Genomic DNA, 119,353 nt, shown 5'->3' with positions numbered 1-119,353 from the left:
TCAATTCTTCCAATCAATACCTTCAGTCAAGTATAGTCAAGTTCAGTAGACAGTCTTGAAGGTCATACTGTTTTAACTTGTATGTGGTAATCGTGATAAGATTGAGAAACTATTGTAGATTATAATTTAGCAAGCTAAGAAACACCTGCAATGTGATTTTTCATTCAAATTAACCTTTCTTTTTCATGTTAAACACATACTATTCCAGAGGGACAGGGCCCAGCTATTATAGCTAGAGCACAACCTCAGTGTAGGCTGGTACTCAGCAGGAGCACTGATGGGGCTGTAATGGTTACTGAAATACTCCTAAAATGGTAGATAAAAGCTATGCCCTGAGCTCCCCAAATTCAGTCGGCCCCACCCTGGCCACTTTGCTGTGACCTGCCAACTTTCCCACAATTCAGCAACTAATAGGTTTGAGCCCTTAAGCCCTGCCTGGCACTGCAAGGGCATCTTCTAATTGGGTGTGCCCATGTCATAACAGCTGTTAACTATACCAAATATCACACCCTGCTTCCAAGAGTAATCTTGCTTCCTCCCCAAGATACATTTAGTGGATGATGTTTGAATAGCCAGAGTTAGCTAGTTGATTGCAAATATCAACTGAGCACCAACTGAAATTTTATATAATGTTAAATTTAAATATAGTGCTGTGTGCTCGGTTGCTCAGTCATGTCTGATTCTGTGATCCATGGATTGCAGCCCTCCAGGCTCCTCTGTCCATGGAGTGTTCCAGGCAAGAATACTGGAGTGGGTTGCCCTTCCCTTCTCCAGAGGATCTTCCTGACCTAGAGATCAAACCCACATCTCCTGCATCTCCTGCACTGCAGGCGATTCTTTACCACTGAGCCACCTGGGAAGCCAAAAATATAGTGCTACTAATGAATACCACTTGTGTAGGAGAAGTGAGGGATAAAGGAAAACACGGATGAGAGTCTTGTTCTGGAGTGTGCCACATGCCCGTCACATGTGACTTTTGCTCCTGCCTTCCACCTACCTCGGGCTGTGATGCCAAACATACTTGAAGTTGAGTCAAACTTGGGCTCTAAATAATAATCCCTTTGAAGATTGTCCCCTCTTCTTGATTAACAATCGTGTTTTGTGAATTAGTTGTCAATTCTGTGGTAAACAGAGGTAAGAGTGAAATAAGTGTCTTAGAAAAGGGAGACTTAGAAGTCCTTCAGGATCTGCTGAGGACACTGTCAGCCTATAGGGCCAAAGAAATGAAAGAATCAAGAAATCTAGAAACTATGAAGGGAAGATCTGAGGAGGGAGGTACATAGTTATAAGGAAAAAGAATCTGGAAAAAGAGGAAACTTGTCTGGGACCAAAGGGAGAAAGATAGCTTGATAATAAAGGTATGCTGACCATCAGATGGCATGTGTATATGTGTGTGTGTACGTGTGCACACACACACACACACACTTATGGATAAGAAATCTAAAGGGCACAAATCCAGTTATGACAAAATTGTGTCATAGGCCTTTTGTGATGATACCATGGAAGAAATTTTACAAACTGAAAACTTTAAATAAAAAAACAGTGAAAGCAATGAACAGAGGCATTTGCTCAGCTGACAGCTTTTGAATTCTTGTATTTTACCAATACACTTTACAAAATAAATTTTGTTGTTCTATATCCCACTTTTGGTAGAGGAGCTTGCAATAATTTTAAACTATGGGTTACCTTGTAGATTCTGAGGAACTCACATCATGCCTGATATATTTTCCATTTCCTGGGACCTACTTTAATCAGTTTTGCTCTCAGGTTCCCTGGTCTATTGACTTCATCATCACCAACAGCAAGGATATCATATTTGCTGCATTTAGGCAACATGGAAACTATTAAAATATCTCTTTTTTCTTCTGTGGTTATGTTCTATATCAACAGCTTCACATATTCCCTGCAGCCCTTTATTGAAGGCCATTTGTCAGAGTGATTAGCACGTGGCCTGTAGAACCCAAGCCCTTCAAATCCCATCTCTGCTCCACACCAGTCAGGTGACCTTAAACAAATCACTGAATCTCTCTCCACTTCAGCTTCCCCAGCTACAAAGTAGAGATGATAGCATCCCTCCCCCGACACAGTCACCTCGCCTTCAGTTCAGATTAGTTGCTCAGTTGTGTCCGACTCTTTGTGACCCCATGAATCGCAGCACGCCTGGCCTCCCTGTCCATCACCAACTCCCAGAGTTCACTCAAACTCATGTCCATCACGTTGGTGATGCCATCCAACCATCTCATCCTCTGCCGTCCCCTTCTCCTCCTGCCCTCAATCTTTCCCAGCATCAGGATCTTTTCGAATGAGTCAGTTCTTCGCATCAGGTGGTCAAAGTATTGGAGTTTCAGCTTCAGCATCAGTCCTTCCAATGAATATTTATTCAGGGACTGATCTCCTTTAGGATGGACTGGTTGGATCTCCTTGCAGTCCAAGGAACTCTCAAGAGTCTCCTCCAACACCACAGTTCAAAAGCATCAATTCTTCAGCGTTCAGCTTTCTTTATAGTCCAACTCTCACATCTGTACCTGACTACTGGAAAAACCATAGCTTTGACTAGACAGACTTTTGTTGGTAAAGTACTGCCTTGCCTTGGGGATGAATAAAGTTAGCATGCCACAAGATCCAGTGCAGCCAAATAAATAAATAAAAATAAATATTAGAAAAAGAGTGTTGTGTCCAAACCAGAACTTGCACCTGTGTACGAGCTTTAAAAATTTGGCTTTTACAAGTTAGGCGCTGACCTGTGATATACCTTTACTTTTGAAAACTAGTTTATATTTAATATATAACTTATATTTATTTATATATAAATATAATAAATGTGCATTTATTATATATTTATAAACATAGTAATATATTTTGTATATTATATATGAAAATAAATGTGTTTATATATTATTCATTTTATATAAATATATACTTTATATTTATTTAAAATATAAATTATATTTATAAATATAAATATATATATATTGTGAACTGTTCCAAACTTGGATTTAAACTGTTCAGTGGTAGATTATTTTTTGTTTCAGAAAAAAAAAAAAAGTTTTTCCTCGGTTGCTTTGTCTCTATATTTGTGTTTAGGGGTTTTCCTTCTACACTGAACCTTAATGCTTTTCATTTTCGCTTCTTTTTTTTTTGTTGTTCTAAGTCACAGCACATTTTATAGGAACCAATCTGCCTTTGGTTGGGATAAAGAGAATCCAAATTGCCAGCTCTACTTTATTTTAACACCCAGATCCATTTTATTCATTTTTCCAGTTTTCTGTTCAGTTCAGTCGCTGAGTCGTGTCTGACTCTTTGCGACCCCATGAATCGCAGCACGCCAGGCCTCCCTGTCCATCACCAACTCCTGGAGTTCACTCAGACTCACGTCCATCAAGTCGGTGATGCCATCCAGCCATCTCATCCTCTGTCGTCCCCTTCTCCTCCTGCCCCCAATCCCTCTCAGCATCAGAGTCTTTTCCAATGAGTCAACTCTTCACATAAGGTGGCCAAAGTACTGGAGTTTCAGCTTTAACATCAGTCCTTCCAATGAACACCCAGCACTGATCTCCTTTAGAATGGACTGGTTGGATCTCCTTACAGCCCAAGGGACTCTCAAGAGTCTTCTCCAACACCACAGTTCAAAAGCATCCATTCTTCGGTGGTCAGCTTTCTTCACAGTCCAACTCGCACATCCATACATGACCACAGGAAAAACCATAGCCTTGACTAGACAAACCTTTGTTGGCAAAGTAATATCTCTGCTTTTCAATATGCTATCTAGTTTGGTCATAACTTTCCTTCCAAGGAGTAAGCATCTTTCAATTTCATGGCTGCAGTCACCATCTGCAGTGATTTTGGAGCCCAGAAAAATAAAGTCTGACACTGTTTCCACTGTTTCCCCATCTATTTCCCATGAAGTGATGGGACCAGATGCCATGATCTTAGTTTTCTGAATGTTGAGCTTTAAGCCAACTTTTTCACTTTCCTCTTTCACTTTCATCAAGAGGCTTTTTAGTTCCTCTTCACTTTCTGCCATAAGGGTGGTGTCATCTGCATATCTGAGGTTATTGATATTTCTCCCGGCAATCTTGATTCCAGATTGTGCTTCTTCCAGCCCAGCATTTCTCATGATGTACTCTGCATAGAAGTTAAATAAACAGGGTGACGGTATACAGCCTTGATGTACTCCTTTTCCTATTTGGGACCAGTCTGTTGTTCCATTTCCAGTTCTAATGGTTGCTTCCTGACCTGCATATAGGTTTCTCAAGAGGCAGGTCAGGTGGTCTGGTATTCCCATCTCTTTCAGAATTTTCTACAGTTTATTGTGATCCACACAGTCAAAGGCTTTGGCATAGTCAATAAAGCAGAAATAGATATTTTTCTGAACTCTTGCCTTTTTGATGATCCAGTGGATGTTGGCAATTTGATCTCTGGTTCTTCTGCCTTTTCTAAAACCAGCTTGAACATCTGGAAGTTCACGGTTCACATATTGCTGAGCCTGGCTTGGAGAATTTTGAGCATTACTTTGCTAGCATGTGAGATGAGTGCAATTGTGCAGTAGTTTGAGCATTCTTTAGCATTGCCTTTCTTTGGGATTGGAATGAAAAAACTGACCTTTTCCAGTCCTCCTGAGTTTTCCAAATTTTCTGGCATATTGAGTGCAGCACTTTCACAGCATCATCTTTCAGGATTTAAAATAGCTCAACTGGAATTCCATCACCCCACTAGCTTTGTTCGTAGTGATGCTTTCTAAAGCCCACTTGACTTCACACTCCAGGATGTCTGGCTCTAGGTGAGTGATCACATCATCGTGATTATCTGGGTCATGAAGATCTTTATTGTACAGTTCTTCTGTGTATTCTTGCCATCTCTTAATATCTTCTGCTTCTGTTAGGTCCATACTATTTCTGTCCTTTATTGTGCCCATCTTTGCATGAAATGTTCTCTTGTTATCTCTAATTTTCTTGAAGAGATCTCTAGTCTTTCCCATTCTGTTGTTTTCCTCTATTTCTTTGCATCAATTGGCATAGAACATTGTATACATTTAAGGTATACAATATAATGACTTAGTATATGTATATATTATGAAATGATCACAATAGGTTTAGTTAACATGCATCACCTTACAGAGTTACAGTTTTTTTCCTTGTGAGGAGAGCTTAAAGATTTATTATCTTAGCAACTTTCAGATATCCAGTACAGTATAGTTAACTATTGTCACCAGGCTGTGCATTACAACCTCACAACATATTTATCTTATGAACTGAAAGTTTGTTTCTTTTGACCGCTTTCACCTGTTTCCCTCATCACCCACCTCTGGTAATCTTCAATCTGTTCTTGGTTTCTCTGAGGTTTTTTGTGGTTTTTTTTTTTCAGGTTCCATGTATAAATGACATCCTACAATATTTGTCTTTGATTTATTTCACTTAGCACAATGCCCTCAAAGTCCATCCATGTTGTCTCAAACAGCAGCATTTCTTTCTTTTTTATAACTGGTTAATATTCCATTGTGGTATCTATATATATATAGATAGATAGATAGAATATATATCACATTTTCTTTACCCATTTGTCCATCAATAGACCCTTAAGTTCACCAGATCTATTTTAAAGTAAATTTAAGTTGAATGCTTCTCATTCCCTTATTATTAACTCATTAAATGTTATACAGTATTTCACATTGCCACTTTAGGTGGGATTCTTTTTTCAAATTTGTTTTGAGGGAATTTTTCTAAGCCAAGAAGCCACATTTTGCTAGCCAGCCAGAAATAAACTCAGACTTTAAATGAATCAAGTTAAATTTAAAATTGAGCTCCCAAAGCTGAGGTGAAACCCCCACTGGAAAATTTGGCTTTCCATCCCTACCATCTTCAGAAACAAGCATGAAGCTGTGTGTATCTCATGCCACACAAATGCAGTCTTGACAGGCTGAACTTAGAGGAGACATTTTTAAAATTTTTTTCTTGCTTTCTATAAAAATATCTTCACAGGGGCGGGGGGACGGAAAAAAAAAAGACAAGCTGATTCTGAATTAGAACTTAACCCAGTGTTCTCTGGAGTGTATTAATTCAGGTCAAAGCAAGCACTCAAGAGAAGCAGCTTAGCCTCACCCACTTCCCAGGAGAGGGCCTGGAGCAGGTCCCTCTACTTCACTAGGACTCAATTTTCTAATCTGTAAAATGGCCAGAAATATTATTTCACTAGATTGTGGTAAGAATTAAATGAGATTACTTGTGTGAGACATTGTGAGAACACAATGTCTGCTATTAAATATGGGCTGAACAGAATAGTAGCTGTGAAAATGAAGAAGAAAATATACTAGAATATAAAAAAAGAGAGGGCTCCAGGTCAGAGATAAATAGGAAGAGGAGGCATGTGAATGAGGTCACCTGCACCCCACATTCACTTGATGTAAATGGTCAGGATAAGCCATTCCTTCTTATAGTTTGGCAAATAATCTCTGTCATATCATAGTTTCTCAGTGCCTGAGGTTTGGATGGAAGCAAATTTGTGCTTAACCCTGACTCTGGACCACTTCCATTTCCTACCAGTCTTCGCAGGAGCAACAGTGGGTTCTAAACTTAATATCATAAGTTTGAAAGAGAAAAAGTTCAGAGGACTTTTTCTCTAGCCAGCCAGGAATCCCGGTAGTACAAAGAGATGAAAGCTGGACATTTCCAAACATATCCTTATCTTCTTATTTCTACAATCTGATTGACCAGGGGAAGTTAGTACTAAGGATTATCAAAAGTCATAGCCAACATAAAAATCATTGTTATTTTGTTTTAGCTTTATCTTATCAAACATATCTTGCTGCTTATATTAAAGCAGCTTCTACCACTTAAAATGAATCATCAGACACTTCATAGGGAAATCAGATCCTGAACTTCAAAATTTCTTCAAAATGTTTAAATCTGGAAAGCAAGCCATTTGCACACAAATAATTTAGTACTTACTACATTCAACAACACATATGAAGGCAAAGTAATACATTCTGCCCTAAGAATAAAGAACAAATACAAAAAAATAATTACTATAAAGAGCACATAACAAGGAAATGAGAAAAAAGCATGCAGAAATTCGGACCACCTAACAGCCAAGAATGTTTCTATAACAATAACTTTGCTGTCCCAGATCACATGATCCAAACTAAGAGGCTAACCAGTCCTGCATTATACGAGCTATTTCCAGATACTCCCTGGTGAAAGACAGAAAAGTGGACTCACTGATATTTACACCACATTTCACTTTCAAAACCTGTAGAAGATCAATGCATCTCCACAAAACAAAAGGCATTGTTCTATTTCACGTCTGGAGGCATCTAAGCAGGAACTTTTCGTAAGAGAGAATGTCAGGATCTCCACCAAATTCAGGATATCCCGACTTCTGACTTCATAACTGAGACCACACCTTCATACCTTTTTTCAGCCTTGGCTGACGAATAGTCCACCGAGACCAAATTTCCTGCCTCCCAAACAAGGAATTGTAGCAGCTCATGAAACATAATCTCAATCTAAGCTGTGCTCTGGCAGGAAAAGACTAGCAGTCACACTTTATCAGATAGGTTGGGGTGTCCATACATGAACACATGCTTCTTATTCCTGTTGCTCATAGGAGGACGGAAGTATAGAAAGGCTAACCAGGGGGATTCGTGCTCTACCAAGTGCAGTGAGCCACAGTGAATTTTTCAGCCTTGGATCCTAGTAGGAAATAGTCTCCACCCCATTGCTCCAGAAAGAGTTTACTTTCCCCAAGTAGCCAACCCAACCCTAGTTGCTGTTGGTTACAGAAACCTTCAGGTAAATGCCACATTGGTTGAGAAGGAGCTAAGAGAGTATGGGAGACAGTCAGCTCTTTGATTTTGAAGGCCTATTAGAATTTCCTAATTTACACTCTGTAAATAACCAAAATTCGTACATCTGTTTCTCTGAGACTTTCTTTATGTGTTGACCGTAGTCATCTAGCAATGTCTTTAGGGGTTATAAACAGTTTTCAATCTGTATTTTTTTAATGATTCAAATGCAAGAAAAATAGTTTCAGGGTTATGTGTATTTTTAAAATATATTCCAAAATTGAAATATTTTCAAATGTTAATTGAAAATTACATATATATATATATATATACACACACTCCAGTCATCAGCCACTTAGGATAAATATTCAAAGAGAATAGTTGCATTAAGTGGACAACCTATCCATCGGCCCAGGCACTCCCTTTTCAGACTCTGTCAACACTCAGCATATACCTCTCTTCTACTTCATATTGAGTAATATTATGATTTATCTGCTTATACAACTATCTGTTAAACTGTTAGTTCCTTCACAGTAGGTTCCATGCTTTATTCATCTTTGTATTCTCAGTACCAATAACTAAGCCTGGAACATGGAAGCTACTAAAAAATGACTGATTTATAACTCAGTGGTAAAGAATCTGCCTACAATGCAGGAGACCTGGGTTCAATTCAAGATCCCCTGGAGAAGAAAATGGCAACCCAGTCCAGTATTCTTGCCTGGAGAATCCCATGGACAATGGAGCCAGGCAGGCTACAGTCCATGGGGTCGCAAAAATCGGAAATGACTTAGCGACTAAACCACCACCAGGGTACCTAAGGGTTTTTACCAATCATAACCTTTATGCCAGAAGACTTTTTTAAAGTTGGAGAGGTTTTAAAGAAAGTGTGTCATACTTGTATTAGGAACTTAGAAAGGAGCATAGCCAATAATGCACATTATTCAAAGGGCATATCCTTTCCACCCAGATTCCTCTAAAGATCAGTAATTCTCATGGAAATAGAAAACCCCTGCATCAAGTCAGCCACTTAACAAGGTGCCATTTTAGACTCAAGCTCTTTAATACTATAATCCTGCCAACAATTCGAAGATAGCTAGAAAAAGTGAAAGTGGATTGCCTAATCTGGAGTGGACATTCTGAGCAAAAGATTTGGGGGAGGCTGGAGGGAGTGGGGAGAGGAGGAGTGGGGAGAGGAGGAGGGTGGATTAGAGAGGAGAGCATGATGGCTGCAAATCCAGAACTCCTTTGAACAAAGAAAGCAGCCAGGTTCTAAAAAGGCTAGGTTCCCCAAACTGGAAACTCCGTTTGTTTCACTCCTTGGTTTACTGTCCCCAAATGCTACCAATGTTATCGCCTTCAGTCTACCTTGTCCTTTAGTCACCAAACAAAGGAAGGACATGGCGGCACGAAGTAGGAAAGATTCGGGTGGCAGCTTTCTGTAACCTCCCTCTCCACCACCTGACCCCCCAATAGTATACAACAGTACATAACTGGGCCAGCTCTGCCCCCTGCCCTCTGCCCATGACACCTGGACATGCCTACATGGGAGGATGCTTAATCCCAGCTAGGCCTTCTCAGGGAAAGGTTTCTGAGACAAGCGTGCATGGAGTATCCTAGCAGACAGAGCTGAGGTTTCTGAACTTGAAGCAATGCTACAGATGTGATACTTTTTACTGTGATGAAAATTAAAACACTGAAGGAAATGGATTTCTGTTTGCATCTGTAGAGGTGATATGATATGGTTTCAAGGCACAATTATAGCTTACGTAGAATTCTGGAGACATGGGCAGTGCCTGAGGGAATACGGTTATAGCAATAAGATAAAAGACTACAAGGCAAACAAGAGGAAAAGGCATCCAGTGTGTAAGTCCCAGTTTAATACATACAGACTATACTGTTTTATCAGTTCTCTGTGATTTATTCAAGGTTGATAGTAAAATTGTCAGCCAAGTGCTATCTACTTGAAATCCGTGCAGTTGCTCTCAGTCATATATTTCACTGTACAGATCTCTCCATTGTTACTGAATATTATTAAGCACTCAGTGAATACGAGGGTTGACTAAATAGTAAGCACTCAGTGCACACTCAGTATGTGTGTAAGAGTTTCTTAAGAATTTTCCTTTACTTTTCCCCCTTATTGAGTAAAGGATTTGAGAAATGACTTATAATACTGAATTCTTTCTACACCATCACAAGAAAGTGTTTGAGGCAAATTTGAGATGACCATAGAAATTTTTGACATTCCTCTCATTGACAGGTGGGGTCTACTTCACTTACATTTGAATCTGAATTGGCCTCGGTTACTTTTTTGACCAATAAAAATTGGTCAAGAAAGAAGATATGACATTCTGGGACTTTCCAGGCTAAAGCATAATGAACCATATAGCTCATTCATTCCTGGGATTCTTGAAACACTCATTCTTGGACCCTGAACTACCATGTAAGAAGTCCACCTTCTATGATGGGACAGCCACAAGAGAACATGGAGCAGGGCAGAGGAGGGGTGGCTGATTGAGCTCAGCTTTTTACCCATCTGTGCCAAAGTGCCAGGTATGGGAGTGGGCCCTACAACTATCTTTGGCCCTACAAACCTATCCAGCCACCAGCTAGAAACCAAGTAATCCCTACTGTGACCATATGAAACAGAAGAATCACCCATCTAAGCCCTACCTGAGTTCCAGACCCATAGATATTAATAAAGTGATGATTGTTTCAGACCACTATGTTTCAGGGTGGTTTGTGACAAAGCAATAGATAATCTAAAGAGATGTAGTATAAAGTTCCTCTGTGGGATTCCTCTGAGGGTGGGAGTTAACTTCCACTCAGCTGACCCGTCCTCTGCCATCTTTCTCAGTGGAAGCAAGTCCACAGTGCCAGGATGTGGTTGACTAACCTATTGAGTCATGTGCTTAAAGAAATGAGATCAGTAATACTTGCTGAAAAGGTGATTAGAAAGAATTTGGGAGTGATGATTTCATGGCTCCATGACTAATTCCCAATCACTCAATAATAGGTCCAAAGCATTTGCAAATACAGTGGGCTTTCTATGGTTCTCACAGCCTCTAGTATGGGGAGAAGCGAAGAACAAAAAGCAGCTCTGTCTGCCATTGTGTGGTTGGAGATGGCTTCCACTGATCCACATGATGCTCCCTGACCCACTTCATCTTAAAGAGTCTTTTACAGTTCCCATAAGCATTATACATATCCATCATCGCAATGAAATTGCAAATGGCAGCAGAGACTATCTGTTAAGCAGGAGGGCAAATTGCAGAGTGTCATTCCAACACCAAGTAGAACAGTCTCAGCACAGAGGCCTCCTAGAAACTTAGAAGTTCTCCCACCAAAGTCTCTCAGCCTCCCTCTTCATTAAAGGCTTTGTTTTTTCTCTCTCTCCAGCTATAGTTTCATTTTGTGAAAAGGTTCACTGCCTTATGTGCCATGAGCAGACAAGCTTATCGAATGGACTGTAAATCTAATCAGTTTGGCATCGGGGGTTTCATGGGAGCATGTAAACAATAGCTGGAGTTGTGTTAAGCTTCAGTGACTCCAACTGATTCCCAGTTTGGTTCATTTGTGCAGAACAGTTGGAGATACAAAGCCAAGCCCATTAATTTCCAGAGAGCAGTTCTAACAGAGGAACGAGCTGTCAGTCCCCAGGAGGTTTTCAATCCAAGGTCTAACTACAGGATTTTATTTATGGCATAAGGTATGTCTTTGACTGACTGAATTTCTTTCCATTTCCTCAATATTCTATATTTCTAAGAAGATCCTGGCAATTCTTATAGAAACTGGAATCCTGTGGAGAAATGAGCAGAGAAAGTTTCCAAGTTCCTCTGGCCCCTCAGAATAGTGATCAAAGTGGAGTCCTGAATCCCCATCCATGAGTGTTCTTAATGTGGTGGTTACCTCTGAAAAATGGACTTAATTAGTGTCAGCAACCAATTCAGTTCTATTTCTCGTCTGTATACTTTTACAGCAACACATTCGTTTTGTAATGTGCATTACATTCTCACGATTGTAAAGTTTATGTAGTTACAGGGCCGAAGTCACACCAGTTTTCAATCTGCTAAATGGCATGTGCTTCGTTTCCAGATGGAAAAATGAATATTCACCACAGCTCCATCAGGAATGCCAATTTCCCATCACTCCCCAGCGCTGGGCAATGCAGTTGAAGCACTGTGTTAATTTAAGACATTTTCTGCTCCTCCAAGCCTTGTATTTACATACTAGCTGAAACTGCAATGGAAATGAATGGGGGAAATTGCCTTATCCCCATTTTTCTGTGAGAAGGAGAAAAACACTTATGCTTGAAACAAGCAGATGTGAAAACACTTCTCACTAATCAAAATGTTTACCATGAGGTTAGAAGAGGCTCCCTGTTTAGAGGCAGGGAACCTGGGATGTGTATTTAACAAGATGAGTGTATTCACTGTGACAGAACCTTGGAGCAGAACTTGTGCAGCTTAGCTCAAGATTAACACGCGCAATACGGCATTTCTTTGCTTATTAGGCTTCTCACAGTTCATGAACTTTGATTCAAGAGTGACTCTTGTGTCTGTTTCAGTGTAGACTTTCACACCAATATACTCTCAGCTTCAAGTTACTATACCCAGAGGTAATACGAGGCGGGGCGGGGCAGCAGGGGTCGGGGGGCTGGGGGGAGGTGATGCAAAAAGCAGTGTCTCTATAGGATTCAAAGAATTAGTTTTGTAAAACACACTTCATATTAAAATAAGGAAATTTAAATTGGAATAAATTACATACCCACTATTCTTGAAGGCAACAAAAAATCATGCAGTTGCTCTCAATTTGATCTCAGGCATTTGAAAAGATTCATAACAGAAAATTCATGAAATAATATGTATGAAGATGACAGATGATTCTGTAAAAAGCTTTGCATAACCGATCAGTCTAATTTCTTTCTATAATAAAATTGCAGGCTCATAAACTAGTAGAAAGTGACAAGAAGTCTATGTACATTTTCTTAAGACCATCAGAGTTGTAAAATTCACAAACTCCCACCTGAAACTAGCTTAAGCTACACAATTAGTATTCAACAAAGTTTATGGAACTAGTTGTGACAATAATAACTAACCTTCATGGGATGTTTGCCCTGTAGTAGGTACCATTTCCAGCAAACATTTTCATTGATTCATTCATTTAATCTTTGCAAAAACCTGTATCATTAATATCCTCAGTAATCCCGTTTAATACATGAGAAAAGTCATGAGCAGCAGGGTCACATAAGTCCCCCAGGTTACATAAATCAGAAGAGTTGGAGCCAGATTTAGATCCCAGGTGGGCTGGCTCCAAAGCCAGCATGCATGACCTACATGCTCGACCAGTAACATGACTATTTATCAATCAAGAAAAAGTGCTATCTTCTGATTTTATTTTGGTCTGAGTTAGAGTAGGGGCTTACAGATTGAACTCAGAAGGTAGTAGTGTTCAGCGGAACAGTGTCCATCTGTGGTGGTGTGGAGAAAGTCTCATGGGGTTCATTCTTAGAATCCATTTCATTGGATATCAGTATTTGGTAGAAAAAAGTTAGAATATATGCCCTCAATTTTTATATGATAATGACTTTCGTGAAATTAATATCAGGGAAAACAAAAGAAATTCAAACTAACTCTCAGAAAATGGGGGAAGTAGTTCTATGAGAATCATTCAGTTTAGATGTGCCAGATGTTTATCAATCACATTGCCAAATCATCTGCTCCCCACTGTGCTCCTTGAATTACCAGCTCCCACACCCAGCACAGATGACTAGACATGGGTGGGTACCTGATCCAGGGTGTCAGGTCACCCTTGGGTCACAGTGAGTCCACAGGCTGGAGTGAAAAGATGAGCTGGGCTTATCAGATTCCCACTCCTGGGAATTTGCTTTGGAATACAGAATGACCCAGTGGCAACAGTAAGTCAAGGTGAAAAGTTGTGATGTAGGGAAAGAAAGGACCACTGTGGCCATGTCATGGGCAAGTCACAGCTACTTGCACATGGAAGCAGACTCTGAGTGAGCACGGCAAGGCAGTCAGTTTAGAGGGGAGAATGAGGCAGAAATAAAAGGGAGAGCGGATGTGTACATGGGTGAACATGAGAAGCAAACAAGACAGTGGCTGTGCTGGCTGGTGGCTCTCAGGCTCCACTGTGGTCTGCAGGGACTTGGACACACACCACAGACTTACATAACTCAGATCAGATCAGATCAGTCCCTCAGTCATGTCCGACTCTTTGCAACCCCATGAATTGCAGCACGCCAGGCCTCCCTGTCCATCACCAACTCAGTTCACTGAGACACGTCCATCGAGTCAATGATGCCATCCAGCCATCTCCTCCTCTGTCGTCCCCTTCTCCTCCTGCCCCCAATCCTTCCCAGCATCAGAATCTTTTGCAATGAGTCAACTCTTCGCATGAGGTGGCCAAAGTACTGGAGTTTCAGCTTCAGCATCATTGCTTCCAAAGAAATCCCAGGGCTGATCTCCTTCAGAATGGACTGGTTGGATCTCCTTGCAGTCCAAGGGACTCTCAAGAGTCTTCTCCAACACCACAGTTCAAAAGCATCAATTCTTCAGCACTCAGCCTTCTTCACAGTCCAACTCTCACATCCATACATGACCACAGGAAAAACCATAGCCTTGACTAGACGAACCTTTGTTGGCAAAATAATGTCTCTGCTTTTGAATATGCTATCTAGGTTGGTCATAACTTTCCTTGTGAGGAGTAAGCATCTTTTAATTTCATGGCTGCAGTCACCATCTGTAGTGATTTTGGAGACCAGAAAAATAAAGTCTGACACTGTTTCCACTGTTTCCCCATCTATTTCCCATGAAGTGGTGGGACCAGATGCCATGATCTTAGTTTTCTGAATGTTGAGCTTTAAGCCAACTTTTTCACTCTCCACTTTCACTTTCATCAAGAGGCTTTTGAGTTCCTCTTCACTTTCTGCCATAAGGGTGGTGTCATCTGCATATCTGAGGTTATTGATATTTCTCCCAGAAATCTTGATTCCAGTTTGTGTTTCTTCCAGTCCAGCGTTTCTCATGATGTACTCTGCATAGAAGTTAAATAAACAGGATGACAATAATCAGCCTTGACGAACTCCTTTTCCTATTTGGGACCAGTCTGTTGTTCCATTTCCAGTTCTAACTGTTGCTTCCTGACCTGCATACAAATTTCTCAAGAGGCAGATCAGGTGGTCTGGTATTCCCATCTCTTTCAGAATTTTCCACAGTTTATTGTGATCCACACAGTCAAAGGCTTTGGCATAGTCAATAAAGCAGAAATAGATGTTTTTCTGGAACTCTCTTGGTTTTTCCATGATCCAGCGGATGTTGGCAATCTGATCTCTGGTTCTTCTGCCTTTTCTAAAACCAGCTTGAACATCAGGAAGTTCACGGTTCACATATTGCTGAAGCCTGGCTTGGAGAATTTTGAGCATTACTTTACTAGCGTGTGAGCTGAGTGCAATTGTGCAGTAGTTTGAGCATTCTTTGGCATTGCCTTTCTTTGGGATTGGAATGAAAGCTGACCTTTTCCAGTCCTGTGGCCACTGCTGAGTTTTCCAAATTTGCTGGCATATTGAGTGCAGCACTTTCACAGCATCATCTTTCAGGATTTGGAATAGCTCAACTGGAATTCTCATCACCTCCACTAGCTTTGTTCGTAGTGATGCTTTCTAAGGCCCACTTGACTTCACATTCCAGGATGTCTGGCTCTAGGTCAGTGATCACACCATCATGATTATCTGGGTCGTGAAGATCTTTTTTGTACAGTTCTTCAAGACAGTCTTTGTTCCTTGCAAACAGAAGGAACCTAATCTGAAAAGCATACAGGTGAAAAGTAGTTTGCTTTTAGACAAAATCCTTCTACTTTAAACTAGATTATGGAAATATTGATAAGAAAAATTATGCATAATTAAGTATAATTTACCTCTGTGGAACCATTGTTTAAAAATCCAATGATTAGGTGTAAATGAAAAGGAATGTATTATATAAATTGTGATTTTTAAAGAGGTAGGTTTAAAAAAAAACTTTTTGCTTTATTTTAATCAAATTTTTCTTCATATACATGGTCATTTTAGCACCCTTTAAGAAAAGAGATACAGAGATCCTAGCATGGGTTCCAAAAATAATTAAAATTATTAAAGTAAGACTTACAAGAGAAGTAGCAATAAATTGGGGATATTTGGCTTAGAGAAAAGAGAGCTAAGAGTGACTTTTTATTGTTGTAAGGAATATGGAAGGTTTTCAGTCAGTTATGTCTTGTACTCATAGAAACAGAAATGACCTTCAGTCAAAGCTTTTGTAATGAACACAAGAGAAGAGTCTGTTGGCCAGTTACAGAAGAAGGCCAAGGACTGTCTAGTCCTAGAGATGTTCAATAAGAAATTTAGAAAATACCTGGAAGTCATGGATGGTTGACAAATAGAGCTCAGTAGCATCTTTAAATCTGAGCTGCCAACAGAAACACACAATGCCTATCCATGAGTACCATGGGAAGCCGTGAGTCAGATAAGAAGGAAGAAATATAAAGACTATAGAAGAAAAACAGAGGAAGAAGAAGAAATAAATATGAATGTACATCTGAGGAAGTGGTCAAGTTAGCATTCACCTATCAGATACTTCTGAAGGTCACTGTGACCTCTGTTATTTTGTACAATATAGAGTGTAATAGAGTTGTCATCATCAAATGCCATGCTTGTTTAGAAGTGACCCAAGTTGAGCATGACAAACAGAATAGCCAGGAGTTTCAGGCACTCACTCTGAATGCAGTATCGCTCCCCTACTCTCCACAAGAGCTCCTTGGGGACAGCTCAAACACCACAAGGGACCGGCCAAGACTGATTCACCAACTCACTTCAGGAACCCATCTGAGAGTGGCCCCCACCAGGGTGGGAATGCCTTGGCCAGAAGAATATCAATTATGGCGCCACCTTGCCCTGACTGTGCTACATACATCCCTATTCTTGGAGCTTGAAGGAAAATGGGAGATGTGGTCCCTATTTCTAAGAAACTGTGCTGTTGAAGACAAACTTGAAGGCAGCCTTGTCTTCAGGCTGGAGTATGAAGGGCTACATCCTAATCTCAAATCCGTGTGTATTGCATGAGAAACCTTGAGCACACTACTGCTCTCGTTCTCCCACTGCCATTCTTACAAAGCAGATTAAACTGACTTTCCTCTGACTGACATGACATCCTACATAGGACACATAACAGACATATCTGACTGAGTTTCTGTGTTTTGTTAAAGTTGGGTTTAGGGACTTCCCTCGTGGTCCAGTGGTTAGGAATGCGCCTGCCGATGCAGGAGACACGGGTTCAACTCCTAATCCCAGACGATCACACATGCTGTGGAGCAACTAAGCCAATGCAGTACAACTGCTGAGCCCTCATGCCCTAGAGCCCACGAGCCACAACTACTGAGCCCATGTGCCTAAAACCTGTACTCTGCAACAACAGAAGCCACCATAATGAGAATCCACACAACAATGAAGAGAAGCCCCCGCTTGCCACAACTAGAGAAAAGCCTGCACGGCAACCAAGACCCAACACAGCAAAGGAAAAAAAAAAGATGGGCTTAAAATAAAAAAGGAAGAGAGAGGAACTATGTGGTACTCACTACTCAGAATTCTTGGTTTATGGGCCACTATGGAGGCCATAAAGTTTTTATGCAAAAATAGACCTTGGGCAGCATGTAAAATTCAATCTTCTCATGTGTGTGGAGCTGAGAAAACTGAGGCCTGTAAAGGATTAGGGGCAGCAGAGGATGGGATCAGGAGCCCCCCAAATCTCACCAAGTATTTTTCCCAGCAGACCAGATCAGTGACACGTTCGTTTTCTCAAAAACAACCCAACATACTAGAATTCAGAGGGCTGTGTAGTAGAACACAACCATGGAGGTTCTATTTGCCCAGAAATCCTAAAGTGGTAGAGGCTGAGGAGATTCTGTGACTATGTCCTGACATCATGTTCCACTGGGGCTGGGTCCTGTCTATTTTCAACCGAACATGGTGCCCACCAGTCACTGCCACCAGGATCCACACACGGGCTTGCAGTCTTCCTGGTTTCATATACTTCTAATCCAGAGGTTTAGATGAGAAAAACACTGAGTGACAGCAACCCTCCTGTTCACAGCAGAGACTCTACCCTGGGATACATCAGTTCCTCCTAAAGTCAGTCGATTCAGATCAACTTACTCCAATACACCTCGAATCATACTTGTTCCTGGCATGAGTGTGAAGCCAGTTTAATTTTTCACAACTGAATGAAGAAGTTATGCTAAATAAAAACAATGTTTTTAAAAAGTTAAAATATGAGTCATTATTAAACAAAGACATTTGGACAATAGAAATGTAAGAAACAGAAAGTGACATTTTCCACCCTGTCCAATACCACTCCCCTGAGACATTCATTGTTAGCAGTTTGGTTTACATCCTCCCTTTTAAACATGTAGGAACATGTTTATAAATATTTGTCTTTCAAGCTTTGACTAACTTAAGAAGCTCCCTATTAAAGACCATAGGTCAAATCCCTCTAATTAATGTATTAAGCCTACTGTGGGGATACTAAAGACAAACAAAATAACATAATATGGAAGAGGGTAACCTTCTTGCCTTGCTGTGACAAGCTTCAGAAGGATACCCCAAACATAAAAATAAGTCAAATCTGGTAATTGAAAAATAGGACTCCAGCTCTTACTAGAATTAAGAATAAGAACTGTGGAACTGAAATTATTTTCTAATACTATTCTGCTGAATTACAGATAGGTTTCTACAGAAGAAAGCTCTATTTTATACTAAATGGTATCTTCTTTAACACTCATTGGGAATCTACTTGGCACAGTCTCTCTGATGTTCTATGTTCTCTGCTGATTTCTTTTGGTTAAAAGAGTATCTATGGCTAGGGTGACTTCCCAAGTGGCGAGAATGGTCAAGAAGAACCCACCTGCCAATGCAGGAGATGTAAGAGACGTGGGCTCAATCCCTGGGTCGGGAAAATCCCCTGGAGGAGGGCAACCCCCTCCAGGATTCTTGCCTAGAGAATCCCGTGGACAGAGGAACCTGGCAGGCTACAGTTCATGGGGTTGCAAAGAGTCGGACATGACTGAGTGACCAAGGACACACAATAAACATTATGGGAATCATCACCAACTTACCTTCAAATGATTCAGAAAAAAAATAATATATATACAAAGATGGAGAGAGAGATTTCGAGAGAGAGAAGCAATGCTAAAGCAAATGGGCAAAATTTTAGCATGAATGGCTAGGGTGATGTTACCCTGATATCTGGAGAGGTGGTTATAACTTGGTCTGATTTGAAGAAACATTCTCTCCAGTCTGACTGTAAGGCAAGTCCAAGCCCAAATACCTGAGGGTTGTGCCCATACACGCTGTGACTGACGCAACATAACCTCAGGTGCTATTTATCTGAAGGGCTCCCAAGCCACTGAGCTCCTGGCAGCTGCTCAAGAAGGAACGTCTGTACTTGGGAAGGACTAGTAGCTCCTGTTAAACTCGGGACCTGTAACTAGGTCTCAGAAAGCAATTAGCTTTCATTCAGTCCCTTGTAACTGAATAGGACACAAGGGCACGAGACCCAGGGAGTGTGTATTTAGCACAAGCACTAGATGAGGCTCTGTGCACTGTGGTTTAAGATACCAATGAGTCCTTTCTAGGCAGAAGGAGATGGGTACAGCTTAAGTGACCGTCAGCGCCTACCAAGGTTGAGCAATTTGTGTGATTACCCTTCATTTTTCCTCTCAGTTGGACACAACTCTGACCTCTAATCTAAATTTCCCCATGATGGTCTCTGTGGCCTTGCAGTGCTGTTCACTGCCTGACTTTCTTCATCTGCAGAAGAGGGTTCTCAGTGCCCATCTCCAAAGGAGGAACAGCTGGTTCAAGCCCAAGATGGGTGTCGAAAATATGGATCAATGGTCACAGAATCTCATTTCGGCAATCACAAAAGATTGCCCAATGCCTTCTGTTATCCTGAATTTAAAAAAAAAAAAAAATCAGTTACAACTTGAAATACGTTTGGGCAATATTTCTCAAACTGAGATTCATAAGTTCTGAAAGAATTTTTTGATTTGGGGTTTTTCTTAAGATTATGATCTAAGAAAAATAATATAAGAATGTTCTGCACTATTGGGATGACCACCTTGTAACCAAATACTGTCTAGAGTTCAACACCTGCATTTGTGCCTCCAAGAGACCCAGCACTGAACAGAGCTATATACAACACTGTGCACACATTGTATACAAGGCAATGTGCCACACTGATTGGACAGCCAATATAAGGACCAATGGATGGGATCCCAATCGTAAAAACTAAAAAGAACATTTTTTGTCAAGTTCTCCCTAAAATTTCATTGGCATTTTTCTTTAGGAATGTGTTAGTAATCAAAGCTTACAGAGAAGGCAATGGCACCCCACTCCAGTACTCTTGCCTGGAAAATCCCATGGATGGAGGAGGCTGGTGGGCTGCAGTCCATGGGGTCGCTAAGAGTTGGGCACGACTGAGCGACTTCACTTTCACTTTTCACTTTCATGCATTGGAGAAGGAAATGGCAACCCACTCCAGTGTTCTTGCCTGGAGAATCCCAGGGACAGGGGAGCCTGGTGGGCTGCCGTCTATGGGGTCACAGAGTCGGACACAACTGAAGCGACTTAGCAGGAGCAGCAGCAGCAGTAATCAAAGCTTAACTGAGGAGACTGACTTATTAATAATATTGTGTCTTTAGTGGTAGAAATCTAGAACATGTTTCTCCATGTATTCAAATCCTCCTTCCTGTATATCAAAAGGAAATAGGTTTTTTTTCCTAAATATAGGGCTAGAATATTTCTATTCTCATGTATTATATATTTTGTGTATGTCTGTCTTATTGTGAATGGGATCTGTTTTTTTATTACATTTTCCATTAATTGCCTGCATACAGAACAGTATTGATCTGCATAATTATTTATAGCTGATCCCCCTAAATGCTTATTAGTTCTGATAATTGAGTAATCCTAAATCATTTCACCCAAATGCCCTGAATGGCAGATACCATTTTAACTGATGTTATTAACTGAAATTTTTTTTTAATTTCTTATTCTATCATCACTTTCATTTGATTCCTTGATATTGTATTTGTTGTAATATACAATTTGGAGACACAATTTTATTATAAGATTTATCTTCTAGGATGACATGTCCTTCATATTTCCCAGTATGTTCATTCCAATTTGACAAACATAGGTTTTCAGTTGCTTCCCTTGCTTTTTAGACAGTCTTCTGAATTATTTATTTTGGCCATGCCATGCAGCTTACAGGATCTTAGTTCCCTGACCAGGGACTGAACCTGAGCCATAGAAGTGAAGTGCTGAGTCCTAACCACTGGCCCACCAGGGAACTTCTAAGATAATCTTCTAATTTTTTAATTAGAATTATTTCATCTCCTTTTAAATATGTAAGTCTCGTAAGATATTTTATTGTAAACCAGCAATGTAACAGGTTCTAAATATTTATGCTACACTTTCTTTAGTCAGATGCCTTATATTAAATTTACCGATAACATTGAATAATAACACATTGTTTCAGATTTCCAAACAGTGACAGGTCAGAAGCAAAAATCTGGTTGCTATCGGCTGCCCCTGTGCGATGTCAAACTCTGGTTTCAAGCAGCAAAATTTGGCATTTTCGTTCTGTTCACTCACTGCCTTGGCCCAAGGAAATGACTTGGATGAGTGCCCTTCTTTTTTATTCAGAGATGCCATAGATTAATTGTAAAGACTTCCTTTCATCTACATAACAGAATGGGTTCAGATAGCCTTTTAAGCTATTATCTGCAGTTTGGAACTTTGTGCTGCAAAGTCAGCAGTTATACAAAAGGGGTCTGTTAGAAACACTGAACAATGAGAGTTTGACATTTTTCTCCTTCTGCCTCCAGAAAAGAACCAAAGCAACTATTTGATTACACTTATGTATTTCATAAAAGAATGTGGGGATATATTCATATGCCAGCAAACCTCATGGAAATGACAAAACTGTGCAGCTTGTTTAAGGGGACACTCATTAATACCTCACTGCCATTGAGCTGGTGGAAGGAGAGCGGCAGCAAATGACTCCATGTGCTAAGCACCCACACTGTGTGCTTTCTTAAATGTAAGAAAAACAAGAAGCCATGCAGAATCCAGGATGAACTCAGCCTTACATTGTAAGGAGAACAGTGAGGGAGGGGGAGAATAGTAAACAGTGTGCAACACACTTGGGATTTTGGCTGAAATAAAGCAATGTGTACAAATACTTTAAACAGAAATTAAACCAAAAAAAATTTCTTTTGCCCTTCTTTGTAAGTACTTCTTGGTTACATCAGTTGTTTTTCCTCTCTTGACTTCATTGATTTTGCGTGAGCTTGCATGCGTGCACATTCTTTGAATATAAATTGCTTTAATTAAAAACCACCTGAGCCAGAGAACTCAGCTTAACAGGGTGAAGATTTAGCAGCAGGGCTTTCACATCCCAGTTGCCCTTCCAAAAAAGCTGAGATTTTCCAGGACAATCTCTTCTTTGAACCTAACATGAAAACACGTTAGAGCTCTTTTTGGAACAAAGAAATATACATAGGAAATAAAGACATTGTTTTTATCAAATTCTCTTCTTTTACTCTGACGTAAGCTGGCTAAGAAATAAAGTGTCTCCTTCCCGAGAGGAAAGTGGATCGAGTCTGTTTTCTCCATATCTAATCCTGCTCCCCATGATGGGTATTATAAAAATGCGGAATCAAGGTTTCCCATCTTCACTTCCCTGGAGTTTCATCCCAGTCTCCCTTCATTTATCCAGCACAGGCTGTGAGCCCACAGCTACTGAGCCAGTGTGAATCACAGGCTGGGTAACCAGTGCTGGGTCTGAGCTCCTTTATCTGGACCCTTCTGACACATTATTTATCATATTTATGTAAGCTAGTTCAGCCTCATTCTGGGACAAGGAAGAGTTTTTGGCTGTCAGAGACTGGGCTGCTCAGAACACCGAAGAGAACAACAAACCCATCTTTCCTCTACTGCATCGCGCCCCAAAGGCCCCCAGGCTAAGACCAATTCAGGGAAACTCATCATTCCGTCTGTACCATGTCCTTTGACATACATGGTATGTTTGTGGTGGCCCTCAAGCGTGCTGCTGCATAAAGCCAAGAGGTCAACTTCTTCTGGCTCTTTCAGAGCTCACCCATGGCCCCCAAACAATCCCTCTCCACCCAGAGACCCAACTGTAGGTTTGCAGAGAGAAGGTCCTTGCTGCATTTCATTGCCTCTGAAGTCTTTCCAGTACTTCCTTTCGGGGTCTCTCTAGCTTCGGCTCCCTTTGGATCTTCTACTTGCAAACCAGTTCTTGTTCTCCTTCTACCCACGTGTACTTGATCCCACCCCACCTTCAGCTTTGGATACAAATTCCAGTCCGTTTACATCCAGTACCAGCCTGAGGTCTTGGAATCCAGTTCAAAGACTGAAGTCCCATCTGCAAGATGCCTGATAAAGACACATTTCAGGACATGGGATGCACAGAATGTCCAGTCTGTGCTCACTGTCTCTCAGAGTTTGTTGTCATCATAATATCAAGAGGAACCGAAGTCTAGTCATGCTACTCCACAGTCTGGCATCTGAGAGCATCTAAGGAACATCCAAACCAAGTGCTGACAAAAAGCACATGGTTCACCTCATGTGAAACTAGCCAAGCACTTCAGTAGATATAAAAAGGAAAGGATATGTAATAAACTGCCACTTTGAAACTTTTTAGAGTTTAAAATATTTTTGCTACACTTTTTCAGCACCTACTATATACATGGCAGGTGGCTGACTCAGTGGCAGATAACAAATTTGAATGAAGACATAGTTGGTTAGCCCAGGAACTTTACAATGTCTCAGCGGAAATGAGATGCGTAAACAAATAGCAGTAATGCTATAACAAGTGTGAGCCCTGAGGACAGTGGGGACCTAAGGCAGAGCTTAGGTGGAGGGGTTAGGTCATTCTCCAGAAATTTATCCAAGGGCCTAGTTTGTTCCCAACACTAGGAATAGAGTTAAAAGATAGTCCTGGTTTTCAAGTTGTACACTGTCTACCAGGAGAGCAAGATAAACAGATGAATACAGAACAGCATAATACACAACATAATAGGGGGATTCAAGATATATAACTGACCAATCCAAACTGACTCCAATCATAAACTATTGGCTCCGTCAATGACTATACCAGCTGATGAGGAGAGAACTTTGTCTCTAGCCCAGTCTGGATGGACAGGGGGCTCCCTGAAGGAAGTGATGCCTGCTTAGACACTTGAAGGACAAGTAGAAATTAGCCAGGCAAGGTCATTTCAGACAGAGATGACAGCACCAATGCTTGGTAGAGTGAGTGCACGCTGCACATCCAGGCGAAGGGGCGTAACTTCACCACACAGGCTCGGGGAGCATCCCGGGGGGCTTATCAGAAGCAGGCTCTGTGAAATGAGACAGAAGCCATCTAGAAGACATCAGAAGTGACATCTGAAGATAATCAGGACTGGAAACAAAATACACACACACGGTACTGCTGTTTACAACCAGAAGCCCAAGATACACCCTGGATAACGAAAACCAACCCTGAGCTGAGGACTAAAATGAGGGAGATATTGGTACATAAAGGGAAGCAGACCAAGGATGGAGAGTGGGAAATAAGAAAGCAGGCTACCTAAGGAAAGGCCTGAAAACGTTTACCAAAGGGGGGAAAAAAAGGTAAAAACCGAACCATAAAAAGGATCCAATTATAATTGAATTCACAACTTAAAGATAAGATAATAAGACTGAATGCAAACATGGAAAATGAGTATACCCAGTGTAACAAGTGTAGCAAGTATCTGTTGCTTCTGCCAGCTCAAACCCATCCCCATTGCCTCCCAGGCCATGCAGTTCAAGTGGATCCGATTGCCTGGCCCGCCCTTAGCCACAGGTGTGGAAATATGACCCTAGTCTGTCCAAGGTAGCCCATCCCTCGGGCTCCAGGGATCGGTTCTCTGGTGAGCACGTGATCGTGAGCATGTGATCTCAGCATGGCAGAGACTGCCTGGCTGAGTCTCTGCCAGCACTTTCCTGGTGGAGCTCAAGGGAAGGAGCTCTTCCTCATTGGAAGTTGAAAGCAGGTTGCATGTGAACCTTGAGATGCTGAAAACCATCTTCATCAATGAGAGATGGGGTTTTAATTACATCATTTCAGACTCTGCACTGCTGTTATTTGTACTAATTCCCATTTTAGCTAATTTCAACTGGAGTCTGTTGCTTGCAACTGAAAAGTTCCCGATTAACTCAAAAAAATTTTTAGCCGCTAAAATAATGATCCTCACCAACAGGCATTGTGGACAGTTCCTAATAACATCCCTAAATGGCTAGATCCTACATATACTGAACTCTCCCAAATGGCAATACTGAAAGTGAGAGCCAGAGAGAACATTCACAGAAAGCACTAAGTTCTGATTTATTATAGAATTTCTGGAACCAAAAATTTATACAAAATTTACTCAAAAACTTCTGAGTCAGAAACATGGCCTAAATTTTTTTTTTCCAGTTCAGGATGGCAGAGTAGAAGGATGTGCACTCATCTCCTCCTGCAAGAGCACCAAAATTGCAACTAGCTGTTGAACGACCATTAACAGGAGAACACTGCTGCTGCTGCTGCTAAGTCGCTTCAGTCGGGTCCGACTCTGTGCGACCCCATAGACGGCAGCCCACCAGGCTCCCCCATCCCTGGGATTCTCCAGGCAAGAACACTGGAGTGGGGTGCCATGAACACTGGAACCCACCAAAAAAAGGTATCACACGTCCAAAGGCAAAGAAGCTGCAGAGAGACAGTAGGAGGGACACAATCATGATAAAATAAAATCCTATACCTGTCGGGTAGGTGACCTGCAAACTGGAGAACAATAATACAAATACAGAAACACGGCCAGCTGATGCCTTCAGTCCACAAACACTTACTGAGCAGGTCCAGGGCCAGCACTGTGCTGGGTCCTGGGAGGAAACAGCATCCACACACAGAGAGAAGCACAGTCTAGAGAGACAGACATGTGAACACGAGCAGTCAGAGCTGTCATTTAGGGAAAACAAAGTGCTGTGGGAGCTCAAAGGAAGAAGCAAACAGCTTCCTTCCCTCCGAAGTAAGGACAGCCCTTCCGTTTCAGTGGAGAATAGATCCCAGACATGCTCAACCACCACATTCACTTGAAGCGTGTTAGTTATGGCTCAGGCTTTGAGACGCTTCCGCACGCAAGTGGAAGAAGGGGAAGCTGTACCTGTCAAGTTCCCACCCCGCGCCGGGCATGGTTACGCCTCTGTGTTAACTCAGGTGACAAGGTGCTCTGTGACATGATGGAAGTACCAGGGCCTTGACATGCTCTGAGATCTTCAAGAAAAAACAGCTAACCAGTCTGACAGTCCTGGTGATTTAAATACTACTGACTCAGTCAAAATGTAAGGAGGGTGGGGGGGCAAAGAAGCCAGTAATCAAGGCAATTTTAATGCAAAAAAAAAAATCCAGAATAAACAAAATATCCACATTTTAAATAAAGATGAGATCAGACCCTGCACTTGAATGACTCACCCTCGCTCACCTCCCTCTTAACTCCAGCCTTGCTCCGGAGATGGGGGTTCTGTGGATCTTGTAAGCTTCGTCATCTCCTGTCTGTCTTCCTGTCCCAAATAGCAAAATTGTCCTTAAAATGGGTGTGACTCATGTGCCCATATTTGGGGACAACAGGATCGTGTGAAGTCAGAAACTGCCTCCCGTGCCTCCTATGGAGAGAGGGAGGAAAGAAGGGAGATCCCCCCTGCATCCATGGGGGCTGGCACAGGGGTGGAGCCCAGTCTCACTACTGAGATATGGAGAAGGCTTGGGTGGAGGGTGAGGAGACTGTGTGTCCTGTGAGAAGACCTCGCTCACCAGGATTATTAAAAACAACACCAGGGACTTCCCTGGTGGTCCAGTGGTTGGGAATCTGCCTTGCAATGCAGGGGACATGGGTTCCATACCTGGTCAGGAACCTGGGATCCCGTGTGTGTGTGTGTGTGTGTGAGTCTCTCAGTCAGGTCCAACTCTTTGCGACCCTGTGGACTGTAGCCTGCCAGGCTCCCCTGTCCATGGAATTCTCCAGGCAAGAATACTGGACTGGTTTGCTATTTCCTTCTCCAGGGGATTTTTCTGACCCAGGAATTGAACCCAGGTCTCCTGCATTGCAGGCAGAGTCTTTACCATCTGAGCCACCAGGGACTCTCACATGCCTTGGGATAAGTAAGCCCTGGTGCCACAATGAAAGATTCCTGCATGACCCAATAAAGACCAGGTATGCTGCAACTAAGGCCTGATGCAGCCAAATAAATAAATAAATAAATTTTTTTAAATAAGTAAAAAACAACACTAGACCCTCTTGAGCGGTGATGACCCTCTCTAGTTCCCTGATGGGATTAGCCAAAACCTCTCAGGAGTTTTGAAGACACCAGTAAGTAATGAAATTCCCCAATTCCCTCCATTTCTCCTCTCTCCTCAGTCCTTTACTCCAGCCCCATTCTCTAGGAGCCTTTGGGGCCAAGAACGCCATGAACAGAATTGTCCTCACCTGGTTCCATGCAAAGCAAAGGGAATGACGCAGAACAGAGGATGAGATGGTTGGATGGCATCACTGACTCAATGAACATGAATTTGAGCAAACTTTGTGATATAGTGAAGCCTGGTGTGCTACAGTTCATGGGATCACAAAGAGTCAGATGTGACTTAGCGGCTGAATAACAACAATAAGCTACCAACTCAGAGGTCCCTGGAGAGAGACGGGGACCTGAGATCTAGCCAAATTCTTCTCCTAAACTATCCATTTTTTTTTTCATCTACAAATTGAAGGTGATATTTGTTGCCTTGCTATATCAAAGTGTTTCTAAAGAAAAAAGGGCTACAAAACAGAAAGTGCTTCAGATATAAGAAATTATTCTGTATATTTAGCTACAGAATTTTCCAAAAGTTATTTTTAACTTGCTTTTAATAAAACATAAGGGTGGGGAAGTTCTTGGCATTAGCTGTGATTTGTACTGAATGGGGAAGAATGACACTTCATTATCCACAATAAAATAACCAAAATAGATAACATTTATGTGCCACACATCATAGTAGGTTTGTGTATATTACCTCATTTAAAGGTAGGGTTTTTTTTTAATAATGGAGTTCAAAGAAAATTAAAGGGAATTTATGTATCTTCTGTTTATTAAGAGATTCATTCATTTGACAAAAACTTATGAATGGGTAAATGAAGATAGTCTCTTTACATCTACATGTTTAAGGCCTCATGGGATTTCATGTTATCTTAAAAGATTTTGGAGTCATTTATGAAAAAAACAATTTAACCAATAGTTGGATTATACTGACATCAAAAGTTATCTCAGGTTCTGAATTGGAGTCAAATGTTCTTTCCCCTACTGATACCTTAAAACCCCATGCAGTTTTTTTACATTTTGACTTTTGACTTTTGATGGTCTCCACTCTTCCTGGAAATCATCATAACGCCCTCTTGTAGTTTGTGCAAAGCAGCCATTCAAAAACATTTGGTTAACACCTACTGTTAACACCAACTGTTGCTAGGTGCTGAATCAACGAGAATAAATATAGCCCAGCTTTTGTCTATGAAGCTACTGCTGCTGCTGCTAAGTTGCTTCAGTCGTGTCCGACTCTGTGTGACCCCATAGACGGCAGCCCACCAGGCTGCCCCGTCCCTGGGATTCTCCAGGCAAGAACACTGGAGTGGGTTGCCATTTCCTTCTCCAATGCATGAAGGTGAAAAGTGAAAGTGAAGTCGCTCAGTCGTGTCCACTCTAGAGACCCCATGGACTGCAGCCTACCAGGCTCCTCCGTCCATGGGATTTTCTAGGCAAGAGTACTGGAGTGGGGCGCCATTGCCTTCTCCGTCGTCTATGAAGAGATCATTGTTAAATGAAGACACACACAACAACTGGGCTTCCCAGGTGGCTCAGTGGTAAAGAATCCGTCTGCCAATGCAGGAGACGCAGGTTGGATCCCTGAGTCAGGAAGATCCCCTGGAGAAGGAAATGGCAACCTGCTCCAGTATTCTTGCCTGGGAAATCCCATGAACAGAGGAGCCTGGCAGGTGGCAAAAGAGTCGGACACATCTTGGCAACTAAACACCACCACCACAATTACAACTCCTTCTGATATGTGGCAACAGAGAGGAATGGGCATGAAAACCACAGATTCTGAATTCTTCACATTCTAGGGGAAAAGAGTACAAAATTCACTTTGTAACACCGAATGATGTTTTCAGATGATCAAGAGAAATATCTACAACCAAATGAGAAAAAAACTGAAGTTGGTGTTTGGAAACCTCCTCAGGAAGTGTGGATTAACACACTCTTGAGAGATGTCCCTCTCACCCCAGCATGCAGGGCTTTTGGAGTCAGATGGTGAGATCAATCACTGAAGCATCGGATTTCGGAGCCAGCTGGAAAGAACTGGCTGGACTCCAGCTCTATGGAATGGCCTGGGAGGGGCAGCCCCCTGGATAGGCATCCTGCCCTGTTTGCTTAAAGCCCTTACGGCATGTGCTGTGGGCAGCAGCTGACCCATCCAGGACATCCCTGCCCCCGTGCCTTTCCCAGGTGTTCTGGTAAAAACTGGGGAAAGGAGAAGGGAGACAGAAACAGAGCCCAGAGGAAACTCTCAGATGAGTTAGAAAAATGAACTCTCTAGCTCACTAAGCCACAGAGCATCCATTTAAAACACTAAGGCAACAACCAGGGAGCTACAAGTCCTCCCCATTTAGCCCTTTATTTTGGCCTTGGCTCCTCAAAATAAATAACTGACACCCAAACAATTCAAGTCACTTGGAAATAGCCCCTTCCGTGAGAGTTGGACTGTGAAGAAAGCTGAGCACCGAACAAGTGATGTTTTTGAACTGTGGTGCTGGAGAAGACTCTTGAGAGTCCCTTGGACTGCAAGGAGATCCAACAAGTCCATTCTAAAGGAGATCAGTCCTGGGTGTTCATTGGAAGGACTGATGCTAAAGCTGAAATTCCAATCTTTTGGCCACTTCATGTGAAGAGTTGACTCATTGGAAAAGACTCTGATGCTGGGAGGGATTTGGGGGCAGGAGGAGAAGGGGACGACAGAGGATGAGATGGCTGGATGGCATCACTGACTCGATGGATGTTAGTTTGAGTGAACTCCAGGAGCTGGTGATGGACAGGGAGGTCTGGTGTGCTGCGATTCATGGGGTCACAAAGAGTCAGACACGACTGAACGACTGAACGGAACTGATTCTTGCCAATAATTGTAATTATTTTCCCACACATGATTTGAGGACTGTTGACCGTCCATGCCTTCTCCAGTGAACACTCTGCCTAATTGTAAAACTCTTGTTGCTAGAACAGGTGGGTATCCAGATGTAAGAAATCGGAGGCCCGGGCCAACCAGCTGAATTGTCACACAGGAAGTTGGTGGTAGAAGGCCTAGAAGACCACAGCCTAGAGCTGGACTCCTCACCGAGGGCTTCGGTCAAAAGGTACAAAATACTGAAGGAGAAAGAATGATAGAGTTTAATTTGTGAAAGGTTTTCTATATATTGACAGGTTTCATGTACCTTTTTTTTTTTTTTCTTGGGAAGGCTGGGGTCATCTGCTCAGTCTCTGACTGTGCCTCAGGTTCTTTGACTCTGGGAGAACAGCCTTAAGGCGCAGCCTGAGAATCTTGCATGCACTCCCTGGTCTCCTCACCTCCATTACAGAAGGTTTGCCTGGAAGCCGCCCAGGCCAAATCCTCCCCAGGGAAGGGAGAGGATCCCTCCTGAAGAGCTCAGGGATCTCCCGCCACCTCCAGTGCGCATGTGCACCCCGGTTCTGGCAGAGACCATCGCTGGAATTTAGCAAGAAGCCTGCAGAATAATTACTATTGCTGTGGGGCTAACAGCTGTTAAGGGCTCATTAGGGAGTGTCAGTTTTCCACAGGCAACTGCATTTCTGAGAAAAGTATATGGACTTAGGGGGGAAAAAAAACAACAACCCACAAAACGAGCAGCTCTTTCTATTTCAACAGAACAAGTTGTTGAATCTGAAGTGGCAAGAGAGTTCGCCAACCCCTTGATCTCCCACTTCTGGCACGTTCCAGCCACTCTGGGCTAAGATGTGGGTCTGGACTATAAAATAAGCACTTCCCCTGCCCGCCTCCAAAACACATGCTGAGAACATGGTGAACTGCCTTAGGAATTCTTCACAATCAAGGAGGAAGTCAGTGAGACTTGGGTTTGAAAGATGTGGCCAGCCATTTATGGCACATGCTTGGATATCCGTTTATCACCTTGTATTTGGGAATGTTAGCAAGTACATGTACAGTGACTGGTGTTTTGAAAGAAACGAAGGAGGCATAAGATGCAACCCTTGCCCTAGAGGAGCATACAATCTGGAATGAGGGCTAACCCCTTGGATTTAAAGACCAAAATAAGACTCAGTAGTACACATAATTCAGAGATGGTATCCCATGGCACTCAGAGAGCTTAGGAAGCAGAGAAATCACCGGAGGATGGAAAGCGGTCCTAAGTCTCCCTTTCTTCAGGCCCTCTGTAGATGCTGTTCTCCCAGGAGTCTATCCCAACCCTCTTGCTCAGTCTGACTCTCTGGCTTCAGTGATTCCTCAGAACCCAGTTTAGGACTCTCTCAGGTGCTACTGACACGTACACAACTTGAAAGAGTATTAAGAGAGTGGGTGTCATAGAGAACATATTTGTGGCTGTCAAGGGAGATGTGGGGAAAGCAGAAGGAGGGAGTGGGAGTTTGGGGCTAACAGATGCAAACTATTATATCCAGAGTGGATAACAATGAGGTCCTATTGTACAACACAGAGAACTATACTCAATATGTGATAAACCATAATGGAAAAGAATATATACGTATATATGTGTGTGTGTGTGTGTACAGAGGATGAGATGGTTGGATGGCATCACCGACTCAATGGACATGAGTTTGGGTAAACTCTGGGAGTTGCTGATGGACAGGGAGGCCTGGCGTGCTGCGGTTCATGGGGTCGCAAAGAGTCGGACACGACTGAGCGACTAAACTGATGTGTATACAAACATACATGAAGAATGTATATGTATCACTGAATCACTTTGTTGTACAGCATAAATTAACACAATAATATAAATCAACTACACTTTAACTTTAAAAAATTAAAAAAAAAAACACTGGGTCTCCATCCTGGCTGCACATCAGAATCACTTGGGGACCTTTGCTAAGTCGCTTCAGTCGTCTCCGACTCTGTGCGACCCCATAGACGGCCACCCACCAGGCTCCGCTGTCCCTGGGATTCTCCAGGCAAGAACACTGGAGCGGGTTGCCACTTCCTTCTCCAATGCATGAAAGTAAAAAGTGAAAGTGAAGTCGCTCAGTCATGTCCGACTCTTAGCAACCCCATGGACTGCAGCCCACCAGGCTCCTCTGTCCATGGATTTTCCAGGCAAGAACACTGGAGTGGGGTGCCATTGCCTTCTCCGTGGGGACCTTTATAAACGACCTTTGCCCAAGTTCCATCCCAGGTGAGGGACCCAACATCAGATTCCAACGTGCAGCCAGCTGGAGAACTGCTGGTTTAAGAGACAGAGGGTAATTTGCAGGCTCACTGAGGAAACCGCAGGAAAGGCCCAAAGGAGCTGCCCATAGGCACAATTGGAACCAGGACACTGAACACAGATTTCTGCTCCCTGCTCACTTTCCCACCTGTCTGCTGCATCTTCTCAGGGCACTGCCTCTGCGAGGTGGGACTCATCGCCAGTAGTAGCTCCAGCTCATGCTTTAGCAAATAGGATAGGGCTTCCTTTCCTTGGGTCTATATTGAATCCCCAAACTTCAATTTTTTTAAAAAAGGCAAAACTCTGGCTCATGTGCTACCCCTTGACCTGTGTTGAGATATTATCATTGGTCTAGCTTGGTTCATGTTCATGTAGCTTCCTCTGAGGAGGAGTACTGGGGAGACTAAAATAAAGCCTTGCTGCTCAAAGTGTAGTCCATGGACCAGCCAAATTTACTCATGCAAATTCTCAGGCCCCATCTCAGACCTGCTGACTTGGAACCTACCTTCTAGCAAGATCCCCAGGTGACTTGTATGCACGTTAAAGCTTGAGAAGGACTTCTGTATGCTCTGCTATCAGTTTCTCAGATTAGTGAGAGTATAGGTATTCCTTTCTCTTGGTTTTATGTCAAAGCCTCAGAAAAAAGATGTCACCATTTCCCCTCTGTGGCTCCTGCCAGCAGCAGTCCCAACACCTGGTCCCACCCAGTTGGTAAGAAAATCAATCAAGCTCCTGGCACTATGCCTCTTTCTCCTTCTTAAAAGCCAGCTCTGATCAGCAGACTGGGATCTCTGGTTTTGTTGCCATAGCTGATATGGAAGAGGATGTGGCACTCTGGGCCAAATAGGATCCAGCAGCTGGCGCTTATCAGTCCCACCCCACGACACACACAGATGTGTCCACGCTGACCTTCCTGGCCGAGGACACGTGGGAACTCAGAGCTTCCCATGGGAATGGATGACAGAGCAAGGAAGCGAGAAGGTTGATGTAGGTGTGATGGCATCCTGCCCATTGCTTCTGAGTGCAAAGCCCCAGCATCGTCTCGGCCAGTCAGCAAGGGGGATTTGCCTCTGAAACCCGGAAGCCCGTAGGAAGCACAAACATACAGTTCAGGCACTTGGTCACTCTGTTTGCTCAGTGATGCTTTAAGCCCCCCTGGAGGACACCATTCTCATGTTCAGGGCACTCCAGAGGCCTCAAGCCCACCTTCTGTGACTTGAAGCTCAGCCAGATTTTCCCCCCTATCCATTTCCTTTCCCACTACCAAGAGGAAAGGGTAAAAATTAGTGGGCATTCAATAAATATTAGTTGAAGAAATAAATAGATGAATAAATAAACAAAAGAACGTTTTCATATTTTTTGAGCAAAGAAAGTTGACCTCGGCTTTCATCTGCTTTGATGGATAAATAGCTTTACTTCTGGGAAACTACATAGAATGACCATATAAAAATATCTTCACTTCACTTTTGTTAATATCTTTCCTACATCTCCACCCTCCAAAAACAAGAAATCCTCTATATATTTGTATTCTGGAGCCTCAAATGTTTATTCTCCTTACAGGAAAAGCCTACCTTTGGTCTCAATGGTTTCTTACAAGCAATGCCCCTAAAGGATGAAGACAATTTCCCCACAATTATTTGAGTACTTTCATCCCAAGCAGAAATACATTTCTATCCACTTATTCCAGAGCACACTTAGCGCTGAGAGCTGAGAGATGGCCTAACTACTTCATCCTATAGAGGAGGCAACTGAACTTCAGGGAGGGACTGGATGTGTCCAAGATCCCACAGCTATTCACAGTAAAAGGCAAACTGGGAGTCTCCTGAGTTCTGATCTAGTTTTTTCTTTAATTCCACAGTGCAGCCTATTGACTGCCCTAGTATTTGCCCTTAACTCAGGGGCAATGGTGTGGCCACTTTCCTCTGACAAGAAGCAGCCTATGAACGGGCCCCCCAAGTGTTCAGTCCAGCAGCTTCACCTCTAATGGGGTGCTGGGGGAGGATGGACCATGCAGAATTCCAGTGGCTAGTTCCACACCAGCCCCAAAGTTACTGATCTGATGTTGCAAAAGCTCTTTTTTTTTTTTTCTCTCTCTCTCTCCCTTACCCAGCCTAAGCAGCAATGGAGAGAACTTTGCTCAAACTTTCCAAGATAACTTCCCTTTGGGCTGACACCAAGCATGTGCAGCTTCAGGCCAAAGGAATATTGGGAAGTTTATGAGCCACTAAAAATAGACAGTTACAACAGAAACTCCCTCTGACTTCTGCCATCTTCCCTGTTGGCTACACAAATACGGAGGCAGACTCTAGCCATGAGAGGTAGAAAAAAGTATCACTATAGCTCTAAGCTATGGTATAATCTGAGCGAAAATAAGTTTTAGAAAGAACAGTGCCATTTCAGGAATGACAAATAACATACCTGGAGAATAGAGGACCCACTGGGTCATCATCTGGTGCTGAACCCTTCCTCCCATAGCCAAGGAAGGAACGGCAAGACAAACCCACAGCCGGAGGACAAACCTAACATAGGCCACAGCTCGTTTGCAGGCTCTCATTTCTTTGGGGGATGAAAGCCAAGTTTGGGTTCAAGAACATTTCAGAAGATCTCCAATAGGACAGTTGGCTTCTCTGAAGTACATTGGGGCTGGTTATACAGACTGTCTTTTGCTTTCTGCCTGGTCTAGGTCTGTACCTAGCTGTTTTAAAGGTTCTGTTTCATTTTAGTCACTTTATAGAGCCTGGAAAATAGCCAAGTTAAGTAGGGTCTTTAGGTCCCAGTGTACCTGGTTTCCTGCCAGCCACATACCAGGAGTCCCTGAAATACACTCCAGTAAGGTGAGAGCTATAATTTGGTGACTTAGCTTAACCCAGTGTCCGCTAGGCCTGTGCAGCACTCCACGCAGCATTAGGATGAAAATAGAGAATCCCACCAAAAAGTGAGGATCCACTCAAGTGCTTCAGAGAAACCAGCTGTGTGTTTGGTTGGTCCTAAAGCAAATCTTTCATGGCCCTCAGGCTGTATAGGTGTGAAACATCTGAAATTACACCAAGTAAGGAAAAAAGAATAACAGAAACAGGTCTGCAGAAGAGAAAGTGTCTCTTTTCCATCCACTTCGTCCAGAAGGTAACTGGGCCCTGATGCACTTCTCCACGTTCTGGTTCTCCTCCAGAGGAATACTATAAAGCTGCACATGTTCCAAGCATCACCTGGACATTCCTTGCACCTGAACTCTGCTTGGATCCTCTGCACTGACTACTGACCCAATGTAAGATGGCTCTCTTCTTTCTATTTCTAAAAACTCCCAGAGGAGAAGCAGCAGAACCTTCTTTCACAGGCCATTTTAGTATTTTAACAGCTCTTTAGAGAAAATCAAATCATCCTTATTCCTAACCTAAACCCCTCACGCTGAGTTTAAATCCATTTCTTCTTGTTTGGCCTTGGTAAATATAGGAAACACCTGGAGCCCCTCCTGTGTTTACTGCACAACTGTCTCAAGTTTCCCATTTTATTCTCTTTTACCTTCTTATCCACCTCTTCTGAGTCCTCTTCAAATTCTTTATCCCCCTTTTTTATTATGGAAGAGAAGTGGTTATAATAATATGTAGTCCCCATGTAGGAAAGATATGTGTGTGTATATATATATATGTGTGTTCAGTTCAGTTCAGTTGCTCAGTCATGTCTGACTCTGCGACCCCATGAATCGCAGCACACCAGGCCTCCTTGTCCATCACCAACTCCCGGAGTCCACCCAAACCCACGTTCATTGAGTTGGTGATGCCATCCAATCATCTCATCCTCTGTTGTCCCCTTCTCCTCCTGCCCTCAATTTTTCCCAGCATCAGGGTCTTTTCAAATGAGTCAGCTCTTCGCATCAGGTGGCCAAAGTATTGGAGGTTCAGCTTCAACATCAGTCCTTCCAACGAACACCCAGGACTGATCTCCTTTAGGATGGACTGGTTGGATCTCCTTGCAGTCCAAGGGACTCTCAAGAGTCTTCTCCAATACCACAGTTCAAAAGCATCAATTCTTCGGCCCTCGGTAAGTATATATAATTATGCAATGTAAATAATATTATATATGTATATATAATGCAAATAATATTATATAATACAATTATATGCATTAGCTCATTTGAGCCTTTAAACCACCATTCTGTGTGATGAGTGAAGCACTATTATTGTTTCTGTTTTGCAGGTTGGAAAACTCTGGGAGTTGAAATGAATTGCTCAGGGTCACAAATCTAGTTAAGTAGCTGGACATGGAGCCAGCAGACCTAAGTTTCCTAATGCCCAGGGCAGGACTTTTTCATGATACCCTCTCGTCTGCATTTCGTGGTAAATCCTGCATCAAGTAGGACTATGTAGACCAGGCCCCTGTCAAGACCCAAGACCCACTGTTCCTCTGCACTCTGTTCACACCTGAGTCAGAGCAGGTCAAACACTCTGGTTCCAGTTGTTTTTTATTCCTGGAGAGTGAAGACGCAGGCCTCCTCACTTTGTGTCCTTGCACCTACTGAGTAGCTTGGCAGCTCTAGGTGCTCAACAGGTGTTAAGTAGAATGAATGAATAATGAATGACTTAAATAGAGTGAATAAATGAATGACAAAAGCACCACAGGAAGGCACAGAGGAGGGTGTTTGTGCAATCAACTCTACTACCACCAGCAGGCTTAATAAAATAAAAGGGACAGTTACACAACTACTTTAGGGCATTAAATGAAGCTTCCCACTTGATACTTTTCATGAAATAGGCTTTACTAGGCACAGCACATTATCCAGTATTTAACCATTCAAATCACAAGCAGGTATTCTCATGGCTATAAAATATTAAAATATATACAATACATTGTATATACAATACAATGTTAAATATTAAGTCAATTGTTTCAAGTAACTTCAAATCCTGGAAATTCTTTTCACTTGTTAATGGATAGTCATATTCTCCATGGTCAAATGACTTCTACTTTGTTTTCAAGAATGTTTCCAAATAGTAAATGCCTAATCTATCACTAAGTACATGGCAAATATTTATTGTCCACATTGACAGGTCATATTTTTATTCCTGACTTCCCCTAGAAAGCTATATAGGATAATTTAGCTTAACATGTATGGAGCCTTGCCAATACTTTTCTTCCCATTAAAGATTACAGTATATTAGAAAGCCCAACCTCTGTTTAGAGAGTGACCTGGCTTTTAACTTCTTCATGGCTTGGGAGAAGTTAAAGTTTAGATAATTAACATTAAATATCAGAGCTAGGGTTTAGATCAAAAAGCATCATTTTGATCTAAGCACTTCATATATTTGGAAATTTATGTTCCCAATGGCATACTGTAAAAATGGTCTTATTCTCTGCTTAGGGAAAATTTGCATTCAGTTGTGCAGTCATGCAGGGTTAGCATGTCAGGAGTCAGCAATGCATCCGTAACAGCGTCTTCTCACAACTAATGAAGTCTTAAAGACCAAGGACTTACAATATTTGAATTCTCTTCCTATTTTTATCCACTGTGAAAACTGAAGAGGAAGAGTGGTATTTGATGTTTTTGCTAAAGTACCATTATAGGATTAAAAGAAAAAAGGCAAAGGCTGAGTAATTGTTTATCTAATTATTTATGGCTTCTTATCTAAGATCAAATTTTTTTAGGTTCTCCTAAGGGAGAAGGGAAGCGGTTGTTTCCTGTACACAAAACTTGCTTTGTCACAATCAACAATTTGGAGACCATAATAAGCAGTGTAGGACCTGATGGTTTCTTCATTAGAAAGTGCTCCTGAAAGACTCTGAACTGAGCTCTTTGATCTTGACAAGCCCAAAGTTCCCTTCCTGGCACCCACCATGATGCTCAACACCGCACAAAGGGAAGACATTGCTGGCATTTGCGAATTCTCATAACCTGGAGATCCCCTTTGACTATGTTCGATGTGAAGAAAAAAGGATAGAACATTTCCTACAAATGAAAGACTAGACTTTAACCTAAAATGTCATAGGCTGGACTACAATTTTACCAAAGACATCTTAGCAAACTGGAGAGAGAGCACCATAACTGTTTTTTTTTTTTTTTTAATTTACTTATTTATTTTAATTGGAGGCTAATTACTTTATGATATTGTGGTGGTTTTTGCCATACATTGACATAAATCAGCCATGGGTGTACATGTGTTCATGTGTTCCCCATCCTGAACCCCCCTCCCACCTCCCTCCCCATCCCATCCCTCAGGGTCATCCCAGTGCACCAGCCCTGAACACCCTGTCTCATGCATCGAACCTGGACTGGCGATCTATTTCACATATGATAATATACATGTTTCAATGCTATTCTCAAATCATCTCACCTAGCCTTCTCCCACAGAGTCCAAAAAACTGTTCTTTACATCTGTGTCTCTTTTGCTGTCTTGCATATAGGATCATCTTTACCATCTTTCTAAATTCCATATATATGCGTTAATATACTGTATTGGTGTTTTTCTTTCTGACTTACTTCACTCTGTGTAATAGGCTCCAGTTTCATCCACCTCATTAAAACGGATTCAAATGCACTCTTTTTAATAGCTGAGTAATATTGCATTGTGTATCTGTACCACAGCTTTCTTATCCATTCATCTGCCGATGTACATCTAGGTTGCTTCCATGTCCTGGCTATTACAAACAGTGCTGCGATGAACATTGGGGTACACATGTATCTTTCAATTCTGGTTTCCTCGATGTGTATGCACAGCAGTGGGATTGTTGGGTTGCATGGCAGTTGTATTTCCAGTTTTTTTAAGGAATCTCCACACTGTTCTCCATAGTGGCTGTACTAGTTTGCATTCCCACCAACAGTGTAAGAGGGTTCCCTTTTCTCCGCAGCCTCTCCAGCATTTATTGTTTGTAGATTTTTTGATAGCAGCCATTCTGACCAGCATGACATGGTACCTCATTGTGGTTTTGATTTGCATTTCTCTTATCATGAGTGATATTGAGCATCTTTTCATGTGTTTGTTAGCCATCTGTATGTCTTCTTTGGAGAAATGTCTGTCTAGTTCTTTGGCCCATTTTTTGATTGGGTTGTTTATTTTTCTGGAATTAAGCTGCATGAGCTGTTTGTATATTTTTGAGATTAATTCTTTGTCAGTTGCTTAGTTTTCTATTATTTTCTCCCATTCTGAAGGCTGTCTTTTCACCTTGCTTATAGTTTCCTTTGTTGTGCAAAAGCTTTTAAGTTTAATTAGGTCCCATTTGTTTATTTTTGCTTTCATTTCCATTACTCTGGGAGGTGGGTCACAGAGGATCCTGCCGTGATTTATGTCAGAGAGTGTTTTGCCTATGTTTTCCTCTAGGAGTTTTATAGTTTCTGGTCTTATATTTAGATCTTTAATCCATTTTGAGTTTATTTTTGTGTGTGGTATTAGAAAGTGTTCTAGTTTCATTCTTTTACAAGTGGTTGACCAGTTTTCCCAGCACCACTTGTCAAAGAGATTGTCTTTTCTCCACTGTATATTATTACCTCCTTTGTAAAAGATAAGGTGTCCATAGGTGCGTGGATTTATCTCTGGGCTTTCTATTTTGTTCCATTGATCTATATTTCTGTCTTTGTGCCCGTACCATACTTTCTGAATGACTGTAGCTTTGTAGTTTAGTCTGAAGTCAGGCAGGTTGATTCCTCCAGTTTCATTCTTCTTAAGATTGCTTTAGCTATTCGAGGTTTTTTGTATTTCCAAACAAATTGTGAAATTATTTGTTCTAGTTCTCTGAAAAATACCATTGGTAGCTTCATAGGGATTGCATTGAATCTATAGATTGCTTTGAGTAGTATACTCATTTTCACTGTATTGATTCTTCTGATCCATGAACGTGGTATATTTCTCCCTATTTGTGTTATCTTTTGTTTTCTTTCATCAGTGTTTTATAGTTTTCTATATATAGGTCTTTTGTTTCTTTAGATAGATTTACTCCTAAGTATTTTATTCTTTTCACTGCAATGGTGAATAGAATTGTTTCTTTAATTTCTCTTTCTGTTTTCTCATTGTTCAGATCAGATCAGTTGCTCAGTCATGTCCGACTCTTTGCAACCCCATGAATCACAGCACGCCAGGCCTCCCTGCCCATCACCAACTCCTGGAGTTCACTGAGACTCACGTCCATCGAGTCAGTGATGCCATCCAGCCATCTCATCCTCAGTCGTCCCCTTCTCCTCCTGCCCCCAATCCCTCCCAGCATCAGAGTCTTTTCCAATGAGCCAACTCTTCGCATGAGGTGGCCAAAGTACTGGAGTTTCAGCTTTAGCATCATTCCTTCCAAAGAAATCTCAGGGCTGATCTCCTTCAGAATGGACTGGTTGGATCTCCTTGCAGTCCAAGGGACTCTCAAGAGTCTTCTCCAACACCACAGTTCAAAAGCATTAATTCTTCGGCACTCAACCTTCTTCACAGTCCAACTCTCACATGCATACATGACCACAGGAAAAACCATAGCCTTGACTAGACGAACCTTTGTTGGCAAGGTAATGTCTGTGCTTTTCAATATACTATCTAGGTTGGTCATAACTTTCCTTCCAAGGAGTAAGCGTCTTTTAATTTCATGGCTGCAGTCACCATCTGTAGTGATTTTGGAGCCCAGAAAAATAAAGTCTGACATTGTTCCCATGAAGTGATGGGACCGGATGGCATGATCTTCGTTTTCTGAATGTTGAGCTTTAAGTCAACTTTTGCACTCTCCACTTTCACTTTCATCAAGAGGCTTTTGAGTTCCTCTTCACTTTCTGCCATAAGGGTGGTGTCATCTGCATATCTGAGGTGATTGATATTTCTCCCGGCAATCTTGATTCCAGCTTGTGTTTCTTCCAGTCCAGCGTTTTTTATGATGTACTCTGCATATAAATTAAATAAACAGGGTGACAATATACAGCCTTGACGTACTCCTTTTCCTATTTGGAACCAGTCTGTTGTTCCATTTCCAGTTTTAACTGTTGCTTCCTGACCTGCATACAAATTTCTCAAGAGGCAGATCAGGTGGTCTGGTATTCCCATCTCTTTCAGAATTTCCCACAGTTTATTGTGATCCACACAAAGGCTTTGGCATAGTCAATAAAGCAGAAATAGATGCTTTTCTGGAACTCTCTTGCTTTTTCCATGATCCAGCAGATGTTGGCAATTTGATCTCTGGTTCCTCTGCCTTTTCTAAAACCAGCTTGAACATCAGGAAGTTCATGGTTCACATATTGCTGAAGCCTGGCTTGGAGAATTTTGAGCATTACTTTACTAGCGTGTGAGATGAGTGCAATTGTGTGGTAGTTTGAGCATTCTTTGGCATTGCCTTTCTTTGGGATTGGAATGAAAACTGACCTTTTCCAGTGCTGTGGCCACTGCTGAGTTTTCCAAATTTGCTGGCATATTGAGTGCAGCACTTTCACAGCATCATCTTTCAGGATTTGGAATAGCTCAACTGGAATTCCATCACCTCTTCTAGCTTTGTTCGTAGTGATGCTTTCTAAGGCCCACTTGACTTCACATTCCAGGATGTCTGGCTCTAGGTCAGTGATCACACCATCATGATTATCTGGGTCGTGAAGATCTTTTTTGTACAGTTCTTCTGTGTGTTCTTGCCACCTCTTCTTGATACCTTCTCCTTCTGTTAGGTCCATACCATTTCTGTCCTTTATCGAGCCCATCTTTGCATGAAAGTTTCCTTTGGTATCTCTGATTTTCTTGAAGAGGTCTCTAGTCTTTCCCATTGTGTTGTTTTCCTCTATTTCTTTGCATTGATTGCTGAGGAAGGCTTTCTTATCTCTTCTTGCTATTCTTTGGAACTCTGCATTCAGATGTTTATATCTTTCCTTTTCTCCTTTGCTTTTCACTTTTCTTCTTTTCACAGCTATTTGTAAGGCCTCCCCAGACAGCCATTTTGCTTTTTTGCATTTCTTTTCCATGGGGATGGTCTTGATCCCTGTCTCCTGTACAATGTCACGAACCTCATTCCATAGTTCATCAGGCACTCTATCTATCAGATCTAGGCCCTTAAATCTATTTTTCACTTCCACTGTATAATCATAAGGGATTTGATTTAGGTCATACCTGAATGGTCTAGTGGTTTTCCCTACTTCCTTCAGTTTAAGTCTGAATTGTTAGTGTATAGGAATTCAAGGAATTTCTGTGTGTTAATTTTATATCCTGCAACTTTACTATAGTCATTGACTAGCTCTAGTAATTTTCTGGTGGAGTCTTTAGGGTTTTCTATGTAGAGGATCATGTCATCTGCAAACAGTGAGAGTTTTACTTCCTCTTTTCCAATCTGATTCCTTTTATTTCTTTTTCTTCTCTGATTGCTGTGGCTAAAACTTCCAAAACTATGTTGAATAGTAGTGGTGAGAGTGGGTACCCTTGTCTTGTTCCTGACTTTAGGGGAAATGCTTTCAATTTTTCACCATTGAGGATAATGTTTGCTGTGGGTTTATCATATATGGCTTTTATTATGTTGAGGTATGTTCCTTCTGTGCCTGCTTTCTGGAGGGTTTTTATCATAAATGGATGTTGAATTTTGTCAAAGGCTTACTCTGCATCTATTGAGATAAGCATATGGTTTTTATCTTTCAATTTGTTAATGTGGTGTATCACATTGATTGATTTGCGAATATTGAAGAATCCTTGCATCCCTGGGATAAAGCCCATTTGGTCATTATATATGATCTTTTTAATATGTTGTTGGATTCTGTTTACTAGAATTTTGTTAAGGATTTTTGCATCTATGTTCATCAATGATATTGGCCTGTAGTTTTCTTTTTTTGTGGCATCTTTGTCTGTTTTTGGTATTAGGGTGATGGTGGCCTCATAGAATGAGTTTGGAAGTTTACCTTCCTCTGCAATTTTCTGGAAGAGTTTTAGTAGGATAGGTGTTAGCTCTTCTCTAAATTTTTGGTAGAATTTTTGTTTGCTAGAAGATTTCTGATTACAGTTTTGATTTCCATCTTGTGAGGGGTGTGTTAAGATTTTCTATTTCTTCCTGGTACAGTTTTGGAAAGTTATACTTTTCTAAGAATTTGTCCATTTTTTCCAAGTTGTCCATTTTATTGGCATATAATTGCTGATAGTAGTCTCTTATGATCCTTTGTATTTCTGTGTTGTCTGTTGTGATTTCTCCATTTTCATTTCTAACTTTGTTGATTTGATTCTTCTCCCTTTTTTTCTTGATGAGTCTGGCTAATGGTTTATCTATTTTATTTATCTTCTCAAAGAACCAGCTTTTAGCTTTGTTGATTTTTGCTATGGTCTCCTTTGTTTCTTTTTCACTTATTTCTGCCCTAATTTTTATGATTTCTTTCCTTCTAACATTTTCCTTCTAACCCTGGGGTTCTTCTTCTTTTTCTAGTTGCTTTAAGTGTAAAGTTAGTTTATTTATTTGATTTTTCTCTTGTTTCTTGAGGTAAGCTTGGATTGCTATGAACCTTCCCCTTAGCACTGCTTTTACTGAATCCCATAGGTTTTGGGTTGTTGTGTTTTCATTTTCATTCATTTCTATGCATATTTTTATTTCTTTTTTTATTTCTTATTTGAATTGTTGGTAAGCACCATAATTGTTAAGGGTTGGCTAGACTTCTCAAAAGTAAGCACCATAATTGTTAAGGGTTGGCTAGACTTCTCTTGTGGCTCAGCCAGTAAGGAGTCTGCCTGCAATGCGGGAGACCCAGGTTTGATCCCTGGGTTGGGAAGATCCCCTGGAGAAGGAAATGGCAACCCACTTCAGTATTCTTGCCTGGAAAATCCCATGGACAGAGGACCTGACAGGCTACAGTTCATGGGGTTGCAAAGAGTTGGACATGACTGAGCAACTTCACTTCACTTCACTTCACTTCAGACTGAAACCGAAAGCTATCTTCCTAAGCAGGCTGCCCCTTTTTGCTGTAAGGTGCTGAGCATTTAAAAGATTGCTGCATTAGTCCATTGCAACATTCTTGTCCAAAGACTCAACTAAGAAACCAAATGAGAGTCAGAAAATTAGGTCATGGCCAGTGGATGTTCAGCACTCAATTTAAACAAATCAAGTGCCAGGGCTCAGGAATCTGCAAAGTTGATGAGTGTACACAGACTTCCAAAAAAAGCAAATGCACAGGTGAGCTAACTGGATTCAATGTCTGGTCTTTCAGACTGAGTCAGGTCGGATGCAGGTTCTGAGAATGTGGTTGGGTCAAAGTTCAGCAGTGCTGAGAAGACAGGTGGGGATAGTTGGTGCTCTCACAGGCTTGAAGTTCAGAGTTTGGGAGGCACTGCCCATGGCCAGAGCACTGGTTGAGGATGTGAAACTGTCAAGGAGGAGTAGGCAGGAGGCAGCCCTTCACTCTCATCTTAAACCAAATGCTCCAGCCACACTGAACACCTTGCAACTTTTCTGAAGAACCTGAACTTTCTTTGCCTCACTCTGGGACTTCACATGTGTTGCTACCTCTGCCCAGAAGATACATAATCACCTGATCACACCCTACACACACTCAGGAATCACTTTTCATGGAAAGCCTTCCCTGATCCATGTCATACCCTAAGACTGGATTAGGAGTCCTTCCCCATGCACTCCTATGGCCCTCTTAGAAATACCACCAGAGGATGGGGATTGTATGTCTCAAAGGGTTTCAAACTTATTTCTAATTTCTTCAAAAGAAATCTTAACTCAGAACCGAAGGCAAAACCTCAGAGCAGATGTCTGAGGAAGTGGAGGCAGGAGAAGGAGGGAGACCCAAGGCCTGCCTGCCTGGCCCCACTGCTTATTCAAGGACGTCACCCTGAGAAATTTCCAAGGGAAAGCTAAAGGGATTCAGAAAATGCTTTTCAAATCCCAGAACTAATTTATACCATTGATTATACATAAAATACATGCATTATTCATTTAAAACTATCCAGTGAAGTACTTATTTATATTAACACTATTAATCACTGAAATGGTTCCAATTTGTATGGCATGGATACCAGCTAATCAGAAATATACCAGCTATTAGCCAACATATAGCTGTCCCACTGCATACTAGATGAATGTAAGCACTGAACACTTATAAAATCCTTCCACTAGAAATCCTCCATTAGTGTGTCTGCTCTCCAGACTATGAATCACGAGCACTCAGCTATACTCCCCTGAGCTAAACAATCACTTTTAACCTGATTGTGTGACCTTCCTTCCTGCCCATCATTTTGCATGATGGTGAACACCCCTCATGGATAACGAAGTATGAAATGAAGGAGTTGGGCCTCCCAAGAGGCAACGGGAATGATGCACATAGGATCTGAAATGCAAGTTTCAGGGCGCCTCATGTCACCTCCAAAGAAGTGGTTGTGGAAACAAGGAAGTATCCAGATGAGCAGATAGTTAGGGACTGGCGAACATCACACACAATATAGTAGCCTGGGAGGAATAACCCACAGCTGTAAGAATGAGAGTTGAAAGGATGAGTGTGTTTGCCAGTGTGCCAGGAGTGGGATGGAGCCCCGTGGGCCCTGCTAATGTGACTGTACACTAACTGCTTCAGCCAGAGGCCCCAAGTCCAGAAGGCATCCACCATATGCCCGCCTCACCATGACACCTGGGTGTGCACAGTATCCCTGGAAGCATGTTAACAAATTGGTTGAAGTTAGTGGGGAAGGGAACTGAGGCTCTGCACTACAGGAGTGGGCATGAAATGTTTCACTGTAAATCCTTCATATAATGTGACTTTTGTATGTCCACATATAAAAGTGATGTGAAGTGAAGTTGCTCAGTTGTGTCCAACTCTTTGTGACCCTGTGGACTGTAGCCCACCAGGCTCATCCATCCATGGGATTCTCCAGGCAAGAGTACTGGAGTGGGTTGCCATTTCCTTCTCCAGGGGATCTTCTGGACCCAGGGATCAAACCCAGGTCTCCTGCATTGCAGGCAGACGCTTTAACCTCTGAGCCACCAGGGCAGACCTCCACATATAAAATCACTGGCCTTTTCATTTGTCTGCCTGGTCCATGAAACGATGAGTCCCTTGAAGGCAGAAACTATGTCCTATTCACCTCCGTATCTGTGGCACCAAATATAGCATGTGGTGTGTAGTAGGAAGGCAATAAATGGACAGATGGATGGGTAGGTGACTGTGTAGATGAGCAGATGGATAAACTCAGTTTTCATCAGACCAGCAGTTTTAGCACCAAAGAAGTCTGACCCAGGGACCGAGGGCAAAGAGCCAGGAAAGGAAAATCTCACAGAATCAAAAAAGTGAGGCTTAAAATCTAACTGCAGAGTGCTGGGCAGCAGCTGCAGAAGGGTATGATGGTAAGACTGACCCCTGCTAAATGCTGTCTCCCTGCCCAGCCCCAGAGCTGGGTGCCATCCAGGGCACAGGCTGGGAGTAAACTGGACTCCCATGTGCACAGTAAGATTTTCAGCAAAGTCACCAGAGGGACATTCAAGCCTGATGTTCAGGGCTTGTAAGATACTTATCTATCTTGACTTGAGTGGCTTTCCAGCCCCTAGAAAGAAAATGAGCATTATAAAAGGCTCTTAATTGGCCTGGATAGTGCCAACAGTAACATAAGTTACCATGGTAGCAAATACATACACTTCCTTCTCAATAAACAATACCTCCTTATCTGCTTTCTAACTGAAGAATGAATGAAAGAAGAAGAAAAGAAAGCAAAGCAACATTTTCTGCAAAATATGCCTATTTCCTTCTACTTTTCCTTTTCAGAATTCTAGCTGTTGCCTGAGATGCTGCCCTGTGATCATTTGGATCTCAAAGAGCAAACCACCATTATTTCATAACAGATGAAGTAAAGCTGTGCAAGGCGCATTTTGCTCCATTTGGCGGCTGTAAGCTGGAGGGCCTGTTGAGGCACCAGAGGGAATCTGAAGCATTATTCAGAGTCCACTCACCATGACATTTGAAGTAATTATGGAAGGAGCAATGGAAACACGAACAGCTTTTGGAAATGAATTCTCTCTTCAAAGTGGAAAGGATGATCTTACAATATTTTAGGATGACATGATGTGTGGACGCTTTTAAAACTTCTTTGGTGAAGACAATCTGGAATCAGAACCCAACTGAAGATTAAAGGGCTTGGGGGCGGGATGGGGTATGAACTTACTTCTTTGTTTCATTGGTTCAGCTCCACTCTTTCTCCTTCATAGAAACCAGACACAGGAAAAAAAGAAAAAGAAAAACCCTCTGAGGTCATCTTATGGATGCCCTGCAGGGTTAGTGCCAGTCTATTCTCCTTATGTCTGAGTGAAGTGCTTTATTCAGGCAATTTTGAAAGGATTTAAGTAATGCAGTTGCCACCACTTCCTTTGGCAAATTTTAGTATTCATAGCCTTGAGCAAAGGTTTGGGAGGGCGTTTTTGTTTGGTTTTGGGTTTTTTTTCTTTTGCTTTTAGAAAATGGAGAGCTGCTTTCAGGCCAGCAATCTACAGGCTCTGCTGTTGGCAGAAATGCCAGAGATGTTCTGGGAACCTCTCTGCTAAGAGCAGGCTCCCACAATGCCTCAGTATCAGGGGGACTTTCGAGTTGTTTTGGAATCAGAGAAAATCTCATTTTCAGCCTTTTCACATTTTGTCCTACATTCTGGAGGGAACTGTCAAGTACTGCAAGCCAGTCTTTCACTGGGAATCCCTCACTGACATCCCCTCCTCACCCCTACCCCTCCTTGCTAAGGAACAGGCAAGTCACAGAAGGTTCATTGCATGGCGCAGCATGAAAGCTTCTGCCCAAAGGATTGTTGGTGACACACCCGGGGCCAGTTAGAGTCTGTCTCTTGGAGCATCTTGACAATGAGACGTAACAGCGCTGATTGGCAGTGGGCAGTGAGAGTCCACAAGCTAAGCAAAGTTAGGGGTTAACTGAAGTCACGAGTACCCCTGAATTGGGACTAGCAGAAGTCCCTAAGAGGTGACTCATTGGAAAAGACTCACGCTGGGAGGGATTGGGAGCAGGAGGAGAAGGGAACGACAGAGGATGAGATGGCTGGATGGCATCACCAACTCGATGGACGTGAGTCTGAGTAAACTCCGGGAGTTGGTGATGGACAGGGAGGCCTGGCGTGCTGCGATTCATGGGGTCGCAAAGAGTCAGACATGACTGAGCAACTGAACTGAACTGAAGTCCCTAAGGTAGAAAAAAGATGTAGAGGATGGAAGATGATACAGGAGGTAGGTAGACGCTGGGAAAATCCGAGGAAAGACGGGAAGAGCGCCACCACTGCGATTCCTTGTGGATTCGAAATGTCATCCTGAGGGAGCAACAAGACAGACCCCAGAGAAATCTTAGCTGTTTCCAGTTCCCGAACTCTACTCCCTCTTCCATGAGGACCCTCTGTCCTCTAGCCTGGGCTCCTGCAGGACCCCCATCTCTGCATCGCTGGTGTGTCCTTACAAAATCCCCCATTACTTGGGGCAGCCTGAGAGCATCTCCAAACCAGAAAGAGACTCTCACCCACATGGGGCATTCAGAGATGGACTCTGGCACAATCTGCCACACAACTCTGAATGGAAGCACACTGGAACAGCAGGTGGAGTCGGGGCAGAGTCATAGATCTGCCCAGTCCTCAGCACCTCTTCCCCTCAGGCAGCAAGGCTGGGAAGACACAGACCCAGGAGCCAGGGTGAATGGGGCCCCCAGAATTGTACAGGTCAGCCCCGCCTGGTAGCACTTTAGGGGCCAGAAGTAGGAAAGCTGGTTCCCTCGGCATCTGCAGACCCTGAGCCCACCCCTCCCCATCCCTGACCCTCCAACATGTGCTATCTCATTGTGCCTCCAACTTTCAAACCCCAAAGTCACCTGGCTCAGTCCCCCTTTCCCTGCTCCCACATTGTGGTTGTTTTTCAGCCACTAAGTCATGTTGACTCTTCAAGACCCCATGGATTGCAGCACACCAAGTTTTCCTGTCCTTCACTCTCTCCTGGAGTTTGCTTGAACTCATATCCATTGAGTTGGTGATGCCATCCATCCATCTCATTCTCTGTCGCCCCCTTCTCCTCCTGCCCTCTATCTTAACCAGCATCAGGGTCTTTTCCAGTGAGTCTGCTCCCATGACAACCCCTGTTACTGTGATGTGAGGGACCCAGACCAATAGCATGAGTTGACCATGACTTTTGACCGCTAAGAAATGGCAACTCTTCCTCCCTCTGAGTAAGGAGCCTGTGATCTCAGGAGGGGGCAGGGGCAGCTACTCAGGTGCTCCTCTCCTATGTAGGCACCTGTTTTGCTCTCTGATCAGAAGAAACTGGGGTGCTAAAGGAGGAAGATCAGTGCAGAGCAAGCACATCTATCACTAAATTTCTCTGCAGCAACTCATTACCAAAATAAATTGTAAAGAGAAGGAAACTCTTGTGACTGCACTTTGTGAAGCAAAAATGCACCTTATTAGTGTGTTTGATTTTGTGTAGTCGCAAAGGAGGAAGAGGCAATTGGTTTATTGGGTTTTATGTTCCAAATCTAGTACTTGTAAGTAGTTGGGAAAGGGAAATGTGTTTTTAAATTTTTTTCTGATTAAGATTTTTAGAATAAGCAATTCCAGAAGTTTTCTGGAATTTGTGGCCCAAAAAAGTAGGTGGGGCAAAAATCAGCTTTCCCCTCATAGCACTGTTGGTCTTTTACCTTAATACTGAATTCCTTAAATCTCTATATAATATAGTTTTTGTTCCCAACACGTAATTTTAAATTCAGGACGGTCCATTGTCCAGATCCCACATGCTCAGATCTTTCTGTTTGCTGTGGACTCCCGTAGAGTCCTGGCTCTGGCCAGCAACACCTCACAGGCCATCGTGCAAGCTGGTGGGGGTGCCGGCCTGGAGGGCCACTCACAGGCGGGACGCATCCATGGAAAAAACTGGGATAGAGGCAGGCACATGCAGGCCTGTTTCCTCAAGAAATGCATCCCCTGAGACTTTGTATTTAACTAACACACCCTGCTTCCCACCCTCAAATCCAGGGTGGGTCCATCAAAAACTAGGGAAATGTCTACAAGATGCAAGAGGATCCTCTGGCTCCGAAAGTTAGATCTAAAGAAAAGCTTTGAGTCCTAAGAGAATAAGTAATGGGTGCCACAGACAGGGAGAAAAAGATTTCTTGCCTTCGTTCAAAATTTTTATTTTTTATTTATTTTTTAAATATTTACTTTTATTTATTTATTTGGATGCCCTAGGTCTTAGTTGTGGCATGTGGGGTCTAGTTCCCTGACTGGGGATCGAACCCCAGCACCTTGCATTGGGAGCACAGTCTTAGCCACTGGACCACCAGGGAAGTCCCATTCAAAATCTTCAAATGCTTTCACCAGCTGGAATGGAGCTGGAATGACTGACAGCTGTGTGCTATTTTTTTCAGTTAAGACCTCTCCCCAGAGCGGAGCTTATTCTAGTAGGGCTTTGCAACGCATGCCTTGCTGTCCAGATGGTTCCCTTCCGTGCTTCTGACTTTCTGAAATTCTTTTGCAAAACAGTATCTCAAATCTCTTGCTCATGGGTCTATCAAGATTCTATGTGAGATGATCATACTAAGTGGAATAAGTCAGACAGAGAAAGACCAATATGATATGATATCACTTACATGTGGAATCTTAAAAAATAATACAAATGAACTTATTTACAAAACAGAAACGGACTCACAAACATAGAAAACAAACCTATGGTCCCAAAGGGGAAAGGAGGGGGAGAGGGATAAATTAGGAATTTGAGAGTAACATATATACATTATCATAAACAAAATAGATAATCGACAAGGACCTACAGTATAGCATAGGCAACTATTCTCAATATGTTATAATAACCCAAATGGGAAAAGAATCTGAAGAAGTACATACATTTTACTTACATATACTTCACTGTACACCTGAAACGAACACATGTAAATCAACTATATTTCAAAATAAGTAAATAAATAAATTGCAATGGTAAAAACAGACAAACAAAAAAAGATTCTCTGTGAGGATTTGGAACAAGGCTCAGCATTCACCAGGACGACTCAGCCTTCTTTTCTTTCCTGCGATTGCTATGTTAATGAATCTGTTGGATGGTCAACCTCAGGATTCTAGCAGAGGGATCTGTGGCACTTGGAAAGGAAGAGAGGCCCTGGCCAGGCAGAGGGGGTCGGGGAGTTTAGGAAGGCTTCCAAGACTCAGACCATTGTGTGGAGATGTAAAAGATCACAGCTCTCTGGGCTGTTACCAGTGATAAATGGCTGGGCGGGCAGTTGTGCACAGGAATTGCTGAAATTGAGGAAGCCTCCTGGAATGAACAGCAATTGAGGAGGAAGCTAGAGGCCTATGGCAGAGTGACCTCAGTGTCCGAAAAGCCGTGTGTCACATTGCTGTAATAATTTACGACAAACATTTCTCTGTCTGGGATTTGCCTTTAAATAGAAATCACAGATGATGCAAGCTCAGGGGCATCACCTCTAGGCACAAAACCCGCCAGTGGAGAAAACTGCACGGAAGGCTTTCACGGGTTTTGGGGGCTGTGGCATGAAAGAGCCCAGCTGTTCCTGTTCCATCTGCTATTTTTTCAAGGTCAGTGGATATGGGAAAGTTGTAGCTGGGAATGAGTAGCTTTTACCTCACAGGCTCTTAACAGACTCAGGGTCTGTGCTCATTGTGGTGTCTGTATTCTCCTAAGCAGCTCAGCCCCCAGATCTGTCTCTTACAGGCCCACCCATTTGGAGTTCATGAGCATCTCAGGACTCAGGAGAGGTGCAGCGATGTCCACTGGTCTAGACAAAGGAGCTCATAGCCAAGGAGACCCTCCGGGCCCATGTCAGCCACACAGATTTCCACTGGCTCCCACCCAAGGAGCCCGTGGTCTCAGGCCCAGCTCCTTCAAACTGCAGTTCTGCCTGGCCTTCCCTAGCATTTATGGTTCACGGACTTGCCTCCTCTTCCTCTTGGTCTCAGGGAAAATTTCTTCGCTTGCATTTTCTCACAGAGGACTGTCTCTTAGTTTGAGCCAAGGAAAGGGCTTGACTTTCACAGCTTAAGTACTGGAATCTTCCTGTGTCTACTCCCCATCCTCCTAGTCAAACAGGGCAACTCTGATGCTTATCAGGGAGCTTCTGAGAGCAAGACATTCCACTTTCCAGGCCTCAAAGTGAGTCAACAAAGAGACAGAATCCATTCTTAAGCAAACGCTGTCTTTATGGATATTGGACCCAAACAAGTTCTGTTACATGGAACATACTGATGGAATTTAACATGTAGAATATCTAAAACTTAATGCCAAGAATTAATGCTTCAAAATAGACATGGAGGTGAAAGATCACAAAACATAGGTCATAACTGAAACACACAATACAATGTTCTGAAAGCAGAGATCCAGAAAAATGTCTGTTAAAAGCAAAACATGGTTAGAAACACGCTGATATCAGGACTTACACATATAGACATACAAGTGTAGGTTTGTGTGTACATGTGTATTTGTATACATGCATGTGTGTTTATAGGTACACACATACATGTGAACACACACACATACATTTATATGTATAAAGAGAGAGTGGTGGACATGAGGAAAGATCTCTTGACCACCATTCTTACTTCCATTTCCTATTTCTAAGCAGCAAACAAATTTGCCCTTAGGACTAAAGTTTTAGGTTAGAGGAAATCTCTGGGACATTGGAATCAGGGCATCAGAGCAGCTAATGGGAATTGCTTTTCATATCTCATGACACCATGTGATTCACCTTACACAGGGCTCTGGTTACCAGCCCCTTTCCGCTCCTGTGCCTTCACTCACTCCCTTCCTTTCGGTTTCATGTCCCTGATCTCAGACGTAGTACAGACTATCTTAGGGAATTATCTGCATGGAATCCTGTCAGTCTGGTTTATTGTACTGGATAGCAGGTAGATGAATTATTTTCTGGTCAACAGGCAGAAGAGAACAGCAGTGAGCCCGGATGCAAAGGTATGTTTGCCCAGGCAGCTGTTCCCACCTGTCTTTCCAGGTAAAGAGCAAAAGGGGATGTAAGCCATCACCAACACTGAAAATCCCGTGTTGAACTGGAACCAGGACATCGGAGTAGAGGCTCTGGATAGGATTTAAGGCAGCAGAACTCTTTCACTGACCACGGGGACCCCTGTCATCTGGAGCTGAGCACTTTCTTCTTCTGGGAGCAAATAATCTTTGTTCTCAGTGCTGCTTTTAGTTTATCAGATGTAGGAAAATCTTCAGTGTGTCAAAGTTAGAGTGCTTGACCCTTGCTGTTCTAAGATACGTACTGCTTCAGGGCTCCCATCATTCTTCCAGAAAGCTCACAGGACAATATGGAAATTTTGCAAAAAAGGAAAATCCTGGGGCTCACAGAAGACTGAGATGAGGGAATTCATCTTTCCATTTACTCTTTGTGACTGCTGTTACTAAGAATACGCTAAAATTGTTATGTATTTTTCAGGCATTTGGCCAAAGCACCAAGCCATTTTGAGTTTGACTGGAAGGAGAGCTATTCCCTCAAAATCACTACTTTGATAAATATTTTTATTTTATCCCCTTGATGGATTTAATTCAGTCATTTGCTTATTGCATTGAGAGATTCAATGGCAAAGATATTTAATTATGCCTAACCTTTATCCCATTAAGTAGATTAAAAGTCTAAAGCACTGGCTAGCCTCCTGTATAGAGCTGGCTTGTTAGATATGTACATTCAACTGCAGCTTGCAAAAAAAGCAAGAAATTACGTCAGCCTTAAAACAGTACTTATTCAGGATTTGGTTCTATTTTGAGCTGATGCTTGGCTTAATTTTACAAAGCAAGGAAATAATAGGACAGTGAAGGTACTGAATTCATAAATACATTTCTGTTAGCAAGAAAGGCCAAAAAAGTCATCCAATGTAAATTTACCCTCGGCTACTGAGTGATTGCTCTTTCAAGGACTTGGGAAATTGGCAAGACTTCTGGTTCTGTGCCAGCAATGTTCTTAAATGTGGTTTTATAACAGAAAAAAAAAATGCTACACTTAAGAGAGTAGATGCAGGAATCTTATTTGGGTGAGGTCTCTCTCAATGGAGGGCTTCCCTAGTGGCTCAGATGGTAAAGAATCCGCCTGCAATGTGGAAGACCTGGGTTCGATCACTGGGTTAGGAAGATCCCCTGGAGGAGAGCATGGCAACCCACTTCAGTATTCTTGCCTGGAGGATTCCATGGACAGAGAAGCCTGGCGGGCTACAGTCCATGGGGTCACAAAGAGTCAGAAATGGCTGAGCTACTAAACCTCTCAATGGAATCCCTAAAAGGGAGTTGAGGGAAAAATCTACACACTGATGTCTAGTATTTTCTCTACTTGCCTCAGTAAGCTGGTAAGTATCTTGATAAGAAACTTCAATTGTGAATGATGCATATGCCACAATATCTTGATGCATGACAAAGTTTTTCTTGACACTTGATGCTGAGACACAGGAGATGTTATCTGTGCTAAAAAGCAAACGAAAAGTCCACACTGGGGAGGGTGTGTGTGTATGTATGTGTGTGCACGCATGTGCACACTAGTATGCTGGTAAATGTTTAACAACCAACCCTCTGAAATAAAAATAAAAAGCCCTAGTGTGTAGCATTTGCCAATTTCTATGATGTAAATACTCCCACCACAGCTGATTTCAAGGTCCCAGTAAGACTTCACTGAACACGGTAGGGAAGAGCACAGTAGCACACTATTATATAATATTCCCAGCACTCAGATACCGTGTGTGTGTGTGTGTGTGTGTGTGTGTGTGCGTCGTGCTCAGTCATGTCCGACTCTTTGTGGCCCTATGGACTGTACCCTGCCAAGCTCCTCTGTCCATAGGATTTTCCTGGCAAGAACGGGGATCTGGAGATGGGAGTTCGATCCCTGGATCAGGAAGATTCTCTGGAAGAGGAAACGGCAACCCACTCTAGTGTTCTTGTCTGGATAATTCCATGTGGAGATGGCTCACTCTGTAGGTCCCCAGAACTTCACTGTAACTTGACACAGATATAATATATAATCAGGAAGTAACAGACTTTTGAGTATTTATTAGCCAGAGTGTGAACTGTAGACTCCCCAAGAGTTTGGGTGACATTAATGGCAAGCCAAAAATGAAAATATGGGTTCACTTCGGCTGATGTCACCTCACAGCACAGGATTTTAGTACAAACTTTTCAACTAATTACTCATAGAACACTGTTTATCTTTACAGTATCTGGATTTTTAGCAAAGAAAATGTATTTCTGTAAATATCCTTATTGTGTATCAAAGAGCACAGAACAAGGGCTGCTGTCACTCTCATTGGCTGGTTCTTTCATGTCGCGGACTACAGTCACATATTTTTGTTGTTGTTGTAAAACCTTCACATACACCCTTGCTTTGGCAACTGATCCAGTCCTCCTGACCACAGACATGGGTTTATGACCCCGGTCTGCCACGTTAGAGTATTCCATCACTTTGGGAACAATAGTTGGTCCATGGCATCTGTGTTTGACTTCCTGAATCTAGCTGAGACTAGCTTAGTCCCTGGTCTTCTCAGTCCCAGCTACACAAGCTAGTCAATTTCTTTCCTGCCTCTTCCTCATCCTTCTTACTTATGCTGGTTGGTTTCTGTCACTTGCAACCAGGAAGTTGCAACTAATAAAGAGACTGGAACAGGCCAAGAAACCCTCTATTTAAAATTACTGAGATTGAGGATGGATAGAAGGAAGGAAGGAAAGGAGAAAGGAAGGAAAGGAAAGAGGAAAGAAGGGGGAAAACAACAAAAAGATAAATAAGGGAGAATCAAATTTAAATAAAATATTCATGTGTGGGAGGTAGTTGGAAGATCTGCCTAACAGATTCTCAGTAGTATGTGCTGCTTGCATTCTAAGTTTTTCAGTCGTGTTCAACTCTTTTCGACCCTGGACTGTGGTCCACCAGGCTCCTCTGTCCATGGGATTCTCCAAGCAAGAATACTGGAGTGGGTTGCCATGCGCTCCTCCGGGGGGAATCTTCCCAATTCAGGGATCAAACCTGCAGTTCCTGTGGCTTCTGCATTGCAGGCGGATTCTTTACTGCTGAGTCACTGAGGAAGCCCTCTTGGCAATATATTTGCGACTAAATCTTTATGAATCCTTACCCCTCCAAAAATCATTAGAAATATTCTTCTGAAACACTCAACCTTTCCAGATATTTTTTCATAAATCCTTTCTTAACGCAAGTTTTGCATGTAAGGAAGCAGGAGCAGAAGAAGTGACTTGTTCATAGTGATTTTATGCAGAGACTAGATAAGAGTACCCATCTAAATATCTCTTAATTCTGCCTTCATCTCCTTCCCATCATTTGCCATGACCTTGAGTTGACTCCTCTTTATTTCCTGCCCAGACTGTGGTCATAGTCTTCTCTCTGTTCTTCTGGGTTCTGATGTCTTCTTTATTCATTCCCTTTTGTATTACTATAGGAACTATCATCCTAAATGGAAATTTAACCATGCAACATATAAATCTAAATGTCTTGATATGGCCCATGACATCCTTGCCTCATTACCTATCATGCCGACCCCACACTCTAGCCAAATTTTCTGTTGTTTTCCAAACACACCAGGCTTTTTCTCATTGATGTTCTCCTGTTCATAATGTTCAAAAGTTTCTGGGATAACTTTTCCTCTTTTCTCTTCTTGAAAAAAAAATACTCAGTTTAGGCGTCATCATGAAACTTTCCTAAAATTTTCCATGGAAAGAGCTTCCTTTCTGCACATTAATAATACTTGAGTTCACATGTTTATGATTGCAATTATTACAACAAAGAGGAATAATTTATACATTTCCCTACTAAGTTGTGTGCTCCTTCAGGAAGGGAACATTTTCCTTTATCATCATTACATTGCACTTTATTTGGTACATTTTGGATGTTTGGCATATTATTTGAATGAATTATTGCATAAATGATCAAATTAATGATCAAATCAGATATTCTCTAAGCACCAATCCCATGAAGTAGATGCTACTATTACAATTTAACCCTGAGGAAATGAAAACTTAGAGGATTGAGTCACCCAAGAAAGTTTACCCAAGAAAGGATGGTGAAACCAGGATTTGACCCAGGCCATCAGACTCCTGCTCTTACTAAACTGCTCACCTAGATGGAAAATCTCCTTTCTGCTCCAGATATTTGGCCATTCCCTTTTTTGTTATCTGGTATCAGAGATCTACACAGCCAGCTTTTATTCTGAAAGCCAATGGACATTCCACGAAAATTCAGTCCACCATCCCTGTTATGCTCTTGCTTGAGCTTGACAGGAAGGTCGGCCTAAGTCCGTCTCTGAGACATCTGGGTGTAGGGCAGAAAAGTGCTTTCCCAGAGGGCTCTGCCCTGAGGGATGAGTAATCTTTTTCTGCCCTTTCAGGGTGGGGCTTTAAGATTTAGAGAGCTAGTCTTAATTAGAGCATTTCCTGGCTGAGTAAATATTAAACTTAAATTCAGCTACGCCTTTGGTTAGCAGGTCAGGGCTTGAGACTTTGCCTCCCATGATTCCCCTCAGGTTCTTCGTTTGAGAGTGGGGGTGGGGAGGAAAGCAGAGAATGCAGCCTAGGAGACAGGGAGACTCCAGGGACGCTGACGAGGCGGAGACCTAGTCAAGCCGCTCAGCAGATCTGTTACTAAACCTCGTACACACAGTTACCATTCCAACTGGTTAAATATTAACCTGTGGTGCTGTTCCTGCCGTTGGCCGTTAATTAGACATTGTTTAAATGAATAATTCTGAGAGTCACCTGCCAGGAAGGCCACCTTGGGTAAAGCAAGGGTTTCTCTATATTCTAAGAAGCCAGACACTTGACAGTCACAAATGAAGAACACAAAAAGGTTTTAAGGGGCAGCAGGGATGTCACTGGACTTAGTCCCAGCTTTCTTATTTTAACTGGAACACTGGCCAGAGGACCTAAGTGAAGAGCGCCACACCTGCCAACCGCATGGGCCCATCACCCTGTGCTCCCAGGACCGCGGCAGACTTTGATGACCTGAACATGCTGAGAACTGAGGACACTGGGCAGGGCTGGCTGACCGGGCCCTTTAATGAGCTGCTATTACTGCAGGAGCTGTTGTGTGAACTGATTTAGATCTCTTAGGAAGCGTGGGGTCTAACACAGAAGGGGTAGAGGCTGTGAAAAGTAGAGAGTAAGGGACTGAGCCCAAGGGCACACCCCGGCCTGGCTGGTCAAGGAGGCTGGTATTCGGAGTACAGGGAGTGAGACTCCTGGCCAGTGTCCCTGCATCCTTCTGGAAACAGTACCTTGTTTTTACCCTAGTGAACTACCGTCTGTCCTCGGTCAATCAAGGTGCCTTGCTCACCCCCAGCCACGGACAGGTCTCTCACTCAAGCTGGGTTATTTATATGTTTTCTCTCCGGAATCTGACTTTTGAACAAAGTGACAAAATGACGCTAGAGTTGCTTTCTCCTACTAAGATAGCAGCCATCAGTTCTGCTGCTTGGGGCACGCTTCTGCTCTAACTTCACAATTTCTGCATGTTCCAAGTCTACTTTTTTAACTTTCCTTTCTGTTCTGGGAGTTACTCCACAGTCATCACATAAATGCCTTTTCTGTTTTTTAGTCCAAATTTGTTTCTCTTGCTTGACAAATAAAAAACAGAGTTGATACACTATGGAAATATATACACCTTTAGATTCAGAGAAGAAAATGGCAACCCACTCCAGTATTCCTGCCTGGAGAATCTCATGGACAGAGGAGCCTGGCGGGCTCCATGGGGTTGCAAAAGAGTCAGACATGACTAAGCGACTGAGCACACACACATATATATCCCCAGTATGAATGGATTACCCATGCCCCGGCCAAACTTAATTTTGGATCAAGTTGGATAAATCTCAAATCATTCTAGTTAACAGACATTTTAATATCCAAAAAATACACTTTAATTACCTCACAATGATCTCCAGTAGGTAAAAGAAGTTATAAGATCAGTTGTCATAAGTGAACAAAAATACATAAAATTTGGCCACAGGGAGATTTCTGGATCCTTTGACATTCAAATGAACATAGACTCATGTTTATGCATCACTAGAGTCTATAGCTACAGTTTTATTTCAGTCCTGGAATATTGATAATAGTCATAGGTCAATTTATGAGGTTTTATAATAAATTTTTTCCCAGACCAAGCAATACCTCAGTCACAGTCCTTACTCATCAGTCATCCCTATAAAAAAGAAAGCAATGAAGTCGGGACCAGGCCTGCCCAGTTAATTAAGTCCTGAATTGCCTCACAGGGTAACCTTCCCAGCAGAGCTCTAGGCAATATAACCTGGGGGTAAGGAGAACAGAAATTCCATTTCCCACTGAGTCACTTAGCACAGCATCTTGAGTAACTTACTCAACCACCCTGGGTTCCACTTACCTGAGAGACAGAATGAGGATGAGGAAATGAGAATACCAAGCACATACATAATTTGAAAGAATGAAGGAGAGACTAGTGACACTATGACAAAAGATTAAAAGAAGCCACAGTAACCTCTTCCGTCAGGGTTATACACAATCAGAAATGTAAATATGCCTCATATGAGTATTCACCCTTTCTACAAACCTTTCTCTCCACAGAGACAATTAAGATTTTCATTACTCAAAAGACAGAAGGCTGAGATTTTAACAACTTCATTTCATTGGTTCAGACACTTATTCATCCACATTTTAACATTTCTGAAATCTGGATGTGTTTACAATTCTTATTTTCACATCACTGAAGTAGGTATGCATCTTATAATTCATGGCATCTTAAATTTACTGACACAGCATTTCTTTTTTTGCTTATACAGATAGATCTACATAGACTTAACTCCTTCCAGTGAATGGCTTGCTGAAGGGATTGTGGTGGCCCTGCTGGCTTTGGAACCTTGAACTTCTGTAAGAGGTTGACATTCAGAGATAACCAGAAGCACCCCTTATCCACTAGCACAGATTCATTTAGGACAGAGTTTGACTGGTGGGTGCTTTAATAAGAAGACACACAGAACTCTGTGAGACCATCTAGCTGAATGGGGGTTGGAGGAAAGCTGTCAGGAAGACTTTGTGGGAGAAGTGATATCTTTGCTGAGAATGAAAGAGAGGGTCAGAGTCATCTAGAACAAAGCTACTCAAAGTATCTGCTAAGTCTATATGTTAACAGTCTTCCCTGGGTAGTTACAGAAATTGAGAAGTAAACATTTAGAAACTTTTATAACATTTGGGAAAAGTCATTTTATGTCTGTTGAATCTAATTATTAAAAATTGGGGAGTGTACTTTGTTCTAAAAATTTGTTTTCCTGGTAATTAATTTTATTGTATTTTATTTAAAATATCAGTCAGGACAGATTGGAAATTTAAAGAAACAAAGCTAAAAACCACCTGGCTTTTCCTTATGGATCTTGGAGGAACACTGTGTTCAAGGAAGCGATGAGGAAAGACTTCAGAGACGTAAGCAGCATTTGTGAAATTCTGGATAAGAGAGAGGTTGAGATTAAGAGAGCGAGGTGGGCGCAAGGGATGACCATTTGTGTAAAATTTCACATGAGGGTTAAGAAAATGTAAAAATACAGACCAACAAAAATGTTACAAGCTGGTAGTATCTACATGGTAGTATTTCAAAGAATTTTCATAGCCTTAATTTTAAACTTCTTCACCACTACAGAGCATCCTGTGGTGGACATGCTTTGATTTTACCTATGCAGCATCTGTTCTCCTTCCAGGGGGTGTAGGACTTAGACTAGACCAGTGGGCCTCCCGCCCTGGGACTTGCAAGAACAGAAGTACAGCAACATCAGCCCCCAAGAAGCCCGCCCGCTTTGTTCTGTTCCCTCAGGAGCTGCAGAGCTGTCAGAGGGGAACCAGCTGGTAGCGCTGTCTGAAAGCTGGGTTCTGAGAATTTCTTCCAAATGCTTAGAGGATGCATTGAGAGAGAGCATGTTTTTCTACCTATCTTCCTGGCTTAGCTGCCAAGCATATTATATCACGGGGGAAGCTTTACAGAAAATTCACATGAAGTGTGAACTTTTATGTAGAAAATAATGTGCTTATGTGAAGTGTGAGTGTGAAGGTCGCTCAGCCATGTCCAACTCTGTGACCACATGGACTGTAGCCCGCCAGGTTCCTCTGTCCATGGAATTCTCCAGACAAGTATACTTGAGTGGGTTGCCGTTTCCTTCTCCAGGGGATCTTCCCAACTCAGGGATAGAACCCAAGTCTCCCACATTGCAGGCAGATTCTTTACTGTCTGAGCCACCAGGGAAGCCCAAACATACTGGAGTGGGTCACCTATCCCTTCTCCAGGGGATCCTCCTGACCCAGGAATCAAACCGGGGTCTCCTGCACTGCAGGTGGATTCTTTACCAGCGGAGCTACCAGGGAAGCCCAAAGCACTTATAAGGAGCTTTGATTTTCCCTGTTTACTTACTTTGGCTGGCTTGGTGTACTGAAGGTTGGGTAGTTTTATAAGATTTCGAGAAGATGAGTTCAGGAATCCCAAGTGAAGATCGCATCTGGACTTCTTGCTGATGGTTTCAGATGTGAGACATCTGATTTACCAGACACTAAGTGAAGCAGACACATCACAACACCTGCCTGATCCAATTCTTTCAGTGTAGGGTCATCTGGGACTGGATTCTGTTGACGCCACATAGATTTCATCTCCCTATAAAACTCTCTCCCCTGGAGAACACTTAAAAGGAATAAAGATCAGGAAGCCACCTAAAATAGGGACTCCAACTTCCACTAGCCAGGCCTGGGAGAGGGAGCAAGCAGAGAGAGTCCAAAACAGAGAAAGCCCATACTATTGGACTTATCAGGAGACGGGACTGTTTACCTGGGCAATGGAATAGAGCGTCAGTCCATCCAGCTATTTGGGACATGATTCCCATACAACGAGTCCCTTTTCAACAGGGTGTAATATGTTTCTACTGCCCAAGAATTAAGGTGTTGAAAATTATAACCCCCATTTCTTAGTTTAGGGATATTCTTTCAGTATCATTTAGTTTCTGCATCACAACAGGAGCTACAGAGCTGGGGAGCAATATCTACATACTTCCCAGAGTGGAAGCACATATCCACTTCCAGGTTCCTAGGGGGAACATCAGAATGGAGAAAGTGCCCACCATTAACTCTTATGACTTGTAAAACTGAAGCCTCAGTTCTAATTTTCTGTTAGAATCATAAAGAGGGCTTCCCTGGTGGCTCAGTGCTAAAGAATCTGCCTGCAATGTAGGAGACCCTGGTTTGACCCCTGGGTTGGGAAGATCCCCTGAAGAAGGGAATGGCAACCCACTCCAATATCCTTGCCAGAAAAATTCCATGGACAGAGAAACGTGGTGGGCTACAGTCTGTGGGGTCACAAAGAGTCAGACATGACTAAGCACGATGATAGAGAATCATAAAGATCTGTCAGGATAGAAAACAAAATCAAGTAATTGTTCAGTGAAAGAGTGCTAAATGATCAAGTGAGTCTCCCATAGTCCTGTTAGTTTCATCCAGAAAATAAATATGTCTTAAAAACATTGCCTGAGATCGTTATAAGAAATAACAAAAGTAACTTACAGGCCCTAGATGAGAAACTCCTTAAAACATGCTGATGAAATGAAGATATGTCCTTCCTCCCAAGGAAAGGAGCTTTAGGAGGACATTCCTTCATTCAGTCATTGTACAAATGATTATTTAGTATATACTGTGTTTCAGGGACCAATTAAGTGAGGAGAATACAGCAGTGAACAAAAAAACAAAAACCTCTGCCCTCAGGGAGCCTATATTCTAGGGGAGAAAGAGATAATGAACAAATAAGTAAAAGTGCAGAGAAAATGAAGGTGCCGACAAATAACAAATGTTGGTGACAATGTGGAGAAAAGGGAACCCTCATACACTGGGAGGGGGATAATCGGTGCATCCACTGTGGAAAACAGCACAGAGGTTTCTCAGAAAACTAAAGACAGAACTACCATGAAAGTGAAGCGAAAGTGTTAGTCGCTCAGTCATGTCCGACTTTTTGTAGCCCCATGGACTATAGCCTGCCAGGCTCTCTGTCCATGGAATTCCCCAGGCAAGAATTCTGGAGTGGGTAGCCAATCCCTTCTCTAGGGGCTCTTCCTGACCCAGGGATTGAACCTGGGTCTCTAGAACTACCACATGACCCAATAAATCCACTCCTGGGTATACACCCCAAAAGCCCGTACTAACTCAAAAAGGTACGTGCACCCCAATGTTCATAGTGGCATTATTTACAATAGCCAAGACACAGAAGAAATGTAAGTGTCCATCAACAGATGAATGGATAAAGAAGATGAGGTACATATAAACAACAGAATACTATATTTAGCCATTGAAAATGCAATTTTGCCATTTGTGGCATCATAGATGGACTTGGAAGAGATTATGCTAAGTGAAACAAGTCAGAGAAAGACAAATAAGATATGATGTCTCTGATATGTAGAATCTAAAAAATACAGCAAACTAGTGAATATAACAACAACAAAAAAACAGATTCACAGATATAGAGAACAGATCAGAGCTTACCAGTGGGGAGAGGGGTGGTTGGGGCAATATAGGAGTAGAGGGAAAACAGGTTATTATGGAGTTAAATGAAATCATGTTGTATGAAACTGTTGAAAATTATAAAGTCCTATAGAATTTTAAGAATTTTTTTTTTAAATGCCACCATCTAGGTGGTGCTGTTAAAGTCTCTGCAACTAGAGAATATTGTGCTTAGTGAAATAAGTCAGATAAAGACAAATTCTGAATAGTGTCAGTTATTTGTGGAATCTAAAAAACAATACAAATGAATGTATATGCAAAACACACAGACTCAGATATCTGGTTATCAAAGGAAGAGGGAATGGAGGAGAAGCAAAATTACAAGTATGGGATTAAGAGATACAGTCTACTATGTGTAAAATACAAGCAACAAGGAAATACTGTATAGCACAAGGAATTATAGCCATTATCTTATAGTAACTTTCAATGGAGTATAATGTAAAAATACTAAATCACAATGCTGTACACCTGAAACTAATATTGTAAATCAACTACAATTTTTTTTTGAAATGGAGGTGCCAGGGAGTTAGGAAGTATGGAACTCTCTGTGGCAGTGACATTTGAACAAAGACCTAAGAACATGATGGAATAAACATATAGCAGCTGGGAGAGAACGTCTCAAAGAACGAGTCTGGAAAATCAACATCAATATTTAATCAAGTCCAAGATGACCCTTTAGGTGTGAATCTCACAAACTTCCCTGGTGGTTCAGCAGTAAAGAATCCACATGCAATGCCGGAGATGCGGGCTCGGTCCCTGGGTCAGAAAGATCCCCTGGAGAAGGAAATGACAACCCACCCCAGTATTCTTGTCTGGGAAATCCCACGGACAGAGGAGCTTGGCAGGCTACAGTTGACGGGGTCACAAGAGTTGGACACGACTTAGCGACTAAACCACCACAGCACCCTCACAAACTGTGACAGACATTCATGTCTCTTCTCCATGCTCAGAGGCAGATAGCCCTGGAAGGCAGAGACTGGACTGTGTGGGGTAGATCTCACTCTGCTGTCTCTAGGTTCATACTGGCCACACGTGTCTTCACCAAGTTCCAACCCCGTGTGCCCCTCTCTGCCCCACTCTTGCTTCCATCTCATTCCTCTTTTTTTGTTTTAAGCAGCAAGGACAGATTTTAATTACTAATATACTATCACAACAGGAAAAAGAGTCCCATGTGAACTGAGCCGAACAACTGCAGAAGTGACTGGGCTTTTTTTTCTTTTCTGTTGAGATATAATCCCTCTTTCTTTTTAAAGAAAAGCCACAGCCAACCTTTAATTGTTGCTTTTGGGTGGAAAAGTGATACTTTGGATCAGGGAAGGGAAAAGTTTTAAACAGAATGCACAAAGTTGAGAGCTTCTGAACATACTGTCTTCAAGTAATCTCTTGAGATCTATTAACTGAATAGACAGAAAGGAAATTAGGGTTGGGAAGGTGGAGTTGGATGCAGTGTCCCATGTCTTTTTATATATTCTAGATGGACTAGCTTGGCTAGTAAAAGTCAAATGCTGTAAGGTTATTGCCTTTCAAGTCAGTCCTAAGAAAACACACTGTCAGAAGTGGTGTGTTCCAGATGTGGTAGACAAGAGGGAGAAGCTAGGGATGGGCGGCTCTATTTTCTGGATTCTGACCTGTTTGTAATCTGTTGTTACGGGTTCTTCAGATTTGAATAAGTCTCTGGGCTCAGCACTGTGAATCACAGGTTTCTAGGTTCCCCTAGGGAAATAGCCTTATTTCTTGTGATGCTATTTGCCTAGTAATTTATAATTTTATTTGTTCTAGTAAGCAGCTGAAGTTCAGCACGTTCTTATTCATTTTGTACAATAGGCACTAAATGACTCTGAATGCCAAGCACCTAATCAGCTTAAGAAAACCTTCATGCTGGCCAAAAGTTTGTGCTTTTCTGATATGCTGAATTTACCCATGATCGAATCTAAATGAGAAAGTCAGTTCTTTCTTGTCTAACTTATCTCAGGGAATGAGGTGAAGCAGCCCAAGGCTTTCAGGAAGGTCCTTCCTCATATGAGGTCTTATCAGATGTCTTTTATACTGGGGCTGAGAGTAGGGAGAAAAGGGGAAATTACAGAGGCTTAAAATGAAAATCCACTTTAGAGATCAGCTGACTCATGGTCAAATTTTGTTGTTGTTGCTGTTTAGCAGCAAAATTATATTTTGTTAAGCCAAAGCTGAGCTCAGTTCTCAAGCAGGCTGGATGCAGACTGCAGCAGAATCACCATCTATACTGACTCTGCTGCTGCTAAGTTGCTTCAGTTGTGTCCGACTCTGTGCAACCCCATAGACGGCAGCCCACCAGGCTCTGCCGTCCTTGGGATTCTCCAGGCAAGAACACTGGAGTGGATTACCATTTCCTTCTCCAATGCATGAAAGTGAAAAGTGAAAGTGAAGTCACTCAGTCGTGTCCGACTCTTAGCGACCCCATGGACTGCAGCCTACCAGGCTCCTCCGTCCATGGGATTTTCCAGGCAAGAGTACTGGAGTGGGGTGCCATTGACTCTACTGAGATGCTAAACCTTTAGTCACCTTCCAGAGGAAAGTCAGATTCTAACTCCAAACTGTTGAATTCAGGTAACCAGATCACCTGGGACTGGCTTAAGTAGCTTCAACTCTTGTCCTGATCATACCTTGAGGTTGCACTCAGCAATTTGTCATGTCAGAAAAAATAGATCCAAGGCCACAAACATTAGTGACATCAATATTTCAATGAAGATTTCACAAGAAGACAAAAAGATTTCCATCTTATACCACACACTGAAACCTTCATGAAATTCTTTTTTAAACAATTATAATTTTTCTCAAAAATTCTCTCAATAAGTCACCAGTTCACTTTCCTTTCACTTTCTCTTCCCCAATATAGCTTCTCCAGAGGAAATCAGTTCTGATACTCTGTTTGCATATTCCACTTAGCAAAATAAACTCACAGTGATATAGTCATATGATGAAATATTACTCAGTCATTAAAAAAAGAATGAAATACTGATACATACTACAACATGGATAAATCTTGAAAACATTATGCTGAGTGGAAAAAAAAAAAACAAACAAACAGACATGAAAGTCCACCAATGGTATGGTTCCACTTATATAGAATATACAGAATAGGTAGATCCATAGAGACAGAAAGCGGATTGGTGGTTGCCAGCAGCTGAGGGAAGAGGGGAATGATCACTTAATAAATAGGAGTCTTCCTTTTAAGGTGAAAGTGTGTTGGAACTAGATAGAGGTGGTGGCTGTACAACACTGTGAATGCACTAAGTACTCTTGAATTGTTCAATTTAATATGGTTAATTTTATGTTATATGAACTGCATCTCAATAAAAATAACTAAATAAAATCATGGCAGTCAGTTCCCCCAATACTTGTTCACCAAACAGCTCTAGTACTCAACCCTGTCTCGTCTCCCCACTCAAGATTTTAATTTATGAAACCATAGTCTCAACAAAACTGGTGAGCTGAGACTTCCCAGTGACTAAGAAAATAAGATTTTGTTTCTCCCATTCACCCAAGAAAGTATCCTAGACAGAGGATGTCTACACAGAGTAGGCTCTATTGAAACCCCCTTGGGCTGGACCATGAGGCTCTAAGGGATTTGCCCAGATCTAGGAAAGGAAGTGAGGAATGAGCCAGTCCACACTAGGATAAGTCCCTTCTGTGAAGAAGCCATGAATCGAGCCTCAGGATTGGAGAACTGGGCTTATCTTGAGCCATCAGCTCAGCCAAGGGCTCCCACCATGATGGGCAAGGTAGTGAGAGAAAGGTCTGGAATGGGCCACTAAGCCACACCTCAGCCAAACCAGTTTAGGGGCAGCCTTCCTATATTAAAATCACAATAGGTATTCTACACACTCATCTGTTTCTATGATTTTGTGTTTTGCTTTATCTTATTTTGCTCCTTAAAAAGTTTCTTCTGAAAATTTTTAATGTTTGTCTCAGATTTATGTCATACTGCCTACCTTTGGCTATTTTACTGCTGGTGACAGATTCCACAGAGCAGCTGGCACTGTTCCATTCCTTGATCGGAATGTATGAAGGGCACAGGTGGTAGTGAAAAGTGCTAATAACACCAGCTCAGATTGTATAGCACGTTCCCATATGTTATCACATTTAACCCTACAACACTTTAAAACAAATATTATTGTTTTCTTATCCAACATATATAAACAGCTCATACAACTCAACATCAAAAAGTCAAACAATCCAATTTAAAAATGGGAAGAAGAGCTGAACAGATATTTTTCCAAAGAGGCAGATGGTCAACAGGTGCATGAAAAGATGCTCAACATCACTAATTATCAGGAAAATTGAAATCAAAACCACATGAGACATCACCTCACACCTTCAGAATGGCTATTATCAGAAAGAACACAAATAACAAATGTTGCCAAGGATGTGGAGAAAAGGGAACCCTTGCACACTGTTGGTGGGAATGTACATTGGTACAGCCACTAAGGAAAACAGAATAGAGGTTTCTCAGAAAACTAAAAATAGAACTACCATGTGAAGTGAAGTCACTCAGTCGTGTCCGACTCTTTGCGACCCTGTGGACTGTAGCCTACCATGCTCCTCCATCCATGGGATTTTCCAGGCAAGAGTACTGGAGTGGGGTGCCACATGACCCAGTAATTCTACTCTACGTTATATACCAAAAAAAACCATAAACACTAATTCAAAAAGATATATGCACCCCAACATTCATAGCAGCATTATTTACAATTGCCAAGGTATGGAAGCAACCAACCTAAGTGTCCATCAACAGATGAATGGATAAAGAAGATATATTAAATACACACACATATGCAATGGAATACTACTCAGTCATAGAAAAGAACAAAATTTTGCCATCTGCAGCAACATGAATGGATTTGAAGGCTATTCTGAAGGAGAGCAGCCCTGGGATTTCTTTAAAAGGAATGATGCTAAAGCTGAAACTCCAGTCCTTTGGCCACCTCATGTGAAGAGTTGACTCATTGGAAAAGACTCTGATGCTGGGAGGGATTGGGGGCAGGAGGAGAAGGGGACGACAGAGGATGAGATGGTTGGATGGTATCACTGACTCAATGGACATGAGTCTAGGTGAACTCCGGGAGTTGGTGATGGACAGGGAGTCCTGGCGTGCTAAGGTTCATGGGGTGGCAAAGAGTCGGACACGACTGAGCGACTGAACTGAACTAAACTGAATGCTAAGTGAAATAAGTCAGACAAAGACAAATACTCTATGATATCCTGGATATGTAGAATCCTAAAAAATGCAACAAACTGGTGAATATAACAAAAAGAAACAGATTCATAGATACAGAGAATAAACTAGTAATTACCAGTGGCAGGATGGAAGCAATATAAAGGTGGGGGAGTGGAATGTTCAAACTATTAAGTTTGACTATAAGGATGTATTATACAACACAAGGAATATTGCCAACATTTTGTAATAACTGAAATGGAATGTAACCTTTAAAAACTGTATAAAGATATACATGGAAGAAAAACAAGTAACTTAAAAAATAGGAAAGAAGAAGAAGACATTAATAGTATGCTCTGTGCTTTGGGCAAGCAGGCCTCTCAGATAGTTAGATGTATACTTCAGGAAGAATTTTAGTGAACCTAGATTCTTGCCTCTTCCCATACATAGAAAGAAACTAAAATCATTAACTTGAGATATCCTTGTGACTAGCAGTAATCTTTAACCATGAGCTATGCTTGACTGCACATACTCCCTAGCCAAAAAAAAAAAAAATCCACATATAAACTGGCTTCTCACCTCCCTCTTTTGAATAGTTCTCTCAGAGCTATGCAGAGGCTGTTTCCCAGATTGTAGTTTCCAATACAACCCCGACTAAAACTCACAGCAAAAAATAAACCAATTACCAATTTATACATAAAAATTATTCTCATTTTAGAAATGAGGAAAATAAATTTAGATTTATAGAAATAAAACAACCCATACATGTTAGGTAAAATCAAGGGACACTGGGTTTGATAATGAGGTGAAACATCAAAGGAGGTGTTATGAACTGATTCGTGTCCCCACCAAAAAGAGATACGTGGAAGTCTTAACCTCAAGTACCTTATTTCAGAGATAGGGTCTTTACAAAGGTAATCAAGTTAAAGCGAGATCATTAAGGTAGCCCTAACCCAATATGACTGGTGTCCTTATGAAAAGGAAAAAACTGGTCAGAGACAAATACTCATAGAGAGTAGACATATAAAATGACAACCATCTAAAAGGCAAAGAGAGAAACCTGGAACTAATCCTTCTTTCACAGCCCATGGGAGAAACTGACCCTGTGAACACCATGATTTCAGATTTGAGACAATAAAATTTCTGTTGTTTAAGCCACTCAGTCTGTGGTACTTTGTTATGGAAACAAGCCAACACATGAGGGAAGGAATTATGGGGAAGTGTGGATGTGGGCTCCTGGCTAATGAGAACATCACTAAAGAAACTTCACAGTATACCAGTCACTCCATCCAGCTTTGAGCATTAGCTCATTGAGAGTTTGGAGTTTCCAGGTAAATGAAAGAGTCACTGCCCTGGAAGCAGACTCCAGTATAAGCGGCCCTGGAAGTCAGCTTCTACCTGGAAAATGCTGAACATTATGGGCACTAGAATACAGATACCAGATACAGAAAGAAGGGTACTGGTAGGGGTGGCCAGCATGAGAATGCATCTTGCCCCCTTCCTTGTGCTTCCCCCCATCCCTCACTCTATCTGGAGTCACTTTCCAAATAAGCTAGCATGAACTTAGCTGCTCTTAGTTGAGCTGTGTTATACATATAAAAACAGCACCACATTTCAAAGTTTGAAAAAAGAACATAAAGTACCTTCTCATATTTGTTTCCTAGTACCACTGTAACAAATTACCACAGATTTGGTGGATTAAAACAACATAAACTTACTCTCTCACAGCTCTGGAGCCAGAAATCTGAAATCTAGGTATTCACAGAGCCACACTCCCTTAGAAGGCTCAAGCATTCCTTGGCTTGTGGCTCCACCCCTGATCTCTGCTTCTGGAGTCCACAGCTTTCTCCTCTGTGGCTGTGTTTTCTCCTCCTCTGTAGGACATTTGTCATTAGATTAAGGGCCCACCCAGACATTTTAAATGATGCTATTTCAAGATCCTTGATTTAATTACATCTGCAAAGATCCTTTTTCCAGATAAGGTCACATCCGAGGGTCCCAAGGATTAGGATGTGAACCGAACTTTTGGGTAACCACCTTACCACCCACTACACTCCTTCATTTTTACATTAGTAACATGGTGCATTAATTTGCTAGGGCTGCCACAAGAAAATATCACAGACTAGGTGGCTTAACAGAGAAGGCAATGGCAACCCACTCCAGTACTCTTGCCTGGAAAATCCCATGGACAGAGGAGCCTGGTAGGCTGCAGTCCATGGGGTCGCTAAGAGTCACGACTGAGCAACTTCACTTTCACTTTTCACTTTCATGCATTGGAGAAGGAAATGGCAGGCAACCCACTCCAGTGTTCTTGCCTGGAGAATCCCAGGGATGGGGGAGCCTGGTGGGCTGCCATCTCTGGGGTAGTACAGAGTCAGACACGACTGAGGCGACTTAGCAGCAGCAGCAGCAGGTGGCTTAAACAACAGAGATTTATTTTCTTATAGTTCTGGAGGCTAGAGGTTGAGGATCAAAGTTCCAACAGAGTTTGTTTCCTCTGAGGCTTCTTGCTTTGGTTCACAGATGGTTGCCCTCTTGCCAACTCTACACATGATCTTTTCTCTGTGCACATACAACTCCTGACATCTCTGTTGGGTGTGCAAATCCCTTCTTTTCATAAGGACAACAGTCAGGTGTCCTTGATCACCCACCTTGATAATTAGGCCCACTTTGATGACCTCATTTTACCTTGATTACCTCTATAAAGACCCTATCTCCAAATACAGTCAATTCTGAGGTTAGGGTTTCAACATGAATTTGGGGGAACACAATTCAGCCCATAATATATGATGAAATAATATTTTGGTTGCTTTGGGTTAAATAAAATATAGTCCAAAAATTTAATTTAAGAGGAAGTGTGGGGAACAACTTGGACCAACTTCGACTCCTCGCAGATTTGCCCAGGGTCTGCCTTTGTCTCCTCATGCCGTACCGTCCTCCATCAACCCTGGCCAGAACAAGGGCTGTTAATGACATTCTAGACTCTTGATTCTCTCAGTAGTTGGAGAAGCACATGGTGAAAGGAGACCAGGAAGAAGGTCCTAGTGGTAGTGTTGCCAAGGGACTCTCAAGAACAGAAAGAAGAGCTCTATTAAATCTGTTTGACTACCTGTTCCATACATGGACCACCCTCTACACACATGTGCGTGCACACACACACCATCGCTGCAAGTCTTGAGCAGAATCCACCACACCTCTAAATATCTTGTTTCTTTAAAGAAATCACAGAAAGGACCTGGTCCGTATGAACCCGAGAGGACAGAGCAGCCACAGGGGTGGGATGTGGGTGAACCCGAGGTCAGCAGGAGGAGGAAAGTGGAACCGCAAATGGCCATCAAAGTGCTGGGAGTCTGCAAAGATCTTTGGGAGGGTGTCCGACTTCCCACAGGATGTGTGATGAGGGCTTGAGCTAATTTTATTTCTATCTCAGAGGACGTGGTGACGTCAACTGACATCTGGGTTACACTTGTTATCAAGGAGTTGAAATGAAGACACGGGAGTCATGCTTATCAAATTTGTAGAGGACAGGAAGCTGAAAGGAACAGCAAATACATAATTAGAACCCACAAGTCTCAACAAGCTGGAATACCACCCTGAATTTAATAAGAGGAAACTTAATAAGAATGAAGGGAATGTCCTACACTTGAGATGATAGATAGAAGATGAAAACCTATTGGTACAAAGCACTTGGAAAAGAGTCAGGGGTTTGACTTAGATGAGGGTACCCCAAAAGCAGGCAGAAAAGAAGAAACCTCAAGGAGAAAAGAAGTACACAGAGGAGGGCGCAGGCTATCAGTTCCTTTCTGGTTGGACCCCTGGAATGTCAATTTCAGGTCTGCCTGCCGTACATTAAGAAGGAAGCAAACTGAAGAATGCACAAAAAATGAAAACCAGAGTGATCAGAGAACCCCAAACCACATAAGGCAGGAACAGAGCTGTGTAGCTGGAGAAGCTATTGAGCCCAGGTGCAGCAACCCCTGAAGACTGCATGCCCTAGAACCCACGCTCCATGACAGGAGAGGCCACTGCAGTGAGAAGCCAGCGTACCACAACTCGAGTGGCCTCCACTCTCTGCACCTGGGGAGAGCCCACAAGCAGCAGTGAAGACCCAGCACCGCCGAAAATAAATAACAATTTTATTCATTTTTAAACTAAAAAAGGCCTAGAAGTAGACCGTGGTTAAAGCCTCAAGATTTTTCTAATCTTTTCTGCCACCAACTTCAGAGTTCTGGTTTCATCCTCCAACTGTTGCCTCAAGGTCCCAGGATGGCTGCTGAAGCTCCAACAACACAAATCAGCATTCAAAGCAATGGAGGGGTTCGATAATAAGGGGGCAACCAATGTAGCACAGAGGATCTTTTCTTTAATGGTGCTGTCCTTTTTCAGAAAGGGAAACAATTTCTCATATATGTATCTCATTGGCCATACTGGGTTATACAGTCAACTCTATCCACAAGGAAAATTGGAAAAGGAATACCTAGCTTTTCCAGGGGAGAAGGCAGTGGCAACCCACTCCAGTACTCTTGCCTGGAAAATCCCGTGGACACAGGAGCCTGGTAGGCTGCAATCCATGGGGTCTCGAAGAGTCGGACACGACTGAGCGACTCCACTTTGACTTTTCACTTTCATGCATTGGAGAAGGAAATGGCAACCCACTCCAATGTTCTTGCCTGGAGAATCCCAGGGACCGGGGAGCCTGGTGGGCTGCCGTCTATGGGGTCGCACAGAGTCTGACACGACTGAAGCGACTTAGCAGCAGCAGCAGCAGCAGCTTTTCCCGCCTATATAGTGGGAGCCTGGCAAGGGGGAAGGGAACGACGTTTAGTAGCCCTCAGTAGTATCTGCCACGATAAACCTCAAGTGTAAATCAACTACCTGTAGGTTATCTTAGTGTTTTTAATGCAAATATGTCTAAATAAACACATATACTCACATAGAAAATGAAAGTGAAAGGTGAAAGTGTTAGTTGCTCAGTCATGTCCGACTCTTTGTGATCCCATGGACTGTAGCCTCTGTCCATAGAATTCTCCAGACAAGAATACCCAGGGATTGAACCTGGGTCTGCTGCATTGCAGGCAGATTCTTTACTGTCTAAGTCACCAAGGAAACCCCTATACTCACATAGGTGTACTGCAAACAGTTTTGTTTCCAGTTTATTACTTAATATTTTGAGAACTTTTCTATAATATTTTGAAATTCTCTGAAAATGTAATTTTCAGCAGTTGTATAATATCCTTATGCTAGTCCACATTCAACCATTTCTCTACTCTTGGGCATGGGGGTTATCTCCTTTAATATTAATAGAAAATTTTAGCCGTCATCTCCAGAAACAGAAGGGTGAGGCTTGGAAAGCAATGACGTACCCATTTCTTGAAATATTCCATCACAGGGATGAAAGAGATAAGACACAGCATGGGGGTGGGTGGTCACTAGACTTTTTGACATTTCAGACCCTTTCTCAACTCCTCGAGATGCACATAATAGAGTATAAAAGAGAAGCAGATGTGGCCAGGGAGAACCCCTGTGCCCGTCTCTGTTCCACCTTCCCATTCTGCTGCCCGAGACCACAGGCTGTGCAACATTCCTACTCTGGATATCCCCAAGGTCAGCACCCCACACAACACCCCACCCAAGGCCATACCATCTCTCTCACTATCTCCTGTCAAGGAGAATAGCCTGAATCACTCTTTACAGGCTTTAAAATTACCAGGAGACAGCAACACCTCTGGCTCTTATCAATGGGGCCAAATATGATAATTGGTGTGAGCGACCTAAGCCTGGACCAGTGGAGCAAGGATGGAGAGAGCATAAGTCACCAAGAGCTGATGACAGCCTTGCAGTGATGCTCCTCTGCTGTCTCTTGCTGCTTTGAAGCCTATCTGTGGCTTCCTGGCCTGCCACAGGGACAGGCAGGGGCAGGTATCTTCATGGTGACTGCTCAGCAAACACCACCAGGGTCATGCAGGTGATCTGGGTAATGCAAGGAGTGAGAAGTGTCAGTTCCCAAGCGTTTTGTGCAAAGGGTCACAGACATGGGAGTGGTGTTGGGGCACAGGACAGACACCTGCCTTATCAGCAAAGGATTCGATGTCAGCCTTTGCTATATATAGTTATGCTTCAGGAGATGTGATTTGACCTAAGACTGCTGCTGCTGCTAAGTCGCTTCAGTCGTGTCCAACTCTGTGCCACTCAATAGACGGCAGCCCACCAGGCCCCCCTGTCCCTGGGATTCTCCAGGCAAAAACACTGGAGTGGGTTGCCATTTCCTTCTCCAATGCATGAAAGTGAAAAGTGAAAGTGAAGTCGCTCAGTCGTGTCCGACCCTCAGCGACCCCATGGACTGCAGCCTACCAGGCTCCTCCACCCATGGGATTTTCCAGGCAAGAGTACTGGAGTGGGGTGTCATCGCCTTCTCTGTGACCTAAGACTAAATGAGTCTAAATTTACTTCCCATGGAATCATGGAAGTATTCATACTCTTCAACAGGGTCAATATGCCAAGCCTATGATTCAAAACCAAGTTTTTTAAGACGCAACCAACTTACAAGAAGACCACTCAATGACACACACACACGCACACAAATAGCCTTTAGCAACATCACCAGTTTATTCTCAATTACATAGACCTTATTAGCTCATCCCTTCAGGATCTTGCTCTTTTAAGTGGGTTTAGGGAACACATATTGAAAGGTCAAATAATTTCTGTAAATCTTAGTGATATAATATTGCTATCACCAAGCACAAAACAGCCCAGTAAGAAAAGCTGCAAGAATTTGCATTGTCTCATTTTTTAAAAAATGGAGTTCTACTTACTTGCTGGCTGTATGGAATTGGAAAGGTCACAAAATGTGCAAGGGTCAGCAGCCCTAAAGGTCATTTTCTTACCTATGAGGGCACTGTGTCTACCAGGAACACACTCACATGTCCACCATCAGCTCACTAGGGGCAGACCAAAGGCTGAAGCCAGGGATCTGAACAGAGGAGTCTTTTTTATCTCAGCTCTGCCAAGGACTGCCCCCAAAGCATGTCTCTTAACTACTCCAGGACTTAATTTCTTCACGTATAAGTTCTTATTTGGGTCCATGAATCTGGCCACCAGAAGGAATCTTGAGAAGTCCTTTCTAGTAATAGCTGCCCCTTCCCACCCCCAGTTAATATCAAAGGAATCCTCTTTAGTGTATTAAATTAATAAAATAACTTTCTTAATATTATTTTACCTTTGGATTAGGGACAAGTCTCATTCTGTTCATCACAAGCCTCTTAAAATCTTATTTATTCTAAGCCCTCAAACAGAACAAAGCGTACCCAAACTTGGCAAAGGAAAAGTTTGAGAAAGTGTTAAATATCCCATTTACATTCTCGATTGCAACCCTCATAAGATGCAGGACATTGTATAAGGCAACCTGCTGATTTATAGAACTGGGAAGACTATTTCCCTAGTCTCCAAGGCTCCAAGAACTTACAACATAGAGGAGAAACAATAACTACAATAGATATTAAGAGAGAAAGGAAAAGGATGCATAGCTTACACACAAAATATAAGTAGCCACAGTGGACACATCGGGACATCCTTCCAGTACACAGTGACCCAGCGTTTCCTGAGAAGGGCCTCCTCCCCCAGAAACCTCATCCACAGCCATGTTCATACACCATCACTCACCACTGTCTCAGCCATGGCTGATTGGACCAGCTGTCCATGGCTGGCGGACACCTGACCAAGCTGAACCAAATTCTCTGACCTGGGGAGTTGAAATCGTGATTCGGAGCACCTGTAAACCCGGACATTTTAGGGTAGCTATACCTCAGAAGAGGAAGGAAGACAAAAGAGAGCAGAGAGGAGCAGCCCAAGCCCCTGTGTGCTCCCAGACGCAGAGACTGAGAAGACAGCTGGCTGCCTTGGTCGCTAATAGCTTTGTCTTTTCTGGTACCCGGCCCCCATAGGGCCTCACTGGCATGCCTATCTTCCTGAAACTTGCATATTTCCTATCAAACTTTCCCCTTTCTCCTTGAGCTGGCTGCTGTTGCTTACATTCAAAGCTACCTTGACTAGACCTTGATCACTAACATACCCCTCCTCATATAAAAGAGACACAGATAATCCATGACAGCCAAAAGTCCAAAAGCCATTTCAGCCCTGCAGGACATTATGGAATGAGTATGTTTAAACTGCTGAAATTCATAACACCTTGAATAAAAATACAAGCCCACAGCAATGCAAACCTACTTGGCAGAGTCCAGCAAAGCCTGTGCATTTCCTTTGTCCTGCTCTGGGCTCTGCTCTCCTCTGCTTTCTGGCCCTCACAGGACGAGGAAGCATCACCCCATCCCCGCCCCTCCTACCCATCTGGCCCACAGACCCACAACTGCCACCATTATGACCAGCCGAGGACCTCACATGTTGGGAGGTACCTCGAAAGGCCCTTTCTGAAAGTATCAAGCGGAACAGATGGCTGCCTGAAAAAAATGAGGGAGGAGGCAAGGAAAACCACTGGATTCTTTTTAGAAAAAGTTTACCATCACATCTCAGATAATTTATAAAACAAATAATGCCTAAAAGACATGCAAAAGAAGACCCTTGTGGCTGACTTCCTGGCCAGTGAGGGTTTCCGGTGTGGCTCAGAAACTTTGATGGAAGAGCCAAGTACAAAGGAACCTGAAGAAGGATCCATAGGAACAAAAACCATCGCAGGAAGGAAGACTATTTCAGACAGCCTGAATGTTCATTTGGCCCAGGAGAACAGGTGCAGCAGCATGTAGGGGTGGCAGGAACACTGGCCTTGTGGTTACAAAGCCTGCTAGGCCCCCTATCCCAAGAAAGAGAGTCCACCAATTGCATTAAGAGAGATTTCTTTGTTTAACCCAAGCTTTCCTCATGGCAAAATAGTCCTTTCCTCTTCATCTTGGCAGCTCCCTGACGAGTAATATTAGGTTATAAACACTCACGTACACACTCTTTTTCACATACACACACACAGCATCGCATATTCTACCACATGTTCCCAGAGTTCCCTTCATCACTACTCAACACGTACATCTTAAGTAGTTTATGGACCCATTAAATACCACAGAGACCAAGGATCATGTCTGAGACCTTAGAGACATGTCCATGAGGAACAGCTTCCAGTTTACATGGACTTGGTCATGGAGATGACTTGATTCAATCACAAAACGAGGTGACCTGAATGGACCTCAGGGAGCCCCCTTCCAATACAGCTCCTTCAATTTCCAGATGATACAAAGGCTGGGTGTGGTTATCACAAAAATGGCCTTAGTCCAAAGACCCCCTAGGCTTGGCCAGGCTATTCTTTGCTTCCCAATCTCCTAGGACAGGCCAACCTGGCCCCACTCCCAGGCCTCACACGTGAGTTTTTGCCAACAGGCCTCATAAATGTCCAGCAGAGAGGTTGCCAAGCTCAGGCCCCACTCTGGCTCGTTATCTGCCTGCAGGGTTCTCCCATGACTTTCTGGCTGGCCCCGCTGCCACCTCTCTTTGTGGGCCAACTGTACCAGCTTGGCTGCTGGTGTGTTCAGTCACAGGTCCTGCCTTTGTTTGGTTGATAAGCACAGTCAAGTTCCAGATCCCACAGCTGCCACACAGGCATCCCTGCCCTGACTGTGAAACCTGCACTGCCTTGACACGTAGTCACCCAGGGCCTAGGGTGGCCCAGGCCTGAGGCTTGGGCACAAGGTAGAGGGAGAGGCTGGGTCCATAGTCACAGCGCCAGGCTCCTCTTTCCAGAATCACCCTCTGCATTTCCCTTGCCAGTTGGCTCTTTTTTTTTTTTGTATATCAATTACACTTCAACAAAGCTATTTTTTTTTTTTTTTTTTTTTTTTAAATTTTATTTTATTTTTAAACTTTACATAATTGTATTAGTTTTGCCAAATATCAAAATGAATCCGCCACAGGTATACATGTGTTCCCCATCCTGAACCCTCCTCCCTCCTCCCTCCCCATACCATCCCTCTGGGTCGTCCCAGTGCACTAGCCCCAAGCATCCAGCATCGTGCATCGAACCTGGACTGGCAACTCGTTCCTTACATGATATTTTACATGTTTCAATGTCATTCTCCCAAATCTTCCCACCCTCTCCCTCTCCCACAGAGTCCATAAGACTGTTCTATACATCAGTGTCTCTTTTGCTGTCTCGTACACTGGGTTATTGTTACCATCTTTCTAAATTCCATATATATGCGTTAGTATACTGTATTCATGTTTTTCCTTCTGGCTTACTTCACTCTGTATAATAGGCTCCAGTTTCATCCACCTCATTAGAACTGATTCAAATGTATTCTTTTTAATGGCTGAGTAATACTCCATTGTGTATATGTACCACAGCTTTCTTATCCATTCATCTGCTGATGGACATCTAGGTTGCTTCCATGTCCTGGCTATTATAAACAGTGCTGCGATGAACATTGGGGTACACGTGTCTCTTTCTCTTCTGGTTTCGTCAGTGTGTATGCCCAGCAGTGGGATTGCTGGATCATAAGGCAGATCTATTTCCAGTTTTTTAAGGAATCTCCACACTGTTCTCCATAGTGGCTGTACTAGTTTGCATTCCCACCAACAGTGTAAGAGGGTAATAAGGAGAAAACAGAAAGAGAAATTAAGGAAACAATTCCATTCACCACTGCAACGGAAAGAATAAAATACTTAGGAATACATCTACCTAAAGAAACTAAAGACCTATATATAGAAACCTATAAAACACTGGTGAAAGAAATCAAAGAGGACACTAATAGATGGAGAAATATACCATGTTCATGGATTGGAAGAATCAATATAGTGAAAATGAGTATCCTACCCAAAGCAATTTATAGATTCAATGCAATCCCTATCAAGCTACCAACAGTATTCTTCACAGGGCTAGAACAAATAATTTCACAATTTGTATGGAAATACAAAAAACCTCGAATAGCCAAAGCGATCTTGAGAAAGAAGAATGGAACTGGAGGAATCAACCTACCTGACTTCAGGCTCTACTACAAAGCCACAGTTATCAAGACAGTATGGTACTGGCACAAAGACAGAAATATAGATCAATGGAATAAAATAGAAAGCCCAGAGATAAATCCACGCACATATGGACACCTTATCTTTGACAAAGGAGGCAAGAATATACAATGGATTAAAGACAATCTCTTTAACAAGTGGTGCTGGGAAATCTGGTCAACCACTTGTAAAAAGAATGAAACTAGACTACTTTCTAACACCATACACAAAAATAAACTCAAAATGGATTAAAGATCTAAACGTAAGACCAGAAACTATAAAACTCCTAGAGGAGAACATAGGCAAAACACTCTCTGACATACATCACAGCAGGATCCTCTATGACCCACCTCCCAGAATATTGGAAATAAAGCAAAAATAAACAAATGGGACCTAATTAACCTTAAAAGCTTCTGCACATCAAAGGAAACTATTAGCAAGGTGAAAAGACAGCCTTCAGAATGGGAGAAAATAATAGCAAATGAAGCAACTGACAAACAACTAATCTCAAAAATATACAAGCAACTCCTACAGCTCAACTCCAGAAAAATAAACGACCCAATCAAAAAATGGGCCAAAGAACTAAATAGACATTTCTCCAAAGAAGACATACAGATGGCTAACAAACACATGAAAAGATGCTCAACATCACTCATTATCAGAGAAATGCAAATCAAAACCACTATGAGGTACCATTTCACACCAGTCAGAATGGCTGCAATCCAAAAGTCTACAAATAATAAATGCTGGAGAGGGTGTGGAGAAAAGGGAACCCTCTTACACAGTTGGCTCTTTTAAATTATTCTCTTGTGCCGCCATTATTACAGTTCTCCCATATCCTGAAAAGCTTCTGTCCAGGGAAACACTTGAAGCAGCCAGTAAAATTACTAACTAGCTTAAGAAATCTAGGCCAATGTTTCTAAGTGAGGTTTGAGGCAGAAACGCTGCTGCTGCTGCTGCTAAGTTGCTTCAGTCGTGTCCAACTCTGTGTGACCCCATAGACGGCAGCCCACCAGGCTCCCCCGTCCCTGGGATTCTCCAGGCAAGAACACTGCAGTGGGTTGCCATTTCCTTCTCCAATGCATGAAAGTGAAAAGTGAAAGGGAAGTCGCTCATTCGTGTCCGACTCTTAGCGACCCCATGGACTGCAGCCTACCAGGCTCCTCCGCCCATGGGATTTTCCAGGCAAGAGTACTGGAGTGGGGTGCCATTGCTTGTTAAAAATGAAGGCCTTGAGCCCCATCCTAGGCTTTCTGACTTAGAATCTCTCAGGGCAGGAGCTGGAAATCAGGTTGCTTAACCATCTCCCCAGTGAATGTGATGTGCACTAAAGTGGTAAGACCTGCTTGACCCACTGGGTCTGACTCGTTACCTCTAGCAGTATTGGGTCGCTTCCTTCCCTAAGTTCTCCAAGTCTTTTCTTTCCACAGGTCTTTTCTGTAGGGGGAAAAAATGTATAAAGAGCTTTGAAAATGTGAACTAATGACTAAGATTATGATTTCTTGGAGGCAGATGTCTATTTCTCTTGGACTTCACCTTATCAATCCCCTATGGTCGGATAATCGCCCACGGAGGATACCTTAACCACCTTCCATCCCTCGCTCCACATAGAACATTTAGTCCCCACCCCCAATCCCATGAGATCCATTTCAAAGTTTGATGGCCATTTGGGGGCACAAATCTACGGTATTTCTTTTTTGTGTAGCAAAGTTGCCTGGAGCCACTGACTTCTATTCTACCTGTTTAGAAAACAATATAACATGACGATTCTGAGAACTCATTTCAGCTTTATTTTTTAAAAAGCCCGCAGGAATACAGAAGGCACCACTCCCTACTGCTGGCTAAAATACCAAGATAACTAAATGAGATCTTATTCTTGTGCCCAAGATGGCTGTTCGTCTGTTGTCGGAGAGGTGACAACAGTAGGTCTGCGGCCTTCTTACAACCAGGAGCAAAAAGCTGACAGCGCATCTACACGTATTTTGTGTTTGCATCTTGCTTCTAAAGAAGCAAACCACTTCTGTGTGTGCTTTGTCATGGAGGAAGGCAGTTATCCACCCTGCTTCATAAATAATCCTTCTGTGGCCAAAGGAATGTGTGATTTGTCCAAGGTAGAGCACTTAAGTAAAAGCAGAATTCTAGTAATTAATTAAGGTGACTGATCCTTGGGTCAGATAACTGAGCTACACTCTTCACATGAAATTATCTTTTGGAGTATTCATGACATCTTAATCTTGCTGGCATTCAGTCTGCAAATTAAGCTGAACCACAGGAAACTCCATTTCTGTACCCTTTCCCTCACCTTTCATGCCATATTTTCTGACATTAGGGATCTCATCTCTTTATATTATTCATCAGAGGAAAAAATAGCATTAATTAATATCAGAATGTTAAGGAGTTAAGATATTATTTTTCTCCTAGATATGTGGATTGTGAAAGAGAAGCTTAGAAGAGAATTGCTTTACCCAAAGAAATGGCTGGCTAATGGTGAAATTTTAGGAATCAGTGGGTCAGAAACTTCCTATTATTCCTTCAGAAGTATACTTATTCTGCCCAAGCAGAATGGTAAAACCTGTCTATAAGATGCAGTATATTAGAATGAAGAAACTGTCAAACATAATATGAATTTAAGCAGGGCTTCCCTGGTAGTTCAGTGGCTAAGACTCTGTGCTCCCAAAGCAGGGGGCCTGGGTTCCATCCCTGGTCAGGGAACTAGAGCCCACATATAACGAAGAGTTCATATCCTCAACTAAAGATCCCAAGTGCTGCAACTAACATCTAGTGCAGCCAAGTACATTTTTTTAAAAAATATGAATTTAAGCAGTCAAACTCTGTTCCAAAGCACACCTTAAGAAGGTGATGTTGGAGATCTAGAATTACATTAAATAAATCTGTAAACCTGGCAACTTCGACCATGGCCCTAGATGGAAAACAAAAACTGGATTTATTTTCCCACCCAAAACAACTAAAAAGCCAGACAAAATATATGAAGATAGTTCTCAACACAATGGACATCAGACAATGAAAGGCAGTGATCCCTGAGAGACAAGACATGAATGAGCTGAGCCCTAAGACTGCCCCGGCTTTTGGCATTGAGAGAATTTCCAGCACACAACACAAGAAGGGGGAACCCAGATGGAGTCTGGTTGTCTCCCTGAAAAGAGGAAACAGGGAAGGGCTTGGTGGCTCGAATCCACAGAGTGGAAAAGGAAGGGATGTACAGAGAGAGGACTCCGAGACAGGCGGAGGATCCTCCTGACTACTCACTCAGCTGTGTATCGTTCAGTGCCTGCCTGAGAGTAAACTGGCTGGGGCGGAGAAAAGACTACCTGAAGGGGTTAGAGAGGACAGAACCAGAGAGCTCACAGCCGGCTGGGGATAGTGCCCGTTCCCACCAGCCAGAGTGAAAAGCCTGACAGCTCACAGGGCGTGAGGCAGATGACTCAGACAGGTCTTAACTTGGTAGTAGGAAAAATTAACCCTAGACTAAACACTGCCTCAGTTTAACAAAGCTTACTCAGAAAGAGACAGATAACCTGAATAGCCAATTAAAGAAATTGGATTTGTAGTTTAAAACCTTCCCACAAAGTCAACACCAGGTTCAAATGCCTTCATATGAGAATTTTACCAAATATTTAAAGAAGAAATAATACCAGTGGTATACAAACTCTTGCAGAAAATTAAAGGGAAAATACTTTCCAAGATTCCTTACAGCCAGTATTAGTCTGATAACAAAACTCAGACAAAGATATTATATATATAAAAAAAAACAACTGTGGACCTATAGTCTTTATACAAAGACGCAAGAATTCTCAACAAAATTTTAGCAAATTGATCCAACAATGTATAAGATGGATAATACATTCTGACTGAATAGGTTTTGTCCTAGGGAAGCAAACCTGGTTCCAGCATTCAAAAATCAGTCTGTGTAACTCACCGTATTAATGGACTAAGAAAGGAAGACCATGTGACCATCTCAACAGATACAGAAAAAACACTGATAAAATCCAGTTTCCGTTCCTGATAAATACTCTCAAAAACTAGGAAGTGGTGTGAAAGGGCATCTCAAAAAACCCAAAACTAACAAATAAAACCTACCACTATCATCACAGTTAACAGCAAAGACCAAGTGCTTTTCCTCTAAGATCAAGAAAACAGCAAGGATGCCTGCTCTGACCATTTCAATTGAACATCGTATCAGAGGTTCTAGCTAGTGCAATAAGGCAAGACAAAGAATTTAAACTTATCCATATTGGAAAGGAAGAAGTAAAACTTTATCCCCAGATGACATGGTCATCTATGTAGAAAATCCTGTGGACTCTACAAAAGAGCTATTAGAACTAAAAGTGATCATTTGTACTTCCACATCCTAGCAAGAAAAACTGGAAACTGAAATTTTAAAAGCATTCTAGTGCTTTTAAATTATATTATAAAATGTCATTTATAATAGCATTAAAATTAATACTTAGAGATAAGTATGACAAAATTAGTGTAAGGTATTTATTTTTAAAAGTTACAAAATGTTGCTGACAGTAATTATGAAAGACCAAAATAAATGGAAAGATAACATGTTCATGGATCAGAAGTCTCAAAATTATTAATATGCCAGTTTCCCCCAAACTGATCTACAGATTCAATGCTAACATCCCCATCAGGATGGGCTGAAGGGAGGGATTGCCAAGGGGCATGAAGAAATATGGGGGGGATGCATATTTGTCTTAATGTTGTGATGATTTCATACGTATATACTCTTAATGGCTAATTTTATGTGTCAACTTGACTAGGTCACAGGGTTCCTAGATTAAACATTATTTCTGGGTATCTCTGAGGACATTTCTAGGTAAGATTAGCATTTGAATCAGGGGACTCAGTACCATCGGTTTCCCTTGTTTTCAAGTCTTCAGATTGAATTACACCACTGGGTTTCCTCGGTCTCCAGCTTGCAGATGACAGATCGTGGGACTTCTCAGCTTCCACATCAGTTTCTAAAAAGAAAGGAAGGAAGAAAGAAAAAGAAAAGACAATGAGAAAATATATAATTGGTTCTGTTGCTGGAGAATATGACTAATACAATACATAAGGAAAACATCAAATTATACTTTAATTTTTAGTTTAGTGCATATCATTTATACTTCAATAAAGCTTTTTTTTTTTAATCAAGAGAACCAATAAAATACACACATATTATCTAGCCTGAAAAAAGATACATGGTAGAGTTACCACCATCCTCCCAGCCACGGCAGACATGGCCAATCGATTTCACGGTGATTCAGACAGCCGCTAACAGAGTCAGACCTTAAGATAATCTCTATCTTGCATGTCTGACCCAAGTTAGCCACCTTATTTTATAAAACTGAGGCCCAAGTGCAGAACAATTAGTAACTAAACTGAAACTAGTATTGATGTCTCTGTGGTGCTAGTGCAATGTGCTTTTCACAACATAAGTTTCAGAAAACTGGAGTAGGGAGAAACTGAAACCACAGTCTAATAAAGAGAGACTTGCAGAAGACTGTGAGGTAAAAAAAATCAAAGATTTTAATGGGATGCGACCTTTTGAAGAATGTCAGTGAAGTGTTGTAGTGCTGATTCAAAATAGATCTATTTTTCATAACACTAATAATATTTTCATGCAAAGGAAAGATGTGCCCACAAGAAAATTAATGTAATTCTTATTTTTATATTTTTAATAATGAAATGTTACAATGACTCAAACTCTTTTTGACTTACCATGAAAGTGATTCTTAAGACCTGATAACTATCCTCTTTGCAAATAAGGCCAAGAAGCAAAATGATGTAAGAGTACAGAAAATGTAAGCCAATAAAATTATATGTAAATACACAGAAATGATACTAGTCCTGATGAGAAAATACATCATTAATTTGGGGCACAAGTATTCCTCTTTAAAAGCAATGATTATTTAAAAGCTATCTGTAAGCCATGTGTTCATTTAATAATAATCACATGTGCCTACAAAGATAAAGACAGATTACTCGCTGATGGCAAACACTGAACAAGTCCACAGTCTTTGGGTCTGCCTTTTCAGTGTTACTCCTACTGTGAGTTCCCCATGGGCAGCAGCTAAGCTTTCTCATCTTCGTATTGTCAGAGCTAGCAGAGTCACTGACATATTATCAGTCTTTTCTTCTTGCTTCCTGGCTCTCAGCATGTGAGATAATAAATGTCCCTGTTGTTCCAGCCAGTTAAGTAGAAGTTTCCTTACTTGAAGTCAAGGGCATCAGTATGGACACAACCACTGAGCTGAGTCTCAGTTTCCTCAGCTCCAGAAGAAGAAGAGTACAATCTGCCTTCTAGGGTTTTGAGGGCAGTAAATGAGATAATGCATTTACCACTTCTTGCACAGGATCTGTCTCAGGAAGTGCTAAATAACTGAGTTCCCTTCCTCTTCTCGTTTCCCTTTCTCTCTTGTGGAATTTTCAATGTAAATATTAGAGACACAAGGTTCAACACACTGGAAGCTTACAGACGTGTCATTCTGTTATGTCACCTGCTAAACTCGATGCCACCTATTTTGAGAGAACTCATTTTTACATTAACTTTCACTGATTTTCTCTCTAATTTGTGTTGCTGTTAAACTCACCAAAGGATTTAGTCCAGGAAACAGAAGAAGGGGTATGAATGAAAACCTAAATTTGCACTAGGCAAGCAACAAAGAAAACAGCTGAAAAGAGTGTTCCTCCCAGGGAAGTGATGAGGGGTAATATAATGGAGGGAATGAGGAGTTACAAACTGCTAGTGTACAATAAGCTTAAAGGATATATTGTACAACATGGGAAACGTAGGCAACATTTTACAGCAACTGTAAATAGAGTAAACCTTGATTGTATCCCTGTGATTTATATAATATTATACATCAACTATACTTCAATTAGGAGGAGGAGGAGAGGAGGGGGACTCTTCCTCTCAAATACTAAGCCATTTTGCTGGTAGTCCAGTCGCTGCAACCCATGTTCACTCCATCATAATTTTCAAAAATTTTGCACTTAGAAAATGTTAAATTTATAGGAAAGTTGTAAGCACAAAGAATAATAATACTAAGAACACTCATATACTCTTTACCCAGACTCACCTATTGTCAACATTTTGCCCATTTGCTTTATCATTGTTTCTCTCTCTCGAAATCTCTCTCCATCTTCATATACATTTTTTTTTTTTTCTGAATCATTTGAGGGTAAGTTGGTGATGATTCCTACAATGTTTTCTGTTATGTGCTCAGTTGCTCAGTTGGGTCCAACTCTTTGGACTCTATGGACTATAGCCTGCCAGGCTCCTCTGTCCATGGATTCTTCCAGGCAAGAATGCCAGAGTGGGTTGCCATTTACTTCTCCAGGGGATCTTCCCAACCCAGAGATTGAACCTATGGCTCTTGTGTCTCCTGCACTGGCAGGCGGATCCTTTACTGCTGAGCCACCTGGGAAGCCCCTTTCCCATTATAATACGTTTTAATTTTAAATTTTGTTTTAGAATTTAAACACTATAAAAATAGATACTTGTATATGGTTCAAAATCCAAAGTGTACAAAAGAGGATAGAGCTAAAAATAGGTCTTTCTCCCATCACTATGCCCTAGACACCCTAAGTCTCAGAATGAGAACTTAAAGTTCAAAAAGGAATGTATCTTGAGATTCTCCGAATTCATTTTCTTTCGCAGTTACAGGAAAACTTTCATATATCCAAAACAATTGTGAAAATTATATCTTCCCAAAAGAAAAAATCCAAGAAACCTAATACCTATCAGAACCCCTCAGAAGCCACTGCTCTTTCTGGTGCTGCAAAGGTTTGAGACTTTTGGCTTTACTTAGCCATTTACTTATTCATACATTCTTTCATTCATCTACCAATCCTTTACTGAGTCCCAGGCCCTGTGCTAGGGTGACATATTGTATTTCCAACCTTGTCCATCCTACAGCTCTTTTCACGGTATGATTCTGACAACCCTTCCATAGAGAGGTGCATCTATGTTCCCTGCCCGACTTGTGACCATAGCAGAAGTGACATCATTTATGTGACTTCCCAAGGGCCAGGTCATAAAAGGTAATACAACTTCTTCCATCAGGCTCTCTTGGGATGCTCATTTTTGGAATCTAGATATCATTATGTGAGGAAGCCCCAGCTGCCCTGTGAAGAAGCCCATAGGGAAAGGAACTGACAGTTTTCACCAACTTGTCAGCCACGTGAGTGAGCTGCACTGGAAGAGGACACTCCAGTGGGAGTCACCACTTCAGTGGAGACCCAGTGGAGCCACCCTAGCTGAACTGCATGAGCAAGGACAAGCTGTCTCCTGAATCCTGTCCATGCTGTGAATGTGCGAGCAAATGAAATCTTTTGTGTTGTTTTAGCCTTCTAAGTTTTGGAGTATTTTTCCCATAGTTAACCAGAATAGCTGGGTACAGAGGATGCAAAGGAAGAGATCTATCACGTAGGGTACTTGCTTTCAAGAACCTCATACACTAGTGGAGAAGGTAAGCAAGTCAACAAAAACTAGTTAAATACCATATAGTGAGGACTTTCTATATAAATACCATTCCTATATAAAATTTTAAGAGATGGGAAACATTATCTGAATATAATGGAGACTCAGAAGGACTTGAAGAAAACAAAAGCTGGCTTAGGTCTTAAAGGATGAATAGGAGTTCATCAGATAGAGCAAGAGGTCTGGTGGGTCACTGCAGTGTTACAGGACTTGGCTGCTGCTGCTGCTGCTAAGTCGCTTCAGTCGTGTCCGACTCTGTGCGACCCCATAGACAGCAGCCCACCAGGCTCCCATCCCTGGGATTCTCCAGGCAAGAACACCAGAGTGGATTGCCATCTCCTTCTCCAATGCATGAAAGTGAAAAGTGAAAGTGAAGCAGCTCAGTCATGTCCGACTCTTAGTGACCCCATGGACTGCAGCCTACCAGGCTCCTCCGTCCATGGGATTTTCCAGGCAAGAGTACTGGAGTGGGTGCCATTGCCTTCTCTGACAGAACTTGGGAGTAGACCGTAAATCAGGGTGGTGAGGAAGGCAGGGGTAGGATAAAATCAGAGAGAAGGAAGGACTTAAAGATGTTGGTTAGAATGAGGACTGGGAGGAAGCAGGAAATGGGGAGGCTCAGAGAGGGAGAGAGCAGGAAATATATGAGGCCACAGGATCACTGAAGTTACTGCGTAGGATGGGGTCGTCAGAGAGTGCAGAACCAAGATCCATGCCTGATTCTGCCTCTGACATGGGAGCATTGTGAGCTTTAGGAGCCTGGGAGAATGTCTCTGTCAATGGAAGGGTTGAAATTTAGGAGCTTTAAGGCCCTGTCCAATTTTGTGGGGCTAGTGGTAAGCAATCTGCCTGCCGATCCAGGAGACAAGGGTTTGATTCCTGCGTCGGGAAGATCTCCCCAAGGAGGAAATGGCAACCTCTCTGAGCCTCCCCATTCTCTGCTTCCTCCCAGTCCTCATTCTAACCAATACCCTTAAGTCCTTCCTTCTCTCTGATTTTATCCTACCCCTGCCTTCCTCACCACCCTTATATACAGTCCACTGCCAAGTCCTGTGACACTGCAGTGATCCACCAGACCTCTTCTCTATCTGATGAACTCCTACTCATCCTTTAAGTCTAAAGGTCAGGGCTTCTCAAAATGAAGTCCCATAGAGTCAGGATGCCTGGGTACCTGCTAATCTGTATTATATCTGTTCCCCAGGTTATCCCAATGCCAATTATGTTTCAGAAACATTATCATACGAACAGAATGAAATTAAACTTCTCATACTTTTGGTTTCATTGCATAAAATAAAGAACAAAGGAATGTTTGCATTCTGTGGAAAATACTGTAGAAATATAAAACTGTGTAAGATTTCTTTTAAATACCACACCAGTTTATAGTTTTACACGAACTGTAAACTGATTCTTTTCCCTTTAGATAAGAAAGTAGGGCCTCCCTTTCCCTTTTCTCTTAAGGAAGCAAACTTATTCCACCGGAAGGGCCAGTAAAGTGCTATCCTTGACTTGGGGAACTGAGACTACTCCTGGAAGACTTGCAAGCCCCAGGGAGGGAGGGTGGTGAGTAATTCAGGATGGAAATGTTGCAACCTACTGCCTAACCGTCTCTAGCTGGAGAGCCACTGAAAGCATCTGCCTTTTGTTTCTGGTATACATGGCAAAAAATACCAACAACTTCTAGAATCGTCTAAACAATTGGTCTTATAGAGATGAGGGTGACTGATTTCATCGGCTGGTACAGAAGCTGAATCATGGGAGGAATCTTCTGGAGGAGAAAATCAGAGCCTGGACAAGCTTCTAGAAATCAGGCAAGAAGAAACAGAGCAGAGGCAAGACCTGCTTTTCAAATGTTAATGAGTGCTCTTAATCAGATAACGTGGCTCTCATCAAGCCTTCCACTCCCATACACCCTAGTTTGGGGCTGAGCTAGACTGGCATGTGCTGGATTAAACTCAGCCCGGATCTCATCCAAGGGCAGGCCTGGTGTTTCATCTTTTAAATCACCAGGAGAATTGTAAATAACCGAATTTAGGAAATATAAATTCCCCCACCTCCCTTAATCTCAACAAACTCAGAGTAGCATGCATGTGTCTACTTGGCCCAAAAGATTCAGCAGTTAGCTGAAAAATTATCAGATCCTTTAAGAAAAAGGAAATCAGAGAAAGATGGAAAGAGAATGGAAAAAGGAGAACAGTGAGTGGAGATGGACCATTTCCAGACAGTGCCTTCCTGGGGTTCACCTGTGTGGGCTCCTTTGAGCAGTAACGGGAAAATGAACCGGAAGACCCTGAAGGGCAAAGGAGACCCTTCGGGGCAGGAAGCACTTTGTGCTGGCCCAGGCCCCGCCCCCTGCTCTGCCACTAGGAGGTCTGTGCCTCACTGCGTATTCCTGAGGATCACTGAGCTCTGGCAGCATCCTTCTTTCCTCCCGCAAGTGGTGCCTGCTACTCCTGGTCCAACCTTCCCCTCCCTCCAACAAAAGGTCCAGGAACGTGGCCCCTTTTGTAAGGCGCTTACAGAGTTTGTAAGGAATTTGTGGTTTATAGGAAGAAGACACCCCTAGGTGTAAAAACACAAACCCCAAAGAGATAAGGACCTACAGCATATATTTTAGCTCCTTTCCCCCCCTGATCTGTAGTACTTCTAAAAGATTTACTAAAATCCAAAAGGACAGAACGGTGAGGGGTGTTGCCTAATCTCAATCTCTTCCTTACCCCAACTTTTTTCAAGGTTTTATGACATATTTGACATGCTTGTTCTGTGATGATTTTGGTAAACCCAAATTTATATTAATGCCAGGAAAAAAAAAAAACTCTTCCAACCTGTAGGATACCTAAAACCAGGGCTGACTTTATCCCATTAGTCAACAGACAGGCTCAGGAAGCCACTGAGGGTGGGGTCGCCAGGAGGAACAAGGGGACTCAGCCTTTCTTCACCACCTGAGTCCATTCCGGGCCTGACAAGCTCCCTAAACACCAAAAGGGAAAACAACTTCACAAAATATTGCCAGGAAGATGAAGAACAATGTTCATGTATTTTATGTCCATGGCATAAAGCCATATTGGAAGTTTCTTTTTTCCTACATTATTTAGGACTGGTCCTTGAGATAAGCCTCTGTACCTCAAAAAAAGGAGACCCAGATCTCCTAACACTGAAGGGTTTACAAGATGGCCAGGGTTGAGTACCACCTCAGAGAAAGCAAAGCAACCATATCAGGGCATGAAAAAGAGGAAAGGATCTTTTTTTTCAAGGTCCTCCCATGGATTTTAGCATCTCGTGCATACAAGTAGTTTACAAAGTTTAATAACACAAGTCTTAACAATGAAAAAGACAGTCTCCTTCTCCCTTCCCCCACCTGTCCTTTTCAGCTATTTCTTATATTTTCCCCTGGATATAAGCTTATACTGCTATTGATTTATCCATTTGGGACATGACATATTGGCTTCCTGCTGTGTTAGAAGAATTACATCAGTCTCCCTATTTTGCCTTCCCCTATTCTTCCAATATAGATAAATTCTGATTTTTATCAACAGTTCACATGTACATTATTAGAGATTGTTGCCATTGAGGAGAGAAATGAACTGAAGTTTGATTTCCTTGGTTTTCTGGCATTGAGAAGTCCTGGGCCATTGCAATTCCTGTTCTTCTGAACAGAACCTGTTTTTATACCTCTACGGTGTTTATCCACAGTTTCTGAGAATTCAAAGTGGTGTAACACGGCATGGATCTTTTCAAATTCACAGGGAAATTTTCTGGTATCGTTTCTTTGCCAATTCTTTCACCTTGTTCTTTTCCTCCTCTCTTTCTGGAATTCCTATTGGATTACAGTTGGCTTTCTGAGACCAATTCCTTTATTTATTCTTATCATTTTTTCCTTCCTGGGCATTTTTGTCTTTTGATTCATCTTTCTGGGAGATCATTCCACTGTATCTGCTAAGTGTTCCTTTTTTTTAGCTCTTCTATTTTTAATTTCTGAGAGATTCTCTTCCTTGTGCTTTGCTCATTCCTGGATTAAAGATCCTGCTTCTGATTAGTGGGTGCCACACCACTTCTTATCTCCCCCAAAATAGTAAATATATGTTGTGCATCTTGGCGAAGTTTTATCCTTCTCCCCTGCATTGTTTGGGTTTCCTCCTAAATCTTTTCCCTGCTGGAATCATTCTGGACTCTTTCATCTTGGAGGCTTTCCTCCAGAATCAGGTGAATTCTCCATGTCCATCTACATTGAAGATCCAAAAATCTGATTCATGGGTTTACTCTGAGGTGTGTGAGCAGGGCTTGTCGGATGGCAGATTTCACTGATGGGGACCAGGTGGTGGGATTCCTGAGCCCTTTTCAGGGTGGGATCCCAAATGGCATTCTTTGCAGGTCTTTTCTCTGCAGCCATTCGGTTCTCTGGGGTCTCTTTGATAAGGATACTAATTCCATTTATGAGGGCTCCACTCTTACAACCCAAGCACCTTCCCAAGGCCCCACCTCCAAATACCATTATATTGGGGGTTAGAATTTAACATATGATTCTGGGGGACACAACCATTCAGTCCATGGCAGGAAGGGACATTCTAGTTCCCTTTGTGTCCTTACCCTACCTTTACTTTAGATGGTCATTCTTAGATGATCAACTTCTCACTTTCCAACTTAAAATAGACTTATGCTTCCTGATGCATTCTAAAGTCAATAATCACTCCCCACAAAAAAAGTGCAATGTTTTCCTATAATATTTTGCCCCTTTGTAAACTAAGATTTGATGCATATTTCACCTGCTGAACATTGACCCCCATAAGGGCTTAGGATTGTCTCCACTGTTCTAAGGGCCACAGAAGATAACACAATGCCCAGCACATTCCATATCACAACCCTTAGGAGCTGCAAAAGATCTTAAGTTTATTTGGTCTAATCTTCTTTTACAGATGATCTAAGTAAGCCCAAACAAGATGAAATTATTTACCCAAGATTCTGAGGAAGAGGTTAAGCAAAAACTTGACCTGTACCTTTCAACTCAGAATTGGCACCCTCCATTCTTCCATGCAGCCCAGAACAGGTGTTCAGAAGTATCTCATGTCTACATCATGACCTATTCATCCGTGTCCTCCCCATCATAGCCCAACTTTCTCTTTTCTTTTTAAATGCAATTGTTTTAACAACAATAATACTTAACATAAACTGAACAGTTAATTACATCTAAAGGAAAGAAAGCTAGGACATAAGATATTGAATGAATAACTACCTACCCACATATAACACACAATCAACAAGACTCTCCATCAATATTTCTATCATTGGAAAAGACCCTGATGCTGGGAGGGATTGGGGCAGGAGAAAAAAAGGGGACGACAGAGGATGAGATGGCTGGATGGCATCACCGACTCGATGGACGTGAGTTTGAGTGAACTCCGGGAGTTGGTGATGGACAGGGAGGCCTGGTGTGCTGCGATTCATGGGGTCACAAAGAGTCGGACACGACTGAGCGACTGAACTGAACTGACTGACTGATGCTGTCATAAAGGGTGTCACAGGTCTGCACATTTTATGCCCCTGGAGGCAGACAGCTTTGTGCACCTAACAGAGTCTTTTTTTAACTTGACAAAACTAGCCCTAACTAACCTCTATGCTCGTTGAGTGTTGCCTTCTCTAGGGTCACCTGAGTGAGTTTAGATTTGAACACCTGACTGCAGGAGATGCTGATCGTTTGCTTTTGAGTCTCACCCAAATGGGCTTGCCCCGTATGACTCTTACTGGCTGGAGCGAGAACCAAACTCAGGTTCAACTGCTCATCTCTGAAAAATCAATGTTCGAGAGCCAAAGGTTGGTGGAAAAAGGAAAATGTTTTATTCAGGAAGTCACCAGCCTGGGAAGATGGCAGACCAGCATTCCAAAACCATCTCCCAGGTGTCAGTTAGAGGACAAAAGGCTTTAAAGGGGAGTTTCAGGTGGAGGGCTACATGCGGAGCAGGACAGTCAGCTCCAACAATCATCTTGAAATGGGTCATGCGGTGGTCTGCTCAGCATCACCTTGGATGGATTACTTTAAGCAGTTAATCTTCAGTTCCAGGGTAGGTGTGTTCCCATTTCACTGAAGCCAGTTCTTGTGACTGCAAGATGGAGCAGCTTATGTCATAGCTACAGTTTGCTCATCATGCAGTTAGCTTTTTCTTTCTGGAGGTGATTTGAGTACAAAACAACTCACAAAAGTGCCTCAGACACTGTTATCTATGTCCCCCAGGGAGGGAACTAAAGATTCTGTGGCTGCCACATGGCTGATTCACTGTTCAAACTGTCACCAGCTCTCCAGGCCTGACTGCCATCCTTGTCACATGTTCATTTCCTCTTAATCATCAATTCTGGAGTCAGGCTTTTGTGACTCAAGGCAGGCTTTTCTACAAACAAGAGGAGGGCAGTGGACACTCCAGCCCTCAGCAGAGGTTCACTGCAGGCCTACCAAATGCCAGGCCCTTGGGACACAACACGGGCAAAACAAAGCCCCTGCATCTGAGGTGCTTACAGTCTAACAACGATAAGCATTAAAAATAAAAAAAGTAAATTTTACAGTATGGTGGATTGTGAGAAGTGACATGTTGGATTGTGGGAAGTGATGTGGGGTAAAGGGGGATGGGAGTCCTGAGGCAGGTGGTCGGGCAAGGTGACGCTGGCACAAAGACTTGATGGTGGTGAGGGAATGTGCCCAGGAGATGTCTGGGGTGGGGGTGGTGGTGGGGAGAGAGAGGGGTGGCGGGAGGGGAGGGGGGTGATTCCCAGCAGAGGGAACAGTCAGTATGAAGGTCCCCAGGAGAGAGTTCGTCCAATCCATTTGAGAATGGGTGACATATTTGGTAAAAGACTCCTAAGGAAAAGAGAGTTGTCATTCCCTGATTCCAGAGAGAAACAAGAAAAGGAAGTTTCTAGAAAGAAAGGCTGAGAACCTGAGGTACAGAATCTGTAACGGTGGCGTGAGACTGGGAAAACTGGGTAGCCAGAAAAGATAACTGAGGCGAGAAGGCAGCACTTCAGAGTTGGGAAATTGCTGCCAGGATGATTCCCCTCGGGGCTGAACCTCACACTCCTTTGCATTCCCGTCATCCGTGGCAGAGCAGGAAAGGCCACCCGCCTGCAGAGCGCAGGGACGACTGGCACACAGCCCTTCTTGCGCTATGTGTGGGGAAGTACTGGAGTCAACCCGAGAGCTGTGCTGTGCGGTCTGCGGCAAATTTGTCCTTGAATTTATTTCTAAGGAGGGGGATGCACCTCAAAGAAAAGTTTAGCGATATTTTTTTCTATTCATCGGTTTATTCGGTCTGCTTAAAACCCAGTCAAATGAATTATGGAGTCTGAAAAATGCATGTGTGGCTAAGACATCGAGGCATGAGGGGAAGCTGTAACCTGGCGGTTGAACTAAACGGGAGTATAGTGCATATGTGTGTGTCTTTTATCAAGATGATGTTAATGGGGTGGGAGGAATGGGTATTAATAGAGCCTACAGATATACAAACCTTTTAAGAAGGTATTTATATACATTCCAGTGTGATATTGAATTGCATCAGGCTTTTTTGGTTGAAGTAACAGAAAGCACTTCAAACACTTAAGCAGAGTAATTTATTACAAAGCTACAGAGGTAGCTCCTGGAACCTCAGGGCAAGAAATCTGTCAGACATCCTCAAGGAGCCAAAATCTAGAACTAGCAGGTCAGTGGGAACCCAGGAGGCTCCCCGGGGTCCTGCTGTCTCCCACGCTCATGCCACACTGCCACGTGGTCTTCCAGCCCTGTCTCTGTGTGTGTACCCCTCCTCTTCTCTTAGCAGACCTCCTTCCCCATCCTCCACACGGCCTCCCCAGCATGCCTGGATTTACATTACCTCAGTTTCAGCAATAAATAGAGCCGGGGACCAATCTCAATTCCAACGTTGCAGGAAAGATCGGCACTGCTCTGGCCAGTGTCTCCGTCGACTCTAAGCAACCACAACCAGTGAGACAACCACTTGTTCAAACAGCTGCCCGGGCGTTTACTGTGACCTCAGGCGGTTTGTCCTAAATCACATTCACGGGGTTCTTTTCAGTAGCCAGTGGTAACCCCAACCCCGCTGGTTAGAGGTGTGTGAGTGCTGTAGTTCTCCTCCCCAACCACCTCCCTGTGCAGAGGGTGTCAGAATGAAGGCAGGTCTCAGGCAGAATACCACCACACTATTTGTGTACATGCCCGGAAGCAAGCACAGAACAGCAGACCAGTGGTTCCTGGACACTCAGAGAAGTACTGAGAGCAACAGACAACAGCTCACATGGGGACTCACTCAAGACAGGGAGAGGTGACAGCACTTCAACGGCAGCACCAGCTCAGCTCCCAGCTGCATCAGTGGCTGAAGCCTTGGGGACACAGCAGTGCGCAGAACTCCACGAAACCCCCTTCCCAGCGCTTCTCCGAGCTGGGGGAGGGGCATCGTCAGGCGGACTCACTCTAACACCACACTAATGCCAGGGCACAGGGGCCTTTATACTCTTTCTGGCCAACCCACTGTTCACCCATGCGAATCCTCCTGCTCATTAACAGACCCTCAAGTTCCAGGGGGTTGTCTTCTGCCACCTTTGGAGAATAGACTTCTGACCAGGACCCTCCAAATGTGCCTAGCATGCTCTGGAGTGTGGATTCCTGACTAGGGACATCAAATGTGAACCAACCAACCCTGGATTTAGATGAAAATCAATGAATACACACACTGCAGTGTTTGCAGTAAGGGCCCCTGCCAGATGAATTGGCCTCCTCTAAACGGTTGTCTTGGAAGCTCCCCCATGCCCCACTGCTTCTTACATGTCACTGGCCAGTCCTGTTAGCCAAAGAGTCTGGAAATGCTCTTTATTAACTGGACATATCGCTATCCATAGGGCTTCCCATGTGGCACTGGCAGTAAAGAATCTGCCTGCCAATGCAAGAGACATAAGAGGCAGACACACGTTCGATCCCTGGGTCAGAAGATCTCCCGGAGGAGGGCATGGCAACCCACTCCATACCTGGAGAATCCCATGGACAGAGGAGCCTAGGGGGTGATAGTCGGTAGTGTCGCAAAGAGTTAGACACGACTGAAGCGACTTAGCACATCCCTATCTGAACAATACAGGGGTCTCATTACCAAGGAAAAGGAGGGAAGACAAATTGGCTGGGCAGGCAGCCCCCTCTGCTGCACTCACTGATCTAAAGCAAACTGGAGGAGGAAATGGCAACCCACTCCTGTATTCTTGCCTGGAGAATCGCATGGACAGAGGAGCCTGGTAGGCTACAGTCCACAGGGTCGCAGAGAGTCGGACACAACTTCACTTTCACTGTCTCAGTTTCCTTATCTATAAAATAGGATTATCAATATCTACCCTTCCCGTTTCTCAGGGTTTGTGTGAAAATCAAATGAAAACACTTTGAAAACTTAGAAGCCTTGTTCAAACAGAAGACATTATGCTGACAGTTTATATAAGAAACCACAGTGTTGTATAACCATCAAAAGGGTCATTCTTTCAAATCAAAATGTAACCACACATAAGCACTGATGCCTGATTCCCCAAAGCTTATTTGTACTTTCCAGACCAGAAACTGTCATTATTTATTGTCAAGGATCCTTTCTGATGCTTGCTAGTTTATGGGAGGCTGACTGGACATACGTGGAGGCTACACAAAGTTTTGTAGATTTATTGGGGCTTTCTCTGTGCCGGGCGCTGTGTTGCACATGAATTATCCCACTTAATCCTCACACAGGCTCCAGGGGTGGGCAGTGCTGTTCTCCTCCCAGCCTGCAGATAAGGAAACGAAGACTGAACACCCTCAGCACCTAACACGGGTCAGTGGAGAGCCAGGATTTCAGTCTCAGCCACATCGGCAATGCCTGAGCATCATCCTCCAATTCTAAAATGTCGTAGCTTCCAGGCACCACGTATAGGGGTAGAGCTGTGTTCCCCTCTCCCCCTCATCCCCTGAAAAATACATGCTGGAGTCTTAACCTCAGTACTGGTGTGTGTGACCTCATCTGGAAACAAGGTCTTGGCAGATGAAATCAAGTTAAGGTGAGGTCACACCAGATTAGAGTAGGTCCTAATCCAATGACTGCTGTCCTTATAAGAAGAGGGAAATTTGGATGAACACACAGGGTTAAAGGCCATGTGAAGGCAGAGGCAGAGACTGGAGCAATACATCTACAAGCCAAGGAAGCCAAGGACTGCCAGCAACACCAGAGGCCATGAGAGATGCCCAGGGAGGTTTTTCCCTCACAACTCCCGGAAGGAACCAGCCCTGCCAACACCTGGATTTCAGACTTGTGGCCTCCAGAATGGTGAGAGAATCAATATCTGTCATTTTTGAGGCACCAAGAGTGTGGTGATTTGTTACAGCAGCTCTGGGGGCCTAACGCCTCATGTGAATACGTGCGGCCCTACAGGGAGCCCGGTGTGAGCTGGTGCTCTCTGCATCCCTGCACAAGTGAGGTCGGGGGCACAGCCTCAGCTTCCCATGGAGGTACCGTCTTTACAGACGGAGCAAGATCCTCCCCAGGCATGCTCCTGGGTCTGCAGAGGCCACCCTGGGGCCGAGGGGCATCTCTGAAGGCACCTGTGAGATGCGGGGCTCAGCCTGAGCGGCTCAGCCGCAACCATGAGGACTGGGCCACATGTTCAGGTCACAAGATCCATTAGGGCTGGGCAAGGGGAGAAGCCTCTGACTTTTCTTTCTATTCTCCTTCTAGTCTGTGGGGAACTAGATCTATTTGCTGGGTGAGGAATCTTGCATTTCCAAGAACCAGCATTTCCTATACTTTTGGCTCATTCCACCTTCAAAAATGTTTGCCAAATCTACATATCACTTGTTTTTTGAAAAGCAGTTTTATAACACTCCCTAAAATGAAAAGCCAGAATCACCTGCCAAGAATAAAAAGTAAAAGTACTAAAATGTAAATATTTACCTGTTTACTGTCTACATTTCAGGGAGAAGGTGATTGGTAAATTGAAGCAGAATCAACACTATTCTGATAGATACTCAGATACTCAGATCAACTCTACTCAGATAACTTTTGTGAATAGAACTGCTTTGAAAGCACCTGGAAAATATTAAATAACAATACGAAAGAAGTTTATTATTATAAACTTTATTACTGCACTGCTGTGAGGATTCTCAGACCACCACAGAACCACCTGTTTGGCACAACATTCTGTGGACAGAAAATTCCAGAATGGGATAAATCGAATTAGCTTTTAAATACTTAAGTGCCACTCACGTTTAAAAGAACAGATGCTGGCATTTCAAGTCTGAGAAAATTAACAGTGCGGACATCTGCCATCTGTATGACCTTGCTTAAGTGTCACTTTATCACCCCTGATAATAACTGGTGATGTATCTTGTCTTGACTGGAGAAAATAAATAAGACGACTGGGCCAAGAAGAGATCTTTTCATTGTGCTGGTAAGAGGAGAAATCTGGACACCCAGCCAAAGAACACAGGCTAACCTTTGTTCAGAGACTCGCATGAAGAAGAGGGGAAAGGGCTGCTGGGATAAAGAGACACTTGTGTTTGCAGCATGCGGGGGCAGGCGGGGAGCCGCACTCCCCAGCACAGAGCGAGCCTCTACGGCGCTGAGGCTTGATGCAAACAAGTGTGTCTATTTGGGTCTAATATTGCCTTTCCTGAAGTTGAAGGTGAAGACCCCTCCATGGATGCGATCCCAATATGGAAATGGAGGTATGAGGGCCTAGACTGCCAAGCCAGTCACCCAGCTTGGCATGAACTTTTAAGAGTTCGGCCGTCGTGAGAAAAACCATGAGAGCTATGCGTGTCTCCTGCCACCAGCTTTTCCTCTGCATGCTGCCCTTTGCAGGGATAGCGGGCCAAGCAAATGCAGGCTGCTCTCCACAGTAATAACCTCAGGTTAACTGCAAACCATGACTCCAGTGCATAGCAACTCAGAAGAGTACAAAAGACGGGGAATATAACATTTCTTATAAGGGAAAGACGAGTAACACCATCACATAATAGTGAATCTATAGTGACAGTGATGTGGTGGCCAGAAATAGACGGTTCACTCAACCAGGAACTCCTGAAGAGACTTTTTAACCAAGGGATATTGTTGCTGTTTAGTCGCTTAGTCGTGTCCGACTCTTTGCAACCCCATGGACTATAGCCCGCCAGGCTCCTCTGTCCATGGGATTCTCCAGGCAAGAGTACTGGCTGCTGCTGCTGCTAAGTCACTTCAGTTGTGTCCGACTCGGTGTGACCCCATAGACGGCAGCCCACCAGGCTCCCCCATCCCTGGGATTCTCCAGGCAAGAACACTGGAGTGGGTTGCCATTTCCTTCTCCAATGCATGAAAGTGAAAAGTGAAAGTGAAGTTGCTCAGTCGTGTCCGATTCTTAGTGACCTCATGGACTGCAGCCTATCAGGCTCCTCCGTCCATGGGATTTTCCAGGCAAGAGTACTGGAGTGGGTTGCCATTTCCTTCTTCAGGGGATCCTCTGGACCCAGGGATAGAGTCAGTTTCTTTTGCATTAGCAGCAGATTCTTTACCACTGAGCCACCAGGGAAGCCCAATGAAAAGTGGGGATAAGGAACAAGCCACAGAAGAAAACTGTCACCACCCTGTACTCACTTGCTAGAGCTGCTAGCACAGGTTACCTCAAACTGGGTGGTTTAAACAACTGCAATTTATCATCTCACAGCTCTGGAGTCCAGATGACTAACATCAAGGTGTTAACAGAGTTGCTCCCTTTGAAGATTCTAGCAAAAAATCTGTTCCAGCTCCTCACCTAGATTGGGTTGTTCCTTGGTGTGTGGCAGCAGAGGTTCAGTCTTCACATGGCATTCTCCACGTGTGCATGTGTGCATCCAAATTTCTCCTTTTTATAAGGACACTGGCCATATTGGATTAGGATGACTTCATCTTAACTAATTACATTTGCCAATAATCCCCACTCCAAGTAAGGTCACTTTCTGAGCTTCTGGGGGTTAGGATTTCAACAGAAATTTTGGAGGGACACAAGTCCACCCCTAACACCGTCCTAGGCCGGGAGAGGCAGAGAAGGAGAGATGTGGGAGACCCTGGTCGAAAGCTGAAGCTCAGGAATGCTGCTGTCACAAGTGACACAACAGGGCCTGAAACTGCCACAGCAGGAAGGGGCCTGAGAAGGAAATGTTCTGCCTCCTCTCTCATCCCACCCTCCAGGCACCAAAGCCAATCAGAAGGCAGAGGACGGGGGCCCAGGTGATACAGTTTGGGGAAATCAGCCATTCCTCAGGACAGGGCCGAGAAAGTGGGAGAAAGAAGAAGGGGTAGGCCAGCAGATACCAGGCGAACAGAGGGAAACCAGCAAAATGAACACCCCTGTACCTGACAGAATCAAGGGATCCAAACGGGTTACAGAAAGAAGTTGATCTATAAGAATTCTCCAAACTATAACTTAGGAATCTGTGCATCTAGAAAATCCAGAGAAAATTAAGGTGTGCATTCTCTCCCAAGAAAGATACCCATTTGAAAGTGTCTTCTCTTGAACTGAAAAGGCAGATCAGAGTCGAAGGTTCACATTTCAACAGGAAAAATAAAGGCCCCCAGAGAAAACATCTCCCTGGGTGCACATGCAGAAGACTTCCCTCAAAGCCTCCTCTGATCATCTTGTCACGTCCCTCTGTCCTCCTGACACCTGAGTCACCGGATGTCCCTTCGTCCTGTACTCTGTCAATCCCGTATCTCCATTTCTCTTCTCGTCACCTTGTTTCAGGACCTCCTTGCTTCTCCCTGCAGCCACCCCATCAGGTTCAGTCTTCCAGGCTTGGTCTCCCACAGTCCATCCTGCACCCTGCAGGCTGAGCAGTAAAATTCAGACTTCCTTGCATGATGGTCTAGGCTCTTTGCAATCTGGTCCCTGTCTGCACTTCAGGCCTCATCTCCCCCTTATCCATGCCCCACCCTCCCCTATGGCTCTCCAATAAAACTAACCCGCTCTGCCAGGAAAAATGTGAAAAATTTTGAAACAGGTCAAAAATAGATTACTGGATGTTCTGTCTGGTGCAGCCTACTGGGTTATCGTTATCTTTTCTGGTTTTGAGCTATTTTATTTCTGTTGAGTTGTAGACTATTTTATGTTTTATTTCTGTAAGTTGTACGCTAGTGAAAGTTATGTAAATGATTCTTGGCCATGGAAGTGCAAATTGTATCCCTGGAGATGCAATAGATTATCACCCCGTGGTATTGAACCGTTTTGCATCTATTCTTAACATCTTTTCATCATTCCTGATCATTTATAGATGAATGTTGCTTGAATTCTCCTTTGAACCATTTATAACATCATATTGATTTTCTCATTAATTAATGAGTTCAATTAAACCTTTGACAGGTGCTCAATTTATAAATCTATGAGTCAAATTTTATCCTTTTAAATTTTTTATCTTTTAAGAACTCCTAGGGTTCTCTGATTGGGCCACACTCTTTCCTGCCTCCCTTTGTACAAACTGCTGACACTGTTCAGAATACTTTTCCCCAGCTTTGTCTACCTGGTGAACTCCTAGTCATCCTTCAATACTCAGCTAAAGGTTGCCTCTTCTGTGAAGTCTTTCCTGGTTACCCAGTGGATACTCCTGAGTTCAGTGGTACTTTGTACCTGCCTGTATTTCCAAGTTTGGTATATGTGCCAATATCTGCTTTCCATACTAGTTCTGAAATTCCTATGGATAAGGACCATATTCCACTCATCTAGAATATGAGTATTTATGCTCCACTCTCCTGGGACAGAGTAGGCACTTAACAATATTTTATTGTTGTTCAGTCACTCAGTCATGTCCGACTCTTTGCGACCCCATTGACTGCAGCATGCCAGGCTTCCCCATCCTTCATCATCTCCCAGAGCTTGCTCAAACTCATGTCCATCAAGTCAGTAATGCCATCCAACTATCTCATCTTCTGTCATCCCCTTCTCCTCTTGCCTTCAATCTTTCCCAGCATCAGGGTCTTTTCTAATGAGTCAGCTTTTCATATCAGGTGGCCCAAGTATTGGAGCTTGAGCTTCAGCTTCAGCACCAGTTCCTCCAATGAAAGACTGATTTCCTTTAGGATTGACTAGTTTGATCTCCCTGCAATCCAAGCGATTCTCAAGAGTCTTCTCCAACACCACAGATCAAAAGCATCAATTCTTTGGTGCTCAGCCTTCTTTATGGTCCAATGCTCACATCCATACATGACTACTGGAAAAACCATAGCCTTGACTAGATGGGCCTTTGTTGGCAAAGTAATCTCTGCTTTTTAATATTCTGTCTAGGTTGGTCATAACTTTTCTTCCAAGGAGTAAGCGTCTTTTAATTTCATGGTTGCAGTCACCATCTGCAGTGATTTTGGAGCCCAAGAAAATAAAGTCTTCACTGTTTCCATTGTTTCCCCATCTATTTGTCAAGAAGTGATGGGACCAGATGCCATGATCTTGGTATTTTGAATGTTGAGTTTTAAGCCAGCTTTTTCACTCTCCTCTTTCACCTTCATCAAGAGGCTCTTTAGTTCCTCTTTACTTTCTGCCATAAGGGTGGTATCATCTGCATTTCTGAGATTATTTATATTTCTTCCAGCAATCTTGATTCCAATTTACTGAATACTTATTCAGTACCTTTACCTGGGTGTCCTTTTAATCTTCACAATGACCTTATGAAGTAGGTAATATTTGTCTCCCTTTTATGCGTGAAGAAATTGAACTTAGACAGGGTAACTGTAATTGCCTGGGATTACACAGCTTTGCGGAGAAGGCAATGGCAACCCACTCCAGTACTCTTGCCTGGAAAATCCCATGGACGGAGGAGCCTGATAGGCTGAAGTCCATGAGGTCGCTAAGAGTCGGACATGACTGAGCAACTTCACTTTCACTTTTCACTTTCATGCATTGGAGAAGGAAATGGCAACCCATTCCAGTGTTCTTGCCTGGACAATCCCAGGGATGGGGGAGCCTGGTGGGCTGCCGTCTATGGGGTCGCACAGAGTCTGACACGACTGAAGCGACTTAGCAGCAGTAGCAGCAGCAGCACACAGCTTTGGGAGAATCTGACCAAGTAGCTGTGCCTCACAATGTTGTACTGTTTGTTAATTCAGCAAGTCTATGGCCCTCAGGCCCTCCTGAAGTTATACTTAAACAGAAGAGCCATGACTTAGAAAATGAAGTGTTGACTTCTGAGTTTTGTTTTTTATCAAGAGATATTTTAACCAGCTTGGGACAATGAAGAGCAAAATGATTTCCAATGCCTTAACTTCTCTCTCCTAATAAATTAGCCAAAACATATTAACCAAGGAGAATTGGCTATCCAGATGAATTCCTGGTTATTATTACACACTGCAGCTTAAATGAAAATTGCCCTTTTGGGCTCACATGAACAGCACAGCACTTGGCACACACAGGCGCCCAGCAGGGAAAATCCACCTATGGGTGTGTTGCACAGGGATGTTCACAATGCAGGGGCCAGCTGTCCGGGGAGCAGCCCAGGGAGCCCCACCCCTATTTCTCCTGGCACATCTCTGCTGGCCAGCGTGCTCCTGCCAAGGGCACTTCTACTATCAGGGCTGCCTCTGGGATTTGGAGTTGACAGAAGCCTCTGGAGCATTTTTTAAAATTTAAAATTGCTCAACTTTGCTGAGCGGGTGAAGAGTGAAATAAAGACTGCTTCACCACCTGGGTAAGTGCCAACTCCTTCCTTAAGGTAACCCGGGCAACCTGACCTCCACTCTCAGGGGTGAGGCAAGCAGAGTGCATTGCCATAACAAGGGAAATGACAGGAAAGGCTGTGCTGGGCTTTGATTACCTGCAGTGGTGTGATTACGGTACCTTTGATGTTGATAATCCGCCCACGGCCCTTCATCTCAGCGCCTGTCCTTGGAAGTTTGGACTCAGGCAAACCAGGGTAATCACCTTCAGCTCCAGATTGTGCCGGGGGGCCAGACTGCATCGAGTCTTGGGGAGCAGCGAGTCCAGGCGGCTGCAGCTGCATTTCCCCCCAGGGCCAGGAAAGGTTCTAATTCAAAAACAAATGTATTTATCACTCCCAACCGCTCCACAGGGCAGGGCATCCTGCCTCTGGGTGGAGTGTCAGTATGCAGTGGGAACAGTGGCAGGCGGCCAGCGGAAATTTCACATTTCACCAAGGTTCCTGCCACTCTGCAGTGGTCCTGCAGACCCAGCATCACCCAGTGGAGAGAGTCCAGCCTCCCAGCCAGCCCTGGAGACACAGGCACCAGGCCAGAGCCAGGCCCTCAAACTGCCAGCCAGCCAACCCCTGCCACTGGAGGCCGAGCCCTGAGACTCAGCCATCCCCACCTGGTGACTAAGGTTCTTTCTAAGCCAGGAGTGTGGGCCAAGGGGGAAATCCACCAGGAGCAGGCAAGGGGCGGTCTGTCTGGATCCCCACGACATACGTGTGTGAGCACCCTGTGTAAGAAGCCCGAGGCTTCTTCTGCTTTAAGACAAGGTTGCCTTTAGCTGGGGGGCCGTCAGGCCACCTGGACATCGTCCAGAGAGAAAGAAAGGAACTGCAGACAGCTGCAGTTCTCCAGTGTGCCGGCCTCCAGGCTGCTGCCCGGTCCAGACTCCGCCAATCCAGGTTTTACCACTGCTGGTGATCTTTCCACCACAGACTAGAGTTTCTCTCTCTCCAACTGGACACTCTCCTGGAAGAAGTGCACACCCTCTGTGCCATACCTGGTTCTTCCTGGACCCACCTGTCCCTTCTCAACATTCTCTCCTTCAGATGCCTCACTCACCAGCCCCCACTCCGTGAGCAGGCCATGCACTTTCATAGCCCCCCAAATAGCCTTTAACTTGCTGCTCATGTTCAGGCCAGCTCCAATGTCATCTCCTAGGTGGGGGCTCTCCTACATTTTCTACCCACATCCACACAGAACTCGAATGCCTGCCTCCCTTCATAGTCCTTCATAGCTGTATGTACCTACCCCTAGTGTAACAGTGAACCACATTGGAGCTGATTCACTGATTACAAGTCCACCCCTCTGATTATGAGCTCAATCCAAGTAAGGGCTCCTTTTGCATTCATCTTTTCTCTGTGAGTGATTAGTACAGCTCCTGGCACATAGTAGGTGCCAGTAAGTGGAAAGAATGAATGAGCAGATGTCCAAAATCATCCTTTTTCCTTGGAGAATCTTTTTACTTAGGAGGATATAATCCAATTCTGAACCATCTAGGGGCCAAGGGACATTTATGTGTGGAAAACTGGACAAATTCTGCCTTTCCTCCAAGCCTAGAGAAAGCCCAAGGCAAAGAAAGCAACGTGCAAACTAACCACTTCATGATAAGTGTACTCTCAGATGCTAACAATTTTACTGCCTGTTAAAAGCAAAGCAGAGGATGAGGTGGTTGGATGGTATCACCAACTTGAGGGACATGAGTTTGAGCAAGCTCCTGGAGTTGGTGATGGACAGGGAAGCCTGGCGTGCTGCAGTCCATGGGGTTGCAAAGGGTCGGACAGGACTGAGCGACTGAACTGAACTGAAGAGCAAAGCCAAGCCACACACAGAAGTGAAACTTCCTGAACATCCCCCACCAAGCATTAGTTGACTGCCCTGCTGGAATTTTGATGACAATACTAGGCATCTGGGTAAAGGCGCACTGTGCAAGAACAGGGGATTCTGACGATGCTTTTAGGTATAAATCTTCTGCCTTTCACTTCTGCAGGCATGGCATCCTGACAGAAGGGGAAATGGTACAGTGTCCTTGGTTTATGAGCTGAGCTGTTTCATTCTTACAAAATTCTGAACTCTCTGTGTCAGAACTGTCAGTCTCTTAAGATTCTTTTGCTTTAAAAAGGATTATCATTATTATTATTCTTATTAAGATAGTTGTTGAGACTCACCTCCTCTAAAAACAAAACAGTCTAAAATCTGAAGCAAATATTCCAACTTTACCAAAGATAAAATTTATAATTTCAATATTCTGATCAAGGTCTAATTAAACAGAACAAATAAGCTAATGTATGTACTGGGCATTACACAGACAAAGCCTTTTCATATATGTAATCTCATTGATAAGAGTTATTTTAACTCATCAGTCCCACGCTTGGCAAATGGGCAAAAATTTAAGTACTTTCTCCTAACCACCAATATTGCTGAGGGTCTCCCCTCACTCCAGTGCTCACCACAGCTGGAAAGGAAATCAAATACCTTTTCATCTCTAACACCTCCAGTCCCATTTCCAGGACAAGGAAGTCATAGCTCTACAGTACAGAAAGAAGCAGAGTGCCCCCTCCCCACATCCTGATCCACCCTCTCTCTTCAGCCTGTCTCTCTCCATTCCCCACCCGCACTCAGCCTTGCTGAACCACTCACAGTTCCAGGAATGCACCACACCCATCACCTCCCACAGCCCTCACCATCTCCACACCTCACTCCTACTCAGCTTCTGAGTCTTAATTAGATAGCACCTCCTCCTGGAAGCCTTCTGCTAGCTCCCAAGGCTGAATAAGGGCTCTTTCAGTCTGTTCCTAGCTCACCCTGTCCCTCTCCTTATCCCAACACTAATCATATTACCTTATGATCATCAATTACTTGTTTTTCTCGTCCTCTAGAGAACATTGTCCAATAGTCATAATGCCAGCTATACACGTAATGAAAATTTTCTAGCAGCCTCATTAAAAAAATAAAAATAGGTGAAAATAATTTAATAACACATTTTATTTAACCTAATATATCAAAAATAATATGATTTTCACATGTAGCAAGTATAAAACAATAGTTGAGATATTTTATAGGCACTTCTTTTCTTACAAAGCTTTGCCGACTGGTGTGTATTTTACAGCACATCTCCATTTGGGCATTTCAAGTGCTCGATAGCCACCTGAGGCTGGTGGCTACCACACGGGACAGTGGGGGTCTAACTTAAACTCCTGGGAGGCAGGCCAGAGTCTCAACCCCTCACACTCTTAATGTCTTGCACCGTGCTCAGCACACGGTCAGCAATGTGATGTCCTCATCCATTCGGGCTGCTCCAATAGAAATTCCACAGACTGGTGGTTTAAACAACAAATATTTATTTCTCAGACTTCTGGAAGCTGAGAAGTCTAAGATCAAGACACCGGCAGATTCAGTGTCTGGTGACAACCTGATTCCTGGTTCATAGCTGGCCATTCCTGATTCAAAGTTGGCCATCTTTTTACTGTATCCTCACACGGCAGAAGGGATAAAGAAGTTCTCTGGGGTATCTTTTATCCAATTCAGGAGGGCTCTACCCTCATGACCTAATTACCTCCCCAAAAGTTCCACCTCCTGATACCATCACATTGGGGGATAGGGTTTAACATATGAATTCTCAGGGACACAAACATTCCATTGATCACAGTGAACAGTGTCTGTGAATGACTTCATCCCCCAAGAAGGGAGGCTGGTTGTATGAGTGCCTCCCTGTGGCCCAGAGCAACAGGTGTCTATAATATAAGGTGCAAGTTAGCACGTGGTTGGTTTAGTTGCTAAGTCGTGTCTGACTCTTGCGACCCCATGGACTGGGAACCTACCAGGCTTCTCTGTCAATGGGATTCTCCAGGCTAGAATACTGGAGTGGGTTGCCAGTTCCTTCTCCAGGGGATCTTCCCAACCCAGGAATCAAACCCAGGTCTCCTGCATTGCAGGAAGATTCTTTACCAGCTCAGCCACAAGGGAAGCCCTAGCACATGGGGGCTTAGTCAAAATTCTGTTCTGGTGAAACTCCCCTAATAAAAGAAAAGCGGCCAGATTATGGGCTGATCACATCAAGTTTCAAGCCTTACTCAAATGACAGAAATACAGGTTCAACAAAGCAAACTAATCAGCCCCTTGGAATTTAGGGCAATATAATTTAACCTTCTTGTAGGATTGAAACCAAAATGGAAACACAGCATCTCCAGGAGACTTCCTTGAAATGGCTCAGCCAGAAACATTGTCTGCCATGGGAGCAGGAGACAGGAAAGAAGCCCGAGGCTGAGGAGGATGGACAAGTGTGAAATCATCTGGGTCCTACCCACTCTTTGTTTCCAGATTCCTAGAGTTTTTATCCTAAAAGCTGATACTTTTAAAAGTGCTTTTTGGAAACAGCAAAGCACTGGTGCCAGGAAAAACAATGACATCAGCCCCAAACCCTAGAGAAGCAGCCTTTAGGAAGACCTCAAGGATGCGTGAGGAGGTGACACTGCCCAGCTGAGGATGTGTGGTCTGTCTCTGCTCTGCCCACACAGATAGTTCTAGATTCCTGAATACACGCATGCCAGGGGCTTCCCAGGTGGCGCTACTGGTAAAGAACCCGCCTGCCAATGCGGGAGAACTAAGAGACTCTGGTTCAGTCCCTGGGTTGGGAAGATCCCCCCTGGAGGAGGAAATGGCAACCCACTCCAGCATTCTTGCCTGGAAAATCCCATGGACAGAGAAGCCTGGCGGACTATAGTCCATGGGGTCACAAGGAGTCAGACATGACTAGACTTAGCTCAGGACTCCTGACACAACAGCTGCTAAACCCGCAGTTCTTAAATTGGGCGGGCAAGATTAGAATCCTTTCAGTTCAGTTTGGTTCAGTTCAGTCACTCAGTCGTGTCTGACTCTTTGCGACCCCATGAATCGCAGCACGCCAGGCCTCCCTGTCCATCACCAACTCCTGGAGTTCACTCAGACTCACATCCATCGAGTCAGTGATGCCATCCAGCCATCTCATCCTCTGTCGTCCCCTTCTCCTGCCCCCAATCCCTCCCAGCATCAGGGTCTTTTCCAGTGAGTCAGCTCTTCGCATGAGGTGGCCGAAGTACTGGAGTTTCAGCTTTAGCATCAGTCCTTCCAATGAACACCCAGAACTGATCTCCTTTAGAATGGACTGGTTGGATCTCCTTGCAGTCCAAGGGACTCTCAAGAGTCTTCTCCAACACCACAGTTCAAAAGCATCAATTCTTCAGCGCTCAGCCTTCTTCACAGTCCAACTCGCACATCCATACATGACCACTGGAAAAACCATAGCCTTGACTAGACGGACCTTTGTTGGCAAAGCAACGTCTCTGCTTTTCGGTATGCTATCTAGGTTGGTCATAACTTTCCTTCCAAGGAGTAAGCATCTTTTAATTTCATGGCTGCAGTCACCATCTGCAGTGATTTTGGAGCCCAAAAAAATAAAGTCTGACACTGTTTCCACTGTTTCCCCATCTATTTCCCATGAAGTGATGGGACCGGATGCCATGATCTTTGTTTTCTGAATGTTGAGCTTTAAGCCAACTTTTTCACTCTCCACTTTCACTTTCATCAAGAGGCTTTTGAGTTCCTCTTCACTTTCTGCCATAAGGGTGGTGTCATCTGCATATCCGGCATTATTGATATTTCTCCCGGCAATCTTGATTCCAGCTTGTGCTTCTTTCAGCCCAGCGTTTCTCATGATGTACTCTGCATAGAAGTTAAATAAGCAGGGTGACAATATACAGCCTTGACATACTCCTTTTCCTATTTGGAACCAGTCTGTTGTTCCATGTCCAGTTCTAACTGTTGCTTCCTGACCTGCATACAAATTTCTCAAGAGGCAGATCAGGTGATCTGGGATTCCCATCTCTTTCAGAATTTTCCACAGTTTATTGTGATCCACACAGTCAAAGGCTTTGGCATAGTCAATAAAGCAGAAATAGATGTTTTTCTGGAACTCTCTTGTTTTTCCATGATCCAGCGGATGTTGGCAATTTGATTTCTGGTTCTTCTGCCTTTTCTAAAACCAGCTTGAACAACTGGAATTTCACGGTTCACGTATTGCTGAAGCCTGGCTTGGAGAATTTTGAGCATTACTTTACTAGCGTGTGAGATGAGTGCAATTGTGCGGTAGTTTGAGCATTCTTTGGCATTGCCTTTCTTTGGGATTGGAATGAAAACTGACCTTTTCCAGTCCTGTGGCCACTGCTGAGTTTTCCAAATTTGCTGGCATATTGAGTGCAGCACTTTCACAGCATCATCTTTCAGAATTTGAAATAGCTCAACTGGAATTCCATCACCTCCACTAGCTGTGTTCATAGTGATGCTTTCTAAGGCCCATTTGACTTCACATTCCAGGATGTCTGGCTCTAGGTCAGTGATCACACCATCGTGATTATCTGGGTCGTGAAGATCTTTTTTGTACAGTTCTTCTGTGTATTCTTGCCATCTCTTCTTAATATCTTCTGCTTCTGTTAGGTCCATACCATTCCTGTTAGGTCCATCAAGCCCAAAGAAAGAGTGAAAGATATCTTTGCATGAAATGTTCCCTTGTTATCTCTAATTTTCTTGAAGAGATCTCTAGTCTTTCCCATTCTGTTGTTTTCCTCTATTTATTTGCATTGATCGCTGAGGAAGGCTTTCTTATCTCTTCTTGTTATTCTTTGGAATCCTTTAGGGGACTGGTTAAATAACCAGATTGCTGGCTGTCACCCTTCAGAGAGTTTCATTCAGTTGTTCTGTATTGGGTCCCAGGAAATACGCATTCTTACCAAGTACCTTAGGAAATTCTGATTGGGAGTTCCACACTTTGAGAAAAACAACCCTGAATAATCAATTCACTTTTCTCTCACCTCTCTTTTCTAAACACCCTGAAAGTTGTACCTTCTAGGAGACAAGAATAGCCATGTGGTTCCCACACTACCTAACAGCTCCCAGCTGAGAAGGCAAGAGGGCATTGAGATCCAGGTGCCTGGCATGGGGCTGTGCCCACCCAAAGGAACAAGCACTCTTTCTTTGGATAGCGTGCATGCCAAGTTACTTCAGTCGCATCTGATTCTTTGCGACCCCAAGAACTGTAGCCCGCCAGGCTCCTCTGTACGTGGGATTCTCCAAGCAAGAATACTGGAGTGGAGTATTTCCTTCTTCAGGGAATCTTCCTGACCCAGGGATCAAAACCACTTCTCATATCTCCTGCACTGGCAGGCAGGTTCTTTACCACTAGTGCCACCTGAGAAGCCCTTCTTTGGACAGAGTGAAGTGAAGTGAAGTCACTCAGTCGTGCCTGACTCTTTGCAACCCCATGAATAGTAGCCTGCACCAAGCTCCTTCATCCATGGGATTTTCAAGGCAAGAGTACTGGAGTGGGTTGCCATTTCCTTCTCCAGGAAATCTTCCCAACCCAGGGATCGAACCCAGGTCTCTCACATTGTAGACAGATGTTTTACTGTCTGAGCCACCAGGGAAGTCCTCTTTGGATAGAGGCATCTCCAAATGCAAGCCCTCTGCCCTAGAGTGCAGCTGGGTCAGCCCAGAGTGGGTATATTTTCTCCTGATTTGTGGCAAAAATACAATATAGGCTAGTGGCAGCTCCAAATCTGTTGTCCAATGTCTTGGACACTGCATCTTCCTCAGACCCCAACAGCTAACAACCTCAACCTGTCATTGCTCTTGAAGGTGGAAACCAGAAGTGGGATTGACAGCTCATCACTTTCCTTGTGCATCACTAGCCAGCCAACAGCAGCGAGGTCCTTCCTGGGCCCTGAGGATGCTGCGGCAGTGTCAGGCCGGGCAGTGGGTCAGCACCTCCCTGAGCGATCCCCACCAGCGTCTCTGCATGAATGAGGACTGCACTATCGCCTCACTGTGTCTCTCTCCTGGAAGGGCTCTGCCTCACTGATTTCATCTGCAGATGACAGATTTCTCCTGGGCTTGGTGGTTACTAAATAGGAATGACGGCTCTGTGCGAATGGCTCCTGTACACATATCCAGGTTACCTGGCTTTCCAAGGGAGCGGGCTGCTGAATGGGATGGACGCCCAAGTGACCGACTATATTTCTACAAATTCTCTTTTCACTCTTCAATTCTCCCCCAACTTTTAAAATTTTCTGAACTGGATGAATACTTTATGACACCCTATGCCTGTCAAGGCAGACAAAGAGCAGGTCACTGGACGTGCTGTGAATCTCAGATGCAACCTTGGGTGAAGTGAAAGAGGACTCCCTCCAGCTGCTAACAGTGAAGAAATGCAATCTGGGCTGGGCTGGGAACTCTAGCTCTGCTACAACCTGGCTAATCACTACTGGGCAAAGGACAGGTAAGCATTTGCAGCCTAGAGAGAAAAGACATCTGAAAATGACTGAAGAGTTTAGTAAAAAGACAGCTGGAATCTGAACCTACCTCTTTTTGTTCAGGGGACAGTTATGCGTTGCCTCTTCCCATCATGTCACAAGCATTGATTGTCCAAGGTCCAGGGAGACCCAGGTCCCTCAAAGAGCTCACTCACAGAAGAGAGGGTGGTGTAGGTATAAACACATACTTACAAGAAAATGTGGTGGATAGCAAGAAAGAGAGAGGCACCACCAAGCACTGTGGGCGCCCAAGAAAGAAGGCGCCAGAGGGTGTCAACAGTGCCCTGAGTGGAGCATGGGGAAGAGCCAAGAGAGGAGCACGTGCAAAGGCCAAGGTGCACTGAGCTCACATCGCCAGGTAAGACAACGCATGGCCATGCCTGCCCGCTGAAGTGCAGGGTGAAGGAAGGGAGTGGCTGGGGACAAGACGAGCAGGCCACTGAGGCTGGTCGCGCCTCTGCATTATGTGCTAAAGGATCTGGAATTTCTCCGGGAGGATTCCTTGAAGGTTTTCATTTTTGCTTTCTAAGCAAGGAAGTAACTAAGATCAAACCAATGTTCTTTGCTTTCTTACTTGCTCATTTAAATGAACTAGTTTTAAAAAGTAATTTGTGCACATGTCAGCAAAATTCAAACTCTTCCAAGAGCCGTACAGAAGGCAAACCTCCTTTCTACCCACTACCACCAAACTCTGAGTCTTCATAACCCATGAGCAACCTCTCTCTCTAGTTCTGTGTATATCTTATATAGAAATATCATACACAAGTATATTCATAAAGGATTAGAGGGTATTGTTGGCACAAATCCACTCAGCCCAGGGGACGAGTCCACTACACACTTGCCTGCCAAGTTGCTGCCTTGCATGGGCTGGATATACCAGAGGGGGCATCTATTCCTAACTTGTTAGGAATAGGCACTCACATAGGCACTCACTCATTCTTACATCTTTTATTTATGTAGAAGGAACCGTATTCTATATTCATTGTGTAATATCTTCCTTTTGGTATTTTGGCCACCTGATGCTAACAGCTGACTCACTGGAAAAGTCCCTGATGCTGGGAAAGATTGAGGGCAGAAGGAGAAGAGGGTGTCAGAGGATGAGATGGCTGGATGGCATCACCAGTGCAACGGACATGAACTTGGGCAAACTCCGGGAGATGGTGAGGGACAGAGAGGCCTGGTGTGCTGCAGTCCATGTGGTCGCAAAGAGTCGGACATGACTGGGCCACTGAACAACAACACCCTCATTTACAGAGCACCACAGAGAGAAATCCACCTGGACAAAAGTAGGCTCTGAGCATTCTTTAGTGCCTAGCATCCTTATGGTAGCAAATGAATGCTTACCTCAAAGCAGCTGAAATAAGAACCGGAAGGCAAAGGGCACTCACCCAGCTTCAGCACATCACCAGCTGGACTTCAGTAGGCTCCATTCTCCAGCCACACTTCCTTGGCTTAGCTCCTGCCTCAGGATCTGGCTTCAGGTCTTGTGGGAGCTCCAGGCTTTCCCCCAACTGCAGGTGCTCCAAGTCTCATATTCATCCTGATTGGATAAGATTTTGTTTTCCATGAAACAGTTCTGAGGCCAGGGAAACATGATGGACTGACTGGTTTCCACCAACTGGGTCTACCCCTAGAGATGGGACAGGGATCAACATCAAGCAATCATTAGAAGGGACAAAAGGGAATGGATTTTAGAATAAACCAGCAAATGGTCCTCACAAAGTCCATCATCCAGTTACCATCATTCATTTCGATAGCTCTTACCAATGGTTCTTCAACTTGTTTCTAGTATCTTGCCGTTGTAAGCAATGCCACAATTGACATCATCACACATATATCTTTGCATGTACAAGGGTATCTATAGAATAAATTCCTGGAAGAATTGAATCAAAGGGTGTCTGTTCTTATAACTCTGATAGACATGACCATATTGCCCCTCAAAGGGGCACCCATTCACACCCACAGCATCTCTGAGATGGCTCATTTCCACATATACTGGCCTGTGTGTTGTCTTTCTAAGCTTTCTTAGATCTGTACTTAACAAAGTTCAGTTTGACAACCGTGTGGTTAATGGATAGGAAGGGGAATAAGAGTGAGATAAGAAAAGCAGTTACATAATTACAGTAATAAAAAGAAGAGATGATAAGGACTTGAGCCATGAGAACTGCCAAGGGTGTTTGAAAATAGGAGCAGGATTAAGGTATGTGTCTTCCAGGACAATGTGGCAGTGGAAAATGTAACATTGTGCTGAAAATTTCACACGGAGAAGACTTTGTTTTGACAAAAAGAATATAGAAAAGAAGGAAAAAAGAAGTAAGGGAGGGAAAGAGGGAGGAAGGAGTAAGGGAAAGAATGGGAAGGGAAGGAAAGGAAAAGATTCTATTATTAAAACTTTTCCAGTTGGAAATAATAAATAAGCTAAGTACCAAAGACCTTATGTGCTTCCCTGGTGACTCACTGGTAAAGGACTTTCCTGTTAATGCCGGAGACGTGGGTTTGATCCCTGGGTTGGGAAGATCCCCTGGAGGAGGGCATGGGAACCCATTCCAGTATTCTTGCATAGAAAATCCATGAACAGAGGAGCCTGGCAGGCTACAGTTCATGGGCTCACAAAGAGTTTGACATGACTTAGTGACTAGCCAACAACAACCAAACACCTTAACACAGACTCTACATTGAGAATTTGGGTCAAACACACTCAGATCTCAAAAACAAACAAACCTAGAGACGGAATAATGTGTCATCAGAGAACACGTTAAATAACGCTCGAAAAGCACATTCTGTAAATGTTTAACAGTCTGCAGTGTGAGACAATATGACAATACTGGTCTCATTCAAGCAGAATAAAGCGCTGAATCCTAAGGACTGCTGTTCCACTCTAGAAAAACCTCTCCTCTCTGGGTCCGCCCCTTGGAGGTGGTAGACAGGAGAGCACTCAGCTGACACCCAGATCCTTTGTACACCGTAGGCCCTGCAGCAAACGCTGGCAGTGGTCTCAGGTCAACCCCTGACATCTTTCCCCGGCTTCAGAATGACTGTTAAAAAATTCTTGATTATGTTTAAAATCTTCTCATGAATATAACTGCATATGAATGCACTTTGCAACCAAGGCCCATAAAACCCTCTGTGTTGCTCACATGTCTCAGAATGGCTAAAATTATTTCTCCACTGGGTGCAGTGACAAGGGAAAAGAAGTATTTCTTAGTCCAAATCCCCTGACACTGTAGCTACCCACCCAGTCCTGCTTTTCTCACTGTCTGAACCAACCGTCCTGCGATCTTTCTTCCCTACAAAATTCCTGAAGGAGAAAACAAAAAGGAGAACATTTTTGAAATAGTTGCAAAGGTGGGGGAGAAGAAAGCAAACATATTTTTTGGAGGTTGAACGTGCCCATGGGAAAGAGGGTCAGATAGACAAGGTAGGGTGTGGTGAGGGGTTAGTCCTGGGTAGAACAGTCCAGGTCATATAGTGCTGTATCTGGTGAAAGTCCCTGGAGGAGGAACCAGGAAGTTTGCGGACCTGAACATCACAGCTAAAGCGGTTCACCAGGTGCTTCGAAGCCACATGAGCACCCACTGCGCCCCTCGGAGCAGGGCCACATGCTTGAACCCTGCCCAGCACTTGTATGCTCTACAGCCACCTGCTCTCCGCTCAGGGGGAACTCTCTCCAGCAAAAAGTCTCAGTCTACCTTGGTTTCTCTTATTTCCCAGTGTAGGCATATAATTGGTGCATCTTTGCCAGGATGCCAAGGAGCCCAGAGTCCAGAGAATTCCCTGAGCCCTCAAACCCACACTGGCCAGGCCCTTCAGTGTAGCCTGGAGCCCTGGGTACTGACTAAGCAGGAGCCAGTAGGCCCCTGGTAGGAAGGAAGATCTCTAGGCAGGGGAAGGTTTTTCCCTCAAAGCCCTTACTGCAGCCAGGTTGAAAAGCCAGGTCTGGAATGCCATGTCCCTGGCCCCACTCCCAGTCCCATCCCCTATTCCTGTCCGGCACTCTCTCAAGGATGCAAGGATGGGAAGCCCTGCCTCCTCCGTGATGCTCCCGCTTGACCCCCACCCACAAGAGGATCTCACTCAATCTCCAGTCAATCCCTGCTGTCCATAATCGTCACTGCAGGAACTGTCTGCTCAGCAAGAGTCCCCACTGGACACCCACAGGTCTCCCCGCAGCAGGCAGTGTGGTGCAGGGACGCACGGGAGACACTCGGCCATGGAATCAGGCCATGCTATTTTATCTCCCCACCATCCAATTCTGGAAAGAATCAGGTTTCTTGCAGCTGAGAGTCTAAAGGGTGATAAAATCCTCTACTTACTGTCAATCAAGTCACCTTGCAGGCCCCAAAGAGTCCTACTCTGACTGTGACTAAGTTTCACCTCGCAGGCCCACGGAGTTGCGCTCTGATGGTGAGTAAGTTCCTGCTTCCTCAGGGTCCCTCCCTCCTTCCTTCCACCCTCTGCCTCTGCCCGCCCGCCCCTCTGCCCCCACCACTAGCCTCCCCAGAGCCTGGAGCTAGGAAGCCTCTGGACCCTGCCCTTCATTCTGAAAAAAAAAAAAGCATGAATTCTTTTTCCAAATGGAGCCTTCCTTAGGTAAACTTCCCTCTTGCTACTATTAAAAACCTTGCATAGTATAATTCTGATGTATTTTTTGCTTTAAAAACCCCTTCCACCAAGGATAGGGCTGAGGTGCAATAAAGTGAGTGAAGAAACAGACGGTTTTGCCGTAAAAAAGCAAATTTCTTCCTCTGAGAAATTACTTTCGATGCCTGAAAGAGTTAATGGCATTCCCTAATGGCACCAGGTGTACCAGGAGGCGGCCCTCCGAGAGGTGGAGCCCACAGCTGGCCCCGAGTCCAGGCAGGGCAGGAACGTGGGTATAGCCTGTGCCCTCCTTGGCACTGCAGTGGGAGCCAATTTGTAGACAGCCACTTGAACTCCATCAGGGCCAATGAGCCCCTTGCCGAAATCATGTTTTCCCTTTCCTTACAAAGCTGTTTCCTCAGCGGGTTCAGGGAGGAAACCCCTGAGTAAACAGAGAGCAAGCCGCTGGCCCCAAGGTTTCTCCAGGGACGCAGCCCCAGGCGAAGCCCACTTTCAATCTTCCTGCCGGCCCTCAGCCCATCACAACTGTTGTCCCATAAAGTTGTTGCTTTCAACTCCATTTGCTTCAGAGTCTGAAGGGAAAGCTTACAGCAAGGTGGGGAAATCTCGAGGCAGACGTCTGCTGAAGGCCCTGAAGCCCTAGGCCCCTCCCTGCCAGAGGGCCCACCCTCACCCCACCCACGGCAGCAGAACAATGGCTCCAGTTAAGCCAGGGAACTCCACAGGCTTCCAAGTTGGCTGGTTTTCAGCATCTGTGTGGTTTGGGGGCCTCATCTTGTGTCTAGGGGTGGAGATGAGTCAGAAGTAGCCAATGTGAGACCACAGAGGCATGGATACAGTAGTTCTCCCCATTTTAGAGGTGGAAGCCTGAGGCTCAGAGGTCAATAGCTGAGGACTAACAAGATCAGAGGTCTAGTCCAAGGCTGTCCAGTTGGAAATCCCACATCTTAACCAGAACTCTTTATCCATCATGGGCTGGTACTGACTGGGGCCATGGCCACAAAGCAGGCTCACCATCTGGACAGGAAAGCCCTCGATGTACTGCCAAGCTCAAAGGCTGGCTCAAGAAATACGTGGGCTGACCTCAGGAGGGGCCCAAGGAAAGCAGGTTTTGGCAGTAGCAGAAGACTGTCCTTGGCCAGTATTATCGTTGCTATTTGGTCCAGAAACTCAAGAAACAGCAGATAATCTCCACCACTTACTTACTGGTCCAATCTTGAGCAATTTATCCAATCT

General features: G+C 43.4%; 2 long non-coding RNA genes across 3 annotated transcripts; one reads left to right on the top strand and one right to left on the bottom strand.

The window, feature by feature from the left end:
* Positions 1-15,083: 15,083 nt before the first annotated feature.
* Positions 15,084-117,912, bottom strand: LOC138990384 (uncharacterized). Of its 2 annotated transcripts, XR_011466448.1 has the most exons (4): positions 117,829-117,912; positions 114,904-115,055; positions 84,884-84,994; positions 15,084-15,597 (listed from the first exon to the last, which is right to left on the bottom strand). It is a non-coding gene; the product is annotated as an uncharacterized lncRNA (long non-coding RNA). The 2 variants fall into 2 exon arrangements; XR_011466447.1 differs by lacking the exon at positions 15,084-15,597 and having other exon boundaries at positions 84,398-84,994.
* On the top strand, positions 30,203-51,239 carry LOC138990383 (uncharacterized). The gene is made up of 3 exons (XR_011466445.1): positions 30,203-30,334; positions 36,229-36,430; positions 47,052-51,239. It is a non-coding gene; the product is annotated as an uncharacterized lncRNA (long non-coding RNA).
* Positions 117,913-119,353: the final 1,441 nt, after the last annotated feature.

The sequence above is a fragment of the Bos mutus genome, chromosome 2, assembly GCF_027580195.1.
Source record: "Bos mutus isolate GX-2022 chromosome 2, NWIPB_WYAK_1.1, whole genome shotgun sequence".
Classification (NCBI taxonomy): Eukaryota; Metazoa; Chordata; class Mammalia; order Artiodactyla; family Bovidae; genus Bos; species Bos mutus.
This window is presented reverse-complemented; position numbering and strand designations above follow the sequence as displayed.